Genomic DNA, 132,500 nt, shown 5'->3' with positions numbered 1-132,500 from the left:
CCGGACACCAGGCAGCCTGTCCCTGTGTGAGTGGGGTTAACCCTCTCCCTGCCGCTGTTCCCCTTCACAGTCGGACTCTAAGCAGTCCAAGAACCGGTGTGCAATTACACTCTGCTCGATTTTCACATTTCCAAAGCCTGAGTTGCCTCAGACACAGGACAGAGGGGGTTTACTGAGTTACTCCCTGGCAGCGAGGGATCGTTTTACTGGGAAGAGTTGGCAGATTGGGCTCGTAATCTCTGGGGGTTTAGGGGAAGAATAGGTGTTCTCATTAACAAGGTGTGAGATTCCGGGGTGCAGGGGAGTGGGTGTAAACATGCTGAGACAGGGTGTTGGAAGGTTGGTAATCTGGCAATCTGAATGCGCAGGAAGGTGGGAAGCTTCAGAGAGTCCTGGTCCCAGCCCGATACATGCAGGCACGGTCCTCCGCACCATCAGCAAAGATCCCCACCGGCCGGGCCGCGCCATCGCCAGGCGGCAGGGACAGCTGCTTCCCCGCAACCGGGTGAGCGCCTTGCACTGCAGTGCGGTTCCTGATCTTCCGACAGAGCTTCTTTGCAAAATCGTGCATAAATTAATATGGGGGGGGGGGAAGAGTTCAAAAACAGGGGAGGGCATGGTTATGGGATTGTCCCACACAGAGTCCCTTCAGCCCACAGTCCACGCTGGTCCCCTTTCCCCTCACTCAGACCATGTTCCCCCCCCCCCAATTGAAGTCCCTGTCTGAATGCCTTAGTTATATCGGGTGCTGTCACCTCCTCTGACAGTACGTCCCAGATATTAAACAGCACTCAGATCCCCCCTTCAAACTCCTTCCACGCCCCTTAAACCTACCCCTCTTGTTTTTGATTACCCCTCCCTCGGGGAAGGAGACTGTCCAGCTAGGCTCTCTCTCTCTCTGCCTCTTAGAAACTTCGGCCAGGTCCTCCGGGGAAGAACAGTCCCGCCCTCCCCGTAAATAAAGGTCTCCAATCCAAGGAAATCCCTGAGGAATCTCCTCTGCCCTCTCTCTTGTTCAGCCAAGTCCAGGTTCAAGTTTAATTATCATTAATAACATGAATAAGAACGAAACAGCACTCCTCCGTGGCCAAGATGCAAAACACATTGACAACAGAGAAGATTAATGAGGATGATTCCCGGAATGCAGGGACTAACATGAGGAGCGTTTGTCGGCTCTTGGATTGTATTCATTAGAGTATAAAAGAATGAGAGGGGATCTCATAGAAACATTTCGAATGTTGAAAGGGTTGGACAGAGTAGATGTGGAAAGGCTGTTTCCCTTGGGGGGTGAGTCCAGGACAAGAGGTCACAGTCTTAGAATTAGAGGGTACCCATTTAAAACAGACATGAGGAGAAATTTTTTTAGCCAGAGGGTCATGGATTTATGGAATTTGTTGCCACATACAGCTGTGTAGGCCTGATCATTGAGGGTGTTTAAGGAGGAGATTGATAGGTGTCTAATTAGTCAGGGTATCAAGGGATATGGGGAAAAAGCCGGAAATTGGAACCAGACGGGAGAATAGTTTAGCTCATGGTGGAGTGGTGGAGCGGACTCGATGGGCCGAATGGCCTACTTCTGCTCCTTTGTCTTGTGATCTTGCGAACAGTACACACTACATAGCACGAATAACACACATGGTCATGATTTCAGAAAAAAATACAATCACAAAGAAAAATAAAGATAATACCTGTGTAGCCCAAGTCCCTGATTGGCGTGACTGTAGATCGTCCTGGTTAAGCTTGTTCTTACACCATGCGAACACGGGGGAGGGGGACAGATCCGAGCGAACACGGGGGAGGGGGACAACTCCGAGCGAACACGGGGGAGGGGGACAGATCCGAGCGAACACGGGGGAGGGGGACAACTCCGAGCGAGGGCAGCTCATGATAACCAGACACTGGGACTGTGATCCGCGTCACCGGACAGGCACTGAAACTAGCAAAAATAGACTTTATTCATGACTAAAATACAAAATGAAGAAAGCACAAAAATCTTTACATAGGATCTGTTAACGCAAAAGGAATGTAAAGCTGTTGACTCTCTGCACCTCTGCTCCCCTCATGAGGACTGGCTCACGGACTCCATCTTTTTCTTCCTGTTTGCACTCTGCTGCTTGATTGTTGACAAAATCTTAGATCACGTTGAGAAGGTGCACCGGAATCAGGTCGATCGGGGGTTGAGTGGTGCCCCCACAGCAAGCTCGCACTCGACACCAGCAAGACCGAGGAACTGACCGTGGATTCTGGAAGTCAGGAGAACAGACGGCAAACCTCCTCGTGGTGGTCAGCTTCAGGTTTACGGGGGTCAACATCGCAGTAGATCTGTCCTGGGCCCAGCTCATGATGGAAACACGAAGGCTACTTGGAGACTTGGTATGTTGTTTCAGGCTACTTCATTAGGAGTTTGGTATGTTACCAAAGACTTGTAGATTTCAAAAGGTATACCGTGGTGGGCATCCTGACTGGCTGCATCATCGTCTGGTACGGAGGCTCCAAGGCACAGGACCGAAAGAGGCTGCAGACTCAGCCCGCTCCGCCATGGCAAAAGCCGCCCCACTCTAAAGGGCACCTCCGAGAGGCAGTGACTCAAGAACTTGGCATCTATCAGCCATCGCTGCTGCCATCTGCAAGAGAGTACAGGAGCCTCAGGACTCACACCACCAGGTTCAGAAATAGTCACTACCCCTCAACCATCAGGCTCTTGAACCAGAGGGGATAACTTCACTCAGCTTCCCTTGCCCCATCACTGAACTGTTTCCACAAGCTGTGGACTCATTTCCAAGGACTCTCCAGCTCATGGGCCCAGCATTTAAGTACCGATACAAAGAAAGCAGGCCAGCCCCTCTGCTTCTTTACTATTATTACTGTTGTTGTATTCTCTTCTCAGCTCAGGTGGCGGAACACTCATTTCTCAATTGCTAGGAACTTTCAGACTATGCTCGTGGTGTTGTGGGTTCCTGGAGATTTATATAGATATTGCTAAGTAGGCCCAATTGTTGAATGCTGTTGTGTAGTGACTTTTGGATGTTACTTGTTGCAGATATTACTGCTGGGACTGTGGCCGCACCATCAACCGGGCATATTGAAGTGTCCTGTAGCCGACCATCCTCCTGACCATCTGGCAAACAGCTCAATTTCCTCCTCTCCTTCTATTTCCGGCAGTTTAGACGCATCTCGGCATGTAACTGCCCTCTGCAGGACGTACCATTAATTACAGAATTTCAAGAAACTCAAATTCTCAAATATAAACTAGTCGCACTTAGAAACAGAATGATAAACCTTTCAATCAGATGGTGGTTCTCTCGGTGGCCAAACAAAGATTTAATACAAAAACAAAATACATTTAAGTCAGACAGCCTCTTGAACAATATTCTTCTTTCAATTTTATATCGGTTACAACTCAGCAAAACATGCTGAACTGTCTCTGGACTACCACAGTCACATAATCCAGTTGGATGCCTTCCTATTAACTTTAAGTAATAGTTTAGCCCACAATGCCCCAACCCCAGTCTTGTTAATTTCACCATATCTCTATGATTTAAAGAGTAACAATCTGAGACCATTTTAACTAGAGAGTGACTAGAAAAGAAATGCCTTCCCTTTAATTCATTTTTCCAATCCTCCTGCCATTGCTTCTCTATACCTTTTTCAATCTTACTTCTCAATTCTGCTCTGCCGAGGGGTATTCTAATTCCTACTTGCCCGCTCTGTAAGGAAGACTTCGCAATGCCATCCACAATTTCATTTCCCTCCACCCCAGCGTGCCCTGGTATCCGTGTAAATCTGACCTCACAACCCATCCTCCCTACTCTAAACAAAACTAAGAGAATCTCAATAACTATGTCAGGACGAGCCTTTGACTTATTCCCTTTTATAGCCTCCAAGACAGCAGCAGAATCTGAACAGATGATAACCCTGCATGGTTGAGAGTCTTCTATCCATGACTGAGCAATCACTGAAAGTAAGCATGCAGGTACAGCAGGCAGTGAAGAAAGCTAATGGCATGTTGGCCTTCATAACAAGGGAAGTTGAGTATAGGAGCAAAGAGATCCTTCTGCAGTTGTACAGGGCCCTGGTGAGACCCCGCCTGGAGTATTGTGTTCAGTTTTGGGCTCCAAATTTGAGGAAGGACATTCTTGCTATTGAGGGAGTGCAGCGTAGGTTCACGAGGTTGTTTCCCGGGATGGCGGGACTGTCATATGTTGAAAGATTGGAGCGACTGGGCTTGTCTACACTGGAATTTAGAAGGATGAGAGGGGATCTGATTGAAACATATAAGATTATTAAGGGAGTGGACACGCTGGAGGCAGGAAGCATGTTCCCGATGTTGGGGGAGTCCAGAACCAGAGGCCACAGTTTAAGAATAAGGGGTAGGCCATTTAGAACGGAGTGGAGGAAAAACTTTTTCATCCAGAGAGTTGTGGATCTATGGAATGCTCTGCCTCAGAAGGCAGTGGAGGCCAATTCTCTGGATGCTTTCAAAAAAGAGTTAGATAGAGCTCTTATAGATAGCAGAGTCAAGGGATATGGGGAGAAGGCAGGAACGAGGTACTGATTGTGGATGATCAGCCATGATCACATTTGATGGCGGTACTGGCTCGAAGGGCCGAATGGCCTACTCCTGCACCTATTGTCTATCAGCGGTAGGAGGTGCAGGAAAGGTGTTTTCAATTCCTTTTTCCAACATGAACAAGGCAGTAAGAGGAGGGAAAACACCGGCCGATCGAGAGCAGCAGCTGGAGTTGGGGGAGCAGTCTGAAGCTGGAGTGGAAGGTGGGGCCAGGTCCTCAGAAATAGAGGAACCCCGGGAGCCCACCATTATCGACCTGGCCAATATTCTTTCCATGCATATGGGGCAGTAGCAGGTACGAGATGCCCAACTGGCTGAAGACACAACACGCCAAGGGCAGCGATTTCAAGCCCTGCAGCACCAGTTCAATCTGCTTCTGTCAGAGGTGCAGGTCCCCACCCCTCCAACATTTGAGCAACCTTCTGGTAAGACAGATACTATGGGGGCAGATGTTGTGGGTTCAGACGCAGGCCCCCCTCCTGCCCAGGTAAAATTTGGGGTCTCCCGTGAGGATGGCTCTACAGCAGTACCCTTGAGATCTACTCAGGAGCCAAAGCTTCAGCAGCTGACTGATCCTGATGATATTGAACATTTTCCTGTCACTTTTGAGAGAATAGCAACAGCATGCAGATGGCCAATTGGAGATTGGGCCTTTAGGCTCATTCCATTATTGACAGGCGAAGCTAGGAGTGCCTGTGTTCATATGGACATTAATGATGCTCCAGACTATGAGGAAGTTAGAAGTGCTATTCTAAAAAAACAAGATATAAATCCAGAAACCTACAGACAGAGATTTTGCAGCCTTGAGGCTGAACCAGATGAAGGCCCAAAAGAACTATATGTCAGGTTAGAGGATCTTTAGGGGAAGTGGGTTCAGTTGAAAGGGAAGACGGTGAATGAAATTGGAGAAATTCTTGTCCTGGAACAATATCAGAGAATCCTTTCCCCTGAGCTACAGGTCTGGGTTAAGGAGCACAACCCTGCCACGAACCGAGAAGCAGCTGGCCTAGCTGACGTGTTTGTTCCTGACAGACGGAAGAAACAGCCGTGGAGCTTCACTGCCTGGAAGTTAACTAAGGATCACAAAGTGCCAGGTGTCTCCCGATGGATTCAGCCGGGGGGTAAGGCTTCTGTAAAGGAGAGATCTACAGAGGTTAACTCATTTTCTAGATCTTCCCAGAGTCTTATCTGTTACATGTGTGGTGAAGAGGGGCACGCTAAATTTGTCTGCCCAAAGAATTCTGTGGAACTAACCCGGATGTGCTATGTGCCCAGAGGTGACCTGAAGTCAAAGAGGGAGCCACAGCAATCACAGAGAGAGATCATGGTGGAGGTGAATGGCTGTGAATTAAAGGCACTTATTGACCAGTGGCAGTGACCAGACCCTTGTTCATAGACAGTTCATTCCTCCTCATAGTGTGTGTACGACTGAGACTGTGCTCATCTGTTGTGTACATGCAGATGAAAACCTTATCCCACAGCAGATGTTCATATCAAAGTGCAAGGCCAGAATTATCCCCTGAACGTAGGGGTTGCTGATCATCTCCCCCTTCCGGTGGTGCCAGGTCAGGATTTACCTGTTCTTCTTGATCTTTCGCATCCAAGTAAGGTCTGTAACGTTGCACTTACCCGGGCAAAAGCCAAGGACGTCAAACACTCTCGCCAACCTCTCAGTGAACTTCCTTCTAATAACGCTGAAATTGAAACTAAGCCTGGAAGGGATGGTAAAACTCGTAGCCAGAAAAGACGGGGAAAGTTTCAAAACGCTGAAGTGAATTCATCCATTGAAACTCGCCCACCCCAGCTTTTGGGGTTTCAAACACCAACTGTCATCCAGACAATGCAACAAAATGATGTTAGTCTAACTCTGTATTTTAAGCAGGTTCGACACTTTAAGGAAGGGGAAAAAGTTGAACTGACGAATGGAAATGGGTATGTTATAGAAAACGGGATACTGTACCGCCAGCAGGGGTCAGCGAAGCAGCTAATGGTACCGAAATCTGCTAGAGAAATTGTGCTTGAGTTGGGTCACTCTATTCCTTGGGCAGGCCACCTGGGGAAACACAAAAATTTTGACTGTGTAAAGAAACATTTTCACTGGCCGGGTCTACATGCTGATGTGGCCCAGTACTGCAGAAGTTGTCCTCAATGTCAACAAACCTCAGCCAGATTTCCTTCTAAAGTTCCCCTTCAGTCTTTGCCAGGCATTGCCACTCCATTTGAAAGGTTGGGGACAGATGCTGTGGGCCCAGTAGGAAGAAGAAAGTCAGGAAATCGCTTTATGTTGGCAATTACTGACTACGCTACTAGACATCCAGAAGGTTTTCCACTTCAAGGCTCAGTCAATTGCTTTTTGTTTGGTGCAATTCTTTGCAAAGGGTGGGGTTTTCTAAGGAAATTCTTACCGATCGGGGACTAACTTCATGTCCAGGTTATTGAGGGATGTGTACAACCCGCTGGGGATTAGAGGCTTCACGACTGCCCCATTTAAAAACGTTACAGGAGCATCAAAACTAAAACCACAAGGCTTCTAAACAGCTTCCTCCCACAGGCAGTCAGACTGCTAAATAGCTGCTCTACCTGACTCTGCTTTGGACACTTTTAACTTGCACTGGACACTTATAACTTGTTTTTAACTGACATGTGGCTGTTGTGTTTTACTATTTATTGTTATGTTTATTATTTAGTGTTGCGTTTGTTATGTTATGATTGCACTGCTCCTGGGAAACGCTGTCTCATTCTGCCCTGCAGAGCGGATGTACAGTTAGAATGACAAAAAAGTTTTTGAATCCTGAAACTTGAATATCATCCCAAGACTGATGGGTTGACAGAAAGGTTCAACCAAACCCTTAAACAAATACTCAGAAAGTTCATAAATGATACAGGATCTGACTGGGACCAGTAGTTACCCTGTTTGCTTTTAGCTTATAGGGAATTACCTCAGGCCTCAACTGCTTTTTCACCTTTTGTATGGACATGAAGTAAGAGGTCCACTTACTTAAAACCCACTGGGAAAAGAGTCACAAAATAGCTGAGCCACAGTGTGTCATGGCCTATGTTGTCCACATGAGGGAGAAATTGGAGGAAATGGCTGCATTGGCTTTGCAGAATGCGATGGAGGCCCAACGGAACCAAAACACCTGGTACGACCAAACTGCCCGGGAGCGGAGTTTTTCCCCGGACAGAAAGTTTTGGTAATGCTCCCTACAACAAGAGAGCAAGCTTTTAGCTCAGTGGCAAGGGCCTTAAGACATAACACGGAAAGTGGGTCCAACTACAAATGAGATAGCAGCTCCTGGCCAGGCACACCCGCAGAGAATTTTGCATGTTAACTTACTGAAAGAATGGTTTCCCAGGTCTGACCAGAAAGAGGTGTTGTTGATTAGACGTGTGGAGGAAGAGGACGATGGTGTGGAGCAGTACCTTCCGGTACCTGCCCCTGCCTTGTCCGATGTCGTCCACATCACAGCTGATCAGCAGACCCAGGTCAGTGCTCTCTGTGTCTCGGAAGTTTTAAAAGAAATTCCTGGTCATGCAAAAGTAATTGAACATAACGTTGTGCTTAAAAAGAGTGCTGCTGCTGTGAGAAGAGAGAGCTGCAGAATCCCGGAGCGCCTCCTGGTGCCCCTAAAAGAGGAGGTAGAACTGGGGGTGTCCCTGGGCATCGCTGAGGTATCAAGAAGTGAGTGGTGTAACCCCATTGTCTTGGTTCCAAAGAAAGATGGCACGATGAGATTCTGTATAGATTTTCATTATCTGAATGCAGTCTCTGACTTTGATTCCTATCCAGTTCCTCGCATTGATGAACTTATTGACCAGATGGCAAATCAAAATTTCTAACACCACTGATCTCTGCAGGGGTTACTGGCAGGTGCCGTTGCCTCTACAGTCCCGTGGGCTGACAGCCGTCCGTACCCCATGGGGTCTGTATCAGTTCACTGTAATGCCTTTTGGACTACGTGGTGCCCCGGCTACGTTCCAAAGATTAATGGATCAGGTATTGTTGGGATTTTCTGATTTTGCTACAGTCTATTTGGATGATATTGTTGTTCACAGTGCTACGAGGGAGGAGCATAAAGATCACCTGGAGTTGGTCATCGGACGTCTCCAGGAAGCTGGATTAACTGTCAACCCCTGAAAGTGTCAGTTTGCCAAGACTGAGACTGAATATCTTGGTTATATTATTGGCAACGGGGTTATCAAACCTCAGACTCACAAACTTCAAGCCATTCAGTCCTGTCCGTGTCCACAGACAAAGACCCGGCTGAAGTCATTCCGTGCAATGTCAGGTTGGTGCAGACGATTTGTGCCAAACTATTTACTGACCCTCTGTCCCTCTGTCCCTCTCCCTCTCGGAGAAATCTGTACAGTAACCGATGTCCCTCAGCCCCTCTCCCTCAGGGGGATATCTGTACACTGACCGGTGTCCCTCAGGGGGTATCTGTACACTGACCGGTGTCCCTCAGTCCCTCTCCCGCAGGGGGATATCTGTACACTGACCGGTGTCCCTCAGTCCCTCTCCCTCAGGGGGATATCTGTACACTGACGGTGTCCCTCAGTCCCTCTCCCTCAGGGGGGTATCTGTACACTGACTGGTGTCCCTCTGTCCCTCTCCCTCAGGGGGATATCTGTACACTGACTGGTGTCCCTCAGTCCCTCTCCCTCAGGGGGATATCTGTACACTGATCAGTGTCCCTCAGTCCCTCTCCCTCGGGGGGATATCTGTACACTGTATCTGAAAACCTCTGTTCTTCCTGGGACGCTTGGACTGTGAAGGAATTCTTGATGAATCCGTGTATCTGATGCGCTGTGGTCTCTGCCTGTGTCCCTGCCACTGTGAGCTGTCACCACAGTGGCCGCCTTCTCTGAACTGTAACTTTCTCAAATCAAAGTAATTGTACTATTCTCCGTATTCTACCCTGAGATTTGCTTTCTTGCAGCATTTACAGGATAGTTAATAAATTCACTGGAATTTATGAAAAACTATACGTAAACAAAGAGCCAACGTGTAAAAAAAGACAAACTGTGCTGTGAAAAATAAATACCTTTGAGAACATGTGTTGTAGAGTCCTTGAAAGCGAGTGGACAGGTTGTGGAATCGGTTCAGAGTTGAGGTGAGTGAGGTTATCCACACTGGTTCAGGAGCCTGATGGCTGAGGGGTAATAACTGTTGCTGAACCTGGTGGTGTAGGTGTGGAATTGGGTCAGTGTTGGGGTGAGTGAAGTTATCCACACTGGTTCAGGAGCCTGATGGCTGAGGGGTAATAACTGTTGCTGAACCTGGTGGTGTAGGTGTGGAATTGGGTCAGTGTTGAGGTGAGTGAAGTTATCCACACTGGTTCAGGAGCCTGATGGCTGAGGGGTAATAACTGTTGCTGAACCTGGTGGTATGGGACTATGGCTCAAATACTTCCTGCCTGATGGAAGTCGTGGGAAGAGATCACGACCTGGAAGATGGTTACTTGCTGACGGTGAGGAGGGAGCCCCACCCTGTCTCTGACCCTGTCCCTGGGAGTGTGTGACGGGACGGTGTGGAGGGAGACTCACCCCGTGTCTGACCCTGTCACTGGGAGTGTGTGACGGGACGGTGTGGAGGGAGCCTCACCCTGTGTCTGACCCTGTACCCGGGAGTTTGTGACGGGACGGTGTGGAGGGAGCCTCACCCTGTCTCTGACCCTGTCCCCGGGAGTTTGTGACGTGACGGTGTGGAGGGAGCCTCACCCCGTGTCTGACCCTGTCCCTGGGAGTGTGTGACGGGACGGTGTGGAGGGAGACTCACCCTGTGTCTGACCCTGTCCCTGGGAGTGTGTGACGGGACGGTGTGGAGGGAGACTCACCCCGTGTCTGACCCTGTCCCTGGGAGTGTGTGACGGGACGGTGTGGAGGGAGCCTCACCCTGTGTCTGACCCTGACCCTGGGAGTGTGTGACGGGACGGTGTGGAGGGAGCCTCACCCTGTGTCTGACCCTGTCCCTGGGAGTGTGTGATGGGACGGTGTGGAGGGAGCCTCACCCTGTGTGTGACCCTGTCTCTGGGAGTGTGTGACGGGACGGTGTGGAGGGAGCCTCACCCTGTGTCCGACCCTGTCCCTGGGAGTGTGTGACGGGACGGTGTGGAGGGAGCCTCACCCTGTGTCTGACCCTGTCTCTGGGAGTGTGTGACGGGACGGTGTGGAGGGAGCCTCACCCTGTCTCTGAGAGTGTGTGATGGGACGGTGTGGAGGAAGCCTCAGCCCGTGTCTGACCCTGTCCCTGGGAGTGTGTGACGGGACGGTGTGGAGGGAGCCTCACCCTGTATCTGACCCTGTCCCTGGGAGTGTGTGACGGGACGGTGTGGAGGGAGACTCACCCCGTGTCTGACCCTCTCCCTGGGAGTGTGTGACGGGATGGTGTGGAGGGAGCCTCACCCTGTGTCTGACCCTGTCCCTGGGAGTGTGTGACGGGACGGTGTGGAAGGAGACTCACCCCGTGTCTGACCCTGTCCCTGGGAGTGTGTGACGGGACGGTGTGGAGGGAGCCTCACCCTGTGTCTGACCCTGTCCCTGGGAGTGTGTGATGGGACGGTGTGGAGGGAGCCTCACCCTGTGTCTGACCCTGTCCCTGGGAGTGTGTGACGGGACGGTGTGGAGGGAGCCTCACCCTGTGTCTGACCCTGTCCCTGGGAGTGTGTGATGGGGCGGTGTGGAGGGAGCCTCACCCTGTCCCTGAGAGTGTGTGATGGGACGGTGTGGAGGGAGCCTCACCCCGTGTCTGACCCTGTCCCTGGGAGTGTGTGACGGGACGGTGTGGAGGGAGCCTCACACTGTGTGTGACCCTGTCCCTGGGAGTGTGTGACGGGACGGTGTGGAGGGAGCCTCACCCTGTCCCTGGGAGTGTGTGACGGGACGGTGTGGAGGGAGCCTCACCCTGTGTCTGACCCTGTCCCTGGGAGTGAGTGACGGGACGGTGTGGAGGGAGCCTCACCCTGTGTCTGACCCTGTCCCTGGGAGTGTGTGACGGGACGGTGTGGAGGGAGACTCACCCTGTCTCTGAGAGTGTGTGATGGGACGGTGTGGAGGAAGCCTCAGCCCGTGTCTGACCCTGTCCCTGGGAGTGTGTGACGGGACGGTGTGGAGGGAGCCTCACCCTGTATCTGACCCTGTCCCTGGGAGTGTGTGACGGGACGGTGTGGAGGGAGACTCACCCCGTGTCTGACCCTCTCCCTGGGAGTGTGTGACGGGATGGTGTGGAGGGAGCCTCACCCTGTGTCTGACCCTGTCCCTGGGAGTGTGTGACGGGACGGTGTGGAAGGAGACTCACCCCGTGTCTGACCCTGTCCCTGGGAGTGTGTGACGGGACGGTGTGGAGGGAGCCTCACCCTGTGTCTGACCCTGTCCCTGGGAGTGTGTGATGGGACGGTGTGGAGGGAGCCTCACCCTGTGTCTGACCCTGTCCCTGGGAGTGTGTGACGGGACGGTGTGGAGGGAGCCTCACCCTGTGTCTGACCGTGTCCCTGGGAGTGTGTGACGGGACGGTGTGGAGGGAGCCTCACCCTGTCCCTGGGAGTGTGTGACGGGACGGTGTGGAGGGAGCCTCACCCTGTGTCTGACCCTGTCCCTGGGAGTGTGTGACGGGACGGTGTGGAGGGAGCCTCACCCTGTCCCTGGGAGTGTGTGACGGGACGGTGTGGAGGGAGCCTCACCCTGTGTCTGACCCTGTCCCTGGGAGTGAGTGACGGGACGGTGTGGAGGGAGCCTCACCCTGTGTCTGACCCTGACCCTTTTTTTTTTAATAACAAAAGTTTCTTTATTACAAATTCGGTGCTATACAGTACATACAAAACAGTGAGTAACACAATTACTCCATTACAAATAGACAATACATATTAAACCAAAATATTCCCATCTCTGTCAATGATGGCAATTACACCCCACGGAGCCCAACCGTCTCGGAAGGCCTCTGAGTTCGCCGTGGACTGCGCGTGTTCCTTTTCAATATTTACCCGAGCACGAACATACCCTCTAAACATTGACAGGAGGTCTGCCCGGGGAGATCCTCCCGCCACCCGCTTCCAAGACCCACGGTGGTACATGTGGTACACGGTCTGGTCCAGCCCGCAGAAATGACGTGCGGGTGGGAGATCCGTGTACAAACTAGAGGATTTACTGCAGGGCACCGCTCTGTGCAGCAACCCCCACCCCAGAGCCCCCAGATGCATGGGAAGAATTCCCTGGTAAAGGGAGCTCCCCCACCTGCAGGTGAAAGTACCGACCGCCATGGCGTGTCAGGACGGTGGACAAGGGCTAGGAAGTGGAGGGTGTGGAGCAGCAGCCCATACAGATACCTCCTACTTGCACCCCTGAATGGGATTGTGGGTATCGAGGAGAGACAGCTCAAGTTGTGTGGACTCGGCTCTCGGATAAGATTGCGGGGCCTGGGCCCGACAAACAGCTCAGCCTGAGTCAGTCCACACACCTGAGCCGCACCGACATCCACTGAGGTAGGGCAAGGGTGGGCCAGGACTCCGCCCTCTGCCAGTAGAGGGGATTCCCGGCCTGAGGCAGCCATGTTCCAGACTCTCAGTAGGTCCTGATAGAAGCCGGGTAGACTCCACAAAGCAGTATGGCTGACGCCCGCCGGTGATAGCCGCATATCTTCGTGGAGACAGCAGCCCCTCCGGATGAAGAATGTCGCCAACACGTGCCACCTGGGAGGGTGCTCGGCGTACAGGAATCTCTGCAGAGTCCTGAGGCGGAGAGCCGCCAGTCGCGTTCGAACGCAAACCAGCGACTGTCCGCCCTCTCCCACTGGGAGACTCAAGACCGCTGCAGAGACCCAGTGTTTTCTGTTGCCCCAGAAGAAGTCCACTAACTTCCTCTGCATTCTCACACCAAACGGGGCAGGAGGGGCCAAGGTGACCATCCGATACCACAACATGGAGGCCACCAGCTGGTTTATGACCACCACCCTGCCTCGATAGGAAAGCACCCTGAGAAGGCCTGACCAGCGCCCCAGCCGGGCCATGACTTTCGTCTCCAGGTCCTGCCAGTTCGCCAGCCAGGTCTCCCCAGAAGGACTCAGGTAGACTCCCAGATAGAGGAGACTTCTGGTGCTCCACTCAAAAGCTCTCATCTCCTCCGGCAGGGAGTCCACCTGCCACTGACCCACTAGGAGTCCGGAACATTTCGTCCAGTTGATCCTAGCGGAGGATGCCGCCGAGAAAACTTCTTGGCACTCGCACATCCTCCGCAGGTCATTGGGATCTGTCATCATGAGGAGTACATCATCGGCGTAGGCCGACAGGACGACCTCCATGTCCGGTTCACGCAGAACCAGACCCGTCAGCTTCGCCGAAGAAGGCTCAGGAATGGCTCGACACAGATCGCATACAATTGATCGGATATGGGGCACCCATGACGTACTCCTCTCCTGAAGGGAATGGGCGCTGCCAGTGATCCATTGACCTTAACAAGGCACTCTGCGGCAGAGTATAGGAGCCGAACTCGGGCCACAAAATGTGGTCCGAGTCCAAAAGCCTGCAGAGTGCCCACCAGGAAACTGTGGTCTACCCGGTCAAACGCCTTCTCCTGGTCAAGAGAGAGAAATGCTGCCCGGGACCCAGTCTCCTGGAGCAGGTGGATCAGGTCCCGTACTGGGTGGACATTGTCCTGGATGGAGCGGCCCGGGACCCAGTCTCCTGTTGTAGGTGGATCAGGTCCCGTACTGGGTGGACATTGTCCTGGATGGAGCGGCCCGGGACTGTGTAAGATTGGTCAGGATGGATCACCTGTCTCATTACTGAACTAAGACGGTTGGCCATTGCCCGGGCGAAGATCTTGTAGTCCGCGCACAAGAGGGAGACCGGGCGCCAGTTCTTTAGCAGGCGGAGGTCTCCCTTCTTGGGCAGTAGGACCACACCAGCTCTCCGCCATGAGAGGGGCATTTCCCCGGTGGCAAGGCTGTAGTCGACCCTCAGGACATCCCAGAAAACCTGATAAAACTCCACACTCAGACCATCTAAGCCAGGGGATTTACCCCTCCGGAGTTGCCGAAGGGCAGTAGACAGCTCCTCCCGAGTCAGGGGAGCGTCCAGACGCGCTGCGTCTTCTGGGCTGACATTAGGCAAATCTTCCCAGACCTCACTGCACGCCCCCGCATTTGACGGATCTGGTGAGAATAAGGACCGATAGAAAGTGTGGACTTCTTTGTTGATTTCGTCGGGGTCCGTGATGGAGGAGCCATCAGCAGCCAGTAGCTCCACCAGCTGCTTTTGAACTCCCCGCCACTTCTCCAACGAGTAGAAGAAGGGTGAGCCGCGGTCCAAATCTTGCAGCATTTGGATCCGCGACCTCACGTACGCACCTCGGGACTGCTGAAGCTGCAGATTCCTTAGTGCGTCCTTCTTCTCCTGGTATTCCTGACATAGCTGTTGGTCCCCACCGGTCGGACCAAGACGGGACTCTAGGTCAAGCAACGCTCTCTCAAGCCGCTCAATCTCAGAGCCCCGCCTCTTTGTGGACCCCCTAGTGTTCTCCCGACATAAAAACCGGATGTGGGCCTTGCCCACATCCTACCACAGCCGGAGGGAGCAGAACTCTCTCCGTCTCTCTCCAGGTGGCCCAGAACGCTCGGAACGAATCCCGGAATCGGCTGTCCTCCAGCAGCCGGTTGTTAAAGTGCCAATACCTGGATCCCACCCGAGGGTGCAGAGGAGTAAATTCCATCCACACAAGGTGATGATCCGAGCACGACACCGGCCGCATGGAGGACGCCAACACGCGGGAGATGTAAGCCCAAGAGATATACAGGCGGTCTATCCGGGAACCCCCCTCTCTAGATCTTCTCGAGAAGGCGCTAGAGTCGGGGTGAAGATACCGCCAGCTGTCCACCAAGTCAAAGGAGCCGACTACCTCCTTTAACATTTTTTGCCGATGCTGGGTCGCGCTGGAGGCCCGAGCGGTCCTACACCGCGAGGGTAGAGTTGAAGTCTCCCCCGAGGATGACGCAGTCCCCAGGATCGATGGAACTCAGCAGAGTGGACAGCTGACAGAATAGGTGCGTCTGCATCACCCCGCGCCTCGGAGAATACCCGTTGATAAAATGAAGAGGTACACCTTCCAGGCGCACGGCCAGGTGGAGCAGACGGCCGGTATCAACATCTTGGACTCTTACGATTTCTGGCTGCAAAGTTGGGGCCAACAGGATCGCCATCCCGCTAGAGTTGGAGCTGAGATGGCTCATGTAGACCCCGCCCTGCCAGTCCAGGAGCCAAGCGGACTCATCCCCCCGGGATGGTATGGGTTTCCTGCAGGAAATTTACCCCATATCTCCCATCCCTGAGGACTGAGAGATTGTTGTATCTGCGGAGAGAACCCCTGCTACCGTTTACATTTAGATTAGCTAAGGTAAGTTTCATGTCGGGAGCACACTAGACCTCAGCACCAGTGCCCTTCCCGGTGGGAGCGGAGGCGCCCTGACCACACTACCCCGAAAAAAAGTAAGAATAGATTTTGCTTTCTGGGCCAGATCAGTGCCAAAGACACCCTGTGCCCTACCGTCTCCCAGAGGAGCGAGGCTGCTTCCCACTCCGATGTCCCTCACCAGGTCATCCAGGAAGGATTTCAGCTGTCGCCTGTCATTCCCCGACACAGCATTCCTCTTCCCCTTCCCCTTCCGTCTGAGGATGACTCGTGGGAACTTCACCAGCCTCGGCATGCTAGACCAGCGAAGCGAGGCGAGTTTCGGCCGATGCTTTGCACCCTCAGAGGTGAGAACGAACTCTCTGATCTCCTCCACAGGTATCAAAGGGGATTTCTCAGGAGGGGTGAGGATGCCCATTGTCTCGCTATCAAAGGCGTCTCCCTCCAACCCCTCACTAAAATAGATACCCCATCTTCCGCCCCGTGTGTTCTAATAGGTGACTGCGCAGCGGGTACCTCACTCCAACCTGCCCGCTCCACCGTTGCATCAGTCTTATCCGCAGTTACAACAATGGAGGGATAATCCACAGGAACTCACTGCGAGCCGTTATTTGATGGGGTCAGCATGCAGAGGATATCACCCTCCCCAGGAGACAGGTATGAAGGGACCCCAGCATCTCTGGTCCAGGGATTCACCGGCAGCCTGATGCTGACAGTGAGTGAGCTTGGTCTCCTCTCCGCTCATACCGTTTAATACACTTGCCTCCAGGGAGGCGCTTACTACTGAGTCCTGGGTGGAGGGCTCCAGAGCTGCCCCATTTATGCAAACAGGCCTAGCACTGGCTTCCTGCACAATCACACCACCTACCACAGGACTGGTGGCTACACCTGGGGATTCAGGGTTAGAACCAACCTCCACCCGGATTCCCACCTCTTCCTGGGACTCCCCAGCATCTACATTCCCCGCCCTCTTGGGGGAACATCCCCTTCTCCTCTTCAAGCCGGAGGAGCACACAGGTGCGGGATTCACCGATGGGGCGGCACTCTCTGCTTCCATCACCGCGTCCGTTTGCGCACTTCCCCGACCCACTTCAGGGCAAATGGGCGTGAGCTCTGCGGTCTCGGGGGCCGACTTCTTAGGGTGTTTGGACTTCTTCGCTTTCTTACTCCGCACAGGCTCCACCCCGTCTCTCGCCTGAACCTTCCTGCACGTAGCCTCAGGATGTCCCGCCTGAACCGCAGGGGCAGGAGCAGGGACAAGGGAAACGGCAGAGTCAGCGGCAGGAGCAGGGGTAGGCGCGGGAATAGGATCAGGGGCAGAGGTAGCTGGGGCACTGATTCCCGAAGTGGACTCCTAGGGTTTTCGGGTGTTCGGACAGTCCCTCCGAAAGTGCCCCGCCTCCCCGCACGCATGGCACCGTGGGCGCTCAGAGCTCCAGTACACCTGATAATCTACCCCCTCGTGCCGGACAGTAACCCGGCCCTCAACGATGTCCTGCCTTTCCAGCTGCTTGAATACCTGTCGCCGGAAAGAGATTATGCTGCGGAGGGTGCGTCTCTTAAGTTTGTGCCTGATGGCAGTTATTTCTGACCGTACTTGCCCCAAGCGTGTTAGTGCGGGAAGCAGGTCCTCGTTGGGGATGAAAGGCTTAACGTGACCGAGGACGATGTGTTGTATGGGAGCTGTCACCAGCTTCATCTGTAAAAAGATGTTTTCCACCCTGATCGCCCTACTGAGAGCCCGATGCACCAACTCATCATTCTCCAGATAAAACACTACCTTCCCGAACTCTTTCTCGGTGGATAAAATACCACCTTTCCCAACCAGGTCCTCCATGGACTCCGCACACTTTTCCAGAGTAATTTCGGGACGCAAAATACATTGCACCTTTTCCAAAAGCGGGCCGGAGAAATGAGTGGCGTTTGTGCAGGGCCCAAGAGCCATTAATAAGATAGTCGCCCCTATCGCTCCGCTGGTGCCGGACAACAACATTGTACTTACTTCCATACTTGCGGGAGCTGGTACCTTTACTGTAGTCGATCACTGTTCAGCATTTCTCTCCATACCTCTGCACGAGGATAGACACTATTTATTTGCCTTTACGTATAAGAATCAGCAATATACGTGGACACGTCGGCCCCAGGGTTATTCCGAAAGCCCCGCAGTTTACGCTGCAGCGGTTAAAAATGATTTGTCCTAATGCCAGCTGTCTGAATACCCGACGCTGATTCAGTATGCGGACGACATTCTGATGGTTTCTGCCACAGGGCCACAATGTCTGACGGATTCTTTAGCGCTCCTTGAACATTTGGCCAGAAGAGGATACGGGTTGTCTTTGGAGAGAATGCAGTTTTGCCAAGAGACTGTCCAGTACCTGGATTCCAGCTCAGTAAAAGGTTGGCGAAGTTTGGGAAGGGATCGAATAAAAGCAATAAAGCAGGTCCCGGTCCGCAAAACGAAAAATGATATTCTTTCTTTCCTGGGCGCGGTGAGACCCGAAGCAGATTGGGGGTCCACTCTGACCGCCACAACAGACAGGATCTCCCGGTTGCCACCCACTTCAACTCTGCTTCACATTCCCATTCGGATATGCCCATACCTGTCCTCTACTGCCATGATGAGGCCAAACTCAGGTTGGAGGAGCAACACCTCATATACCGTCTGGGTAGTCTCCAGCCCGTGGCCAAGTGGTTAAGGCGACGGTCCAGTGATCTGAAGGTGCCGAGGTCCAGCCTTGGCTGCTGCTGCGTGTTGTGCCCTTGAGCGAGGCACTTAACCACACGTTGCTCTGCATTTGCACCGGTGCCAAGCTGCATGGGTCCTAATGCCCTTCCCCTGGACAACATCGGTGGCGTGGAGAGGGGAGACTTGCAGCTTGGGCAACTGCCGGTCTCCCATACAACCCTGCCCAGGCCTGCACCCTGGAAACCATTCCAAGGCGCAAATCCATGGTCTCACGAGACTAAGGGATGCCTATGATCTTCATCCCCTTGGCGTGAACGTTGAATTCTCCAACTTCCGGTTACATTCCTGCCTATCCCCTCCCCCACGCCTTGATCTTTCCCCTTACTGGTTTTTCACCCGGCACCTACCTGCCTTCTCCTTCTCTCCCTCCCCCAGATTATTTATAGGGCCCCTGCCCCCTCCCTCGCCAGTCCAAACGAAGGGTCTCGGCCCGAAACGTTGACTGTTCGTTTCCACGGATGCTGCCCGACCTGCTGAGTTCCTCCAGCGGGTTGTACGTGTTGCTTTGACCACAGCATCTGCAGTGTATTTTGTGTTTATTGTCGACAGCGGATTCCCGAATACCGGGAGAAGGATGCTGCGTTCCTGCCAAAGGCTAATATGGAATGACGAGAGGACACCGAAATACACACAAGCATTGTATCAGGAGGCAGGAAAATTGTATGAGGGGTCCGGTGAGCCCAGGCACCTTTAACTGAGGGTAACATGCATCCGTTTGAGCCGAGACACAAAATATCTGTGAGATCGATGAACAAAGATTCTTTCTCTCCCGGGTGGAAAGACCCCTACCCAGTGCTGACGACCCGTACAGCCATTCAGGTGAAGGAGAAACCTGACTGGATACATGCCACCGGGTACAAGTTGCACCAAGACCAGGATGAAATAAATGCTGAACAAGTGGCCGAGAGAGAGGAACGGCGCTGAGAACCAAGAACAGAATGTTGTCAAGAGACAGAAAAGCATCTAACCTGTAGCTCGTATTGTATGTATTTCGTGACGGTGATTATTAACAAAATATATACTTAATAAAGGACTGACATGAGGGAAGTAGTAGTAATAATCATATTAGGGGTAGGATTAATTAAATAGATAGATAGATAGATAGATAGATAGATACTTTATTCATCCCCATGGGGAAATTCAACTTTTTTTCCAATGTCCCATACACTTGTTGTAGCAAAACTAATAACATACAATACTTAACTCAGTAAAAAATATGATATGCATCTAGATCACTATCTCAAAAAACATTAATAATAGCTTTTTAAAAGTTCTTAAGTCCTGGCGGTTGAATTGTAAAGCCTAATGGCATTGGGGAGTATTGACCTCTTCATCCTGTCTGAGGAGCATTGCATCGATAGTAACCTGTCGCTGAAACTGCTTCTCTGTCTCTGGATGGTGCTATGTAGAGGATGTTCAGAGTTATCCATAATTGACCGTAGCCTACTCAGCGCCCTTCGCTCAGCTACCGATGTTAAACTCTCCAGTACTTTGCCCACGACAGAGCCCGCCTTCCTTACCAGCTTATTAAGACGTGAGGCGTCCCTCTTCTTAATGCTTCCTCCCCAACACGCCACCACAAAGAAGAGGGCGCTCTCCACAACTGAACTATAGAACATCTTCAGCATCTCACTACAGACATTGAATGACACCAACCTTCTAAGGAAGTACAGTCGACTCTGTGCCTTCCTGCACAAGGCATCTGTGTTGGCAGTCCAGTCTAGCTTCTCGTCTAACTGTACTCCCAGATACTTGTAGGTCTTAACCTGCTCCACGCATTCTCCATTAATGATCACTGGCTCCATATGAGGCCTAGATCTCCTAAAGTCCACCACCATCTCCTTGGTCTTGGTGATATTGAGACGCAGGTAGTTTAATACCCAACAGCGCCGGAGGGCAAATGCAAAGAAATGGGGAACAGGAGAAGTTTTGAGCTTGAGGGAAGGACAGGGTCGCCCACAATTACAAAATACACGTGGCAGTTTGCAAATTATACGGATTACTGCACAAATCTAACCATTTGTTATGTTTGTGTGTCAGTTCTCCATTCTGTGCAGAGTCCGGTATATCCTAAACCCCTGTCGGTGGAAAGTGAACCCTCGTATGTACATTGGCAGGATTACCTGCCTGTAAAATTTCAGGCAGCGAGTCTGCTCCCCCTTCTCCTGACGCATGTTCTGAAACCCCAGCATGAGCTCCACTGGGATTCCAGTCGGGCCAAAAGCGTTGTCCAGTGTTTGCATGTAACTGACAGGTGTCGCGACGTCAGTGGCCCGCCCATTCAAACTATCAACCAATCCCTGTTGCTTTACGTCATCAGAGCACTGTCACTCATCTAACAACGGAGAGGTCCGCTCCGCCCAAGTCTCAAACTCCTCCTCTCCTTTAGGAGTGGGCGTTATTCCAGAGAATAGGCGGAGCCTGCCCACTGGTTCATTGTTCAGGATAATCTCACAGCCGGGATCAATCCCGAACGAGGCCCCCACAGCTGTAACTCGTTAAGAGTGATTGTTAATACCCCGTGGTATTACAGGAATGTTACTAGCACGGTTAGAGCATTGGCTGATTGGTAGGAGGCAGTGAGTGGGAATAAAAGGATCCTTTTCTGGTTTGGCTGCTATTGACGAGTGGTGTTCTGCAGGGGTTGCTGTCCATTTAAAACGGATGTGGAGAATTTTCTTTAGCCAGAGGGTGGTGTGGCGGCCAGGCCACTGGGTGTATTTAAGGCAGAGATTGATAGGTCCTCCATTGGCCACGGCGTCGAAGGTTACGGGGAGAAGGCCAGGGAGTGGGGCTGAGGAGGGGTAACAAAAGGATCAGCCACGTCTGGGAGCAGACTCGATGGACTGAATGACCTAATTCTGCTCCTATGTCTTATTGCCTTGTGCTCTTAAGCGTGGTGATACGTGATTCTTGTCAGAATTGAATATTCTGGCATGGAGTGCTGAATCCAGTTTTTGTTGGTGAAAATATACCCTTGGAAGATTTACCTGGCTATTGTGTAAATTTTTAACCTCTGTAATTCCTCTTCCTCCTTCTGTCCTCGGTGGCGTTAATCTACGTGTGTTCGCGTGTACATAGTGTGTTCTAAAATTTGTCATTTCAGTTCTTACTTTTCTCCGTAATATTTCCCAATCGGTTTCAGATCAAAGTACAATGCCAAAAGAATACGTTAATATGGGCTATAATGAAAGTGTTTGTTGCCTTTGTTTGGAAGATTTTGTTAAACCTTGAAGTAAATTCTGTCGGAAGTTTCCCTGTTATCACCTTATGATCCATTTCCTTTACTTGATGATATCCCGGATACTTGCCCGTTTAATATCCACCCGGCGGTTGTGTTGCATCCCGCTGCTCTGCTCTGTATGCTTCCAGCTCTATTGCGCCTCTCTTTATGCTGAATGTCATTATTGTCATTCCCCTTTTCTGTCTTTCCGTATTTGCAGTTTGTCTTTTGCACACTGGTCATCTCAAACACGAGACAATCTGCAGATGATGGAAATTCAGAGCAACACACGCGGAACGCTGGAGGGACTCAGCAGGTCAGGGAAAAGAGGAACAGTTGGTGCTTTGGGCCGAGACCCTTCCTCAGGACGCTGGTTGTCCGCCCTGTTGGTGGGGTGCTTCATTGACTCTATTCTGGTTATTGGATTTATTGAGTATGGCCGTAAGAAAATGAATCTCAGGGTTAAAGTCCAGGAAAATACAGCACAGAAACAGGCCCTTCGGCCCGTCTAGTTCATGCTGAAACCAGTTAAGCTGCCTACTCCCATTGACCTGTTTTATACCCTTCCCATCCATGTATCTATCCAAACTTTGCTGAAATGTTAAAATCGAGCTCTCGTGCACCACTTGTGCTGGCAGCTCGTTCCACACTCTCACAACCCTCTGAGTGAAGAAGATCCTGCTCATGTTCATCTTAAACTTTTCACCTTTCACCCTTAACCCACGACCTCTGGCTGTAGTCTCACCCAACCTCAGTGGAAAAAGCCTGCTTGCATTTACCCTGTCTATACCCTTCATAATATTGTTTACCTCTATCAAATCTGCCCTCAATCTTCTACTTTCAAAGGAATAAGGTCCTAACCTATTCAATCTTTCCTCATAACTCCGGTCCTCCAGACCCGGCAGCAACCTTGTAAATGTTCTCTGTACTCTTTCAACCTTGTTTACATCTTTTCTGTAGGTCGGTGACCAAAACTGTACACAATGCTCCAAATTAGGCCTCACCAATGACTTGTACAACTTCCACATAACATCCCATCTCCTGAACCCAGTACTTTGATTTACAAAGGCCAATGTGTCAAAAGCTTCCTTTACAACCCGCTCTACCAGACACCACTTTCAACAAATCATGGACCTGTATTCCCAGTTCCTTTCTTCTACCAGAGTCCCGAGTGTCCATCTGGTTCACTGTGTGAGGCCTACCCTAGCTGGTCCTATCGAAGTGCAACACCTTGCAGTTTTCTGCATTAAATTCCATCTGCCATTTGTCAGCCCATTTTTCCAGCTGATGCAGATCCCTCCGCAAGCCATGATAGCCTTCCTCACTGTCCACTACACCCCCAATTTAGGTGTCATCCACAAATTTGCTGATCCAGTTAACAGCATTATCATCCAGCTCATTGATATCGATGACAAACCACAATGGACCCAGCACCGATCCCTGCGGCACACCACTAGTCTCAGCCTCCGGTCAGAGAGGCGACCATCTATAGACACTCTCTGGCTTCTCCCACAAAGCCAATGTCTAATCCAGTTTACTACCTGATCCTGAATGCCAAGCGAGTGAACCTTCTTGACCAACCTCCCACGCGGGACCTTTCCTTCAATACTTCTTGAATTGAAATCTCCGCAGCTCAGGACACTGGTCGCCCCGTGCTCAACCTTTTGATTCCCGACTTTGTCTGAGGTCTTACCAACATCTGTCTCCACTAATAGTTCTGGCGCTCTGGTTCCTGTGCCCCTGCCTTTCGGCAAACCAGAGTGAAGTACGTTTCTCGGGCCTCTCATCTCTCCAGCCGGCCGCTGCTCCAAGCTCCAAAGCCGGCGCGAGTCCCCGGCCTTTCTGCTCAATCGGCAAACCCGAGTGAATTGGTTGTACACGGTGACATTATATGTACGTTGGTAACAAATTTACTTTGAAATTTAGTTTTGTGACTTTTGTGAGTTTACAGTAGTTTTATATCTTTGCCCTGTACTGCCGCACAAAATGACAAATTTCAGATGATTAAAGTTTGTGATAATAAACCGGATTCAGAATGTTGGGCCGAAGGGCCTCACTCGCTGCTCTGACGCGCCCGACTCAGCCTCCTGAACAGCTGACCTGGACGCGCCCGACTCAGCCTCCTGAACAGCCGACCTGGACGCGCCCGACTCAGCCTCCTGAACAGCTGACCTGGACGCGCCCGACTCAGCCTCCTGGACAGCTGACCTGGACGCGCCCGACTCAGCCTCCTGGACAGCTGACCTGGACGCGCCAGCGGGTGGAATCAGGAAGTGTCGATGATTTTCTGTGCCCGAGTTCAGAGGCGCCCCGGAATTGAGAGACGCTCTCTGCCGTGACAGCGGGTGTGTGACTCGACCCAGCGGGGAGGGGCGGATATTTCTACCGTGAACTTTGCGGACAAACTGCGGAGCGGAGAGCAGGAATCGCGCAGCAAAGCGGAGGTAAACAACTGTTAACACACCGAACTCTCTCGTCGTCTGGGACTTGCCAAATCAGTCTGAGATTCCCGGAACAGCGTCATTGCCAGGGTAAGGGGAGATTCCCAGGATTACGGGAAAAGGGAGACAGAGAGGGGCGGCGGGAGGGGGGGGAAGGAGCGGTGGGAGGGGAGAGGGAGCGGGGGTGGGAGGGGGAGCCGGAGTGGGGGAGGGGAGCGGGAGGGGCCGAGGAGGGAGGTGGAATGGGAAGAAGAGTGGGATTGGGATGGAGAGAGGACAGACGGGGAGAGTGAAGAAGGGGGCTGGAGTGAGGGGGAGACAGGGAAAGGGGGGGAGCGGGGGAGGGGGAGGGAGGAAGAGGGGATTGGGATGGAGAGTGAAGAAGGGGGATGGAGTGGGGGGGAGACAGGGAAAGTAGTGGGGGGGGGGAGAGAGGAAATAAGTGCAGTTCTTTTACCTGGCTCTCCCCCAGTGCACAGCGTATTCATCTGATCTGCACCGAAAGTTTGCAGGACAAACTCTTCACAGAATCTTGGTGCATGTGACAATAAATAAACTGGGCATCGCCACTTTCAGGGAGCTGAGGACTCAGATCCTGAGGTCCCTCTGTCCATCAGTACACCTGTGGTGAAGCCACGGAGCATGGAAACAGGCCACTCGGCCCAAATGGTGCATGCTGACCGTGGAATCCTCCCTGCTACTCCCTGTTGCCTGTGTTTGGCCCATTACCCTCCTAGTCCTTCCCCTGTCGAAATCTCTCTTAACTTTTGCCGCCTCAAATGCTGCCTGTAGTAAAAATCCCCGGCAATCTGGCTTTCTCCTGAATGTGATCACCTCTCTGCATCCTACCTGAATCGGACTTCCTCCGTCTGCCCCACCGATACCTGCCTGGGAGCCTGTACTGCTGTGGAGAGGTGAATCTAGAACACTAGAATACAACAGCACAGTGCAGGCCCTTCAGGTCTCGCTGCTGTGTCGATCCATATATTCCTTAAAAATAAAGTACTAAACCCACACTACCCCATAATCCTCTATTTTTCTTTCATCCATGTGCCTGTCCACGAGGCTCTTAAATACCCCTAATGTTTTAGCCTCCACCACCATCCCTGGCAAGCCATTCCAGGCACTCACAACCCTCTGTGTAAAAAATAAAAATAAAAATAAAAAATTTACCCTCGATGTCTCCCCTAAACTTCCCTCCCTTAACTTTGTACATGTGCCCTCTGGTGTTTGCTATTCGTGCCCTGGGAAACGGGTACTGGCTATCCACCCTATCTACACCTCTCATAATCTTGTAGACCCCTAGCAAGTCCCCTCTCCTTCTACGCTCCAAAGAGAAAACTCCCAGCTCTGCTAACCTTGCCTCAGAAGACTTGTATTCCAATCCAGGCAACATCCTGGTAAATCTCCTCTGCACCCTCTCCATAACTTCCACATCCTTCCTATAATGAGGTGACCAGAACTGAACACAATACTCTAAGTGCGGTCTCACCAGAGATTTGTAGAGTTGCAACATGACCTCTCTACTCTTGAACTCAATCCCCCGTTAATGAAGCCTAGCATCCCATAGGCCTTCTTAACTACCCTATCAACCTGCGCAGCGACCTTGAGGGATGTATGGATTTAAACCCCAAGGTCCCTCTGTTCATCTACACTCTTAAGTAACTGACCATTAATCCTGTACTCAGTCTTCTGGTTTGTCCTTCCAAAATGCATCACCTCACACTTGCCCGGATAGAATTCCATCTGCCACTTTTCTGCCCAATTCTGCATCCTGTCTATATCCTCTTGTAACCTTCGACAACCTACAGCTCCATCCAGAAATCCTCCAACCTCTGTGTCATCCGCAAACTTACTCACCCATCCTACCGCCTCTTCATCCAGGTCATTTATAAAAATCACAAAGAGCAGGGGTCCCAGGACAGATCCCTGCGGCACTCCACTAGTCGCCGACCTCCAGGCAGAATACTTTCCTTCCACTACTACCCTCTGCTTTCTTCCTGTAAGCCAATTTTTAACCAAACAGCCAAGGTTCTACTGATCCCATGCCTCATGAGTTTCTGAATGAGTCTCTCGTGGGGGACCTTGTCAAATGCCTTGCTAAAATCCATGTAGACCACATCTACCAGCCTACCCTCATCAATTTCTTTTGTTACCTCTTCAAAAAACTCAATTAGGCTCGTGAGGCACGACCTTCCCTTCACAAAGCCATGTTGACTATCCTTGAGTAGACTGTACTTCTCCAAATGCTTGTAGATCCTATCCTTAAGAATCCTTTCCAATAGTTTGCAGACCACCAACGTAAGACTCACCGGTCCATAGTTCCCAGGATTCTCCCTATTACCTTTTTTAAACAAGGGAACTACATTTGCCATTCTCCAATCCTCCGGCACCTCCCCTGCAGCCAAAAAGAATTCAAAGATCATAGCTACTGCTCCAGCGATCTCTCCTCTCACTTCACACGGCAACCTGGAGTATTTCACATCCGGCCCTGGGGACTTATCAATCTTGATGTTTTTGAGAAGATCCAACACTTCTTCTTCCTTAATCTCCACATTGCCCAGCACACAGGCCTGTTCTATTTTGACCTCACCCTGATCAAGTTCCATTTCACTAGTGAATACTGAAGCAAAGTATTCCTTTGGGACCTCCCTGACCTCCTCCGCCTCCAGGAACGTTGCCTTCTTTATCCTTTATCGTTCTTGTCATTCTTCTACTCTTCACATATGCATAGAACGCCTTGGGACGTTAATCCTACATGCCTAGGCCTTCTCATGCCCCCTTCGAGCTCTCCTAAGTCCCTCCTTAAGCTCCTTCCTGACTACCCTATATTTCTCATGAGCCCCTCCTGCTTCCTGCTTCTTGTATCTAACATATGCTTCCATCTTCCTCTTGATGAGTTGACTCATGTATTTTGTCAGCCCCGTTTCCCTTTTCCTACCATTCTTTCCTTCTCTCAGTGGGACAAACCTATCCTGAACCCGTCTCAAGTGGTCCCTAAACTTCCTCCACATTACTTCTGTGCTTTCCCCTTTGAACATCTGTTTCCAATTTACTCTCGCTAGTTCCTGCCTCATCCCTTCAAAGTTAGCCCTTCCCCAGTTAAGCACTTTACCATTTCGTCTTATTTTATCCCTTTCCATCGGTAAGCTGAAGCTAAGGGAGTTGTGGTCGCTCTCACCAAAATGCTCCCCCACCAAGAGGTCTGTCACCTGACCAGGTTCATTACCCAGAACTAGATCCAGTATGGCCTCTCCTCTCGTCGTCCGGTCCACATACTGTGTCAGGAATCCTTCTTGATCACACCTGACAAATTCAGCCCCATCAATCCCCCTTGCACTCAGGAGGTGCCAGTCAATATGAAGGAAGTTGAAATCACCCATAACTACAACCCTGTATTTCCTGCACCATTCTAAAATCTGCTTGTTTATCTGCCCCTCGGTGTCCTGAGGGCTATTTGGGGGCCTATAGACTACTCCCAGCACAGTGATTGATCCCTTCCTATTTCTGACTTCCACCCAGACCGACTCAGTGGACATTCCCTCTGCAATGTTCTCCCTTTCTATAGCTGTGATACTATTCCTGACCAGTAATGCTACTTCCCACCACCCCACCTTTTCTACCTCCCATCCTATTCCTTTTAAAACACCTAAACCCCGATACTTGCATCAGCCAATCCTGCCCTTCGTCCAGCCAAGTTTCAGTAACGGCCACAACATCGTAGTTCCACGTACTGATCCATGCTTTAAGTTCATCCCCTTTATTCCTAATACTCCTGGTGTTGAAATAGACACATTTCAACCCCTCTAACTGGCTACATTTATGTTTCATCCCCTGTCTGTCCTTCCTCACCAACTCAGAACACATTACATCATGCCCTTGTCCTTCTACCCTAATCTCTGCACTCACATTCTGATTCCCACCCCCTGCCAAAATAGTTTAAACCCTCCCCAACAGCTCCAGCAAACCTGCCCGCCAGGATATTGGTCCCTTTCCAATTCAGGTGCAGCCTGTCCTTTTTGTACAGGTCAGACCTTCCCCAGAAGAGATCCCAATGATCCAGAAATCTGATCCCCTGCCCCCTGCACCAACTCTTCAGCCACGCACTCATCTGCCATAACTTCCTGTTCCTACCCTCTCTGTCTCGTGGCACAGGCAGCAATCCCGAGATCACCACCCTTGAGGTCCTGCTTTTTAACTTTCCTAACTCCCTATATTCCTTCTTCAGGACCTCATCCCTACTCCTATCTATGTCATTGGTCCCCACGTGAACCACGACATCTGGCTGTTCACACTCTCTCCTGAGAATGCTGAGAACTCGATCCGAGATATCGCGGACCCTGGCACCAGGGAGGCAACAGACCATCCGGGATTCTCGATCTCTCTCACAGAACCTCTTATTTGTCCCCCAACTATCGAATCCTCTATCACTACTGCTCTGCTCTTTTCCCTCCTTCCTTTCTGAGCTGAGGGTCCAGTCTCAGCGCCAGAGATGCGACCACTGCAACTTGTCCCTGGTAGGTCGTCCCCACCAACAGTATCCAAAACAGTATACTTATTGTTGATGGGAACGGCCACGGGGGTGCTCTGCTCTTCCTGTCTATTCCCCTTCCCTCTCCTGTCTCCTGACTTTTATTGGTGACTGTCTCCCTGAAACTCTGCTCTATTACTGCCTCTGCCTCCCGAATGATCTGAAGTTCATCCGTCTCCAGCTCCAGTTCCCTAATTCGATTTGACAGGAGCTGCAGCTGGATGCACCTTTTGCGGGTGTAGTCATCAGAGACAATTGTGTTGTCCCTGACTTCCCACATCCTACAATTGGAGCACTGAACTGCCCTATCTACTGCCTCCATTACCAATTCCTGTTAATTAAATAAACTTACCCGGCCTTACCTCACTGGGAGCAAGCTCATCTTCGGCCGCTGCTCGCCGAAGCCTCTCGAGCCGAAGCCTCAAAGCTCCACTCCTTCACTAGCCCACTCACTGGCCGCTCTGCTTGAACTACCCCTTTTTTATTTGTTTGAGCTATTCAATTTTCAATTGTCCAATCATTTGCTTTCTGCTGAGTCTGAGCTATTCAAATCTCATTTGCCCAATCATCTGCTTTCTGCTGGGAATCTGTGGAACGTGTTGCCACAGAGGGCAGTGGAGGCTGTCACTGCGTGTATTAAAGGCAGCTAGTGTTGGCTCTTGATTAGTTAAGGTCATTAAAGGTCATGGGGAGAGTGGGTATGAGTCAAATCAAATCTCTCTTGTTCAAATGATGGGGTACACTAGACTCGACAGGCCAAATGGCCCAATTCTGCTCCTATGCAGAACAGTTGCAGAGAAGGTGCAAGATCATAATGAGGCAGCACATGAGGTCAAGAGTCCAAAGTCTATCTTGTACTAGTGGACCATTCAATAGTCTAATAACAGTGGGCTGGAAGCTGTGTTTGAACTTGGTGGTGCATACCCGGCTTTTGTATCTTCGGCTAGATGGAGAGTATGTCCGGGGTGAGTCCAGTTTGACACCTTGTATTCCATCTGGTTAGCCACCAACCTGAAAGCATGAGCTTCACCTTTTCATGCCTACGGTGATGAAATGCTTTGAGAGGTTAGTCATGGCTAGAATGAACCACTGCCTGGACCCACTGCAATTTGCCTATCACCATAGAGGGCCGACGGCAGACACAATCTCAATGGCTGTTCGTAGGGCCTTGGATCACCTGGACAATGCAAACACCTATGTTGGGATGCTGTTCATTGACAATAGACCTGTGTTTTACACCATCATTCCCACAGTCCTGATTGATAAGCTACAGAAACTGGGCATCTGTGCCTTCCTCTGCAATTAGATCCTTGACTTCCAAACTGGAAGACCACAATATCTCCTCCTCACTGACAATCGACACTGGTGCCCCTCAGGGGTGTGTGCTTGGCCCACTGCTCTACTCCCGCTGTACCCGTGACTGTGTGGCTCAGTACAGCTCAAACGCCACCCATAAGTTTGCTGATGATACGACCATTGTTGGTAGAATCTCAGGTGGTGACGAGAGGGCGTACAGGAGTGAGATAGACCAGCTGGTTGAGTGGTGCTGCAGCAACAACCTTGCAGTCAACGTCAGTAAGACGAAAGAACTGATTATGGACTTCAGGAAGGGTAACACGAGGGATCACCTACCAATCCTCACAGAGGGGTCAGAAGTGGAGAGAGTGAACAGTTCCTGGTGTCAAGATCTGAGGATCTAACCTGGTCCCAACATATTGACACAGCTATAAAGAAGGCAAGACAGTGGATATATTTCATTAGAAGAGATTTGGTTTGTTGCCTAAAACACCTGAAGGCTTCTGTAGATGTACCATGGAGAGCATTCTGACAGGCTGCATCGGGGTCTGGTGTGGGGGGAGGGGGGTGGGTGGCTACCATACAGAACCGAGAGAAGCCTCAGGAAGGTGTAAAATTAGTCAGCTCCATGTAGGGTTCAAGCTTCAACATCAAAGTCATCTGCAAGGAGAGGTGTCTCAGAAAGGCGGCATCTACTATTAAGGACCCCAATCACGCAGGACATGCCCTCTTCTCGTTAACATCAGGTAGGAGGTAGAGGAGCCCAAAGGCACACACTCAGAGATTCAGGAATAGCTTCTTCCCCTCTGCCATCAGGGAGGAGGTACAGGAGCCTGAAGACACACACTCAGCGATTCAGGAACAGCTTCTTCCCCTCTGCCATCAGGGAGGAGGTACAGGAGCCTGAAGACACACACTCAGCGATTCAGGAACAGCTTCTTCCCCTCTGCCATCAGGGAGGAGGTACAGGAGCCTGAAGGCACACACTCAGAGATTCAGCAACAGCTTCTTCCCCTCTGCCATCAGGGAGGAGGTACAGGAGCCTGAAGACACACACTCAGAGATTCAGGAACAGCTTCTTCCCCTCTGCCATCCGATTCATTGAACTCTTGACCACTACCCCACCCTGCCCCCCCACACACACACACACACAATTTCTGCTTTGCACTATTTTTAGTCTATTTAATAATCCAATATACATATATACTTAGTGTAACTGATTTACTTATTTAGTTTTTCTATATTATTACATATTGCATTGAACTGTTGCTGCTGTTAACAAATTTCGCGACACATTGCCGGTGATAATAAACCTGAGTCTGATTCATGACAACTTGTGCGGACGGCCGAGTGCCGACACGAACTTGCTGTACGCACCCGAATCAAAAGCTGGGGATGAACCAGAAGGTTCACCTGCTGAGGGCTGGATCTGTGGCAGGCGAGTCTGGTGACCCGGCTTTGTACAAGGAAACCAGGAATGACTTGTGGGGGTCTATTTGACTTGCATAAGCTATAAATCACAATAGTGTATATAGAAAAGGTTTCCACCCCATATATTGTGGTCCCTGTTGCCCTGATGCTCCCCATAAATGTGGATTCCTCACAGACGCCCAGCATCAGCAGCTCTGGTGCACGGCTTGAGATTTGTGCTGGGGCAGGCTCAGAGTGAAATGGCATTGTCTGCTGGGGGGTGGAGTGTGGTGGCCGGTGGGTTGGGATTGATGTGGGGGAAGGGGGCGGTGAAATCCTGGACCACACACAACACTTGTACCTTCGTTTGCATTTCAGCCACACAATGGTCAGACACTGCGGACTCGTGACAGCCCAGAACACCCCAGGTGAGCAGTCAGCCATGTTTAACACAGTTCCCTTTGACTAGGAGGACATTTGGCCACTGAGTCCATGTTGGTTCACACAATCCCATTCCCTGACTGGATTCAGGAATGGAAATGGGAGAGGGCCATTTGGATTGTGGACACGGGAGTGAATGGGAAGGGGTGGGGTACATTGGGATTGCGTACGGTGGGAGTGAATGGGAAGGGGTGGGGTCCATTGGGATTGTGTACGGTGGGAGTGAATGGGAAGGGTGTGTCCATTGGGATTGTGGACGGTGGGAGTGAATGGGAAGGGATGGGGTCCATTGGGATGGTGTATGGTGGGAGTGAATGGGAAGGGATGGGGTCCATTGGGATTGTGTATGGTGAGAGTGAGTGGGAAGGAGTGGGGTCCATTGGGATTGTGTATGGTGGGAGTGAATGGGAAGGGATGGGGTCCGTTGGGATTGTGTACGGTGGGAGTGAATGGGAAGGGTGTGTCCATTGGGATTGTGGACGGTGGGAGTGAATGGGAAGGGATGTTGTCCATTGGGATTGTGTGTGGTGGGAGTGAATGGGAAGGGGTGGGGTCCATTGGGATTGTGTACGGTGGGAGTGAATGGGAAGGGGTGGGGTCCATTGGGATTGTGTACGGTGGGAGTGAATGGGAAGGGGTGGGGTCCATTGGGATTGTGTACGGTGGGAGTGAATGGGAAGGGGTGGGGTCCATTGGGATTGTGTACGGTGGGAGTGAATGGGAAGGGGTGGGGTCCATTGGGATTGTGTACGGTGGGAGTGAATGGGAAGGGGTGGGTTCCATTGGGATCTTGTACAGTGGGAGTGAATGGGAAGAAGCGGGGTCCATTGGGATTGTGTATGGTGGGAGTGAATGGGAAGGGGTGGGGTCCATTGAGATTGTGTACGGTGGGAGTGAATGGGATGGTGTGGGTCCTATTGGGATTGTGTACGGTGTCAGTGAATGGGAAGGAGTGGGTCCCATTGGGATTGTGTATGGCGGGAGTGAATGGGAAGGGGTGGGGTCCATTGGGATTGTGTATGGTGAGAGTGAGTGGGAAGGAGTGGGGTCCATTGGGATTGTGTATGGTGGGAGTGAATGGGAAGGGATGGGGTCCATTGGGATTGTGTACGTGGGAGTGAATGGGAAGGGTGTGTCCATTGGGATTGTGGATGGTGGGAGTGAATGGGAAGGGATGTTGTCCATTGGGATTGTGTGTGGTGGGAGTGAATGGGAAGGGGTGGGGTCCATTGGGATTGTGTACGGTGGGAGTGAATGGGAAGGGGTGGGGTCCATTGGGATTGTGTACAGTGGGAGTGAATGGGAAGGGGTGGGGTCCATTGGGATTGTGTACGGTGGGAGTGAATGGGAAGGGGTGGGGTCCATTGGGATTGTGTACGGTGGGAGTGAATGGGAAGGGGTGGGGTCCATTGGGATTGTGTACGGTGGGAGTGAATGGGAAGGGGTGGGTTCCATTGGGATCTTGTACAGTGGGAGTGAATGGGAAGAAGTGGGGTCCATTGGGATTGTGTATGGTGGGAGTGAATGGGAAGGGGTGGGGTCCATTGGGATTGTGTACGGTGGGAGTGAATGGGATGGTGTGGGTCCTATTGGGATTGTGTACGGTGTCAGTGAATGGGAAGGAGTGGGTCCCATTGGGATTGTGTATGGCGGGAGTGAATGGGAAGGGTGTGTCCATTGGGATTGTGTACGGTGGGAGTGAATGGGAAGGGGTGGGGTCCATTGGGATTGTGTACGGTGGGAGTGAATGGGAAGGGTGTGTCCAATGGGATTGTGGACGGTGGGAGTGAATGGGAAGGGTGTGTCCATTGGGATTGTGGACGGTGGGAGTGAATGGGAAGGGTGTGTCCATTGGGATTGTGTATGGTGGGAGTGAATGGGAAGGGTGTGTCCATTGGGATTGTGTACGGTGGGAGTGAATGGGAAGGGGTGGGGTCTGTTGGGATTGTGTACGGTGGGAGTGAATGGGAAGGGGTGGGGTCCATTGGGATTGTGTACGGTGGGAGTGAATGGGAAGGGGTGGGGTCCATTGGGATTGTGTACGGTGGGAGTGAATGGGAAGGGGTGGGGTCCATTGGGATTGTGTACGGTGGGAGTGAGTGGGAAGGGGTGGGGTCTGTTGGGATTGTGTACGGTGGGAGTGAATGGGAAGGGGTGGGGTCCATTGGGATTGTGTACGGTGGGAGTGAATGGGAAGGGTTGGGGTCCATTGGGATTGTGTACGGTGGGAGTGAATGGGAAGGGGTGGGGTCCATTGGGATTGTGTATGGTGGGAGTGAATGGGAAGGGGTGGGGTCCATTGGGATTGTGTACGGTGGGAGTGAATGGGAAGGGGTGGGGTCCATTGGGATTGTGTACGGTGGGAGTGAATGGGAAGGGGTGGGGTCTATTGGGATTGTGTACGGTGGGAGTGAATGGGAAGGGGTGGGGTCTGTTGGGATTGTGTACAGTGGGAGTGAATGGGAAGGGGTAGGGTCTGTTGGGATTGTGTTCGGTGGGAGTGAATGGGAAGGGGTGGGGTCTGTTGGGATTGTGTACGGTGGGAGTGATTGGGAAGGGGTGTGTCCGTTGGGATTGTGTGCGGTGGGAGTGAATGGGATGGGGTGGGGTCTGTTGGGATTGTGTACGGTGGGAGTGAATGGGAAGGGGTGGGGTCCATTGGGATTGTGTACGGTGGGAGTGAATGGGAAGGGGTGGGGTTCATTGGGATTGTGTACGGTGGGAGTGAATGGGAAGGGTGGGGTCCATTGCGATTGTGTATGGTGGGAGTGAATGGGAAGGGTGTGTCCATTGGGATTGTGTATGGTGGGAGTGAATGGGAAGGGGTGGGGTCCATTGGGATTGTGGACAGTGGCAGTGAATGGAAAGGGGTGTGTTGTTAGGATTTCCAATGGTGGTTTCCACACCCTCCCCCTCACCTTGTTATTCCCCCGTTCCGACCCAGTTCCTCTGAAGAAGATCTCGGTGCGAGTGGAGGTGAAGGGCTTTGTGGCCGATGTGTCTGCAGACCTGGAGTACAGGAATGAGGAGGCTGCTCCCCTGGAGGCCGTGTTCACATTCCCTGTGGACAGCGATTCTGCCGTCTACAACTTCCAAGCGATGGTGGACGGGAAGACGTTGGTGGCCGAGATAAAGGAACGGGAACAGGTGGGTGGGCAAGGGTACTGAGAGCTGTGGGTGGGGATCACATGGGAGGTCAGAGGTTGAGGGTCATGGGGAGGTTGGCGGGGAGTGTGAGGTTGGTGGTGTATCCCTGTACACTGAAGCTGATCCTGTGGATCCAGATTTGGTGGCGGAGGTTTCCAGATATCCGTGAGCACCCTGAATGAAAGATCAGTATCCTGCATCCAGGAAAGGTCCTGGACTGGGAATCTGCTCCAGCATCTCAGGGCAGCAGAGGGGAGATTTTGGGTTCGAGGTGTGCAGTGTGCTGTCGGTTTGGTTTTCTTGAGATTCTTACACACTTGAAACAAATGCAATACGCCAACTTCTGTGGCGAGCCATGATTCGTTATTTAAGCAAGTACAAGCTTTTAGGAGGATCGCTCAACAAACTTGGCAGAGCTTGCGGGGTCCTGTGAAGCGATGCACCCCGAACAGGGGAACAGTCCTCCCTCTTTATAGGGGGTTACACCACAGTCGGTCACGTATGCAAGATACAGTTTTTAGCTACCCCCCCCGCAGTCACGTGCCTGGCAACAGTGACAGAATGAGACAAAGAATAATTCAGCACCTAAAGCAGAGGCAAAGGTCATCCACACAAAAACAACGTGTGCGATTAGTACCTGAATTCTTGCATGTCATCAGGACAAATACACCCTGATGTTAAAATCTCAATAATACTTGACAAAGACAACTTAATCATCTAAAAGCATCTAATTTCCTGCAAGTCAACGGGACAAATTATCTTTCAACATCTCAGTCGGAGTCAGACTCCCCTGGGGTGGGAATCAAGTTCTGTGAAGACTGATGTGGGATTGCGATTCCAGAGTGGTGATCCCCGGATTGTGCGGTGGGAGATGATCTTTCGTTGCGGCTCAGAGGGGTGGGGTTCTGAATTGGAGCTGTGTATTTTTATCTGCGGTGGTGACGAGCTGGCAGATCTGTCCCAAGTTAAGGTCTTTCAGCCAGAGCTAGGACCTTCTATCTTGAAGTATCGACTCGGGACCTCAGATGAGATCCTGGGATCTCAGATAAATGTTACCGGACACAGGGATCTTGGGATCTGGGACCAGACTCCATGCTGGGGTGGGGGGAAGGAGGCAGATCTGGTAACCAGCCTCCTCTGCTCTCTGCCCCAACCTGCCCACTCCCCTCTCCTCCAGGCTCAGGACGACTACGACGATGCCATCTCCTCCGGCCAGGAGGCCTTCCTGCTCGAGGAGGACAGCAGTAGCAGTGACGTCTTCACCTGCAGGGTGGGCAACCTGCCCCCAGGCTGTGCGGCCACCGTCTCCTTCAGCCTGGCCCAGGAACTTCCCCTTGAAGCTGATGGTGCCGTCCGCTTCACTCTGCCCGCTGTCCTAAACCCCCGGTACACCCCTGCAGGTAAGTTCCTGGTCCCAAAGAGAGGGTCACCCACCGATGCTACCCTGCAGTGGGAGAGAGTCAGACACAGGGTGAGGCTCCCTCCACACCGTCCCGTCACACACTCCCAGGGACAGGGCCAGACACAGGGTGAGGCTCCCTCCACACCGTCCCGTCACACACTCCCGGGGACAGGGTCAGACACACGGTGAGGCTCCCTCCACACCGTCCCGTCACACACTCCCAGGGACAGGGTCAGACACAGGGTGAGGGTCCCTCCACACCGTCCCGTCACACACTCCCAGGGACAAGGTCAGACACAGGGTGAGGCTCCCTCCACACCGTCCCGTCACACACTCCCAGGGACAGGGTGAGGCTCCCTCCACACCGTCCCGTCACACACTCCCGGGGACAGGGTCAGACACAGGGTGAGTCTCCCTCCCCACCGTCCCGTCACACACTCCCAGGGACAGGGTCAGACACAGGGTGAGGCTCCGTCCACACCGTCCCGTCACACAATCCCAGTGACAGGGTCAGACACAGGGTGAGGCTCCCTCCACACCATCCTGATACACTCCCAGGAACAGGGTCAGACACAGGGTGAGGCTCCCTCCACACCGTCCCGTCACACACTCCCAGGGACAGAGTCAGACACAGGGTGAGGCTCCCTCCCCACCGTCCCGTCACACACTCCCGGGGACAGGGTCAGACACAGGGTGAGGCTCCCTCCACACCGTCCCGTCACACACTCCCAGGGACAGGGTCAGACACAGGGTGAGGCTCCCTCCACACCGTCCCGTCACACACTCCCGGGGACAGGGTCAGACACAGGGCGAGGCTCCCTCCACACCGTCCCGTCACACACTCCCATGGACAGGGTCAGAGACAGGGTGAGGCTCCCTGCACACCGTCCCGTCACACATCCCGGGGACAGGGTCAGACACAGGGTGAGCCTCCCTCCACACCGTCCCATCACACACTCCCAGGGACAGGGTCAGACACGGGGTGAGGCTCCCTCCACACCGTCCGTCACACACTCCCAGGGACAGGGTCAGACACAGGGTGAGGCTCACTCCACACCGTCCCGTCACACACTCCCAGGGACAGGGTCAGACACAGGGTGAGGCTCACTCCACACCGTCCCGTCACACACTCCCAGGGACAGGGTGAGGCTCCCTCCACACCGTCCCGTCACACACTCCCGGGGACACGGTCAGACACAGGGGGAGGCTCCCTCCACACCGTCCCGTCACACACTCCCGGGGACACGGTCAGACACGGGGGAGGCTCCCTCCACACCGTCCCGTCACACACTCCCAGGGACAGGGTCGGACACAGGGTAAGGCTCCCTCCACACCGTCCCGTCACACACTCCCGGGGACAGGGTCAGAGACGGGGGGAGGCTCCCTCCACACCGTCCCGTCACACACTCCCGGGGACAGGGTCAGACACGGGGGGAGGCTCCCTCCACACCGTCCCGTCACACACTCCCGGGGACAGGGTCAGACACGGGGTGAGTCTCCCTCCACCCCGTCCCGTCACACACTCCCGGGGACAGGGTCAGACACGGGGGGAGGCTCCCTCCACCCCGTCCCGTCACACACTCCCGGGGACAGGGTCAGACACGGGGGGAGGCTCCCTCCACCCCGTCCCGTCACACACTCCCGGGGACAGGGTCAGACACGGGGGGAGGCTCCCTCCACCCCGTCCCGTCACACACTCCCGGGGACAGGGTCAGACACGGGGGGAGGCTCCCTCCACACCGTCCCGTCACACACTCCCGGGGACAGGGTCAGACACGGGGTGAGTCTCCCTCCACCCCGTCCCGTCACACACTCCCGGGGACAGGGTCAGACACGGGGGGAGGATCCCTCCACACCGTCCCGTCACACACTCCCGGGGACAGGGTCAGACACGGGGTGAGGCTCCCTCCACACCGTCCCGTCACACACTCCCGGGGACAGGGTCAGACACGGGGGGAGGCTCCCTCCACACCGTCCCGTCACACACTCCCGGGGACAGGGTCAGACACGGGGGGAGGCTCCCTCCACACCGTCCCGTCACACACTCCCGGGGACAGTGTCAGACAGGATGAGGCTCCCTCCACACCGTCCCGTCACACACTCCCAGGGACAGGGTCAGACACAGGGTGAGGCTCCCTCCGCACCGTCCCGTCACACACTCCCGGGGACAGGGTCAGACACAGGGTGAGGCTCCCTGCACACCGTCCCGTCACACACTCCCAGGGACAGGGTCAGACACAGGGTGAGGCTCCCTCCACACCGTCCCGTCACACACTCCCGGGGACAGGGTCAGACACGGGGGGAGGCTCCCTCCACACCGTCCCGTCACACACTCCCGGGGACAGGGTCAGACACGGGGGGAGGCTCCCTCCACACCGTCCCGTCACACACTCCCAGGGACAGGGTCAGACACAGGGTGAGGCTCCCTCCTCACCATCCCGTCACACACTCCCAGGGACAGGGTCAGACACGGGGGGAGGCTCCCTCCACACCGTCCCGTCACACACTCCCGGGGACAGGGTCAGACACGGGGTGAGGCTCCCTCCACACCGTCCCGTCACACACTCGCAGGGACAGGGTCAGACTCCCCCGTTCAGTGCTCTTGAATCTAACGAAACCACCTCCAACTCTCCCAGGCACCCAGGGTCCCCGTATAACCCAGGCCAGTGCCTCCACGGACAAGCCACTCTACACTTTGGAGCTGGAGGCTCATTTCCACAGCCCACATGGGATCTCCCGGATCCAATCCAATTGCCAAGTGACACCCGTGGAATTCCTCAATCCCGACAAGACGTCAGCCAAGGTAAGGAAGGCGGTTTCACACCAAAATCCATCAGTGGGACAGTGGTCTTGTGGAGGGGAAGTGGGAATAAAGTAACAATTCAACCGGACAGACGGACATCAGATACACTGACTGGTGTCCCTCAGTCCCTCTCCCTCAGGGGGATATCTGTACACTGACCGGTGTCCCTCAGTCTCTCTCCCTCAGGGGGATATCTGTACACTGACTGATGTCCCTCAGTCCCTCAGGGGGATATCTGTACACTGACTGGTGTCCCTCAGTCCCTCAGGGGGATATCTGTACACTGACTGGTGTGCCTCAGTCCCTCTCCCTCAGGGGGATATCTGTACACTGACCGGTGTCTCTCAGTCCCTCTCCCTCAGGGGTATATCTGTACACTGACCGGTGTCCCTCAGTCCCTCTCCCTCAGGGGGATATCTGTACACTGACCGGTGTCCCTCAGTCCCTCTCCCTCAGGGGGATATCTGTACACTGACCGGTGTCCCTCAGTCCCTCTCCCTCAGGGGGATATCTGTACACTGACCGGTGTCTCTCAGTCCCTCTCCCTCAGGGGGATATCTGTACACTGACCGGTGTCCCTCAGTCCCTCTCCCTCAGGGGGATATCTGTACACTGACCGGTGTCCCTCAGCCCCTCTCCCTCAGGGGGATATCTGTACACTGACTGGTGTCCCTCAGTCCCTCTCCCTCAGGGGGATATCTGTACACTGACCGGTGTGCCTCAGTCCCTCTCCCTCAGGGGGATATCTGTACACTGACTGGTGTCCCTCAGTCCCTCTCCCTCAGGGGGATATCTGTACACTGACTGGTGTCCCTCAATCCCTCTCCCTCAGGGGGATATCTGTACACTGACCGTTGTGCCTCAGTCCCTCTCCCTCAGGGGGATATCTGTACACTGACCGGTGTCCCTCAGTCCCTCTCCCTCAGGGGGATATCTGTACACTGACTGGTGTCCCTCAATCCCTCTCCCTCAGGGGGATATCTGTACACTGACCGTTGTGCCTCAGTCCCTCTCCCTCAGGGGGATATCTGTACACTGACTGGTGTCCCTCAGTCCCTCTCCCTCAGGGGGATATCTGTACACTGACTGGTGTCCCTCAGCCCCTCTCCCTCAGGGGGATATCTGTATACTGACCGGTGTCTCTCAGTCCCTCTCCCTCAGGGGGATATCTGTACACTGACCGGTGTCTCTCAGCCCCTCTCCCTCAGGGGGATATCTGTACACTGACCGGTGTCTCTCAGTCCCTCTCCCTCAGGGGGATATCTGTACACTGACCGGTGTCTCTCAGTCCCTCTCCCTCAGGGGGATATCTGTACACTGACCGGTGTCCCTCAGTCCCTCTCCCTCAGGGGGATATCTGTACACTGACTAGTGTTTCTCAGTCCCTCTCCCTCAGGGGGATATCTGTACACTGACCGGTGTCCCTCAGTCCCTCTCCCTCAGGGGGATATCTGTACATTGACCGGTGTCTCTCAGCCCCTCTCCCTCAGGGGGATATCTGTACACTGACCGGTGTCCCTCAGTCCCTCTCCCTCAGGGGGATATCTGTACACTGACCGGTGTCCCTCAGTCCCTCTCCCTCAGGGGGATATCTGTACACTGACCGGTGTCTCTCAGTCCCTCTCACACAGGGGGATATCTGTACACTGACTGGTGTCCCTCAGTCCCTCTCACACAGGGGGATATCTGTACACTGACTAGTGTTTCTCAGTCCCTCTCCCTGAAGGGGAGTTTCTGGTGACTCTCTGTCCCCTCCTGTTCTGCTCTGTGTTCTGACCCTGTGTTGTGATCCCCATTTCCAGCTCTCCCTGGTGAAGGGTCACGGTTTCGACAGGGACGTCGAGCTCTTGATGTTCTCCGAGAAGGTCCATGAACCGAGCGCCATCCTCGAGGCAGGGCAGGGATCTGCTTCTCCAGGTGGGGGCTTCTCTGGGAAGGCGAATGTGTCCCATTATTGTGGGGGTGGCTGTTGGAGTAGGGTTGTATGAGGTGAGAGGGGAGTGGGAACGTGTGGGATGGGGCTGGAAGGGCAGGTGGGAAGTGAGAGAGGGCAGGTGTATTGTGGGATGGAGTTTAGGATGGGGGAAGGGGTTTGGGAGGTTGGTCAGATGGGGTGTGGGGGTGATGGGAAAGGTTGGGGTGGACGGTGATTTTTTGTGAATTTGCCCATGTAGGGTGTGTGATGGAGCTCTGATGGGGTTAGGAGGGATTGGGATGGGGGTGTGAGATGCAGGGTGGGGATGGGAGGTGGCCGGATGAGTCCTGTGCTCCTAGATAACCAGTACTGATTGGGTCATTTGGGAAGAGTCTCCTCCTCCCCCCTGACACGCTCCTCTTGCCCCAACACAGGGACCCTGATGGCCGACCCCACTGTCATGGTGAATCTCTTCCCCCGATTTCCCGAGGATCGCCAGGACGTGCCGGCAGGCGAGTTCATCTTCCTCATGGATAGGTCGGGCAGTATGGGAATGCTGATGTCCCACGGAAACTCCAGGTCCCGGATCCAGTGTGCCAAGGTAAATCCGGCCCGGGATGCAGAGGGAATCAGTCGTGCGGGCCTATGGGACGGAGGGTCTGTTTCGATTTTCCGGCCGGGATGTGGAGTTGTGGGAATGCCCAGGAAAGTTTCAGGACTCATAAGTTCTCTTCCCCCCCACAGGACACGCTGCTCCTGCTCCTCAAGAGCCTTCCCATGGGATGTTTCTTCAATATTTACGGATTTGGGAGCCACTTCACCTCGTTCTTCCCGTAAGTGGAAACTTGCATCTGGGGGCCGGGAACTTGAGGGCCAGAAATCCCGGGTAGAACCTGACCCAACCGTTTCCCATTTTGATTCATTAGAGCCGTATTGGTGACCCCCACCCCCACCCCAGCCACCTTCGCCAACACCACCCTACACCACCAGCCACCCCCACCCCCGCCACCACTCTCTGTATAAAATGCGAGTAGGGGAAATTGGTAAAAATAAAACAACAAATAATATGTTAACTGCCATTTCTTAATTGCATTACGAACTGAGGAAACGGCTACCTGAAAACGCTTTGCTATCTTCTTTTAGCCTTCTCCTGATTTGTGGGCACCACTTATTTTAATTTTCAGAGTGCTAGGCAGCTGCTTAGAGGAGTCCATGGCTGCTGATTGTTGGGACAAGGTTTGAGGAGTCAGGGTATTTATAAAGCTCTGAAATTTGCATCACCTGGCCTTTCCTAACGATGACTGTGAACAAGCCATAGCCCTAACAAGCTAATTAAGGTCTGAGACCTTGGTAAAAGTTATCTGAGAGCTCAGATCTCTTGGGGTGCCCAAACTTTTGAATCCTGCTGCTTTCCTTTTTTTCACTCTAAAATTGTACAAAACAAAAATAATACACGAATCTTGCTTAAAATGTTGAAAAGAATGTTTCATCTTTAATTTTATGACCTTTGGAGATCAGTTCATCTTCTACTCACTTAACTATTCACAGTAACAGAAATTTTGACCTCGGCTGCCCAAACTTTTGCATGCCACAGTATTCATGAAACAGCCCCTGAGATTTGTCTTTCCAAAGTCATGAAAGAAAGAAAACTATGGAACCTGTTCACAGTAAAACATCAAACCTCACCCCCCCCCCCCACGCCCATCCGTAATTAGACTAAATCACGTAAGCTGCGAAAAAGATGAGCCAAAAACAATGAATATAAAACACAAACTCAATAGAGTCCAGGCATCATAACGTGATCTATAGAGTCCAGGCATCATAACGTGATCTATAGAGTCCAGGCATCATAACGTGATCTATAGAGTCCAGGCATCATAACGTGATCTATAGAGTCCAGGCGTCATAACGTGATCTATAGAGTCCAGGCATCATAACGTGATCTATAGAGTCCAGGCGTCATAACGTGATCTATAGAGTCCAGGCGTCATAACGTGATCTAGAGAGTCCAATGCAGAAACCGCATCGATTAACTTTGCACGAGACCCAGGACTCCAGCACAATTCTCCAGCAGCATTGAGCAGACCATTCTAGCGTAGACACTTTCCTTCAGGAGCAGTCAGTGAGAGACTGTCACACAGAGACACCGAGAGACTGTCACACAGAGAGACTGTCACACAGAGAGACTGTCACACAGAGAGACTGTCACACCGAGAGACTGTCACACAGAGACACCGAGAGACTGTCACACAGAGACACCGAGAGACTGTCACACAGAGAGACTGTCACACAGAGACACCGAGAGACTGTCACACAGAGACACCGAGAGACTGTCACACAGAGACACCGAGAGACTGTCACACAGAGAGACTGTCACACAGAGAGACTGTCACACAGAGAGACTGTCACACAGAGACACAGAGAGACTGTCACACAGAGACACCGAGAGACTGTCACACAGAGACACCGAGAGACTGTCACACAGAGAGACTGTCACACCGAGACACCGAGAGACTGTCACACCGAGAGACTGTCACACCGAGAGACTGTCACACAGAGACACAGAGAGACTGTCACACAGAGACACAGAGAGACTGTCACACAGAGACACAGAGAGACCGTCACACAGAGACACCGAGAGACCGTCACACAGAGACACCGAGAGACTGTCACACAGAGAGACTGTCACACAGAGAGACTGTCACACAGAGACACCGAGAGACTGTCACACAGAGACACCGAGAGACTGTCACACAGAGAGACTGTCACACCGAGACACCGAGAGACTGTCACACCGAGAGACTGTCACACCGAGAGACTGTCACACCGAGAGACTGTCACACAGAGAGACTGTCACACAGAGAGACCGTCACACAGAGACACAGAGAGACCGTCACACAGAGACACAGAGAGACCGTCACACAGAGACACCGAGAGACCGTCACACCGAGAGACCGTCACACAGAGAGACTGTCACGCAGAGACACCGAGAGACTGTCACACAGAGACACCGAGAGACTGTCACACAGAGAGACTGTCACACAGAGACACAGAGAGACTGTCACACAGAGACACAGAGAGACTGTCACACAGAGACACCGAGAGACTGTCACACAGAGACACCGAGAGACTGTCACACAGAGAAACTGTCACACCGAGACACCGAGAGACTGTCACACCGAGAGACTGTCACACCGAGAGACTGTCACACCGAGAGACTGTCACACCGAGACACAGAGAGACTGTCACACAAAGACACCTACCTCTGACGGCAGCGAGCAAGAGGGCAGTAAACATCGTTGAGTACCCACTTGCCTTCTGTTGAGAAGCAGGCTGGACAGCTCGAGTTAATTTCACACAACAGTTAACAAAACTATTTGCCGTAATGTGTCTTATCAGCCTCCCTGAGATGTGGAGCTCCCGGCAGTGACATGCGACGCCCTGTCACTACTTCGAATGGATTTCGTTTCAATTTCTTGTTTGGTGTTGCCCTGAAGACCAGAGGAAGAGCTTAGGCCACGGTACGCCTTCCTTGTGATTCTCAGTCAGTCACCGTCTGGACACTCCATTCACTCGTCTGGCTTGTCCTGATGACTCTGGGTGACGTGGACAATGAAACAAACATTCAATGTTCATCTGTCGACATAGTTCCTGTCAAACTCTCCCAGTGAAATGTGATCCTTAGTCATGGTCGATGTGACACAGCAATTCCCACCTTGAGATATAGTCCTGGATGAGAGGTTTTTCCTGTGTGTGTGTGTGTGTGTGTGTGTGTGTGTGTGTGTGTGTGTGTGTGTGTGTGTGTGTGTGTGTGTGTGTGTGTGTGTGTGTGTGTGTGTCTTTCCTTGCTGTGGCTGTTGACTCGTAGCAATGACTGTTGACCCATGGTCAGAGACTGTTGATCTTAACTGTGATGATCTTATTCCCATTTCGATATCCTTGTTCCAATTGTTTGGTGCATTGTAAAACCTCACTATATCGAACACTCCAATTCATTTTGGCACCTTTCCCATTTTTGCAATATCTGGTCTTAAGTCGTCCATGAAAAGTTGACTTCAATTGTAGGAACCTCTATGTAATCTTCATTTATTCCTGAAGCGCCTGAAAACCTTCAGCACGTTCTCCTGTAGCATTCCTCGTATTCAGAAACATCCTCAGAAATCGTTTACTTACAATCCACCACTTTCCTCCGATCAGTCCACGTCCGTCATTCTTCCAATCATCTCTCAATTGCATTCCAACCATCTTGTATATTTTGTTAATTGTCTTTAATGTTGTTGTCAGCTCGATGAGTCACAACATAGTCGACAAACATTTGGATGCCATTATATGGGTGCAGTTTGTTCTTAATATGATAAAGCTCAATCCAAGTCTTTAGACTTCCATTTTTTTAGGAGGTGGAATTTCTTTGGACCATTGGACTCCCTTCTCGGTTTAGGTGGTTGATGAGAAACCATTAGTCTCCTTTCATAGGTTCTATCATCAGTCCCGTGTTTCTTCACGTCCTTGGTCTTTAATGGGGAAAATCGTACCACAACTGCCAATCCTATTGCTTCATCACTGTCATCCTCACCTGTGTCACTAGAGGTCGCCGTAGAGTCCGTGCTGTGATTGCTCAGGGTCCAGACGGTGGTGCTGTCTGGGAGGACCGTCCAACGAGGGGGTGTTTCCCAAGGAGAAGCATTTCTGGCCAGGCTACCAGCTCGAGGTCCCTGCTGGGCTTTCTGATACTGCTTAGTTTACTTGGAAGCTCCACGCAATGCACTTTGATTTGATTGCACGCACCATGTTGTGTTCTCACTTGCTCAGCTGAAGCAAAAATTTGCTATTTAGACTTTTTACCGTCTCTGTCACACTGGTTTTGTAATCGATCACAGTTTTCCTTACCTCTTGCAGCTGTTCAATGAACTTTTATGACTTGACTCATTCTGCCAAGTCATAAATTATGTTTTCCATCAGACCACGTGCCCACTGAGTCACAGATTTGAATTTCTCATGCAGCTTTCAGAACTGTGGTGATACTGCTGATGTCCAGCCAGTCTTATCCTTTCCCAAAGACAGTCTTCACATCTTATTCCATATCTTAATATCAGGCAAGGCTCACATTTCATTAGATTCAACCTTTGGCCTTTGTCTATATCCAATCTCCTGTAATACTTAATTCATCCGAACTTTTATCAGTTGGATCGAAATACCTCTGGCTTGTGTTAAAATATTATTGGATTACAATCAGAAGATCACAGGATTGCAAAGAACAGTTTTCTTTTCTCATTGGATTTCAGTCTAAATATTTTGTACACATCAGATTACAGAGTCTGTTAGGTACTCCACTGCTTAGTAAGAATTTGAGTGCATTGTAAATTCTAGTGCCCAGGATAGCAATGTAAAGAGTAAGAGAGCTTTCCTTCAGTCTTAAAGCTGCACTAGATCAGGGCTTTCCCCACCTGGGGTCCATGGCATAAATAAACTTGGGAACCTTTGTACTAGATGGTATATTGAAGCAATATCTAGATGATTTGAACTGCTGGGAGATGCTCCCCGACCTGTTCTGTCAGCCCCACTTCTCCGCGCTAACCCCATCCCCTCTGCTCCCTTCCGATGTCTGTCTTGGACGGAGTTGTCATGTTGTTGTTGGATTACCTCCCCCTCAACCTGCACAGGAAGAGTGTTGAGTACAATCAGACCTCCATGCAGGAAGCACTGTCTCAGCTGAAGGAGATCGATGCGGATATGGGTGGGACAGAGATCCTGCAGCCCCTATCGGCCATCTACACAACACCCTGCGTGCCAGGACACCCACGACAGGTAAAGTGCATCATCACCCCTCCCTGTGGTTCACCCGAGAGACGGAGAGACTGAAAGGGTGGAAGAGGAGGAGAGAGCGAGAGGGAGGGAGGGACTGAGATGGAGGGAGTGACGGACTGAAGGTGTGAGACATGAGGGAATGTGAGAAGTGCAAGATGGGAGAGGAGTTCAGGGAAGGAAGGAGATGGGAGAGGAGTTGAGGGAGTGAGGGAAGGAAGGAGATGGGAGAGGAGTTGAACGAGTGAGGGGAGGAAGGAGATGGGAGAGGAGTTGAGGGAGTGAGGGAAGGAAGGAGATGGGAGAGGAGTTGAACGAGTGAGGGGAGGAAGGAGATGGGAGAGGAGTTGAGGGAGCGAGGGGAGGAAGGAGATTGGAGAGGAGTTGAGTGAGAGAAGGAAGGAGATGGCTGAGAGGAAGGGAGAGAAGAAGAGCGGGGATGAGAGAGAGGAACGGTGAAGAGAGAATGTGAGTGGAGAACGAGAGAGAGAGAATGGGAGGATGAGAAAGAGTATCGCAATTAAACAAACCAGACAGAAAATAGAGAATCTGAGGGATGAGAAAGAGTGAGTGTGAGAAGAAGTGAATGAGAGAGGGACAGATGAGAGAAATTAAACAAAGGGGGGTAATCAGAGACTTGGGTAGGAAAACATGTGAATGGGAAGGAGGGGGGGTTAAGAGTAAGAGAGGGACAGAAGGGAAGGAATGTGACGGGATGTGTGGGAGAAATAATAAGAGGTGGGAGAATGAGAGAAAGAGAGAGAGAGGCGGTGAGTGAGGATAACACTGTAGGAATGGTGTGCTGGCACTGGGGGGACTGCAGAGGAGATTCACCAGGACCGTACCAGGGACAGAGTGTCTTGGTGATGAGGAGAAAGGTTGGTCTGTCTCCCCAGGGTGGAGGATGGTACAAGGGAACATGACTGAGGTTTATAAAATTATGTGGTGTATAGACAGGAAACGTTCCCCCACATCAGAAGTAGGTAAAACTGGAGGCTGTTGATGTTGGACGGGGGTGTGGAAGAGATTTAGAGGGAATCTGAGAGGACATTCTTCAGAGAGGAGCAAGGCCCTGGGACAAAGGAGAGAGTGCAGTTACTGATGGCATTTACAAAGTGTCCAGACAAGCTCTTGTGTTGTCTCTGTACAGAAGGTGGCAGGGTAGTTACTGGAAGATGCAAACAATATGGATAGGTGCTCTATGGTCAGTATGGATATGATGGGCAGAATGGCCTGGGTCTTTCCAGGATAACTCTGACTCTCTACCTCTCTCCTAGCTCTTTGTGTTCACGGACGGTGAGGTGTCCAACACCAAGCAGGTGCTGGCTGAGGTTCAGAAGAACAGCCCCAGCCACAGGTGAGAGGTGTAGGGGTAAGGAGGGTTTGCTGTCCCTGACACAACCCAGACTCCCTCTCCACCTCCTCCGAACCTCCCCTCCAACTTGTCCCTGCCTGCCCCTCAAACTTCTCCCTGCCTACCGCTCCAGCTTGTCCCCTGCTACCCCCCAACTCGTCCCAACCTCACCCTCTCCCTCATCCCCACCTCACCCTCTCTCACCCCTCATCCCACCACTCCCTCTCCCTCCCTCTTGTCCCCTCCTCACCTTCCCACTCCCCTCACCCTCCTCGTCCCCACCTCACCCTCTCCCTACCCCTCGTCCCCACCTCACCCTCGCACCCTCGTCCCGACCTCATCCTCTCCCTCCCCGTCACCACCTCACACTCTCCCACCCCACGTCAGCCTCCCACTCTCCCTCGTCCCCACCTCCTCCACACACATTCAGCTCTCCCATTCCCCAATCGTCTCCTTGTCCACCATTCTTTGTCAGTCCTCCACCTCTCTTCTCCCACCCCTTTCTCCTCCACATCCGTCTCTTCCACCTTAACTTTTTCTACTGCTCTCACCAACTGCCTCCTCCCATCTTTCCCCAATTATCCCGCCCATAATATTGTCTTATTTATCTTCCACCCCCAATCTTCTGCAGTTCCCTCCCCCTTTTCTCTTCCATCCTGTCCTTCTCTCCTTTCATTCCCCTGCCCCTCAATCCCATTCCCATTTGGAGCGAACTATCACCAGAGATTTCTTCAGCCCCACTGTGTGGACAGCAACGTTGGACTGAAGCAGTGGTAGCAACATTTCCCATAATGCAAAGTGGCTGAGAAACCCATCTATTGCTGAAAGTAAACCATGGCGGTTCACCATCCCGTTCTCCAGGTGCTTTTCCTTCGGGATTGGTGAGGGGGCCTCCACAGCGCTGATCAAAGGCATCGCCAAGGCGGCCAGCGGGAGTTACGAATTCATCACCGGGAAAGACAGGATGGAGCCCAAGGTACTGAGACAGGGGCAGGGTGGGAAACCCTGTGGTGGTGGTGGTGGGGGGGGTGATGTCGGGATGCTCTTATTGGGGGTAGGACCTTGGGTGTGGGGGAGCCTGGAATGGTGCGGGGGGGGGGGGTCACCCCCCCGGAAATGTACAGGGAAGACCAGCAGGCACAGCGGCGAGGACCAGTGTCTCTCAGCGCCTGATCTCGGAATCCCGGGTTCGATCCCAACCTCCGCCACTGTGGGTGTGTGTGTGTGAGAGAATGTGTGTCTATGAGGGAGCGGGGCTGTGCCTTGGACAGGGAGTGAGACGGACCCTCCCAGGACTCAGAGATTTGCAGGCTGATGGGTTAACTCCCCAGTGTGAACTCCCCATTCCTGCCCCCCCCACAGGTGAAGGGGTGAATTCAGGGTGTTTCTGTGCTGAATCTCCATGTGGGGGACGAGGAGACCCTGGAACTCTCCGAGGCCTGGGGAGGAGAGGGACAGTGCAACAGATTGGGGGAGCCCAAAATGGGAGAGGGATGGATGGGGTAGTGGGTAGACCCGCCCAAAGTGAGGCCGAGAAACCTCAGTCTGATCCCAGTCTGAAAACACAGTGCCTGATTCTGGAGCTGAAGAGAGGCTGGGTGGGACACGCTGAGAGTAGGTGGGACATGGAGACGTCCTCGTGAGCTGGCCCCTAACCCTAACCAGGCACTGAAGGGGGTCTCTGAGTGTAGGAATCACGAGATGGGACGGAGCCTGCAGAAGTGTTGATCTCTTCCTGTCCCCCACAGGTTCTCCGGACCCTGAAGTACGCCCTGCAACCCAGCGGGACAGGGCTGAGCCTCAGCTGGGACCTGCCCCCAGGGGTAGAGGCCGTTCTGATGTCACCCCTCCCCAGCACGCTCTTCAACCAGCAGAAAACCATCGTCTACGCCCAGCTGAAGGGGCAGGTGAGGGTCAGGCGTGGGGAGACGGGGACTGCTGGTGTGCATTAAGGTAAAAGTAGGGTCACCTCCCCTCTGTGTTTTCCCAGGAGTCTCTCTTTCAGGGACCCTTGTTAAAGGGGAACTCTCCTCATCACAGATCCATGTTAAAGTGGGAGTCTTTTTCTATCCAGGACTTCTGTTAAAGAGGAGATATTTGACCAGGACCCCGGTTAAAGAGGGGATCTATCTTTGTCTGGGACCCCTATGAAAGGGGAGTTCCTCTCCATCGGACACCACTGTTAAAGGGTGTGTCTCCCTGTTGGAACCCCGGATAATTGGGGGTGTCTCTCTGTTGGGACCCCAGTTAATCAGCTGTGTGTCTCTGTTGGGACCCCAGTTAATGGGGAGTCTCCCCCCACCAGGTATCCCTGTTAAACAGGGAGTCCCGTTAAAGTGGTTCTTTCTCCATTGGGGTCTCCTGTTATGGGGGACTCACTCTTTGTCAGAGACCCATGTTAAAGGGGGAGGGGGTCTCTCTGTTGGGGATCCCATTTGAAGCGGGTCTCTCTCCATCAGGGAATCCTGTTACGGAGGTGGGGGGAGGGTTGGAGGTTCAGACAGGCAATGAACCTCACCTGGTGGCCACTGTCCCCGAGGTTCCCTGACTGTTTCTGTCTCGTAGATGGATCCCGACTTGGAGTCTGGGGTGACACTGAAATATTCACTGGGGGAGCAGCCGGTACAAGCTGAGACCAGGTTCAGCCTGAGACCCATCGAGTGCAGGAGGTAACTGTCCCCAAATCCCTCAACTCTGCCCCCACCCTCCGTCACAATATAAAGGCTTCAGGAATAGTCTGCACTCCCCCCACACTATCCCCGTCACGTCCCAATTCAGGATTATTACTACCCCCCCCCCCCCCGCTCAGGGTTCTTGCAAAGAAAACATGAAACACCCAACACATAAAAAAGGACAAATCCCGCAAACGACCAGTAAAATGAGCGAGAAACACAGAATATAAAACATGAAACCACAGAGTCATTGAAACAGTCTCGGACAGTTCAGATTAGCACTGTGTTGTACAGTGACTGCAGGCCGCAGAAGCAGTCCGCCCCCATCAAAATCGCACAAAATAGCAATAAAATAGGAGTAACCAGACGTCATTAACACATATACGGTGCACTGTAGCGGACTGGGACACGGAGCCCATACTCGGACCCGGACTGGGACACGGAGCCCCGACTGGGACCCGGACTGGGACACGGAGCCCCGACTGGGACCTGGGCTGGGACACGGAGCCCCGACTGGGACCCGGGCTGGGACACGGAGCCCGGACTGGGACTTTGGCTGGGACACGGAGCCCGGACTGGGACTTTGGCTGGGACACGGAGCCCCGACTGGGACTTTGGCTGGGACACGGAGCCCTGACTGGGACTCGGGCTGGGACACAGAGCCCTGACTGGGACTCGGGCTGGGACACGGAGCCCCGACTGGGACCAGGGCTGGGACACGGAGCCCCGACTGGGACCAGGGCTGGGACACGGAGCCCCGACTGGGACTCGGGCTGGGACACGGAGCCCCGACTGGGACCTGGGCTGGGACACGGAGCCCCGACTGGGACCCGGGCTGGGACACGGAGCCCGGACTGGGACTTTGGCTGGGACACGGAGCCCTGACTGGGACTCGGGCTGGGACACAGAGCCCTGACTGGGACTCGGGCTGGGACACGGAGCCCCGACTGGGACCAGGGCTGGGACACGGAGCCCCGACTGGGACTCGGGCTGGGACACGGAGCCCCGACTGGGACTCGGGCTGGGACACGGAGCCCCGACTGGGACTCGGGCTGGGACACGGAGCCCCGACTGGGACCCGGGCTGGGACACGGAGCCCGGACTCGGACCTGGGCTGGGACACGGAGCCCCGACTGGGACCCGGGCTGGGACACGGAGCCCCGACTGGGACCCGGGCTGGGACACGGAGCCCCGACTGGGACCCGGGCTGGGACACGGAGCCCCGACTGGGACCCGGGCTGGGACACGGAGCCCCGACTGGGACCCGGGCTGGGACACGGAGCCCCGACTGGGACCCGGGCTGGGACACGGAGCCCCGACTGGGACCCGGGCTGGGACACGGAGCCCCGACTGGGACTCGGACTGGGACACGGAGACATTGACTGGGACACGGAGCCCGGACTGGGACTTTGGCTGGGACACGGAGCCCGGACTGGGACTTTGGCTGGGACACGGAGCCCGGACTGGGACTTTGGCTGGGACACGGAGCCCCGACTGGGACTTTGGCTGGGACACGGAGCCCTGACTGGGACTCGGGCTGGGACACAGAGCCCTGACTGGGACTCGGACTGGGACACGGAGCCCGGACTCGGACTGGGAAACGGAGACCTTGACTGGGACACGGAGCCCGGACTCGGACCCGGACTGGGACACGGAGCCCGGACTCGGACCCGGGCTGGGACACGGAGACCCGACTCGGACCCGGACTGGGACACGGAGACCCGACTCGGACCCGGGCTGGGACACGGAGACCCGACTCGGACCCGGGCTGGGACACGGAGCCCGGACTCGGACCCGGTCTGGGACACGGACCCGGTCTGGGACACGGAGCCCGGACTCGGACCCGGGCTGGGACACGGAGCCCGGACTCGGACTCTGGCTGGGACACGGAGCCCGGACTCGGACCCGGGCTGGGACACGGAGCCCGGACTCGGACCCGGGCTGGGACACGGAGCCCGGACTCGGACCCGGGCTGGGACACGGAGCCCGGACTCGGACCCGGGCTGGGACACGGAGCCCGGGACTCGGACCCGGGCTGGGACACGGAGCCCGGGACTCGGACCCGGACTGGGACACGGAGCCCGGACTCGGACCCGGGCTGGGACAGGAAGCCCGGACTCGGACCCGGGCTGGGACAGGAAGCCCGGACTCGGACCCGGGCTGGGACAGGAAGCCCGGACTCGGACCCGGGCTGGGACAGGAAGCCCGGACTCGGACCCGGGCTGGGACAGGAAGCCCGGACTCGGACCCGGGCTGGGACAGGAAGCCCGGACTCGGACCCGGGCTGGGACAGGAAGCCCGGACTCGGACCCGGGCTGGGACAGGAAGCCCGGACTCGGACCCGGGCTGGGACAGGAAGCCCGGACTCGGACCCGGGCTGGGACAGGAAGCCCGGACTCGGACCCGGGCTGGGACAGGAAGCCCGGACTCGGACCCGGGCTGGGACAGGAAGCCCGGACTCGGACCCGGGCTGGGACAGGAAGCCCGGACTCGGACCCGGGCTGGGACAGGAAGCCCGGACTCGGACCCGGGCTGGGACAGGAAGCCCGGACTCGGACCCGGGCTGGGACAGGAAGCCCGGACTCGGACCCGGGCTGGGACAGGAAGCCCGGACTCGGACCCGGACTGGGACACAGAGTTGGGACTCGGACTCGGACTTGGACACGGAGCCCAGGACTCAGACCCAGACATGAGACGACAAAACCAAACAATGACAGACAATTCCTATCTTGATTCAGAGTAGTGGCAAACGGCTGGCTAAACTCGGCTGGACATGAAAATGACAGGATTCAGAAGGCAACCCCAGGCACCGAAGCAACCTAGAGTCCATTATTCTCGGCGACCCGGATCGTGCATTGCCGAACTGCTCAGGAGACGGACAGGTCCGAGTAGATGTAAACCGGAACTTTTATGCTGCCGGTTCAGTTGAGAATCAGCTGCCCTAATCAAGGAGCCCAGTAGGACACGGGGAAAAGGAAATTAACTGAAATGAGGAGTCAGCGGACCGGGACGTGACCGTATTAACTGGCTGCATCACGTCCTGGTATGGAGACACCAATGCCTTCGAATGGAAAATCTTTCCAAAAGTAGTGGAATCGGCCCAGTACATCACAGGGAAAACTCCCCCAACCATGAGCCCATCTACATGAAACACTGTCGTAGGAAAGCAGCAAACGGCCTCGGGGACCCCCACCAACTAGGCCATGCTCTCTTCTCACTGCTGCCATCAGGTAGAAGGTTCAAGATCCTCAGGACTCGCCCCACCAGGTTTAACAACAGTTACAACCCCTCAACCATCAGGCTCCTGAACAAAAGGGGATAACTACACCCGCTTGCCCCATCACTGAGATGTTCCCATGACCAATGACGCCACGTTAAGGACTGTCTTATTTATTGCTATTTATTGACATTTTCATGCACACAGTCTGTTGTTCTCTGCACTCCGGTTGATCTTCCATTGACCCTGTTACAGTTATTACTGTTACGTACCCCGTAACTGGGTCACTTACCAGCAAAGATAGAGAGGTCCGTTGAAGTCTGATGGTACTATTTTTAAAAGTCTTTATTTATAAAGGGGCACAAAAATAAGGTTAATACAAACATTCAGATAATATACGTCATCAATACTCAATCTAAAGCGCAGGTATAGTAATAATCATCAATAAGAAATGGCTCTATCGTTTGTCTAGGGTATAATATATTGTCCGATGGAAGTTCATGCAGGCTTTAGCCTTTGGGGACCGCTGGGTTTTCACTTGTTGGAGAGAGAGAGATTTGTGAGAAGAGAAACTTGCCCAGGTCTTCTGACGAGGCTGATCCGATGTGTCGGGGGAGTTGGTTCCCCGTTGTTAGTTCCAGAAAACCGTCTCTGTGGTATCAGCCACCGGCTCCCAGGCAAGGGAACCGAACACACGTGGCTTCCTTCAAATGGCTGCCCACTATTACGGGATCGCTAGCGTCTCTTCTGGTGTGTCTGAGGGGCCGTCTCTACAGCCTCTCTTTTATCTGGACTCATGGGGTCTCAGATGTCAATCAGGTTGGGATGATGCAATCTCTCCCCGTCACCCAGCCCACATTGCCCTGAGGGCTTGCACGTAGCCCCAGTCCCCAATCCACAAAGGTGTCTCCAAGAGACAATGGCCGTTTCCCATGGCTTTGTCTTGCTGAGGGGCCAGGACACATTCCAAAACCTTGAGGACTCTCTCTCATTTCCTGGGTCCAAGACCCAGGATTAATAGCGATCTTGCAATTCTCACAAAGGAGGGGGCTGCGGGCATAACACTACTCTTCAGATTTGCCCCACATACAAATGAATCTCAGGGTTGTACACGGTGACATTTCTGTACTTTGATAACAACATTCACTTTGAACTTTGACCACCCGCCCGCCTTCCGCTCTCGTCCCCGTTGATTTCAATCCTGCTTGACGCTTTAATCGGCGAGAAAGGGAGCCGATCAGGGGCTGGACAAGCCAGCTTGGCCACCAGGGCGTACGCTCTGCCCCAAACCTCAGCGACGGCAAAGCTCCAGGTCCTGCAGTCGGTCCAAAACCACGCCGTCAAAGTGTGAATCAGGGGTCCCAATCGCGCACGGCCTCGGAGCTGAATCATATTTGAAAGCAGTAGTTCTGTGAGCGGTCTGCAGGACGTCGCTGTCGGTCACGCTGTTTGCTGAGTCCATCTTCTGGCTCATCGCGCCGGTTCAAGACCATGATGGTTCAGGGGTAATTACTGGTCCTGAGCTCGATGGTGGGCATCCTGAGGCTCTGTACCTTGTCCCTGATGGCAAGGAAAGAGCTTGTCCTGTGTGGTGGGGGTCCCTGATGATGGATGCTGCTTTCCTGTGACAGCGTTCCCTGTAGATGTGCTCAGTGGTGGGGATCTGCGATGGACTGGGCCGATTCCACTACTTTGTGTAGGCTTTTCCGTTCAAAGACAGTGTTTCCACACTGGGCCGTGACACAACCCGTCAATATAATCTCCACAGCACATCGAAACACAACTCCATCTCCCACTCCCCCCTTTCGCCCTCTCTCCCTCCTCCCCGTTCCCCTCTCTCCATTTCCAACCCTTTCCCCCTCCCTCTCTCGCTCCAGCTCCTCTGTCCACCGTCTGGCAGCCAAGGCTCTGCTGGGATCTCTGGAACTCGGGCCGGACCGCGACACGGAGCAGGTGAAGAGGCGTCTGGTTGAGATCAGCACCCAGGCCAACGTGGTCTGTTCAGAGACGGCCTTCATCGCCATCAACAAGGAGCTCGGCCAGGCCGTGCAGGGACCCCTTATCCGCAGGGACGTCCCCCTCTGTGCAGGTGGGTGCTGCTAATTGCCGGGGGTGGTGGGTGGGTGAGGGGGTGATGGGTGCTGAGTGGCCGTAAACTCGACCTCGCTGGGGAACAGGGGACTCGCGCTCAGCTGGAGGTGGAGAGAATCGACTGGGTGAAGTCTCCTCATTTAAAGGGAGGGACAGAGAAGTGTGAACCCCAGCCCAGTCTGTACCTCCCTCCCCTCTCTCCACCTCCATCTCTGAATCCTTTCCCGTCCACTCCCCACCATCTTGCCCTCCCTCCCTCCTATCCCCTCCTCTCTCTAACCCCTGACCCTGGGGAGATGTGTTTCATTTTCTCCTCAACACACCCAAAATACTGGAGGACCTCAGCAGGCCAGGCCCCCCTCTGGTGCTCCTCTCCCCCCCCCCCCCACACCACCCGTCGTTTTCCTTTCTTCCACGGCCTTCTGTCTCTTTCAACAGTCAACTTCCTCGCTCTTTGCTTTCTTCCTCCCCCTCCAGGTTTTACCCATCGCCTGGCGTTTCCCTCTCCCCTGCCCCCACCTTTCAAATCTACCCCTCAGCTTTTCTCTCTCCCGTCCTGCCGAAGGGTTTCGGCCCGAAACGTCGACTCTGATTTTTTACATAGACGCTGCCTGGCCTGCTGAGATTGTGTGTGTTGCTCGGATATCCAGCATCTGCGGACGTACTCTCGTTTGTGATTTCATTTTCCCCTCTCTCATTACCTCAATGAGTTGCCCACCTCTACCTCTGTCACCTGCACAAATGGGTATTGTTTGCCACTTTCAGGGAATGGTCACACTTCCTCCAACTCCACTCTCTCAGCCTCAACACCACTCTCCCCCTCCGTTCCCCTCCCCCTGTCCGTTCCTGTTCCCCTCCCGCTCCCCCTCTCCATTCTCCGTTCCCCTCCCCATCTCCGTTCCCAAACCCCTCCACTCTCCGTTAACCTCCCCCTCCATCCTCCCCCCTCGGTTCCCCTCCCTCCTCCCCCTCTCCGTTCCCTCCCCCCATCTCCCCCATCTCCCACCTTCTGCCGTTGACACTGGGAAGATCTGATTCATTTTCTCTCTCTGCCCCTCAGCGAATTTCGGGGTTCCTCAAATGCTGAACTGCACAGGGACAACAATTCGACGACTCTGCGGTAAGTGATCCCACTTCCTTCGCCTCCCATTCACTGCCTCTCCCACCCTCTCCCTCACCCTGTCTCCCTCTCCCAGTCTCCCTCGTCCAGTCTCCGCCTCCCTCTCTCTCGTCCAGTCTCCGCCTCCCTCTCCCTCGTCCAGTCTCCACCTCCCTCTCCCTCGTCCAGTCTCCACCTCCCTCTCCTTCGTCCAGTCTCCGCCTCCCTCTCCCTCGTCCAGTCTCCGCCTCCCTCTCCCTCGTCCAGTCTCCATCTCCCAGTCTCCATCTCCCTCTCCCTCATCCAGTCTCCGCCTCCCTCTCCCTCGTCCAGTCTCCATCTCCCAGTCTCCATCTCCCTCTCCCTCATCCAGTCTCCATCTCCCTCTCCCTCGTCCAGTCTCCCTCTCCCTCCTCCAGTCTCCATCTCCCAGTCTCCGCCTCCCTCTCCCTCATCCAGTCTTCATTTCCCAGTCTCCGCCTCCCTCTCCCTCGTCCAGTCTCCCTCTCCCTCCTCCAGTCTCCATCTCCCAGTCTCCGCCACCCTCTCCCTCGTCCAGTCTTCATCTCCCTCGTCCAGTCTCCCTCTCCCTCGTCCAGTCTTCATCTCCCTCGTCCAGTCTCCCTCTCCCTCCTCCAGTCTTCATCTCCCAGTCTCCGCCTCCCTCTCCCTCGTCCAGTCTCCATCTCCCTCTCCCTCGTCCAGTCTCAACCTCCCTCTCGTCCAGTCTCCATCTCCCAGTCTCCATCTCCCACTCCCTCATCCAGTCTCCATCTCCCTCTCCCTCGTCCAGTCTCCGCCTCCCTCTCTCTCGTCCAGTCTCCGCCTCCCTCTCCCTCGTCCAGTCTCCACCTCCCTCTCCCTCGTCCAGTCTCCACCTCCCTCTCCCTCGTCCAGTCTCCGCCTCCCTCTCCCTCGTCCAGTCTCCGCCTCCCTCTCCCTCGTCCAGTCTCCATCTCCCTCTCCCTCATCCAGTCTCCGCCTCCCTCTCCCTCGTCCAGTCTCCATCTCCCAGTCTCCATCTCCCTCTCCCTCATCCAGTCTCCGCCTCCCTCTCCCTCGTCCAGTCTCCATCTCCCAGTCTCCGCCTCCCTCTCCCTCATCCAGTCTTCATTTCCCAGTCTCCGCCTCCCTCTCCCTCGTCCAGTCTCCCTCTCCCTCCTCCAGTCTCCATCTCCCAGTCTCCGCCACCCTCTCCCTCGTCCAGTCTTCATCTCCCTCGTCCAGTCTCCCTCTCCCTCGTCCAGTCTTCATCTCCCTCGTCCAGTCTCCCTCTCCCTCCTCCAGTCTTCATCTCCCAGTCTCCGCCTCCCTCTCCCTCGTCCAGTCTCCATCTCCCTCTCCCTCGTCCAGTCTCAACCTCCCTCTCGTCCAGTCTCCATCTCCCAGTCTCCATCTCCCACTCCCTCATCCAGTCTCCATCTCCCTCTCCCTCGTCCAGTCTCCATCTCCCAGTCTCCATCTCCCTCTCCCTCATCCAGTCTCCATCTCCCTCTCCCTCGTCCAGTCTCCCTCTCCCTCCTCCAGTCTCCATCTCCCAGTCTCCGCCTCCCTCTCCCTCATCCAGTCTTCATTTCCCAGTCTCCGCCTCCCTCTCCCTCGTCCAGTCTCCCTCTCCCTCCTCCAGTCTCCATCTCCCAGTCTCCGCCACCCTCTCCCTCGTCCAGTCTTCATCTCCCTCGTCCAGTCTCCCTCTCCCTCGTCCAGTCTTCATCTCCCTCGTCCAGTCTCCCTCTCCCTCCTCCAGTCTTCATCTCCCAGTCTCCGCCTCCCTCTCCCTCGTCCAGTCTCCATCTCCCTCTCCCTCGTCCAGTCTCAACCTCCCTCTCGTCCAGTCTCCATCTCCCAGTCTCCATCTCCCACTCCCTCATCCAGTCTCCATCTCCCTCTCCCTCGTCCAGTCTCCATCTCCCAGTCTCCATCTCCCTCTCCCTCATCCAGTCTCCATCTCCCTCTCCCTCGTCCAGTCTCCCTCTCCCTCCTCCAGTCTCCATCTCCCAGTCTCCGCCTCCCTCTCCCTCATCCAGTCTTCATTTCCCAGTCTCCGCCTCCCTCTCCCTCGTCCAGTCTCCCTCTCCCTCCTCCAGTCTCCATCTCCCAGTCTCCGCCACCCTCTCCCTCGTCCAGTCTTCATCTCCCTCGTCCAGTCTCCCTCTCCCTCGTCCAGTCTTCATCTCCCTCGTCCAGTCTCCCTCTCCCTCCTCCAGTCTTCATCTCCCAGTCTCCGCCTCCCTCTCCCTCGTCCAGTCTCCATCTCCCTCTCCCTCGTCCAGTCTCAACCTCCCTCTCGTCCAGTCTCCATCTCCCAGTCTCCATCTCCCTCTCCCTCATCCAGTCTCCATCTCCCTCTCCCTCGTCCAGTCTCCCTCTCCCTCTCCCTCGTCCAGTCTCCATCTCCCTATCCCTCGTCCAGTCTCCGCCTCCCTGTCCCTCGTCCAGTCTCCGCCTCCCTCTCCCTCGTCCAGTCTCCATCTCCCTATCCCTCGTCCAGTCTCCATCTCCCTCTCCCTCGTCCAGTCTCAACCTCCCTCTCGTCCAGTCTCCATCTCCCAGTCTCCACCTCCCTCTCCCTCGTCCAGTCTCCACCTCCCTCTCCCTCGTCCAGTCTCCGCCTCCCTCTCCCTCGTCCAGTCTCCGCCTCCCTCTCCCTCGTCCAGTCTCCATCTCCCAGTCTCCATCTCCCTCTCCCTCATCCAGTCTCCATCTCCCTCTCCCTCATCCAGTCTCCATCACCCTCTCCCTCGTCCAGTCTCCGCCTCCCTCTCCCTCGTCCAGTCTCCATCTCCCAGTCTCCATCTCCCTCTCCCTCATCCAGTCTCCATCTCCCTCTCCCTCGTCCAGTCTCCGCCTCCCTCTCCCTCGTCCAGTCTCCATCTCCCAGTCTCCATCTCCCTCTCCCTCGTCCAGTCTCCCTCTCCCTCCTCCAGTCTCCATCTCCCAGTCTCCGCCTCCCTCTCCCTCATCCAGTCTTCATTTCCCAGTCTCCGCCTCCCTCTCCCTCGTCCAGTCTCCCTCTCCCTCCTCCAGTCTCCATCTCCCAGTCTCCGCCACCCTCTCCCTCGTCCAGTCTTCATCTCCCTCGTCCAGTCTCCCTCTCCCTCGTCCAGTCTTCATCTCCCTCGTCCAGTCTTCATCTCCCTCGTCCAGTCTCCCTCTCCCTCGTCCAGTCTTCATCTCCCTCGTCCAGTCTCCCTCTCCCTCCTCCAGTCTTCATCTCCCAGTCTCCGCCTCCCTCTCCCTCGTCCAGTCTCCATCTCCCTCTCCCTCGTCCAGTCTCAACCTCCCTCTCGTCCAGTCTCCATCTCCCTCTCCCTCATCCAGTCTCCATCTCCCTCTCCCTCGTCCAGTCTCCATCTCCCAGTCTCCATCTCCCTCTCCCTCATCCAGTCTCCATCTCCCTCTCCCTCGTCCAGTCTCCCTCTCCCTCTCCCTCGTCCAGTCTCCATCTCCCTATCCCTCGTCCAGTCTCCGCCTCCCTCTCCCTCGTCCAGTCTCCGCCTCCCTCTCCCTCGTCCAGTCTCCATCTCCCTATCCCTCGTCCAGTCTCCATCTCCCTCTCCCTCGTCCAGTCTCAACCTCCCTCTCGTCCAGTCTCCATCTCCCAGTCTCCACCTCCCTCTCCCTCGTCCAGTCTCCGCCTCCCTCTCCCTCGTCCAGTCTCCGCCTCCCTCTCCCTCGTCCAGTCTCCGCCTCCCTCTCCCTCGTCCAGTCTCCATCTCCCAGTCTCCATCTCCCTCTCCCTCATCCAGTCTCCATCTCCCTCTCCCTCATCCAGTCTCCATCACCCTCTCCCTCGTCCAGTCTCCGCCTCCCTCTCCCTCGTCCAGTCTCCATCTCCCAGTCTCCATCTCCCTCTCCCTCGTCCAGTCTCCATCTCCCAGTCTCCACCTCCCTCTCCCTCGTCCAGTCTCCGCCTCCCTCTCCCTCGTCCAGTCTCCATCTCCCTCTCCCTCATCCAGTCTCCATCTCCCTCTCCCTCGTCCAGTCTCCCTCTCCCTCCTCCAGTCTCCATCTCCCAGTCTCCGCCTCCCTCTCCCTCATCCAGTCTTCATTTCCCAGTCTCCGCCTCCCTCTCCCTCGTCCAGTCTCCCTCTCCCTCCTCCAGTCTCCATCTCCCAGTCTCCGCCACCCTCTCCCTCGTCCAGTCTTCATCTCCCTCGTCCAGTCTTCATCTCCCTCGTCCAGTCTTCATCTCCCTCGTCCAGTCTCCCTCTCCCTCGTCCAGTCTCCATCTCCCTCGTCCAGTCTCCCTCTCCCTCCTCCAGTCTTCATCTCCCAGTCTCCGCCTCCCTCTCCCTCGTCCAGTCTCCATCTCCCTCTCCCTCGTCCAGTCTCAACCTCCCTCTCGTCCAGTCTCCATCTCCCAGTCTCCATCTCCCTCTCCCTCATCCAGTCTCCATCTCCCTCTCCCTCGTCCAGTCTCCATCTCCCAGTCTCCATCTCCCTCTCCCTCATCCAGTCTCCATCTCCCTCTCCCTCGTCCAGTCTCCCTCTCCCTCTCCCTCGTCCAGTCTCCATCTCCCTATCCCTCGTCCAGTCTCCGCCTCCCTCTCCCTCGTCCAGTCTCCGCCTCCCTCTCCCTCGTCCAGTCTCCATCTCCCTATCCCTCGTCCAGTCTCCATCTCCCTCTCCCTCGTCCAGTCTCAATCTCCCTCTCGTCCAGTCTCCATCTCCCAGTCTCCACCTCCCTCTCCCTCGTCCAGTCTCCACCTCCCTCTCCCTCGTCCAGTCTCCGCCTCCCTCTCCCTCGTCCAGTCTCCGCCTCCCTCTCCCTCGTCCAGTCTCCGCCTCCCTCTCCCTCGTCCAGTCTCCATCTCCCAGTCTCCATCTCCCTCTCCCTCATCCAGTCTCCATCTCCCTCTCCCTCATCCAGTCTCCATCACCCTCTCCCTCGTCCAGTCTCCATCTCCCTCTCCCTCGTCCAGTCTCCGCCTCCCTCTCCCTCGTCCAGTCTCCATCTCCCTCTCCCTCATCCAGTCTCCATCTCCCTCTCCCTCGTCCAGTCTCCATCTCCCTCTCCCTCATCCAGTCTCCATCACCCTCTCCCTCATCCAGTCTCCATCTCCCTCTCCCTCGTCCAGTCTCCGCCTCCCTCTCCCTCGTCCAGTCTCCATCTCCCTCTCCCTCATCCAGTCTCCATCTCCCTCTCCCTCGTCCAGTCTCCCTCTCCCTCCTCCAGTCTCCATCTCCCAGTCTCCGCCTCCCTCTCCCTCATCCAGTCTTCATTTCCCAGTCTCCGCCTCCCTCTCCCTCGTCCAGTCTCCCTCTCCCTCCTCCAGTCTCCATCTCCCAGTCTCCGCCACCCTCTCCCTCGTCCAGTCTTCATCTCCCTCGTCCAGTCTTCATCTCCCTCGTCCAGTCTCCCTCTCCCTCGTCCAGTCTTCATCTCCCTCGTCCAGTCTCCCTCTCCCTCCTCCAGTCTTCATCTCCCAGTCTCCGCCTCCCTCTCCCTCGTCCAGTCTCCATCTCCCTCTCCCTCGTCCAGTCTCAACCTCCCTCTCGTCCAGTCTCCATCTCCCAGTCTCCATCTCCCTCTCCCTCATCCAGTCTCCATCTCCCTCTCCCTCGTCCAGTCTCCATCTCCCAGTCTCCATCTCCCTCTCCCTCATCCAGTCTCCATCTCCCTCTCCCTCGTCCAGTCTCCCTCTCCCTCCTCCAGTCTCCATCTCCCAGTCTCCGCCTCCCTCTCCCTCATCCAGTCTTCATTTCCCAGTCTCCGCCTCCCTCTCCCTCGTCCAGTCTCCCTCTCCCCTCCTCCAGTCTCCATCTCCCAGTCTCCGCCACCCTCTCCCTCGTCCAGTCTCCCTCTCCCTCGTCCAGTCTCCCTCTCCCTCGTCCAGTCTCCCTCTCCCTCGTCCAGTCTCCCTCTCCCTCGTCCAGTCTTCATCTCCCTCGTCCAGTCTCCCTCTCCCTCCTCCAGTCTTCATCTCCCAGTCTCCGCCTCCCTCTCCCCTCGTCCAGTCTCCATCTCCCTCTCCCTCGTCCAGTCTCCATCTCCCTCTCCCTCGTCCAGTCTCAACCTCCCTCTCGTCCAGTCTCCATCTCCCAGTCTCCATCTCCCTCTCCCTCATCCAGTCTCCATCTCCCTCTCCCTCGTCCAGTCTCCATCTCCCTCGTCCAGTCTCCATCTCCCTATCCCTCGTCCAGTCTCCGCCTCCCTCTCCTCGTCCAGTCTCCGCCTCCCTCTCCCTCGTCCAGTTTCCATCTCCCTATCCCTCGTCCAGTCTCCATCTCCCTCTCCCTCGTCCAGTCTCCGCCTCCCTCTCCCTCGTCCAGTCTCCGCCTCCCTCTCCCTCGTCCAGTCTCCGCCTCCCTCTCCCTCGTCCAGTCTCCGCCTCCCTCTCCCTCGTCCAGTCTCCGCCTCCCTCTCCCTCGTCCAGTCTCCGCCTCCCTCTCCCTCGTCCAGTCTCCGTCTCCATCTCCCCTCTCCCTCGTCCAGTCTCCGTCTCCATCTCCCTCTCCCTCGTCAGTCTCCGCCTCCCTCTCCCTCGTCCAGTCTCCGCCTCCCTCTCCCTCGTCCAGTCTCCACCTCCCTCTCCCTCGTCAGTCTCCGCCTCCCTCTCCCTCGTCCAGTCTCCGTCTCCATCTCCCTCTCCCTCGTCCAGTCTCTGCCTCCCTCTCCCTCATCCAGTCTCCGCCTCCCTCTCCCTCATCAGTCTCCATCTCCCAGTCTCCCGCCCTCCTCTCCCTCGTCCAGTCTCCCTCGTCCAGTCTCCCTCGTCCAGTCTCCCTCGTCCAGTCCTCCATCTCCCAGTCTCCCTCTCCCAGTCTCTGCCTCCCTCTCCCTTGTCAGTCTCCAACTCCATCTCCCTCGTCCAGTCTCCGCCTCCCTCTCCCTCGTCCAGTCTCACGCCTCCCTCTCCCTCGTCCAGTCTCCATCTCCCAGTCTCCCTCGTCCAGTCTCCATCTCCAGTCTCCCTCGTCCAGTCTCCATCTCCCTCTTTCTCGTCCATCTCCATCTCCCAGTCTCTGCCTCCCTCTGCCTCGTCCAGTCTCCGCCTCCCTATCCTCGTCCAGACTCCATCTCTCTCTCCCTCGTCCAGTCTCCATCTCCCTCTCCCTCGTCCAGTCTCCATCTCCCTCTCCCTCGTCCAGTCTCCATCTCCCAGTCTCCGCCTCCCTCTCCCTCGTCCAGTCTCCGCCTCCCTCTCCCCTCGTCCAGTCTCCGCCCCCCTCTCCCTCGTCCAGTCTCCGCCCCCCTCTCCCTCGTCCAGTCTCCGCCTCCCTCTCCATCTCCCAGTCTCCACTCCCTCTCCCTCGTCCAGTCTCCATCTCCCAGTCTCCGCCTCCCTCTCCCTCGTCCAGTCTCCGCCTCCCTCTCCCTCGTCCAGTCTCCATCTCCCTCTCCCCTCATCCAGTCTCCATCTCCCTCTCCCTCGTCCAGTCTCCCTCTCCCTCCTCCAGTCTCCATCTCCCAGTCTCCGCCTCCCTCTCCCTCATCCAGTCTTCATTTCCCAGTCTCCGCCTCCCTCTCCCTCGTCCAGTCTCCCTCTCCCTCCTCCAGTCTCCATCTCCAGTCTCCCGCCACCCTCTCCCTCGTCCAGTCTTCATCTCCCTCGTCCAGTCTCCCTCTCCCTCGTCCAGTCTTCATCTCCCTCGTCCAGTCTCCCTCTCCCTCCTCCAGTCTTCATCTCCCAGTCTCCGCCTCCCTCTCCCTCGTCCAGTCTCCATCTCCCTCTCCCTCGTCCAGTCTCAACCTCCCTCTCGTCCAGTCTCCATCTCCCAGTCTCCATCTCCCTCTCCCTCATCCAGTCTCCATCTCCCTCTCCCTCGTCCAGTCTCCATCTCCCCAGTCTCCATCTCCCTCTCCCTCATCCAGTCTCCATCTCCCTCTCCCTCTCCCTCGTCCAGTCTCCATCTCCCTATCCCTCGTCCAGTCTCCATCTCCCTCTCCCTCGTCCAGTCTCAATCTCCCTCTCGTCCAGTCTCCCATCTCCAAGTCTCCACCTCCCTCTCCCTCGTCCAGTCTCCACCTCCCTCTCCCTCGTCCAGTCTCCACCTCCCTCTCCCCTCGTCCAGTCTCCGCCTCCCTCTCCCTCGTCCAGTCTCCGCCTCCCTCTCCCTCGTCCAGGTCTCCGCCTCCCTCTCCCTCGTCCAGTCTCCATCTCCCAGTCTCCATCTCCCTCTCCCTCATCCAGTCTCCATCTCCCTCTCCCTCATCCAGTCTCCATCACCCTCTCCCTCGTCCAGTCTCCATCTCCCTCTCCCTCGTCCAGTCTCCGCCTCCCTCTCCCTCGTCCAGTCTCCATCTCCCTCTCCCTCATCCAGTCTCCATCTCCCTCTCCCTCGTCCAGTCTCCATCTCCCTCTCCCTCATCCAGTCTCCATCACCCTCTCCCTCATCCAGTCTCCATCTCCCTCTCCCTCGTCCAGTCTCTGCCTCCCTCTCCCTCGTCCAGTCTCCATCTCCCTCTCCCTCATCCAGTCTCCATCTCCCTCTCCCTCGTCCAGTCTCCCTCTCCCTCCTCCAGTCTCCATCTCCCAGTCTCCGCCTCCCTCTCCCCTCATCCAGTCTTCATTTCCCAGTCTCCGCCTCCCCTCTCCCTCGTCCAGTCTCCCTCTCCCTCCTCCAGTCTCCATCTCCCAGTCTCCGCCACCCTCTCCCTCGTCCAGTCTTCATCTCCCTCGTCCAGTCTTCATCTCCCTCGTCCAGTCTCCCTCTCCCTCGTCCAGTCTTCATCTCCCTCGTCCAGTCCTCCCTCTCCCTCCTCCAGTCTTCATCTCCCAGTCTCCGCCTCCCTCTCCCTCGTCCAGTCTCCATCTCCCTCTCCCTCGTCCAGTCTCAACCTCCCTCTCGTCCAGTCTCCATCTCCCAGTCTCCATCTCCCTCTCCCTCATCCAGTCTCCATCTCCCTCTCCCTCGTCCAGTCTCCATCTCCCAGTCTCCATCTCCCTCTCCCTCATCCAGTCTCCCATCTCCCTCTCCCTCGTCCAGTCTCCCTCTCCCTCCTCCAGTCTCCATCTCCCAGTCTCCGCCTCCCTCTCCCTCATCCAGTCTTCATTTCCCAGTCTCCGCCTCCCTCTCCCTCGTCCAGTCTCCCTCTCCCTCCTCCCAGTCTCCATCTCCCAGTCTCCGCCACCCTCTCCCCTCCCCGTCCAGTCTCCCTCTCCCTCGTCCAGTCTCCCCTCTACCCTCGTCCAGTCTCCCTCTCCCCTCGTCCAGTCTCCCTCTCCCTCGTCCAGTCTCCCTCTCCCTCCCTCCAGTCTTCATCTCCCAGTCTCCGCCTCCCTCTCCCCTCGTCCAGTCTCCATCTCCCTCTCCCTCGTCCAGTCTCCATCTCCCTCTCCCTCGTCCAGTCTCAACCTCCCTCTCGTCCAGTCTCCATCTCCCAGTCTCCATCTCCCTCTCCCTCATCCAGTCTCCATCTCCCTCTCCCTCGTCCAGTCTCCCTCTCCCTCTCCCTCGTCCAGTCTCCATCTCCCTATCCCTCGTCCAGTCTCCGCCTCCCTCTCCCTCGTCCAGTCTCCGCCTCCCTCTCCCTCGTCCAGTCTCCATCTCCCTATCCCTCGTCCAGTCTCCATCTCCCTCTCCCTCGTCCAGTCTCCGCCTCCCTCTCCCTCGTCCAGTCTCCGCCTCCATCTCCCTCGTCCAGTCTCCGCCTCCCTCTCCCTCGTCCAGTCTCCGCCTCCCTCTCCCTCGTCCAGTCTCCGTCCATCCCTCTCCCTCGTCCAGTCTCCGTCTCCATCTCCCTCTCCCTCGTCCAGTCTCCGCCTCCCCTCTCCCTCGTCCAGTCTCTCCGCGTCCCTCTCCCTCGTCCAGTCTCCGTCTCCATCTCCCTCTCCCTCGTCCAGTCTCCGTCTCCATCTCCCTCTCCCTCGTCCAGTCTCTGCCTCCCTCTCCCTCATCCAGTCTCCGCCTCCCTCTCCCTCATCCAGTCTCCATCTCCCAGTCTCCGCCCTCCTCTCCCTCGTCCAGTCTCCCTCGTCAGTCTCCCTCGTCCAGTCTCCCTCGTCCAGTCTCCCTCGTCCAGTCTCCCTCGTCCAGTCTCCCTCGTCCAGTCTCCATCTCCCAGTCTCCCTCTCCCAGTCTCTGCCTCCCTCTCCCTTGTCCAGTCTCCAACTCCATCTCCCTCGTCCAGTCTCCCGCCTCCCTCTCCCTCGTCCAGTCTCCGCCTCCCTCTCCCTCGTCAGTCTCCGCCTCCCTCTCCTCGTCCAGTCTCCATCTCCCAGTCTCCCTCGTCCAGTCTCCATCTCCCAGTCTCCCTCGTCCAGTCTCCATCTCCCAGTCTCCCTCGTCCAGTCTCCATCTCCCTCTTTCTCGTCCAGTCTCCATCTCCAGTCTCTGCCTCCCTCTCCCTCGTCCAGTCTCCGCTCCCTATCCCTCGTCCAGACTCCATCTCCCTCTCCCTCGTCCAGTCTCCATCTCCCTCTCCCTCGTCCAGTCTCCATCTCCCTCTCCCCTCGTCCAGTCTCCATCTCCCAGTCTCCGCCTCCCTCTCCCCTCGTCCAGTCTCCGCCTCCCTCTCCCTCGTCCAGTCTCCGCCCCCCTCTCCCTCGTCCAGTCTCCGCCCCCCCTCTCCCTCGTCCAGTCTCCGCCTCCCTCTCCATCTCCCAGTCTCCACCTCCCTCTCCCTCGTCCAGTCTCCATCTCCCAGTCCTCCGCCTCCCTCTCCCTCGTCCAGTCTCCGCCTCCCTCTCCCTCGTCCAGTCTCCATCTCCCTCTCCCTCATCCAGTCTCCATCTCCCTCTCCCTCGTCCAGTCTCCCTCTCCCTCCTCCAGTCTTCATTTCCCAGTCTCCGCCTCCCTCTCCCTCGTCCAGTCTCCTCTCCCTCCTCCAGTCTCCATCTCCCAGTCTCCGCCACCCCTCTCCCCTCGTCCAGTCTTCATCTCCTCGTCCAGTCTCCCTCTCCCTCGTCCAGTCTTCATCTCCCTCGTCCAGTCTCCCTCTCCCTCCTCCAGTCTTCCATCTCCCAGTCTCCGCCTCCCCTCTCCCTCGTCCAGTCTCCATCTCCCTCTCCCTCGTCCAGTCTCAACCTCCCTCTCGTCCAGTCTCCATCTCCCAGTCTCCATCTCCCTCTCCCTCATCCAGTCTCCATCTCCCTCTCCCTCGTCCAGTCTCCATCTCCCAGTCTCCCATCTCCCTCTCCCTCATCCAGTCTCCATCTCCCTCTCCCTCGTACAGTCTCCCTCTCCCTCTCCCTCGTCCAGTCTCCATCTCCCTATCCCTCGTCCAGTCTCCGCCTCCCTCTCCCTCGTCCAGTCTCCGCCTCCCTCTCCCTCGTCCAGTCTCCGCCTCCCTCTCCCTCGTCCAGTCTCCATCTCCCTATCCCTCGTCCAGTCTCCATCTCCCTCTCCCTCGTCCAGTCTCAATCTCCCTCTCGTCCAGTCTCCATCTCCCAGTCTCCACCTCCCTCTCCCTCGTCCAGTCTCCACCTCCCTCTCCCTCGTCCAGTCTCCACCTCCCTCTCCCTCGTCCAGTCTCCGCCTCCCTCTCCCTCGTCCAGTCTCCGCCTCCCTCTCCCTCGTCCAGTCTCCATCTCCCAGTCTCCATCTCCCTCTCCCTCATCCAGTCTCCATCTCCCTCTCCCTCATCCAGTCTCCATCACCCTCTCCCTCGTCCAGTCTCCATCTCCCTCTCCCTCGTCCAGTCTCCGCCTCCCTCTCCCTCGTCCAGTCTCCATCTCCCTCTCCCTCATCCAGTCTCCATCTCCCTCTCCCTCGTCCAGTCTCCATCTCCCTCTCCCTCATCCAGTCTCCATCACCCTCTCCCTCATCCAGTCTCCATCTCCCTTTCCCTCGTCCAGTCTCCGCCTCCCTCTCCCTCGTCCAGTCTCCATCTCCCTCTCCCTCATCCAGTCTCCATCTCCCTCTCCCTCGTCCAGTCTCCCTCTCCCTCCTCCAGTCTCCATCTCCCAGTCTCCGCCTCCCTCTCCCTCATCCAGTCTTCATTTCCCAGTCTCCGCCTCCCTCTCCCTCGTCCAGTCTCCCTCTCCCTCCTCCAGTCTCCATCTCCCAGTCTCCGCCACCCTCTCCCTCGTCCAGTCTTCATCTCCCTCGTCCAGTCTTCATCTCCCTCGTCCAGTCTCCCTCTCCCTCGTCCAGTCTTCATCTCCCTCGTCCAGTCTCCCTCTCCCTCCTCCAGTCTTCATCTCCCAGTCTCCGCCTCCCTCTCCCTCGTCCAGTCTCCATCTCCCTCTCCCTCGTCCAGTCTCAACCTCCCTCTCGTCCAGTCTCCATCTCCCAGTCTCCATCTCCCTCTCCCTCATCCAGTCTCCATCTCCCTCTCCCTCGTCCAGTCTCCATCTCCCAGTCTCCATCTCCCTCTCCCTTATCCAGTCTCCATCTCCCTCTCCCTCGTCCAGTCTCCCTCTCCCTCCTCCAGTCTCCATCTCCCAGTCTCCGCCTCCCTCTCCCTCATCCAGTCTTCATTTCCCAGTCTCCGCCTCCCTCTCCCTCGTCCCGTCTCCCTCTCCCTCCTCCAGTCTCCATCTCCCAGTCTCCGCCTCCCTCTCCCTCATCCAGTCTTCATTTCCCAGTCTCCGCCTCCCTCTCCCTCGTCCAGTCTCCCTCTCCCTCGTCCAGTCTCCCTCTCCCTCGTCCAGTCTCCCTCTCCCTCGTCCAGTCTTCATCTCCCTCGTCCAGTCTCCCTCTCCCTCCTCCAGTCTTCATCTCCCAGTCTCCGCCTCCCTCTCCCTCGTCCAGTCTCCATCTCCCTCTCCCTCGTCCAGTCTCCCTCTCCCTCCTCCAGTCTCCATCTCCCAGTCTCCGCCACCCTCTCCCTCGTCCAGTCTTCATCTCCCTCGTCCAGTCTCCCTCTCCCTCGTCCAGTCTTCATCTCCCTCGTCCAGTCTCCCTCTCCCTCCTCCAGTCTTCATCTCCCAGTCTCCGCCTCCCTCTCCCTCGTCCAGTCTCCATCTCCCTCTCCCTCGTCCAGTCTCAACCTCCCTCTCGTCCAGTCTCCATCTCCCAGTCTCCATCTCCCTCTCCCTCATCCAGTCTCCATCTCCCTCTCCCTCGTCCAGTCTCCCTCTCCCTCTCCCTCGTCCAGTCTCCATCTCCCTATCCCTCGTCCAGTCTCCGCCTCCCTCTCCCTCGTCCAGTCTCCGCCTCCCTCTCCCTCGTCCAGTCTCCATCTCCCTATCCCTCGTCCAGTCTCCATCTCCCTCTCTCTCGTCCAGTCTCCGCCTCCCTCTCCCTCGTCCAGTCTCCGCCTCCCTCTCCCTCGTCCAGTCTCCGTCTCCATCTCCCTCTCCCTCGTCCAGTCTCCGCCTCCCTCTCCCTCGTCCAGTCTCCGCCTCCCTCTCCCTCGTCCAGTCTCCGCCTCCCTCTCCCTCGTCCAGTCTCCGCCTCCCTCTCCCTCGTCCAGTCTCCGTCTCCATCTCCCTCTCCCTCGTCCAGTCTCTGCCTCCCTCTCCCTCATCCAGTCTCTGCCTCCCTCTCCCTCATCCAGTCTCCGCCTCCCTCTCCCTCATCCAGTCTCCATCTCCCAGTCTCCGCCCTCCTCTCCCTCGTCCAGTCTCCCTCGTCCAGTCTCCCTCGTCCAGTCTCCCTCGTCCAGTCTCCCTCGTCCAGTCTCCATCTCCCAGTCTCCCTCTCCCAGTCTCCCTCTCCCAGTCTCTGCCTCCCTCTCCCTTGTCCAGTCTCCAACTCCATCTCCCTCGTCCAGTCTCCGCCTCCCTCTCCCTCGTCCAGTCTCCGCCTCCCTCTCCCTCGTCCAGTCTCCATCTCCCAGTCTCCCTCGTCCAGTCTCCATCTCCCAGTCTCCCTCGTCCAGTCTCCATCTCCCTCTTTCTCGTCCAGTCTCCATCTCCCAGTCTCTGCCTCCCTCTCCCTCGTCCAGTCTCCGCCTCCCTATCCCTCGTCCAGACTCCATCTCCCTCTCCCTCGTCCAGTCTCCATCTCCCTCTCCCTCGTCCAGTCTCCATCTCCCTCTCCCTCGTCCAGTCTCCATCTCCCTCTCCCTCGTCCAGTCTCCATCTCCCAGTCTCCGCCTCCCTCTCCCTCGTCCAGTCTCCGCCTCCCTCTCCCTCGTCCAGTCTCCGCCCCCCTCTCCCTCGTCCAGTCTCCGCCCCCCTCTCCCTCGTCCAGTCTCCGCCTCCCTCTCCATCTCCCAGTCTCCACCTCCCTCTCCCTCGTCCAGTCTCCATCTCCCAGTCTCCACCTCCCTCTCCCTCGTCCAGTCTCCGCCTCCCTCTCCCTCGTCCAGTCTCCATCTCCCAGTCTCCACCTACCTCTCCCTCGTCCAGTCTCCACCTCCCTCTCCCTCATCCAGTCTTCATCTCCCAGTCTCCGCCTCCCTCTCCCTCGTCCAGTCTCCACCTCCCTCTCCCTCCTCCCGTCTCCATCTCCCAGTCTCCGCCTACATCTCCCAGTCTCCACCTCCATCTCCCAGTCTCCGCCTCCCTCTCCTTCGTCCAGTCTCCGCCTCCCTCTCCCTCGTCCAGTCTCCATCTCCTCGTCTCCACCTCCCTGTCCCTCGTCCAGTCTCCGCCTCCCTCTCCCTCGCTCCGTCTCCTTCCCTTTCCCTGTCTCCCTCCCTCTCACTCACCCCGTCTCTCTCCCCCGTCTGCCCCAGTCTCATTCCTTCCCTTCGTCCTCAGTATCCTCCCAACACCCTCCCCGCCCCCTCTCTCCCGCTCTCCTCATCCTTCCTGCCGCTCTCTGCCCCTGTGCTCTCTCTTCTCCCGACCCTGTGTCCATACCATTGACCCTGTGACGATGTATTTCATTTCCCCTCTCTCTACCCCCCCAGGAGGTTTCCTGCCTCCTCCACCACCCCCTGCACAAATGGGAATACCTGTCAGCGGTTTCGGTGAGTGCTACCACTTCCTCGCCCTCCCTGTCACTCCCTCCCCCTCTGTCACTCCCTCACTCTCGGTCACCCTCCCTCTCCACCTCCCAGCCCCTCTCTGCCTTCCAAACCCCTTCTCTCCCACATTCCCCCCCTCGAAACCACCCTTCCCCATCTAATCCCCATTTTCCCCCTTCCCCCTCTTCTCCCTCTCACCACCTCTCACCCTCTCTCCCCTCCCTTCACCCCTCCCTCTCCTCCATCAACCACTCTCCTCCCCATCCTCTCTCCCTCTCCTATCTCCCCCTGCCCCCTCCCCTTCACTCTCTCCCTCCTCCCCTCACCATCCCCCTCCATTCCCATCCATCCCCCACCCACCCCTCTACCCTCAATCTCCCCATCCTGCCTTCCACCTCCCCCTCATAACTCTCTCAGCCTCAACACCTGTCTCCCCTTCCAAACCACCTCTTACCCCTCTCCTCACCCCCCACTGTTCTCCTCTCTCTGTTCCCCCCCACCCCCACCGACCCTCTGCTTCTGCCGTTGACGCTGGGAAGATCTGATTCATTTTCTCTCTCTGCCCCTCGGCGAATTGCCCAGCTCCTCAAATGATGGCATTCAAAAGGGCTCATTCTGGACTCGCTTTCGGTAAGTGATCCCACTTCCTTCGCCTCCCATTCACTGCCTCTCCCGCACTCAACCTCTCCGTCTCCCTCTCCCCCCCTCACCCTCACCGTCTCCCTCTCCGTCTCTGTCTCCCTCTCCCTGTCTCCCGCTCCCTCATCCAGTCTCCCTCGCTCCGTCTCCTTCCCTCTCCGTCTCCGTCTCCCTCTCCCTCGTCCAGTCTCTGTCTCCCGCTCCTTTGCTCCATCTCCTTCCCTCTCCGTCACCCTCTCCCTCTCCCTGTCTCCCTCTCCCTCTCCCTGTCTCCCTCTCCCTGGTCCAGTCTCCGTCTCCCTCTCCCTCCCTCTCCCTCCGTCTCCATCTCCCTCTCCGTCTCCATCTCCATCTCCCTCTCCCTGCCTCTCCCTCGTCCAGTCTCCGTCTCCCGCTCCCTCGCTCCATCTCCTTCCCTCTCCGTCTCCCTCCCTCTCCGTCACCCCCGTCTTCCTCCCCCGTCTGCCCCATTCTCACCCCTTCCCTTCATCCTCAGTATCTTCCCAACACCCTCCCCGCCCCCTCTCCCCCGCTCTCCTCACCCTTCCTGCCGCTCTCTGCCCCTGTGCTCTCTCTTCCCCCGACCCTCTGTCCATACCATTGACCCTGTGACGATGTATTTCATTTCCCCCCTCTCTGCCCCCCAGGGAGTTGCTCACCTCCTCCACCACCCCCTGCACAAATGGGAATACCTGTCGGCGGTTTCGGTGAGTGCTACCACTTCCTCGCCCTCCCTGTCACTCCCTCCCCCTCTGTCACTCCCTCACTCTCGGTCACCCTCCCTCTCCACCTCCCAGCCCCTCTCTGCCTTCCAAACCCCTTCTCTCCCACATTCCCCCCTGAAACCACCCTTCCCCCACCTAATCCCCATTTTCCCCCTTCCCCCTCTTCTCCCTCTCACCACCTCTCACCCTCTCTCGCCTTCTCCCTTCACCCCTCCCTCTCCTCCTTCAATCACTCTCCTCCCCATCTCCCCTTCCCCCTCTCCTATCTCCCCCTACCCCCTCCCCTTCCCTCTCTCCCTCCTCCCCTCACCATCCCCCTCCATTCCCATCCATCCCCCACCCACCCCTCTACCCTCAATCTCCCCATCCTGCCTTCCACCTCCCCCTCATAACTCTCTCAGCCTCAACACCTCTCTCCCCTTCCAAACCACCTCTTACCCCTCTCCTCACCCCCCCACCTCTGTTCTCCTCTCTCTGCTCCCCCCACACCCACCGACCCTCTGCTTCTGCTGTTGATGCTTGGAAGATCTGATTCATTTTCTCTCTCTGCCCCTCGGTGAATTGCCCGGCTCCTCAAATGATGAAATTCAAAGGGGCTCTACCTGGACTCGCTTTCGGTAAGTGATCCCACTTCCTTCGCCTCCCATTCACTGCCTCTCCGCACTCAACCTCTCCGTCTCCCTCTCCCCCCCCTCACCCTCACCGTCTCCCTCTCCGTCTCTGTCTCCCTCTCCCTGTCTCCCGCTCCCTCATTCCAGTCTCCGTCTCCCTCTCCCTCGCTCCGTCTCCTTCCCTCTCCGTCTCCGTCTCCCTCTCCCTCACCCTGTCTCCCTCTCCCTCGTCCAGTCTCTGTCTCCCGCTCCTTTGCTCCATCTCCTTCCCTCTCCGTCACCCTCTCCCTCTCCCTGTCTCCCTCTCCCTGTCTCCCTCTCCCTGTCTCCCTCTCCCTGTCTCCCTCTCCCTGGTCCAGTCTCCGTCTCCCTCTCTCTCCTCTCCCTCCCTCTCCCTCTCCCTCTCCCTCTCCCTCTCCCTCTCCCTCTCCCTCTCCTCTCCCTCTCTCCCTCTCCCTCTCCCTCTCCCTCTCCCTCCATCTCCCTCTCCCTCTCCCTCTCCATCTCCATCTCCCTCTCCCTGCCTCTCCCTCGTCCAGTCTCCGTCTCCCGCTCCCTCGCTCCATCTCCTTCCCTCTCCGTCTCCCTCCCTCTCCGTCACCCCGTCTTCCTCCCCCGTCTGCCCCATTCTCACCCCTTCCCTTCATCCTCAGTATCTTCCCAACACCCTCCCCGCCCCCCTCTCCCCCACTCTCCTCACCCCTTCCTGCCGCTCTCTGCCCCTGTGCTCTCTCTTCTCCCGACCCTCTGTCCATACCATTGACCCTGTGACGATGTATTTCATTTCCCCCCTCTCTGCCCCCCAGGAGCTGCCCGCCTCCTCCACCACCCCCTGCACAAATGGAATACCTGTCGGCGGTTTCGGTGAGTGCTACCACTTCCTCGCCCTCCCTGTCACTCCCTCACTCTCGGTCACCCTCCCTCTCCACCTCCCAGCCCCTCTCTGCCTTCCAAACCCCTTCTCTCCCACATTCCCCCCTGAAACCACCCTTCCCCCACCTAATCCCCATTTTCCCCCTTCCCCCTCTTCTCCCTCTCACCACCTCTCACCCTCTCTCCCCCTCCCTTCACCCCTCCCTCTCCTCCCTCAACCACTCTCCTCCCCATCTCCCCTTCCCCCTCTCCCTCTCCCCCTCACCATCCCCCTCCAAACCTCCCCCTTCCACCCCTCTACCCTCAATCTCCCTGTCCTGCTCTCCACCTCATCACCCTTTCATCTCCCCCATCACTCTCCCAGACTCAACACCGGGCCCACACGCCCGCCCCCTCTAGCCCACGCCTCGCCCCCCTGCACCCCCCCACTCTCACCCCTCCCTCTATGAAAGCTCCGTGTGCTTTCAGTGGGACAAGGTAATGGAGGAAGTCCCAGTTGTTTGGTTTGGGGAGGGGGTGGAGCAGACTCATTGGGGGGGTGGATGTGGTTGGGGTCTGTTAACAGAAGTGGGTCGGGGTCCAGTGGTGGACAGAGGTTGGGTTGAAGGATTGAAGTGTGAGATGGGGGGGAGGTGGTTTAGTCTGAGGAAATGTGCTCCCGTGTAGAGCCAGGGCAATCTGGAACACAGTTAGTGTCTGCAGGGTCATCTATCACTGCAGTTTCTGCAAGGGAGTGCAAACAGTGGTGGCAGTAGGTGGGGTGGGGTGTGATGGGAGGGGCTGTGGCAGACATGGATGAGATGGGGACAGTGGGCACGGATCCGAGTCAGAAACAGGCCTTTCAGCCTAACAACTCCATGCTAACCTCGTAGCCTACCTGAACTAGTCCCTGTTGCCTGCATTTGGCCTGCATCCTCTCCTATCCACGTACCTGTCCAAGTGGCTATTAAGGGTGATTGTTCCCACCTCCACCACCTCCTCAGGCAGCATGTTCCACATACCCACCTCCCTCTGGGTGAAACAGTTGTCCCTCAGGTCCCGTCATAACCTCTCCCCTCTCACCTTAAACCTGAGCCCTCTAGTTTTCTTCTCCCCTACCCCGGGGCAGAAAAGACTTGAGGGCACTCACCCTCTCTGTGTCCCTCATGATTTTCTCCACCACAATCTCCCACGCTGCAAGGAATCAAGTCAATATAACTCAATCCCTCGTGTCCCGAAAACATCCTCGTAAATCACTTCCGCACCCATTCCAGATACACGGATTCTCGCCTCTCAGCAGGGTGACCAAAACCAAAGAAACGAACACACACAGACTCACTCACTCACAGACACACACACACAGAGACAGACACGCACAGGCACACACACACACAGACATGCACACACACACACACACACACACACACACACACACACACACACACACACACACACTTTCACAGACACAGAGACACACACACAGACACAGACACACACACATAGACACACAGACACACACACAGACTCACACAGACTCACAGACACAGACACACACACATAGACACACAGACACACACACAGACTCACACAGACACAGACACACACACATACACACACACACACACGCACATGCACAGGCACACGCACACACACAGACATGCGCACACACATTCACAGACACAGAGACACACACACAGACACACACACAGACACACACAGACACACACAGACACAGACACACACAGACTCACACAGACACAGACTCACACAGACACAGACTCACACAGACACACACACAGACAGACACACACACAGACACACACACACAGACACACAGACAGACACAGACACACACACACACACACACACACAGACTCACACACACACACACACACACACACACACACACACAGACACACAGAGACAGACAGACACACAGACTCACACACACACACACACACACACACACACACACACACACACACACACACACACACACACACTGTGACGGTTTCTGTGAGTGAGGGGAAACAGAATTCAGGGTTATTACACATCAGCACCAGACTCTGCAACACAACGGGGTGATGGACAGAGGCAAATCCCTCTGATCCTTTTCCTTTGCCTTAGCAGATGAGGATGAGTCGCTCGGGGCCCCTGCCCCAGACGAGTCTCCGGTGCTGAAGCTGATCGCGCTGCAGAACGCAGACGGATCCTGGACTCCAGACCCCGGCCTGGAGTCAGTGCTGGGCCTGAGCCCTGGCCAGGTCAGAGGAGGCCTGCCCCTGAAGGTGAGCTTAGGGAGACTGATCCCAGTGTGTGGAGGTTGTGCCTCGGTTACTTGGGCGTGAAGGAGACCGCATGGGTCACATGGTGGACCACGTCAGTCTCCTGAACGAGGGGAGGTGGTGAACAGGTCAGGAGCAGTTCAGGGAAGGCCGATCAGACTGGTGTCTGGATCGGGTGGGTCGTCCCAGGGGAAGAGGTCAGACAACTGGGCTTGAGTCCATGTGGGAGAGGGAGCTGGATTGAAGTTACTTCCCATCCCGAGAAAGGGGTTTAAGTGGGTTGGTGTGGGAATTGTTTCCCGGGGCAGCTGGTTGGAACCCTCTCCCTTGTAGGGCAGTGGGAGCCAAGTCCGGGGATCTCTGCAAGTCCATGGTCTTGTGGAGGTGGGAGCATGTGGGAGAGGGGCTGAGCAGCCTCCTCCTCCTCCTCCCACTCCATCCATTTGTACAGAGCAGTGATGGCCTGCTCGCCCTACTGGCAGTGGAGGAAGGCTCTTCCAATGCGGAGAGGGTTGTCTCTCGTGTCCCACTCAGCTGATCCCGTGCATTAGTTGGAGGAGACCGGTTCCTGACCTGTGAGGGAATGTTGACCAAAGGTTGGTGCTCTGTCCACTTCTCAACAGATGGGGCTGGACTGGGGCAGAGGCAAGTTGTAGTGGGTAATGGCAGCTGCCCAACCCATCATGCACTGGGGTGAAGCAAGTCCCTTATCTCTGGACTTAGATTGACTTGCCTGCACAGAGGTTGAGGAGTCAATGTCGGACCTGGGGCTGGGAGAGGAGCTTTTGTTGAAGGTGACACAAGTAAACAGGGTGGCAAAGTCGGCGTTTAGCACATCTGTCGGGGTGGGGGGGGGGGGGGCATCAAGTTTCGGAGTAGGGACATGATGTTGTGCTTGTACGAGAGATTGTTGGGACCGCACTTGGAGCACAGTGCCGGGTGTGGGCCAGCCTGCTGTAGGAAAGGCAGTGTCGAGCTGCAGAGGGCGCAGGTAAAACTTATCAGGGTGCTGCCTGCACCGTTGCTTCTAATGCGCGTGGGTACACAGCCGCGCAGTAACTGAAACACCGCCACACACACAGCCTTCATTGCCACAAGCTGCAGCACACTTTGATATAATGTCAGTGTCATTTTTAGATTATGTTAATATAATTTTGTAATTGTGCTAAAGTAACTTGAAGTATGTTAATTAACTGAAATTTCACAAGTATATTACATGTTAATGAATAGAATTGATGAATTTTCTAAATAATAAACGTACCACAGCCTTCAATTGGAACCACTTTAGAGCTTCAATGTATTTACGTTGCCAGTGTTTCCGTGACAACGCTGTTACAAATTGCAAGAATACACACAGAATGGAAGTCTGTAGCTTACTGTTAATAACTTATTGTGTGCCTTCCACACAAAGAAAAGATGATTTAAAGTGCAGCTCAGTCTTTGGGCCATGTGAACATTCCCTGTGGTTGGTCCGCGCAGCCGTAAAGAAAGATTAGTGGGAACGTTGGGTGCCTGGACTAGAGACCTGAGCGACAGAGAAATGGATCTATTAGGAGCCATGATAGATCTTTGTTCCTTGCAGTGGAGGGGGAGGGGTGACCTCACAGAGGATAGGGTGGAGTCTCATAGACTTTTCCCCAGAGTTGGGAGAACATAGACAGGAGAAGAGTGGAGAGATTTAAGAGAGCTGAGAAGTACTTTAAACAAGGGGCAGTGAGCTGCCACAGGAAGTAGTCGAGGAGGGTAAAATCTCAACATTTATGTGACATTACATGGAGGGGAGGGGCATGCAGGAGTCTGGACTGGTCATAGCCAATTGGAACTGGCAGGGAGAATGTGGCGGGCAGCATAGACCAAATGGCCTGAAGGGCCTGTGTCTGTGCTTGTATTACTCTTTGACTCTGAGTAGGACATGGGACCTGTGTATGGGGTTTGTTGGCATAACCCTGACCCTGGGAGTGTGTGACGGGACGGTGTGGAGGGAGCCTCACCCTGTGTCTGACCCTGTCCCTGGGAGTGTGTGACGGGACGGTGTGGAGGGAGCCTCGCCCTGTGTCTGACCCTGTCCCTGGGAGTGTGTGACGGGACGGTGTGGAGGGAGCCTCGCCCTGTGACTGACCCTGTCCCTGGGAGTGTGTGACGGGACGGTGTGGAGGGAGCCTCACCCTGTGACTGACCCTGTCCCTGGGAGTGTGTGACGGGACGGTGTGGAGGGAGCCTCACCCTGTGTCTGACCCTGTCCCCGGGAGTGTGTGACAGGACGGTGTGGATGGAGCCTCACCCTGTGTCTGACCCTGTCCCCGGGAGTGTGTGACGGGACGGTGTGGAGGGAGCCTCACTCTGTGTCTGACCCCGTCCCCGGGAGTGTGTGACGGGACGGTGTGGAGGGAGCCTCACCCTGTGTCTGACCCCGTCTCTGGGAGTGTGTGTCGGGATGGTGTGGAGGGAGCCTCACCCTGTGACTGACCCTGTCACCGGGAGTGTGTGACGGGACGGTGTGGAGGGAGACTCACCCCGTGTCTGACCCTGTCCCTGGGAGTGTGTGTCGGGACGGTGTGGAGGGAGCCTCACCCTGTGACTGACCCTGTCCCCGGGAGTGTGTGACGGGACGGTGTGGAGGGAGCCTCACCCTGTGTCTGACCCTGTCCCTGGGAGTGTGTGACGGGACGGTGTGGAGGGAGTCTCACCCTGTCACTGGGAGTGTGTGACGGGACGGTGTGGAGGGAGCCTTACCCTGTGTCTGACCCTGTCACTGGGAGTGTGTGACGGGACGGTCTGGAGGGAGCCTCACCCTGTCTCTGACCCTGTCCCTGGGAGTGTGTGACGGGACGGTGTGGAGGGAGCCTCACCCTGTGTCTGACCCTGTCCCTGGGAGTGTGTGACGGGACGGTGTGGAGGGAGCCTCACCCTGTGTCTGACCCTGTCCCTGGGAGTGTGTGACGGGACGGTGTGGAGGGAGCCTCACCCTGTGACTGACCCTGTCCCTGGGAGTGTGTGACGGGACGGTCTGGAGGGAGCCTCACCCTGTGTCTGACCCTGTCCCTGGGAGTGTGTGACCGGACGGTGTGGAGGGAGCCTCACCCTGTGTCTGACCCTGTCCCTGGGAGTGTGTGACGGGACGGTGTGGAGGGAGCCTCACCCTGTCTCTGACCCTGTCCCTGGGAGTGTGTGACGGGACGGTGTGGAGGGAGCCTCACCCTATGTCTGACCCTGTCTCTGGGAGTGTGTGACGGGACGGTGTGGAGGGAGACTCACCCTGTGTCTGACCCTGTCCCTGGGAGTGTGTGACGGGACGGTGTGGAGGGAGCCTCACCCTGTGTCTGACCCTGTCCCTGGGAGTGTGTGACGGGACGGTGTGGAGGGAGCCTCACCCTGTGTCTGACCCTGTCCCTGGGAGTGTGTGACGGGACGGAGTGGAGGGAGGTTCACCCTGTGTCTGACCCTGTCCCCGGGAGTGTGTGACGGGACGGTGTGGAGGGAGCCTGACCCTGTCCCTGGGAGTGTTGAATTATTCACTGACTGCCACATTTGGCCGTTGAGCCCAAGTCTTTGAGTATATTTAACTCGGACGTTGCTAGGTTTTGATTAGTGAGGGTGTAAAGGTTACGTGGAGAAGGCAAGAGATCGGGTTTGAGGGGGAAATAAATGGGTCATGATTGAAAGCCTGAGCAGACTCACTGGCCTGATTCTGCTCCTGGGTCTTACGGTGAAACGGGTCTGTGACCGGCTCCTGTCCCCCCTTCTCCCACTTTCAGGATATGGACCTCACTCTGTGGACCACCATCTTGGCCGTGATCTGGCTGAACGCCTTTGCTGCCGACTCCAAGGACGAGTGGGATCTGCTGGTGAAGAAGGCCCTGTCCTGGGTCCGGGCCCGAGCAGGTTAGGCCAGAGGGTGACGGTCAGAGCCCCAAATTAAACAGCTCAGGGGTCGGGCGGCATCTGTGCAGGGAGAAGGGTGGCCGATATTCCGGGTGGAGACTCTGTGTCGGGAATGAGAGTGGGGAAGGGTGGGAGGCTGGTAGTGAAAGGAGAGGGGCAGGGGTGAGGCAGGGTAGGGTTGGTTGAGGGGTGGAACCAGGGTGGGAGGGGGTGATGGTGCTCACTATCGAAGGAGGGAGGGATGTCCTCTCCCTGGTTGGGTGGTGGGAGAGAGGAAAGGAACGAGACAAGTGATCTGCTTATGATTGAGCTGTTCGCTACTGAAGGGTAAAATCAGGTTTTCATGTTTCTGTTCAGTCACCAGGGTCCCTCAGTCCCTCTCCCTCAGGGGGATATCTGTACACTGACCGGTGTCCCTCAGTTCCTCTCCCTCGGGGCGATATCTGTACTCTGACCGGTGTCTCTCAGTCCCTCTCCCTCAGGGGGATATCTGTACACTGACCGGTGTCCCTCAGTCCCTCTCCCTCAGGGGGATATCTGTACACTGACAGGTGTCCCTCAGTCCCTCTCCCTCAGGGGGATATCTGTACACTGACAGGTGTCCCTCAGTCCCTCTCCCTTGGGGATATCTGTACACTGACCGGTGTCCCTCAGTCCCTCTCCCTCGGGGGGATATCTGTACACTGACCGGTGTCCCTCAGTCCCTCTCCCTCGGGGGGATATCTGTGCACTGACCGGTGTCCCTCAGTCCCTCTCCCTCGGGGTGATATCTGTACACTGACCGGTGTCTCTCAGTCCCTCTCCCTCGGAGGGATATCTGTACACTGAACGGTGTCCCTCAGTCCCTCTCCCTCGGGGGGATATCTGTACACTGACCGGTGTCCCTCACTCCCTCTCCCTCAGGGGGATATCTGTACACTGACCGGTGTCCCTCAGGGGGATATCTGTACACTGACCGGTGTCCCTCAGTCCCTCTCCCTCAGGTGGATATCTGTACACTGACCGGTGTCCCTCAGTCCCACTCCCTCAGGGGGATATCTGTACACTGACCGGTGTCCCTCAGTCCCTCTCCCTCGGGGGGATATCTGTACACTGACCGGTGTCCCTCAGTCCCTCTCCCTCGGGGCGATATCTGTACACTGACCGGTGTCCCTCAGTCCCTCTCCCTCGGGGCGATATCTGTACACTGACCGGTGTCCCTCAGTCCCTCTCCCTTGGGGCGATATCTGAACACTGACCGGTGTCCCTCAGTCCCACTCCCTCAGGGGGATATCTGTACACTGACCGGTGTCCCTCAGTCCCTCTCCCTCAGGGGGATATCTGTACACTGACCTGTGTCTCTCAGTCCCTCTCCCTCAGGGGGATATCTGTACACTGACTGGTGTCCCTCAGTCCCTCTCCCTCAGGGGGATATCTGTACACTGACCGGTGTCCCTCAGTCCCTCTCCCTCAGGGGGATATCTGTACACTGACCGGTGTCCCTCAGTCCCTCTCCCTCAGGGGGATATCTGTACACTGACCGGTGTCCCTCAGTCCCATCCTTTTCCCTGTTCTCTCCCAGCACACTGATCTCCCTGCCCTGGACTAACAATTATTTTAACTCTTGCCCCCTCTCCCACCACCCCCTCCCCCCAGGTGCAGACCTCGTGGAGTGTGTGAAAGCAGGAAACCAGCTTCTGAAAACCTCTGTTCTTCCTGGGACGCTCGGACTGTGAAGGAATTCTTGCTGAATCCGTGTATCTGACGCGCTGTGGTCTCTGCCTGTGTCCCTGCCACTGTGAGCTGTCACCACAGTGGCCGCCTTCTCTGAACTGTAACTTTCTCAAATCAAAGTAATTGTACTATTCTCCGTATTCTACCCTGAGATTTGCTTTCTTGCAGCATTTACAGGATAGTTAATAAATTCACTAGAATTTATGAAAAACTATACATAAACAAAGAGCCAACGTGTAAAAAAAGGCAAACTGTGCTGTGAAAAATAAATACCTTTGAGAACATGTGTTGTAGAGTCCTTGAAAGCGAGTGGACAGGTTGTGGAATTGGGTCAGTGTTGGGGTGAGTGAAGTTATCCACACTGGTTCAAGAGCCTGATGGCTGAGGTGTAATAACTGTTGCTGAACCTGGTGGTGTAGGTGTGGAATTGGGTCAGTGTTGAGGTGAGAGAAGTTATCCACACTGGTTCAGGAGCCTGATGGCTGAGGTGTAATAACTGTTGCTGAACCTGGTGGTGTAGGTGTGGAATTGGGTCAGTGTTGGGGTGAGAGAAGTTATCCACACTGGTTCAGGAGCCTGAGGGCTGAGGGGTAATAACTGTTGCTGAACCTGGTGGTGTAGGTGTGGAATGGGGTCAGTGTTGGGGTGAGTGAAGTTATCCACACTGGTTCAGGAGCCTGATGGCTGAGGGGTAATAACTGTTGCTGAACCTGGTGGTGTAGGTGTGGAATTGGGTCAGTGTTGGGGTGAGTGAAGTTATCCACACTGGTTCAGGAGCCTGATGTGTGGAATCAGTTCAGTGTTGGGGTGAGTGAAGTTATCCACACTGGTTCAGGAGCCTGAGGGCTGAGGGGTAATAACTGTTGCTGAACCTGGTGGTGTAGGTGTGGAATGGGGTCAGTGTTGGGGTGAGTGAAGTTATCCACACTGGTTCAGGAGCCTGATGGCTGAGGGGTAATAACTGTTGCTGAACCTGGTGGTGTAGGTGTGAAATTGGGTCAGTGTTGGGGTGAGAGAAGTTATCCACACTGGTTCAGGAGTCTGATGGTTGAGGGGTAATAACTGTTGCTGAACCTGGTGGTGTAGTTGTGGAATTGGGTCAGTGTTGGGGTGAGTGAAGTTATCCACACTGGTTCAGGAGCCTGATGGCTGAGGGGTAATAACTGTTGCTGAACCTGGTGGTATGGGACTATGGCTCACGTGCTTCCTGCCTGATGGAAGTCGTGGGAAGAGATCACGACCTGGACGATGGTTACTTGCTGACGGACGCTGCTTTCCTGTGCCAGCGCTCCTGGTCAATGCACTCAATGATGGGGAGGGCTTTGCCTGTGATGGGCTGGGGTGTCTCCACCACTTTATGTGGACTCTCCAGTCCTGGGCTTTGGTGCTTCCATGCCTCTATCAATGTCTGTGAAAGGATGTCCGGTGACGTCGATGGTGACCCTCGCTCTCCCTGCCCCTCAGACACGATGTGTTAACAATGGCGGCAGGCAATGCCACATGTGACCCTCTATCCCAAATAAATCCGTGTGCCCTTCACTGTGACCACGTACCAGACAGAAATGAGTGATTCGATCCATCCAGTATAACCATATAACAATTACAGCACGGATTCTGTGCCTCTGACCACAGGACCACAGTCAGTGGCTGGCTGAGTCGAGAAGGCGGTAGAGTGGTCACAGCTCAGACACCGGCCATCCACCCTCTTTTCCAGTTCAGTAACTCCTCGATCCCATGAGAGTGTGTGACGGGACGGTGTGGAGGGAGCCTCACCCTATGTTTGACCCTGTCCCTGGGAGTGTGTGACGGGACGGTGTGGAGGGAGCCTCACCCTGTGTCTGACCCTGTCCCTGGGAGTGTGTGAAGGGACGGTGTGGAGGGAGCCTCACCCTGTGTCTGACCCTGTCCCAGGGGGTGTGTGACGGGACGGTGTGGAGGGAGCCTCACCCTGTGTCTGACCCTGTCCCTAGGGGTGTGTGACGGGACGGTGTGGAGGGAGCCTCACCCTGTGTCTGACCCTGTCCCTGGGAGTGTGTGACGGGACGGTGTGGAGGGAGCCTCACCCTGTGTCTGACCCTGTCCCCGGGAGTGTGTGACGGGACGGTGTGGAGGGAGCCTCACCCTGTGTCTGACCCTGTCCCCGGGAGTGTGTGACGGGACGGTGTGGAGGGAGCCTCACCCTGTGTCTGACCCTGTCCCCGGGAGTGTGTGACGGGACGGTGTGGAGGGATCCTCACCCTGTGTCTGACCCTGTCCCAGGGGGTGTGTGACGGGACGGTGTGGAGGGAGCCTCACCCTGTGTCTGACCCTGTCTCTGGGAGTGTGTGACGGGACGGTGTGGAGGGAGCCTCACCCTGTGTCTGACCCTGTCCCTGGGAGTGTGTGACGGGACGGTGCAGGGGGAGTCTCACCCTGTGTCTGACCCTGTCCCAGGGGGTGTGTGACGGGACGGTGTGGAGGGAGCCTCACCCTGTGTCTGACCCTGTCTCTGGGAGTGTGTGACGGGACGGTGTGGAGGGAGCCTCACCCTGTGTCTGACCCTGTCCCTGGGAGTGTGTGACGGGACGGTGTGGAGGGAGCCTCACCCTGTGTCTGACCCTGTCCCTGGGAGTGTGTGACGGGACGGTGTGGAGGGAGCCTCACCCTGTGTCTGACCCTGTCCCTGGGTGTGTGTGACGGGACGGTGTGGAGGGAGCCTCACCCTGTGTCTGACCCTGTCCCTGGGAGTGTGTGATGGGACGGTGTGGAGGGAGCCTCACCCTGTGTCTGACCCTGTCCCTGGGTGTGTGTGACGGGACGGTGTGGAGGAAGCCTCACCCTGTCCCTGGGAGTGTGTGACGGGATGGTGTGGAGGGAGCCTCACCCTGTGTCTGACCCTGTCCCCGGGAGTGTGTGACGGGACGGTGTGGAGGGAGCCTCACCCTGTGTCTGACCCTGTCCCCGGGAGTGTGTGACGGGACGGTGTGGAGGGAGCCTCACCCTGTGTCTGACCCTGTCCCCGGGAGTGTGTGACGGGACGGTGTGGAGGGAGCCTCACCCTGTGTCTGACCCTGTCCCCGGGAGTGTGTGACGGGACGGTGTGGAGGGAGCCTCACCCTGTGTCTGACCCTGTCCCCGGGAGTGTGTGACGGGACGGTGTGGAGGGAGCCTCACCCTGTGTCTGACCCTGTCCACGGGAGTGTGTGACGGGACGGTGTGGAGGGAGCCTCACCCTGTGTCTGACCCTGTCCACGGGAGTGTGTGACGGGACGGTGTGGAGGGAGCCTCACCCTGTGTCTGACCCTGTCCCCGGGAGTGTGTGACGGGACGGTGTGGAGGGAGCCTCACCCTGTGTCTGACCCTGTCCCCGGGAGTGTGTGACGGGACGGTGTGGAGGGAGCCTCACCCTGTGTCTGACCCTGTCCCCGGGAGTGTGTGACGGGACGGTGTGGAGGGAGCCTCACCCTGTGTCTGACCCTGTCCCCGGGAGTGTGTGACGGGACGGTGTGGAGGGAGCCTCACCCTGTGTCTGACCCTGTCCCCGGGAGTGTGTGACGGGACGGTGCGCAGGGAGCCTCACCCTGTGTCTGACCCTGTCCCCGGGAGTGTGTGACGGGACGGTGTAGAGGGAGCCTCACCCTGTGTCTGACCCTGTCCCTGGGAGTGTGTGACGGGACGGTGTGGAGGGAGCCTCACCCTGTGTCTGACCCTGTCCCCGGGAGTGTGTGACGGGACGGTGTGGAGGGAGCCTCACCCTGTGTCTGACCCTGTCCCATTTTTTTATTACAAAATCCTTTATTACAAATATCGGTGCTATACAATATATACAAAACAGTGGCAAACACAATTACTTCACTACAACTAGACAATAGACATTACACCAAAATGTTGCCATCTCTATCCACGATGGCATTTACACCCCGCGGAGCCCAACGGTCTCGAAACTCCTCTAAGGTCGCCGTGGACTGCGCGTGTTCTTTTTCAATATTTACCCGGGCACGAACATACCCCCTAAACATTGCCAGGCAGTCTGCCCGGGGAGATCCTCCCGCCACTCGTTTCCAAGACCCACGGATGGCGGATTTCGTCAGCCCCAGGAGCAAGTTGACGAGGACATCCTCATCCCTCCATGCCCCCTTCCTTACTGGATGACCATATATAAATAGGGTGGGGCTAAAATGCAGCCAGAAGGCGAGAAGCTGCCCACGCAAATACGCAAAAAGAGGCTGCAGCCTCGCACACTCCATGTACATGTGGTACACGGTCTCCTCCAGCCCGCAGAAGTGGCATGCGGGTGGGAGATCCATGTACAAACTAAAAAACTTATTGCAGGGCACCGCTCTATGCAGCACCCTCCAGCCGAGATCCCCCAGGTGCATGGGAAGAACCCCCTCGTAAAGGGACGTCCAGTGGGGACCCACCTCACCTCCAGGTGGAAAGACCGATCGCCATGGCGTGTCGGGACGGTGGACAAGGGCAAGGAAGTGGAGGGTGTGGAGCAGCAGCCCATACAAATACCTCTTACTTCCATCCCTAAATGGGACTGTGGGTATCGATGAGAGACGGCTCAAGTTGTGTGGACTCGGCTCCCGGAGAAGATTGCGGGGTCTGGGCCCGACAAGCAGCTCGGCCTGAGTCGGTCCACACACCTGAGCCGCACCGACATCCACTGAGGTAGGGCAAGGGTCGGCCAGGACCCCGCCCTCCGCCTGAGGAGGGGATTCCCGGCCTGAGGCGACCATGTTCCAGACTCTCAGTAGGTCCTGATAGAAGCCGGGCAGACTCCGCAAAGCAGTACGGCTGACGCCCGCCGGTGGTAGCCGCATATCCTCGTGAAGACAGCAGCCCCTCCGGAGGAAGAATGTCGCCAATACGTGCCACCTGGGAGGGTGCTCGGCGTCCAGGAATCTCTGCAGAGTCCTGAGGTGGAGAGCCGCCAGTCGCGTACCGTACTCACACCAGCGACTGTCCGACCTCTCCCACTGGGAGACTCAAGACCGCTGCAGAGACCCAGTGTTTCCTGTTGCCCCAGAAGAAGTCCACTAACTTCCTCTGCATTCTCGCAACAAACGGGGTAGGAGGGGCCAAGGTGACCATCCGGTACCACAACATGGAGGCCACCAGCTGGTTTATGACCACCACCCTGCCTCGATAGGAAAGCACCCTGAGAAGGCCTGACCAGCGCCCCAGCCGGGCCATGACTTTCGTCTCCAGGTCCTGCCAGTTCGCCAGCCAGGTCTCCCCAGAAGGACTCAGGTAGACTCCTAGATAGAGGAGACGTCTAGTGCTCCGCTCAAAAGCTCTCATCTCCTCCGGCAGGGAGTCCACCTGCCACTGACCCGCTAAGAGTCCGGAACATTTCGCCCAGTTGATCCTAGCGGAGGATGCTGCCGAGAAAACTTCTTGGCACTCGCGCATCCTCCGCAGGTCATTGGGATCTGTCATCATGAGGAGTACATCATCGGCGTAGGCCGACAGGACGACCTCCGTGTCCGGTTCACACAGAACCAAACCTGTCAGCCTTCGCCGTAGGAGGCTCAGGAATGGCTCGACACAGATCGCGTACAATTGACCGGACATGGGGCACCCCTGACGTACTCCTCTCCTGAAGGGAATGGGCGCTGCCAGTGATCCATTGTCCTTAACAAGGCACTCTGCGGCAGAGTATAGGAGCCGAACTCGGGCCACAAAGTGTGTCCTGGCCTGCAGAGTGCCCACCAGGAAACTGTGGTCTACCCGGTCAAACGCCTTCTCCTGGTCAAGAGAGAGAAACGCTGCCCGGGACCCAGTCTCCTGCTGCAGGTGGATCAGGTCCCGTACTGGGTGGGCATTGTCCTGGATGGAGCGGCCCGGGACCCAGTCTCCTGCTGCAGGTGGATCAGGTCCCGTACTGGGTGGGCATTGTCCTGGATGGAGCGGCCTGGGACCCAGTCTCCTGCTGCAGGTGGATCAGATCCCGTACTGGGTGGGCATTGTCCTGGATGGAGCGGCCTGGGACCCAGTCTCCTGCTGCAGGTGGATCAGGTCCCGTACTGGGTGGGCATTGTCCTGGATGGAGCGGCCCGGGACCCAGTCTCCTGCTGCAGGTGGATCAGGTCCCGTACTGGGTGGGCATTGTCCTGGATGGAGCGGCCCGGGACCGTGTAAGATTGGTCAGGGTGAATCACCTGTCTCATTACTGAACTAAGACGGTTGGCCATTGCCCGGGCGAAGATCTTGTAGTCCGCGCACAAGAGGGAGACTGGGCGCCAGTTCTTTAGCAGGCGAAGGTCTCCCTTCTTGGGCAGCAGGACCACAACAGCTCTCCGCCATGAGAGGGGCATTTCCCCGGTGGCTAGGCTCTCCCCTAGAACAAGGCTGTAATCGACCCCCAGGACATCCCAAAAAGCCTGATAAAACTCTACACTCAGACCATCTAAGCCAGGGGACTTACCCCTCCGGAGTTGCCGAAGGGCAGTAGACAGCTCCTCCCGAGACAGGGGAGCGTCCAGACTCGCTGCGTCTTCTGGGCTGACCTTTGCTAAATCTTCCCAGACCTCACTGCACGCCCCCGCATTTGACGGATCTGGTGAGAATAAGGACCGATAGAAAGTGCGGACTTCTTTGATAATTTCCTCAGGATCCGTGATGGAGGAGCCATCAGCAGTCAGTAGCTCCACCAGCTGCTTTTGAACTCCCCGCCACTTCTCCAACGAGTAGAAGAAGGGTGAGCCGCGGTCCAAATCCTGCAGCATTTGGATCCGCGACCTCACATATGCTCCTCGGGACTGCTGAAGCTGCAGATGCCTGAGTGCGTCCTTCTTCTCCTGGTATTCCTGCCACATTTGATGGTCTCCACCGGTCGGACCAAGACGGGACTCTAGGTCAAGCAACGCTCTCTCAAGCCGCTCAATCTCAGAGACCCGCCTCTTTGTCGACCCCCTACTGTACTCCCGACATAAAAACCGGATGGGGGCCTTGCCCACATCCCACCACAGCCGTAGGGAGCTGAACTCTCTCCGTCTCTCTCTCCAGGTGGCCCAGAACGCTCGGAATGAATCCCGGAATCGGCTCTCCTCCAGCAGTCGATTGTTAAAGTGCCAATACCCGGATCCCACCCGAGGTGCAGAGGAGTAAATTCCATCCACACAAGGTGATGATCCGAGCACGACACCGGCCGCATGGAGGACGCCGACACGCGGGAGACATAAGCCCGAGAGATATACAGGCGGTCTATCCGGGAACCCCCCTCTCTAGATCTTCTGGAGAAGGCGCTAGAGTCGGGGTGAAGATTCCGCCAGCTGTCCACCAAGTCAAAGGAGCCGACTAGCTCCTTTAACCTTTTCGCCGATGCTGGGTCGCGTTGGAGGCCCGAGCGGTCCTCCACCTCGAGGGTACAGTTGAAGTCTCCCCCGAGGATGACGCAGTCCCCAGGATCGATGGAACTCAGCAAGGTGGACAGCTGACAGAATAGGCGCGTCTGCATCACCCCGCGCCTCGGAGCATACACGTTGATAAAATGCAGCGGTACTCCATCGAGGCGCACAGCCAGGTGGAGCAGACGGACGGGCACAACATCTTGGACTCCTACGATTTCTGGCCGGAAGGTTGGGGCCAACAGGATCGCCACCCCGCTAAGAGTTGGAGCTGAGGTGACTCATGTAGACCCCGCCCTGCCACTCCAGGAGCCAAGCGGACTCATCCCCCGGGGTGGTATGGGTTTCCTGCAGGAAACTCAACGCGTATCTCCCATCCCTGAGGACTGAGAGATTGTTATATCTGCGGAGAGAGCCCCTGCTACCATTTACATTAAGACTAGCTATGGTAAGTTTCATGTCGGGAGCACACTAGGCCTCAGCACCAGTCCCCTTCCCACTGAGAGCGGTGGCGCCCTCAGCCGCACTATCCCGAAGAAAACCAAGAGCATTCTTTGCTTTCCGGGCCCGACTGCTACCATCGCTACCCTGTGACCCACCATCTCCCGAAGGAGCGAGGCTGCTTTTCACTCTGATGTCCCTCACCAGGTCATCCAGGAAGGATTTCAGCTGCCGTCTGTCATTCCCCGACACAGCATTCCTCTTCCCCTTCCCCTTCCGTCCAAGGATGACTCGCAGGGACTTCACCAGCCTCGGCATGCTAGACCAGCGAAGCGAGGCGAGTTTAGGCCAATGCTTTGCACCCACGGAGGAGTGAATAAACTCTCTGATCTCCTCCACAGGTATCAATGGGGTTTTTTTCAGGAGGGGTGAGGATTTCCATTGTCTCACTATCAATAGAATCTCCCTCCAACCCCTCACTGCAGATAGATCCCCCATCTTCCTCCTCATGTGGTGTATAAGGTGGCTGCCCCTGTAACCCACACTGCACCGCGGGTACCTCCCTCATACCTTCCCGCTCCACCGTCACATCAGTCTTATCCACAGTTGCGACGATGGAGGAAAAGTCCCCAGGGACTCCCTGCAGGCCATTAGTTGATGGGGTCGGCATGCAGGTTATATCACCCTCCCCAGGAGACAGGCATGAAGGGGACCCCAGCAGCTCTGGTCCAATGGATTCACTGGCTGCCTGATGCTGACAGTGAGAGAGCCTGGTCTCCTCTCGCTTGTCCTATTTGATACATTTGCCACCAGGGGGGCGCTTACTGCTAAGTCCTGGGTGGAGGGCTCCAGGTCTGTTTTAGTTGTGCAAACAGGCCCAGCACTAGCTTCCTGCACAACCACACCACCCACCACGGGACTGGTGGCTACATCCGGGGATTCAGGGTTAGACACAACTTCCACCCGGATTCCCACCCCTTTCTGGGATTCCCCCTCATCTACACTCTCTGCCCTCTTGGGGGAACATTCCCTTCTCCTCTTCAAGCCGGAGGAGCACACAGGTGCGGGATTCACCGATGGAGCGTTACTCTCCGCTTCCATCACCCCGCCGGACTGTGCACTTCCCCGAGCCTCCCGCTCCACTTTAGGGCAAATGGGCGTGCGCTCTGCGGTCTCGGGGTCCGACTTCTTCATGTGTTTCGATTTCTTCCTCACTTTCTTTCCCCGCACAGGCTCCACCCCGTCCCTCGCCTGAACCTCCCTGCAAGTAGCCTCAGGAACAGTCGCCTGAACCACAGGGATAGGAGCAGAGACTGGAACAGACGTAGGAATAGGGACAGGGTTAGAGACAGGGTCAGGGGCAGGAGCAGAGACTGGAACAGACGTAGGAATAGGGACAGGGTTAGAGACAGGGTCAGGGGTAGGAGCAGAGACTGGAACAGACGTAGGAATAGGGACAGGGTTAGAGACAGGGTCAGGGGCCGGCACAGGTGTAGGAGCAGGAATGGGATCAGGGGCAGAGGTAGCTGGGGCACTGATTCCCGAAGTGGACTCCCTGGGTTTTCGGGTGTTCGGACAATCCCTCCGAAAGTGCCCCACCTCCCCGCACGCATGGCACCGTGAGCGCTCAGAGCTCCAGTACACCTGATAATCTACCCCTTCGTGCCGGACAGTAAACCGCCCTCAACTTCGTCCTCCTTTTCCAGCTGCATGAATACCTGTCTCCGGAAAGAGATTACGGTACGGAGGGTGCGTCTCCTGAATTTGTGCCTGATGGCAGTTATTTCTGACCGTACTTGCCCCAAGCGTGTTAGTGCGGGAAGCAGGTCCTCGTTGGGGATGAAAGGCTTTACGTGACCGAGGACGATGCGTTGTGTGGGAGCTGTCACCAGCTCCTTCTGTAAAAAGAGTTTCTCCACCGTGATCCCTCTACTGAGGGCCTGATGCACCAACTCATCATTCCTCAGATAAAACACTGCCTTCCCGAACTCTTTCTGGGTGGCCAAAACACCATCTTTCCCCAACAAGTCCTCCATAGCCTCCGCGCACTTTTCCAGGATAGTTCCAGTTCGCAAAATACATTGCACCCCGCGTTCCACTTTCACCGACCGAAACAGGGCGTTGTCCGAGGCTGGAGAGGCAGCCGCCTTGGCATAACTCCCCGCAGGCCTGCGACTCCCTGTAGACCGGTCCAGCATGTTGCCCCTACGTCCGAATCGAGAATTATACGGTGGTGCTGCGTATAAAGTCCTGGAGCGAGTTGAGTAACTGGCTGGAAGAGTTTGTACTCGACAGTACCTTGCTGGCTCAGTGCCCGAAATTCCAACGCCAGGAAAGGCTCCGTTAGTCCTGCAGAACTTCCAGGCCGTGAGAGGTCGAGACGTCTCAAACGATGTTTTGGCTCCTACACCGAACGAGAATCCCGACAATAGAGATGGAAGGAGGTTGTCCCGATGTCAGTGAGGGAACAACGGCGTTTGTCTCCGGTATTTGGAGCGACCCGGCTTACTGGCGAGTTGCCATCGGCCACAGCTGGGTGCCACGCAGTCCGCAGCCGTCAACGAACCCCGTCCAAACTGGCAGTAAAACTCCAAATGAAGTTTCCACACTAAACCAGCCGCTCACTTAGATGTTCAAGAGACGTTTCAAACCAATTTCCAAGAAAATCACGACCTTCATACAGCAGTTTTTCCTCGATTTTTCCCAGCGCAATCAGACCAGCTCCACTCTATGTCTGACCCCGGGAGTGTGTGACGGGACGGTGTGGAGGGAGCCTCACCCTGTGTCTGACCCTGTCCCTGGGAGTGTGTGACGGGACGGTGTGGAGGGAGCCTCACCCTGTGTCTGACCCTGTCCCTGGGTGTGTGTGACGGGACGGTGTGGAGGGAGCCTCACCCTGTCCCTGGGAGTGTGTGACGGGACGGTGTGGAGTGTGCCTCACCCTGTGACTGACCCTGGCCCTGGGAGTGTGTGACGGGACGGTGTGGAGGGAGCATCACCCTGTGTCTGACCGTGTCCCTGGGAGTGTGTGACGGGACGGTGTGGAGGGAGCCTCACCCTGTGTCTGACCCTGTCCCTGGGAGTGTGTGACGGACGGTGTGGAGGGAGCCTCACCCTGTGTCTGACCCTGTCCCCGGGAGTGTGTGACGGGACGGTGTGGAGGGAGCCTCACCCTGTGACTGACCCTGTCCCTGGGAGTGTGTGACGGACGGTGTGGAGGGAGCCTCACCCTGTGTCTGACCCTGTCCCCGGGAGTGTGTGACGGGACGGTGTGGAGGGAGCCTCACCCTGTGTCTGACCCTGTCCCTGGGAGTGTGTGACGGGACGGTGTGGAGTGTGCCTCACCCTGTGACTGACCCTGTCCCCGGGAGTGTGTGACGGGACGGTGTGGGGGGAGCCTCACCCTGTGTCTGACCCTGTCCCCGGGAGTGTGTGACGGGACGGTGTGGAGGGAGCCTCACCCTGTGTCTGACCCTGTCCCTGGGAGTGTGTGACGGGACGGTGTGGAGGGAGCCTCACCCTGTGTCTGACCCTGTCCCTGGGTGTGTGTGACGGGACGGTGTGGAGGGAGCCTCACCCTGTCCCTGGGAGTGTGTGACGGGACGGTGTGGAGTGTGCCTCACCCTGTGACTGACCCTGGCCCTGGGAGTGTGTGACGGGACGGTGTGGAGGGAGCATCACCCTGTGTCTGACCGTGTCCCTGGGAGTGTGTGACGGGACGGTGTGGAGGGAGCCTCACCCTGTGTCTGACCCTGTCCCTGGGAGTGTGTGACGGACGGTGTGGAGGGAGCCTCACCCTGTGTCTGACCCTGTCACCGGGAGTGTGTGACGGGACGGTGTGGAGGGAGCCTCACCCTGTGACTGACCCTGTCCCTGGGAGTGTGTGACGGACGGTGTGGAGGGAGCCTCACCCTGTGTCTGACCCTGTCCCCGGGAGTGTGTGACGGGACGGTGTGGAGGGAGCCTCACCCTGTGTCTGACCCTGTCCCCGGGAGTGTGTGACGGGACGGTGTGGAGTGTGCCTCAACCTGTGACTGACCATGTCCCCGGGAGTGTGTGACGGGACGGTGTGGGGGGAGCCTCACCCTGTGTCTGACCCTGTCCCCGGGAGTGTGTGACGGGACGGTGTGGAGGGAGCCTCACCCTGTGTCTGACCCTGTCCCTGGGAGTGTGTGACGGGACGGTGTGGAGGGAGCCTCACCCTGTGTCTGACCCTGTCCCTGGGAGTGTGTGACGGGACGGTGTGGAGGGAGCCTCACCCTGTGACTGACCCTGTCCCTGGGAGTGTGTGACGGGACGGTGTGGGGGGAGCCTCACCCTGTGTCTGACCCTGTCCCCGGGAGTGTGTGACGGGACGGTGTGGAGGGAGCCTCACCCTGTGTCTGACCCTGTCCCCGTGAGTGTGTGACGGGACGGTGTGGAGGGAGCCTCACCCTGTCCCTGGGAGTGTGTGACGGGACGGTGTGGAGGGAGCCTCACCCTGTGACTGACCCTGTCCCTGGGAGTGTGTGACGGGACGGTGTGGAGGGAGCCTCACCCTGTGACTGACCCTGTCCCTGGGAGTGTGTGACGGGACGGTGTGGAGGGAGCCTCACCCTGTGTCTGACCCTGTCCCCGGGAGTGTGTGACGGGACGGTGTGGAGGGAGCCTCACCCTGTGACTGACGCTGTCCCTGGGAGTGTGTGACGGGACGGTGTGGAGGGAGCCTCACAATGTGACTGACCCTGTCCCTGGGAGTGTGTGACGGGACGGTGTGGAGGGAGCCTCACCCTGTGACTGACCCTGTCCCTGGGAGTGTGTGACGGGACGGTGTGGAGGGAGCCTCACCCTGTGTCTGACCCTGTCCCTGGGAGTGTGTGACGGGACGGTGTGGAGGGAGCCTCACCCTGTGTCTGACCCTGTCCCTGAGAGTGTGTGACGGGACGGTGTGCAGGGAGCCTCACCCTGTGTCTGACCCTGTCCCCGGGAGTGTGTGACGGGACGGTGTGGAGTGTGCCTCACCCTGTGACTGACCCTGTCCATGGGAGTGTGTGACGGGACGGTGTGCAGGGAGCCTCACCCTGTGACTGACCCTGTCCCTGGGAGTGAGTGACGGGACGGTGTGGAGGGAGCCTCACCCTGTGTCTGACCCTGTCCCCGGGAGTGTGTGACGGGATGGTGTGCAGGGAGCCTCACCCTGTGTCTGACCCTGTCCCCGGGAGTGTGTGACGGGACGGTGTGCAGGGAGCCTCACCCTGTGACTGACCCTGTCCCTGGGAGTGTGTGACGGGACGGTGTGCAGGGAGCCTCACCTTGTGTCTGACCCTATCCCCGGGAGTGTGTGACGGGACGGTGTGCAGGGAGCCTCACCCTGTGACTGACCCTGTCCCTGGGAGTGTGTGACGGGACGGTGTGCAGGGAGCCTCACCCTGTGTCTGACCCTGTCCCCGGGAGTGTGTGACGGGACGGTGTGGAGGGAGCCTCACCCTGTGTCTGACCCTGTCCCCGGGAGTGTGTGACGGGACGGTGTGCAGGGAGCCTCACCCTGTGTCTGACCCTGTCCCCGGGAGTGTGTGACGGGACGGTGTGCAGGGAGCCTCACCCTGTGTCTGACCCTGTCCCCGGGAGTGTGTGACGGGACGGTGTGCAGGGAGCCTCACCCTGTGTCTGACCCTGTCCCCGGGAGTGTGTGACGGGACGGTGTGCAGGGAGCCTCACCCTGTGTCTGACCCTGTCCCCGGGAGTGTGTGACGGGACGGTGTGCAGGGAGCCTCACCCTGTGTCTGACCCTGTCCCCGGGAGTGTGTGACGGGACGGTGGGGAGGGAGCCTCACCCTGTGTCTGACCCTGTCCCCGGGAGTGTGTGACGGGACGGTGTGGAGGGAGCCTCACCCTGTGTCTGACCCTGTCCCCGGGAGTGTGTGACGGGACGGTGTGGAGGGAGCCTCACCCTGTGTCTGAACCTGTCCCCGGGAGTGTGTGACGGGACGGTGGGGAGGGAGCCTCACCCTGTGACTGACCCTGTCCCCGGGAGTGTGTGACGGGACGGTGTGGAGGGAGCCTCACCCTGTGTCTGACCCTGTCCCCGGGAGTGTGTGACGGGACGGTGTGGAGGGAGCCTCACCCTGTGTCTGACCCTGTCCCTGGGAGTGTGTGACGGGACGGTGTGGAGGGAGCCTCAACCTGTCCCTGGGAGTGTGTGACGGGACGGTGTGGCGGGAGCCTCACCCTGTGCCTGACCCTGTCACTGGGAGTGTGTGACGGGACGGTGTGCAGGGAGCCTCACCCTGTGTCTGACCCTGTCCCTGGGAGTGTGTGACGGGACGGTGTGGAGGGAGCCTCACCCTGTGTCTGACCCTGTCCCCGGGAGTGTGTGACGGGACGGTGTGGAGGGAGCCTCACCCTGTGTCTGACCCTGTCCCTGGGAGTGTGTGACGGGACGGTGTGGAGGGAGCCTCACCCTGTGTCTGACCCTGTCCCCGGGAGTGTGTGACGGGACGGTGTGGAGGGAGCCTCACCCTGTGTCTGACCCTGTCTCTGGTAGTGTGTGATGGGACAGTGTGGAGGGAGCCTCACCCTGTGTCTGACCCTGTCCCTGGGAGTGTGTGACGGGACGGTTTGGAGGGAGCCTCACCCTGTCCCTGGGAGTGTGTGACGGGACGGTGTGGAGGGAGCCTCACCCTGTGACTGACCCTGTCCCTGGGAGTGTGTGACGGGACGGTGTGGAGGGAGCCTCACCCTGTGTCTGACCCTGTCCCTGGGAGTGAGTGACGGGACGGTGTGGAGGGAGCCTCACCCCGTGTCTGACCCTGTCCCTGGGAGTGTGTGACGGGACGGTGTGGAGGGAGCCTCACCCTGTGACTGACCCTGTCCCTGGGAGTGTGTGACGGGACGGTGTGGAGGGAGCCTCACCCTGTGTCTGACCCTGTCCCTGGGAGTGTGTGACGGGACGGTGTGGAGGGAGCCTCACCCTGTCCATGGGAGTGTGTGACGGGACGGTGTGGAGGGAGCCTCACCCTGTCCCTGGGAGTGTGTGACGGGACGGTGTGGTGGGAGCCACACCCTGTCCCTGGGAGTGTGTGACGGACGGTGTGGAGGGAGCCTCACCCTGTGACTGACCCTGTCCCTGGGAGTGTGTGACGGGACGGTGTGGAGGGAGCCTCACCCTGTGACTGACCCTGTCCCTGGGAGTGTGTGACCGGACGGTGTGGAGTGTGCCTCACCCTGTGTCTGACCCTGTCCCTGGGAGTGTGTGACGGGACGGTGTGGAGTGTGCCTCACCCTGTGTCTGACCCTGTCCCTGGGAGTGTGTGACGGGACGGTGTGGAGGGAGCCTCACCCTGTGTCTGACCCTGTCCCCGGGAGTGTGTGACGGGACGGTGTGGAGGGAGCCTCACCCTGTGTCTGACCCTGTCCCTGGGTGTGTGTGACGGGTCGGTGTGGAGGAAGCCTCACCCTGTGTCTGACCCTGTCCCTGGGAGTGTGTGACCGGACGGTGTGGAGGGAGCCTCACCCTGTGTCTGACCCTGTCCCCGGGAGTGTGTGACGGGAAGGTGTGGAGGGAGCCTCACCCTGTGTCTGACCCTGTCCCTGGGAGTGTGTGACGGGGCGGTGTGGAGGGAGCCTCACCCTGTGTCTGACCCTGTCCCTGGGAGTGTGTGACGGGACGGTGTGGAGGGAGCCTCACCCTGTGTCTGACCCTGTCCCCGGGAGTGTGTGACGGGAAGGTGTGGAGGGAGCCTCACCCTGTGTCTGACCCTGTCCCCGGGAGTGTGTGACGGGAAGGTGTGGAGGGAGCCTCACCCTGTGTCTGACCCTGTCCCTGGGAGTGTGTGACGGGACGGTGTGGAGGGAGCCTCACCCTGTCCCTGGGAGTGTGTGACGGGACGGTGTGGAGGGAGCCTCACCCTGTGTCTGACCCTGTCTCTGGTAGTGTGTGATGGGACAGTGTGGAGGGAGCCTCACCCTGTGTCTGACCCTGTCCCTGGGAGTGTGTGACGGGACGGTTTGGAGGGAGCCTCACCCTGTCCCTGGGAGTGTGTGACGGGACGGTGTGGAGGGAGCCTCACCCTGTGACTGACCCTGTCCCTGGGAGTGTGTGACGGGACGGTGTGGAGGGAGCCTCACCCTGTGTCTGACCCTGTCCCTGGGAGTGAGTGACGGGACGGTGTGGAGGGAGCCTCACCCCGTGTCTGACCCTGTCCCTGGGAGTGTGTGACGGGACGGTGTGGAGGGAGCCTCACCCTGTGACTGACCCTGTCCCTGGGAGTGTGTGACGGGACGGTGTGGAGGGAGCCTCACCCTGTGTCTGACCCTGTCCCTGGGAGTGTGTGACGAGACGGTGTGGAGGGAGCCTCACCCTGTCCATGGGAGTGTGTGACGGGACGGTGTGGAGGGAGCCTCACCCTGTCCCTGGGAGTGTGTGACGGGACGGTGTGGTGGGAGCCACACCCTGTCCCTGGGAGTGTGTGACGGACGGTGTGGAGGGAGCCTCACCCTGTGACTGACCCTGTCCCTGGGAGTGTGTGACGGGACGGTGTGGAGGGAGCCTCACCCTGTGACTGACCCTGTCCCTGGGAGTGTGTGACCGGACGGTGTGGAGTGTGCCTCACCCTGTGTCTGACCCTGTCCCTGGGAGTGTGTGACGGGACGGTGTGGAGTGTGCCTCACCCCGTGTCTGACCCTGTCCCTGGGAGTGTGTGACGGGACGGTGTGGAGGGAGCCTCACCCCGTGTCTGACCCTGTCCCCGGGAGTGTGTGACGGGACGGTGTGGAGGGAGCCTCACCCTGTGTCTGACCCTGTCCCTGGGTGTGTGTGACGGGTCGGTGTGGAGGGAGCCTCACCTTGTGTCTGACCCTGTCCCTGGGAGTGTGTGACGGGACGGTGAGGAGGGAGCCTCACCCTGTGTCTGACCCTGTCCCCGGGAGTGCGTGACGGGACGGTGTGGAGGGAGCCTCACCCTGTGTCTGACCCTGTCCCCGGGAGTGCGTGACGGGACGGTGTGGAGGGAGCCTCACCCTGTGTCTGACCCTGTCCCTGGGAGTGTGTGACCGGACGGTGTGGAGGGAGCCTCACCCTGTGTCTGACCCTGTCCCCGGGAGTGTGTGACGGGACGGTGTGGAGGGAGCCTCACCCTGTGTCTGACCCTGTCCCTGGGAGTGTGTGACGGGACGGTGTGGAGGGAGCCTCACCCTGTGTCTGACCCTGTCCCCGGGAGTGTGTGACGGGACGGTGTGGAGGGAGCCTCACCCTGTGTCTGACCCTGTCCCTGGGAGTGTGTGACGGGGCGGTGTGGAGGGAGCCTCACCCTGTGTCTGACCCTGTCCCTGGGAGTGTGTGACGGGACGGTGTGGAGGGAGCCTCACCCTGTGTCTGACCCTGCCCCCAGGTGTGCCTGTAACCGACGGCAGATGCATTGAGCTGCTGTGTGTAATCCACCCCGCATTGCCGACACAACATCCCCGGGCACTTTGACCCGGCTGACACTGCGGACGGTGTGAGGCTCCGCTCAGAGAAAGGAAGGGTGTCTCGCAGCCGCTCTCAGTGCGTCAGATCCCAGGACACGTCAGACGTCCAGTGACTGAGGGACGTGGTTCCCGCGGAGGCAGCCTCCGGATTAGCAATGCTGCTATATTTATCGACTTCCACAGCTGTGCTGACGGAACGGGCGAGAAAACAAGGCCCATCCGCAATGGAAGTTGCTGGAACGCGGGTAAGGCTGCGGTTTAACCTTGTGAGAAGGTCTGGAGCACGTGGTTCACCTGCTCTGGGGTTTCTGGAGGTGGAGGTGGAGGTGGAGGAAGGGGTGACGGCGTCTCAGTGTGAGGGAGCGGGATCTTCCTCAGTGGGGATACAGTCAGTGACACAGGGTGCTGGGGGAGAGGGGTCACTGACGGACGGTGTGAGGGAGCTGGGTTATCGTCAGTGGGGATACAGTCAGTGACACAGGGTGCTGGGGGAGAGGGGTCACTGAGGGATGGTGTGAGGGAGCTGGGTTATCGTCAGTGGGGATACAGTCAGTGACACAGGGTGCTGGGGGAGAGGGGTCACTGAGGGATGGTGTGAGGGAGCTGGGTTATCGTCAGTGGGGATACAGTCAGTGACACAGGGTGCTGGGGGAGAGGGGTCACTGAGGGACGGTGTGAGGGAGCTGGGTTATTGTCAGTGGGGATACAGTCAGTGACACAGGGTGCTGGGGGAGAGGGGTCACTGAGGGACGGTGTGAGGGAGCTGGGTTATCGTCAGTGGGGATACAGTCAGTGACACAGGGCGCTGGGGGAGAGGGGTCACTGAGGGACGGTGTGAGGGAACGGGGTTATTGTCAGTGGGGATACAGTCAGTGACACAGGGCGCTGGGGGAGAGGGGTCACTGAGGAATGGTGTGAGGGAGCTGGGTTATTGTCAGTGGGGATACAGTCAGTGACACAGGGTGCTGGGGGAGAGTGGTCACTGAGGGACGGTGTGAGGGAGCTGGGTTACTGTCAGTGGGGATACAGTCAGTGACACAGGTTGCTAGGGGAGAGGGGTCACTGAGGGACGGTGTGAGGGAGCTGGGTTATTGTCAGTGGGGATACAGTCAGTGACACAGGGTGCTGGGGGAGAGGGGTCACTGAGGGACGGTGTGAGGGAGCTGGATTATCGTCAGTGACACAGGGTGCTGGGGAGAGGGGTCACTGAGGGACGGTGTGAGGGAGCTGGATTATCGTCAGTGACACAGGGTACTGGGGAGAGGGGTCACTGAGGGACGGTGTGAGGGAGCTGGATTATCGTCAGTGGGGATACAGTCAGTGACACAGGGCGCTGGGGGAGAGGGGTCACTGAGGGACGGTGTGAGGGAGCTGGGTTATTGCCAGAGGGGATACAGTCAGTGACACAGGGTGCTGGGGGAGAGGTGTCACTGAGGGACGGTGTGAGGGCGCTGGGTTAATGTCAGTGGGGATACAGTCAGTGACACAGGGTGCTGGGGTAGAGGGGTCACTGAGGGACAGTGTGAGGGAGCTGGGTTATCGTCAGTGGGGATACAGTCAGTGACACAGGGTGCTGGGGGAGAGGGGTCACTGAGGGACGGTGTGAGGGAGCTGGGTTACAGTCAGTGGGGATACAGTCAGTGACACAGGACGCTGGGGAGAGGGGTCACTGAGGGACGGTGTGAGGGAGCGGGGTTATTGTCAGTGGGGATACAGTCAGTGACACAGGTTGCTGGGGGAGAGGGGTCACTGAGGGATGGTGTGAGGGAGCTGGGTTATCGTCAGTGGGGATACAGTCAGTGACACAGGGTACTGGAGGGAGGGGTCACTGAGGGACGGTGTGAGGGAGCTGGGTTATTGTCAGTGGGGATACAGTCAGTGACACAGGTTGCTGGGGGAGAGGGGTCACTGAGGGACGGTGTGAGGGAGCTGGGTTATCGTCAGTGGGGATACAGTCAGTGACACAGGGTGCTGGGGGAGAGGGGTCAGTGAGGGACGGTGTGAGGGAGCTGGGTTATTGTCAGTGGGGATACAGTCAGTAACACAGGGTGCTGGGGGAGAGGGGTCACTGAGGGACGGTGTGAGGGAGCTGGGTTATTGTCAGTGGGGATACGGTCAGTAACACAGGGTGCTGGGGGAGAGGGGTCACTGAGGGACGGTGTGAGGGAGCTGGGTTATTGTCAGTGGGGATACAGTCAGTAACACAGGGTGCTGGGGGAGAGGGGTCACTGAGGGACGGTGTGAGGGAGCTGGGTTATTGTCAGTGGAGATACAGTCAGTGACACAGTTTGCTGGGGGAGGGGGGTCACTGAGGGACGGTGTGAGGGAGCGAGGTTATTGTCAGTGGGAATACAGTCAGTGACACAGGGCGGTGGGGGAGAGGGGTCACTGAGGGACGGTGTGAGGGAGCTGGATTATTGTCAGTGGGGATACAGTCAGTGACACAGGGTGCTGGGGGAGAGGGGTCACTGAGGGACGGTGTGAGGGAGCTGGGTTATTGTCAGTGGGGATACAGTCAGTGACACAGGGTGCTGGGGAGAGGGGTCACTGAGGGACGGTGTGAGGGAGCGGGGTTATTGTCAGTGGGATACAGTCAGTGACACAGGGTGCTGGGGGAGAGGGGTCACTGAGGGACGGTGTGAGGGAGCGGGGTTATCGTCAGTGGGGATACAGTCAGTGACACAGGGTGCTGGGGGAGAGGGGTCACGGAGGGACAGTGTGAGGGAGCTGGGTTACAGTCAGTGACACAGGGCGCTGGGGAGAGGGGTCACTGAGGGATGGTGTGAGGGAGCTGGGTTATCGTCAGTGGGGATACAGTCAGTGACACAGGATGCTGTGGGAGAGTGGTCACTGAGGGACGGTGTGGGGGAGCTGGGTTATCGTCAGTGGGGATACAGTCAGTGACACGGTACTGGGGGTGAGGGGTCACTGAGGGACGGTGTGAGGGAGCTGGGTTATCGTCAGTGGGGATACAGTCAGTGACACAGGGCGCTGGGGAGAGGGGTCACTGAGGGACGGTGTGAGGGAGCTGGGTTATTGTCAGTGGGGATACAGTCAGTGACACGGTACTGGGGGAGAGGGGTCACTGAGGGATGGTGTGAGGGAGCGGGGTTATCGTCAGTGGGGATACAGTCAGTGACACAGGGCGCTGGGGGAGAGGGGTTACTGAGATGGTGTGGGTGAGCTGGGTTATCATCAGTGGGGATACAGTCAGAGCTATCGTGCACTGGATGAAGTGGATTGCTGAGGGACAGTGAGGGGAACAGGGTTAATGTCAGTGGGGATACTGATGTGTCAGGCCACTGGGGAGACTGGAGTCTCTGAGGGACAGTGAGAGGGAATGGGGGTAATATCAGTGGGGATACTGCTGTGTCAGGGCACGAGGGGAGATTGGAGTCTCTGAGGGACAGTGAGGGGAACAGGGGTAATATGAGTGGGGATACTGCTGTGTCAGGGCACGAGGGGAGATTGGAGTCTCTGAGGGACAGTGAGAGGGAATGGGGGTAATATCAGTGGGGATACTGCTGTGACAGGCCACTAGGGGAGATTGGAGTCTCTGAGGGACAGTGAGACGGAATGGGGGTAATATCAGTGGGGATACTGCTGTGACAGGGCACGAGGGGAGATTGGAGTCTCGGAGGGACAGTGAGACGGAATGGGGGTAATATCAGTGGGGATACTGCTGTGTCAGGGCACGAGGGGAGACTGGAGTCTCGGAGGGACAGTGAGACGGAATGGGGGTAATATCAGTGGGGATACTGCTGTGTCAGGGCACGAGGGGAGATTGGAGTCTCGGAGGGACAGTGAGACGGAATGGGGGTAATATCAGTGGGGATACTGCTGTGTCAGGGCACTAGGGGAGACTGGAGTCTCTGAGGGACGGTGAGAGGGAATGGGGGTAATATCAGTGGGGATACAGTCAGTGACAGGGCGGTGGGGGAGAGGGGTTACTGAGATGGTGTGGGTGAGCTGGGTTATCATCAGTGGGGATACAGTCAGAGCTATCGTGCACTGGATGAAGTGGATTGCTGAGGGACAGTGAGGGGAACAGGGGTAATATCAGTGGGGATACTGATGTGTCAGGCCACTGGGGAGACTGGAGTCTCTGAGGGACAGTGAGAGGGAATGGGGGTAATATCAGTGGGGATACTGCTGTGTCAGGGCACGAGGGGAGATTGGAGTCTCTGAGGGACAGTGAGAGGGAATGGGGGTAATATCAGTGGGGATACTGCTGCGTCAGGGCACGAGGGGAGATTGGATGTCTCTGAGGGACAGTAAGAGGGAATGGGGGTGATATCAGTGGGGATACTGCTGTGACAGGGCACGCGGGGAGATTGGAGTCTCTGAGGGACAGTGAGAGGGAATGGGGGTAATATCAGTGGGGATACTGCTGTGTCAGGGCACGAGGGGAGATTGGAGTCTCTGAGGGACAGTAAGAGGAAATGGGGGTAATATCAGTGGGGATACTGCTGTGTCAGGGCACGAGGGGAGATTGGAGTCTCTGAGGGACAGTGAGAGGGAATGGGGGTAATATCAGTGGGGATACTGCTGTGACAGGCCACTAGGGGAGACTGGAGACTCTGAGGGACAGTGAGAGGTAATGGGGGTAATATCAGTGGGGATACTGCTGTGTCAGGGCACGAGGGGAGATTGGAGTCTCTGAGGGACAGTGAGAGGGAATGGGGGTAATATCAGTGGGGATACTGCTGTGACAGGCCACTAGGGGAGACTGGAGACTCTGAGGGACAGTGAGAGGGAATGGGGGTAATATCAGTGGGGATACTGCTGTGTCAGGGCACGAGGGGAGATTGGAGTCTCTGAGGGACAGTGAGAGGGAATGGGGGTAATATCAGTGGGGATACTGCTGTGACAGGCCACTAGGGGAGACTGGAGACTCTGAGGGACAGTGAGAGGGAATGGGGGTAATATCAGTGGGGATACTGCTGTGTCAGGGCACGAGGGGAGATTGGAGTCTCTGAGGGACAGTGAGAGGGAATGGGGGTAATATCAGTGGGGATACTGCTGTGTCAGGGCACTGGAGAAAGGGGATTGCCGAGAGGTGGCATGAGGGAGATGTGTTCTTTGAGTAGTATAACAGATAAAGGCCCTTCAGCCCACCAATCCCATGTTGTCCCAAATTCAGCCTGTATCCTCAAAGCCCTGCCCTCTAGGAATCTGTGCAAGTGTTGTTTAATTATACGTTTGTACCTGCCTCAGCCACTTCTTCTGGCAGACTGATCACTCCATCGGGTCCTTTGCAATTCATTCTCCTGTGCATAGAGACCATAAGACACAGGAGCAGAATTAGGATATTCAGCCCATCGATTCTGTCCACCATTTCTTCATGACTGATCCCGGATCGCATTCAACCCCATACACCTGCCTTCTTGCCATATCCATTGATGCCCTGACCTTTCAGGAAACGATCAAATTCCAGTTAAAATATACGCCTGGACTTGGCCTCCACCGCAGTCTATGACAGAGCATTCCACAGGTTCACTCCTCTGGCTAAAACAAGTCCCCCTTACCTCTGTTCTAAAAGATAGACCCTCGATTTTGAGGCTGTGCCCTGTAGCTCTGGATACCCCTACCATAGGAAACACCCTCTCCAAATCCACCCAGATCCAACCTATCTCGTCCTTTCAACATCCAGTAGGTTTCAATCATATCTCCCCCCACCCCCACCCCACCTCCACATTCTTCTAAATTCCACTGAGTACAGGCCCAAAGCTGCCAAACTCTCTTCATATGTTAATGCCCTCCTCGTATGTTAACTCCTTCATTCTCTCTGGACTCTCTCCACCTTGTCTCTGCCCCCTAGTTTTGGACTCCCCGCCTGTTACTGCCCACCTTATCTGTGCCCCCTTAGACTTTTCTGTAAGGTCGTCCCTCACTCTACGTTCCGAGGAATAAAGACCGATCCGTCAGACCCTCTGGTCCTGGCAACAATCTCCTCAATGTTTTCTGTTCTCTTTCGAGTTTAAGCGCATCTCTCCCAGACACGGTGACCCAAACTGTACAAAAGTCCTCCAAGTGCAGCCTGACCAGCAACTACTCCCGTCCTGGCTCCTACATTCAGTGCCCTGACCGATTTTTTATTTGTTTCTGCACTGCTTATTTAATTTAACTATTTACTGTAATTCACCGTTTTGTTTCTACACTCTCGTTGTACTGCTGCCACAAAGTTAACAGATTTCACGACACCTGCCGGTGGTTTGAAACCTGATTCCGATGAAGGCTGGCGTGCGAAACGCCTTCACCACCCTGGTTACCTGTGACAAGTCCAGTTTTTTCAAACGTGGATATAGGTACCGCCGAACGGAACGGCGTTCCTCTGGGCCAGAATGCACAATGCAGAGTATATCACTCACACACAACACAAAAGGTAACATTACCAGAAATAAATTAACCAATAACAAGGTGCATTCTCGACACAAGTGAAAAGTAAACGGTATAACACTGCGGGGGCTGTGTTTGTGATGAGACCTGGGTGGTGACAGAGAGTTCAGTCGTCTCATGATCTGGGGAGGAGGGCCTCAGTTAACTGTCCTCAAGGTCTCCTCATTCTCTTACACTCCCTACTGCCCTACCATTCACAGAAAAAATCCTACACCGGTTTACCTTTCCAAAATGCTTCCCCTCACATTCACATAATAATAATGAAAATGGTAATATCTACAACTACACAATGGCATTAAACACACTGTAACATCTGTGTAAATCTTCAGAAAGCCACAACACGAAACACCACTGGGATAGTCTGGAAGTTCCTAGCAATTGACAAATTTGGTTTTGCCCATACCTCAAGTTTTACCAACTCGAGCTGTGAAAACAAAATAAATTATAATAGTAATTCCACTCTGCACCTGGTGATGCATTGGGGGGGTGGGGGGGGAGGTGGAGACACCCTTGCCATTTCTTTAGCATTTTGTCTGTTTTTCATGAGGCCAACTTGCTAGCTGGATGCTCAATCCATCCATCCATCCCACAGCACGCGGGGAGCCAGCCGGATATGACCCCAGAAGCCACTGCGCCACCAGCCAGCTAATGCGTTAATCTGTGTCGAAATCGATCTGCCACTCTTTGGCCCACTTCCTTAACTGATGAAGATCCTGTTGTAATCTGTGATAGCCTTCTTCGCCACCAACAGCACCTAATTTTGTCTCACCTACAAAATCACTGACCTAGCCTTGTGCATTGGCATCCAAACCATTGATATAACGAACGAAGGTCCTTACACCAATCCCTGTGGCTCACCACTAGCCACTGGCCTCCACTGCTAGAAACAACCTTCAGTCACTTTCTTGTCCTCCCTCGAAGCTATTTTTGAATCCACCCAGAGTCACAAGTGATTCTGCAGATGCTGGAAATCTTGAGCAACGCTCACACAAAATGCTGGAGAAACTCAGCCAGTCAGGCAGCATTTATCTCAGGGTGGAGGGAAAACATTTCGGTCGGAGACCCTCTCCATGAGTTCCACGGGAACTAACCTTCCAGAACAGGCTTCGTGCAAAACCCCGCTGAAGACCTCGCTAAGCTGCGCATAGACTACGCCCACTGCCCGAGTTGTTGCCTCTTCAAGCCAAACTCTAAAAGGTTCGTCAAACTTCCCATGCACAAAAGCTTGGATTCATCCTAATCAGACTCTGTTTATCTAAATCAGGGGTCCCCAACACAGGGTCCACGGACCCTTGCTTAATGCAGTTGGTCCGTGACATAAGAAAGGCTGGCAGCCACTGAACACAACACTGTTAGGTCGGAATTCCCTCCAGTGGCTCCCCTGCTACAGACATCAGGCAGACCGGCCTCTGGATCCCTGACCTGACCTTGCTACGTCTTTTTTAAGCAACAGAACAACATTATCCACCTGACTGTGTTTGACAGCTTCATCATTGCGTAACAATGAAGCAAATATCTCCATAAAGGACTCTGTCATTCCCTTTCCCATCTCCTACAAAAACCCAAGGATACACTTGGTCAGGCCCTTGGGATTTATCCACTTGACTGTGCGCCAAGGCTGCAAATACCTCCTCCCTGCAAACACAAATGTCCTCCAAATCACCTCCGGTACTTTCCCTGAGCTCTTGAACAAACAGGATTTTCTTCTCAGTAAACACTGAAGAGAATATTCACTAAAACCCCCACACGTCCCCTGTGGCTCAGGACAGAGGCAGACTTGTTGATCTTGAAGGGCCCTGATTTATGACATTTTTACCCAATATAGCTATTGATTGAGGGGTGAGAGGGAGCTGGGTTACAGTCAGTGACACAATGGGAGAGGGGTCACTGAGGGACGGTGTGAGGGAGCTGGATTAATGTCAGTGGGGATACAGTCAGTGACATGGTGCTGGGGGAGAGGGGTCACTGAGGGACGGTGTGAGGGAGCTGGATTAATGTCAGTGGGGATACAGTCAGTGACACAGGGTGCTGGGGAGAGGGGTCACCGAGGGACGGTGTGAGGGAGCGGGGTGATCGTCAGTGACACAGGGTGCTGGGGGAGAGGGGTCACTGAGGGACGGTGTGAGGGAGCTGGATTAATGTCAGTGGGGATACAGTCAGTGACACAGGGTGCTGGGGGAGAGGGGTCACTGAGGGACGGTGTGAGGGAGCTGGATTAATGTCAGTGGGGATACAGTCAGTGACACAGGGTTCTGGGGGAGAGGGGTCACTGAGGGACAGTGTGAGGGAGCTGGGTTATTGTCAGTGTGGATACAGTCAGTGACACAGGGTGCTGGGGGAGGGGGGTCACTGAGGGACGGTGTGAGGGAGCTGGGTTATTGTCAGTGGGGATACAGTCAGTGACACAGGGTGCTGGGGGAGAGGGGTCACTGAGGGATGGTGTGAGGGAGCGGGGTTATCGTCAGTGGGGATACAGTCAGTGACACAGGGCGCTGGGGGAGAGGGGTCACTGAGGGACGGTGTGAGGGAGCTGGATTATCGTCAGTGTGGATACAGTCAGTGACACAGGGTGCTGGGGGAGAGGGGTCACTGAGGGACGGTGTGAGGGAGCTGGATTAATGTCAGTGGGGATACAGTCAGTGACACAGGGTGCTGGGGAGAGGGGTCACCGAGGGACGGTGTGAGGGAGCGGGGTGATCGTCAGTGACACAGGGTGCTGGGGGAGAGGGGTCACTGAGGGACGGTGTGAGGGAGCTGGATTAATGTCAGTGGGGATACAGTCAGTGACACAGGGTGCTGGGGGAGAGGGGTCACTGAGGGACGGTGTGAGGGAGCTGGATTAATGTCAGTGGGGATACAGTCAGTGACACAGGGTTCTGGGGGAGAGGGGTCACTGAGGGACAGTGTGAGGGAGCTGGGTTATTGTCAGTGTGGATACAGTCAGTGACACAGGGTGCTGGGGGAGGGGGGTCACTGAGGGACGGTGTGAGGGAGCTGGGTTATTGTCAGTGGGGATACAGTCAGTGACACAGGGTGCTGGGGGAGAGGGGTCACTGAGGGATGGTGTGAGGGAGCGGGGTTATCGTCAGTGGGGATACAGTCAGTGACACAGGGCGCTGGGGGAGAGGGGTCACTGAGGGACGGTGTGAGGGAGCTGGATTATCGTCAGTGTGGATACAGTCAGTGACACAGGGTGCTGGGGGAGAGGGGTCACTGAGGGACGGTGTGAGGGAGCTGGGTTATCGTCAGTGGGGATACAGTCAGTGACACAGGGTGCTGGGGGAGAGGGGTCACTGAGGGACGGTGTGAGGGAGCTGGATTATCGTCAGTGGGGATACAGTCAGTGACACAGGACGCTGGGGGAGTGGGGTCACTGAGGGACGGTGTGAGGGAGCTGGGTTTTTGTCAGTGGGGATACAGACAGTGACACAGGGTGCTGGGGGAGAGGGGTTACTGAAGGACGGTCTGAGGGAGCTGGATTATCGTCAGTGGGGATACAGTCAGTGACACAGGACGCTGGGGGAGTGGGGTCACTGAGGGACGGTGTGAGGGAGCTGGATTATCGTCAGTGGGGATACAGTCAGTGACACAGGGTGCTGGGGGAGAGGGGTCACTGAGGGACGGTGTGAGGGAGCTGGATTATCGTCAGTGGGGATACAGTCAGTGACACAGGGTGCTGGGGGAGAGGGGTCACTGAGGGATGGTGTGAGGGAGCTGGTGTCATCAGTGGGGATACAGTCAGTGACACAGGACGGTGGGGGAGAGGGGTCACTGAGGGACGGTGTGAGGGAGCTGGTGTCATCAGTGGGGATACAGTCAGTGACACAGGATGGTGGGGGAGAGGGGTTACTGAGAGACGGTGTGAGGGAGCTGGGTTATTGTCAGTGGGGATACAGTCAGTGACAGGACGCTGGGGGAGAGGGGTCACTAAGGGACGGTGTGAGGGAGCGGAGTTATCATCAGTGGGGATACAGTCAGTGACACAGGGTGCTGGGGGAGAGAGTTCACTGAGGGACAGTGTGAGGGAGCGGGGTTATTGTCAGTGGGGATACAGTCAGTGACACGGTACTGGGGGAGAGGGGTCACTGAGGGACAGTGTGAGGGAGCGGAGTTATCATCAGTGGGGATACAGTCAGTGACACAGGGTGCTGGGGGAGAGGGGTCACTGAGGGACAGTGTGAGGGAGCGGAGTTATCATCAGTGGGGATACAGTCAGTGACACAGGGTGCTGGGGGAGAGAGGTCGCTGAGGGACGGTGTGAGGGAGCTGGGTTATTGTCAGTGGGGATACAGTCAGTGACACAGGGTGCTGGGGGAGAGGGGTCGCTGAGGGACGGTGTGAGGGAGCTGGGTTATTGTCAGTGGGGATACAGTCAGTGACACAGGACGCTGGGGGAGGGGGGTCACTGAGGGACGGTGTGAGGGAGCGGGGTTATTGTCAGTGGGGATACAGTCAGTGACACAGGGTGCTGGGGGAGAGGGGTCACTGAGGGACGGTGTGAGGGAGCTGGTGTCATCAGTGGGGATACAGTCAGTGACACAGGGTGCTGGGGGAGAGGGGTCACTGAGGGACGGTGTGAGGGAGCTGGGTTATTGTCAGCGGGGATACAGTCAGTGACACAGGGTCCTGGGGGAGAGGGGTCACTGAGGGACGGTGTGAGGGAGCTGGGTTATTGTCAGTGGGGATACAGTCAGTGACACAGGGTGCTGGGGGAGAGGGGTCACTGAGGGACGGTGTGAGGGAGCTGGGTTATTGTCAGCGGGGATACAGTCAGTGACACAGGGTCCTGGGGGAGAGGGGTCACTGAGGGACGGTGTGAGGGAGCTGGGTTATTGTCAGCGGGGATACAGTCAGTGACACAGGGTGCTGGGGAGAGGGGTCACTGAGGGACAGTGTGAGGGAGCTGGGTTATTGTCAGTGGGGATACAGTCAGTGACACAGGGTGCTGGGGGAGAGGGGTCACTGAGGGACGGTGTGAGGGAGCTGGGTTATCGTCAGTGGGGATACAGTCAGTGACACAGGGTGCTGGGAGAGAGGGGTCACTGAGGGACGGTGTGAGGGAGCTGGGTTATTGTCAGTGGGGATACAGTCAGTGACACAGGACGCTGGGGGAGAGGGGTCACTGAGGGACGGTGTGAGGGAGCGAGGTTATCGTCAGTGGGGATACCATCAGTCACACTGGGTGCTGAGGGAGAGGGGTCACTCAGGGAGGAATGAGGGTGGTATGGCTCAGTTGGTAAAAATGAAAGAAGTAAAATCATTAGAAAGTGTTGGCATAGGATCGGAAGGTTTTGAATTGTTCTGGGTAGAGCTAGGGAACTGCACGGCTAAAATTACCTTGATGGGAGTTATATACAGGCCTCCAAACAGTAGCAAATTTGTGGTTTACAAATTACGATGGGAGATAGAAAATATATGTCAGAAGGGCAATGTTATGACAGTCATGGGAAATTTCGATATGCAGGGAGACTTTTGAAAATCACATTGGTGCTGGGTCCCACGAGGGGTTGTTTCTATAATGTTTGTGAGATGACTTTTTAAAGCCGATCATGTTTGAGCCCAATAGGGAATCAGCTGTTCTGGATTGGGTGTTGTGCAATGAATCATAATTGATTAGTGAGCTTAAGATAAAGGAACTGTTAGGAAAGAGTGATCATAATATGATAGAATTGACCCTACAATATGAGAGGGAGTATCTAAAGCCAGGTGTATCAGTATTATAGTGGAGTGAAGGGAATTACAGAGGCATGAGAGAGGACTTGGCTAAAATTAATTGAAATGGAACACTAGCAGGGATGATGGCAGAGCAGCAATGGCTGGATCTTCTGAGAGAAATTCAGAAGATGCAGGATATATACATTGTAAAGCTGAAGAAATATCCTGAAGGCAAGATCATACAACCAACACGAGGGAATCTGCAGATGCTGGAAATTCAAACAACACACACAAAATGCTGGTGGAACATAGCAGGCCAGGCAGCATCTATAAGGAGAAGCACTGTTGACGTTTTGGGCCGAGACCCTTCGTCAGGACTAACTGAAGGGAAAGATAGTAAGAGATTTGAAAGTAGTGGGGGGAGGGGGAAATGCGAAATGATAGGAGAAGACCGGAGGGGGTGGGATGAAGCTAAGAGCTGGAAAGGTGGTTGGCAAAAGTGATAACAGAGCTGGAGAAGGGAAAGGATCATGGGACGGGAGGCCTCAGGAGAAAGAAAGGGGTGGGGGGGGGGAAGCACCAGAGGGAGATGGAGAACAGGCAGAGTGATGGGCAGAGAGAGAGAAAAAAAACAACTAAATATGTCAGGGATGGGGTAAGAAGGGGAGGAGGGGCATTAACGGAAGTTAGAGAAATCAATGTTCATGCCATCAGGTTGGAAGCTACCCAGCCGGTATATAAGGTGTTGTTCCTCCAACCTGAGTTTGGATTCATTTTGACAGTAGAGGAGGCCATGGATAGACATATCAGAATGGAAATGGGATGTGGAATTAAAATGTGTGGCCGCTGGGAGATCATACAAGCAAGGCTGACAAGAGAAGTCAAAGCCAATGTAAAAGCCAAAGAGAGGGCAGATAATAGATCAACATTTAGTGGGAAGTTAGAGGATTGGGAAGCTTTTAAAAACCAACAGGAGGCATCTAAAAAATTAAGAAGGAAAAGATGGAATACAAAAGTAAGCTAACTAATAATATTGAAGAGTTTCCAAAAGTTTATTCAGACAGATAAAGTGTAAAGAGAGGTGAGAGTAGGTAAGACTGCTGGAGAGGTAATAACGGGGGACAAGCAGGCAAACTGAATAAGTATCTTGCATCATTCTTCACTGTGGAAGACATTAGAAGTGTGCTGAAAGATAGAGAGTGTCAGGGCAGAAGTGTGTGAAGTTGCCTTTATTACAGAGAAGGTGCTTGAGAAAGTGAAAGGTCTGAAGGTAGACAAGTCACCTGGACCAGATAGACTGCACCCCAGGGTTCTGGAAGAGGTAGCTGGAGAGATTGTAGAGGCATTTTTTTAGTGTTCTTTCAAGAATCACTACATTCTAGCATGGTTTCAGAGGACTGGAAAACTGTGGTTGACACTCCACTCTTCAAGAAGGGAGAGAAGCAGAGGAAATGTAATTGTAAGACGTTCACTCTGACCTCAGTGGTTGGCAAGTTGCTGGAGCAGATTGTTAAGGATGAGGTTTCAGCGTATTAGAGGCACATGATGAAATCGCCCAAAATCAGCGTAGTTTCCTTCAGGGAATATCAGGCCTGACAAATAACAAGCAGGATGGACAAAGGAGATTTTGTGCACTTGGATTTTCAGAATGCCACATGTGAGCTGCTTAACAAGTTAAGAGCCCGTTGTATTATAGGAAAGATATTAGGATGGATAAAGCAGTTCGTGATTGGCAGGAGGCAAAGAGCAGGAATAAAGGGAGCATTTTCTGGTCGGCTGCCGTAACTCGTTGTGTTCCACAGGGGTCTGTGTCAGAGCCACTTCTTTTTACATTATATCTCAATGAGTTGGGTGATGCAACTGATGGCTTTGTTGCCAAGTTGGCAGATAAGTGGAGAGGTGGTTGGTCTTGGGGAAGGAAGCAGAGAGGATACAGAAGGGCAGGTTAGGGGAACGGGCAAAGAGGTGGCAGGTGGAATGCAGCATCGGGAAATGTACGGTCATATGCACTTTGCATGAAGGGACAAAAGTGCAGACTGTTTTCTCAATGGGCAGAAAATCTGAGATCCAAAACGTGTCCAAGTGCAGGAATCCCTGAAAGTTAACTTGCAGGTTGAGTCAGTGGTGAGGAAGACAAATACAATGTTAGTATTAATTTCGAGCTGACTATAATATAAAACCAAGAATGTAATGCTATCAGGCACCGATGAGACCTCACCTGGAGCAGTGTGAGCAGCCTTGGACCCATTATCTAAGAAAAGCTGGGCTGACATTGGAGAGGGTCCAAAGGAGATACACAAATATGATTCCAGGATTGAAAGGCTTATCATATGAGGGGTGTTTGATGGCTCTAGGCCTGTACACTCTGGAATTCAAAAGAATGAGGCATGGTCTCATTGAAACTTATTGAACGTTGAAAGGCCTTGATGTGGAGAGGGTGTTTCCCATGGTGGGGGAATCAAAGATCAGAGGACACAGTCTCGTAATAAAAGGACAATTAAGTGAGAATGGAGATGAGGAGAAATTTCTTCAGCATGAGAGTGAAGTAACTGCGGAATCTGTCGCCACAGGTGGCTGTAGAAGCCAGGTCAATAGGCTGAGAATAACAGGTTCTCGATCATTCAGGGAATGAAGGGATAAGGAGAGAAGGCAGGAGATTGGGGCTAAGAGGGAAGAGTCAACCACGTTGAAATCATTGAGCAGTCTTGATGGGCCAAATGACCTGCTTCTGCACCTATATCTTATGATTTTATCACCTCAAGAGAGAAAAGGATAGTGGGAATAGAATGGGATTGATACAGTGATGTGGGGAAAAAGTGGGTCATTGGGATGATACAGGGTTGTGGGAAGAAAGTGGGATAGTGGGATTAGTGAGGGATTGATACAGGACTGTGGGTAGAGAGTGGGACAGTGGGATTAGTGTGGGGATTGATACAGGACTGTGGGGAGAGAGTGGGACAGTGGGATTAGTGAGGGATTAATACAGGACTGTGGGGAGAGAGTGGGACAGAGGGATTAGTGTGGGGATTGATACAGGACTGTGGGGAGAGAGTGGGACAGTGGGATTAGTGAGGGATTGATACAGGACTGTGGGGAGAGAGTGGGACAGTGGGATTAGTGTGGGGATTGATACAGGACTGTGGGGAGAGAGTGGGACAGTGGGATTAGTGAGGGATTGAAACAGGACTGCGGGGAGAGAGTGGGACAGTGGGATTAGTGAGGGATTGATACAGGACTGTGGGGAGAGAGTGGAACAGTGGGATTAGTGTGGGGATTGATACAGGGCTGTGGGGAGAGAGTGGGTCAGTGGATTAGTGTGGGGATTGATACAGGACTGGGGAGAGAGTGGGTCAGTGGGATTAGTGTGGGATTGATACAGGACTGTGCAGAGAGAGTGGGACAGTGGGATTAGTGAGGGATTGATACAGGACTGTGGAGAGAGAGTGGGACAGTGGGATTAGTGTGGGGATTGATACAGGACTGGGGAGAGAGTGGGTCATTGAGATTAGTGTGGGGATTGATACAGGACTGTGGGGAGAGAGTGGGACAGTGGGATTAGTGAGGGGATTGATACAGGACTGGGGAGAGAATGGGACTGAGGGAGTATTGTGGGATTGATACAGGACTGTGGGGAGAGAGTGGGACAGTGGGATTAGTGTGGGGATTGATACAGGATGGTGGGGAGAGAGTGGGACAGTGGGATTAGTGTGGGATTGATACACGACTGTGGGGAGAGAGTGGGACAGTGGGATTAGTGAGGGGATTGATACAGGACTGGGGAGAGAATGGGACTGAGGGAGTATTGTGGGATTGATACAGGGCTGTGGGGAGAGAGTTGGACAGTGGGATTAGTGTGGGATAGATACAGGACTGGCGAGAGAATGGGACTGAGGGAGTATTGTGGGATTGATACACGACTGTGGGGAGAGAGTGGGTCAGTGGGATTAGTGTGAGGGATTGATACAGGACTGTGGGGAGAGAGTGGGTCAGTGGGATTAGTGTGAGGGATTGATACAGGACTGTGGGGAGAGAGTGGGATTAGTGTGGGGATTGATACAGGACTGGGGAGAGAGTGGGTCAGTGGAATTAGTGTGGGATTGATACAGGACGGTGGGGAGCGAGTGGGACAGTGGGATTAGTGTGGGATTGATACAGGACTGTGGGGAGAGAGTGGGTCAGTGGGATTAGTGTGAGGGATTGATACAGGACGGTGGGGAGCGAGTGGGTAAGTGGGATTAGTGTGAGGGATTGATACAGGACTGTGGGGAGAGAGTGGGATTAGTGTGGGGATTGATACAGGACTGGGGAGAGAGTGGGTCAGTGGAATTAGTGTGGGATTGATACAGGACGGTGAGGAGAGAGTGGGACAGTGGGATTAGTGTGGGGATTGATACAGGACGGTGGGGAGCGAGTGGGACAGTGGGATTAGTGTGGGATTGATACAGGACGGTGGGGAGCGAGTGGGTCAGTGGGATTAATGTGGGATTGATACAGGACTGGGGAGAGAGTGGGTCAGTGGGATTAGTTGGGACTGATACAAGACTGGGGAGAGAGTGGGTTGGTGGGGATTAATATGTAGACTTATTCGAATTTGAATTAACTTTATTTCTTACATCCTTCACATACACGAGGAGTAAAAATCTTTACATTACTTCTCTGTGTAAATGTGCAATGTGCAATCCTAGTAATTTATAATAAATAGAACAGTGAATGCAACATGGAAGTGCACTCAGATCAGTGTGAGTTAATCAGTCTGATGGCCTGGTGGAAGAAGCTGTCCCAGAGCTGTGGTACCATTTCCCAGATGGTAGCAGCTGTGTACAGGATTGTGGAGAGAGAGTGGGACAGAGGGAGTATTGTGGGGTCTGATACAGGACTGGGGAGAGAGTGAGACAGTGTGATTGGTGTGGGATTGATACAGGATTGTGGAGAGAGAGTGGGACTGAGGCAGTATTGTGGGATTGATACAGGACTGTGGGGAGAGAGTGGGACAGTGGGATTAGTGTGGGGATTGATACAGGACTGTGGGGAGAGAGTGGGACAGTGGGATTAGTGAGGGATTGATACAGGATTGTGGAGAGAGAGTGGGACAGTGGGATTAGTGTGGGATTGATACAGGATTGTGGAGAGAGAGTGGGACAGTGGGATTAGTGTGGGATTGATACAGGATTGTGGAGAGAGAGTGGGACTGAGGGAGTATTGTGGGGATTGATACAGGACTGTGGGGAGAGAGTGGGACAGTGGGATTAGTGTGGGATTGATACAGGACTGGGGAAAGAATGGGACTGAGGGAGTATTGTGGGGTCTGATACAGGACTGGGGAGAGTGTGACAGTGGGATTAGTGTGGGCCAGTGGGATTAGTGTGGGATTGATACAGGACTGGGGAAAGAATGGGACTGAGGGAGTATTGTGGGGTCTGATACAGGACTGGGGAGAGTGTGACAGTGGGATTAGTGTGGGATTGATACAGGACTGTGCAGAGAGAGTGGGACAGTGGGATTAGTGAGGGATTGATACAGGACTGTGGAGAGAGAGTGGGACAGTGGGATTAGTGTGGGGATTGATACAGGACTGGGGAGAGAGTGGGTCATTGAGATTAGTGTGGGGATTGATACAGGACTGTGGGGAGAGAGTGGGACAGTGGGATTAGTGAGGGGATTGATACAGGACTGGGGAGAGAATGGGACTGAGGGAGTATTGTGGGATTGATACAGGACTGTGGGGAGAGAGTGGGACAGTGGGATTAGTGTGGGGATTGATACAGGATGGTGGGGAGAGAGTGGGACAGTGGGATTAGTGTGGGATTGATACACGACTGTGGGGAGAGAGTGGGACAGTGGGATTAGTGTGGGGATTGATACAGGACTGGGGAGAGAGTGGGTCATTGAGATTAGTGTGGGGATTGATACAGGACTGTGGGGAGAGAGTGGGACAGTGGGATTAGTGAGGGGATTGATACAGGACTGTGGGGAGAGAGTGGGATTAGTGTGGGGATTGATACAGGACTGGGGAGAGAGTGGGTCAGTGGAATTAGTGTGGGATTGATACAGGACGGTGGGGAGCGAGTGGGACAGTGGGATTAGTGTGGGATTGATACAGGACTGTGGGGAGAGAGTGGGTCAGTGGGATTAGTGTGAGGGATTGATACAGGACGGTGGGGAGCGAGTGGGTAAGTGGGATTAGTGTGAGGGATTGATACAGGACTGTGGGGAGAGAGTGGGATTAGTGTGGGGATTGATACAGGACTGGGGAGAGAGTGGGTCAGTGGAATTAGTGTGGGATTGATACAGGACTGTGAGGAGAGAGTGGGACAGTGGGATTAGTGTGGGGATTGATACAGGACGGTGGGGAGCGAGTGGGACAGTGGGATTAGTGTGGGATTGATACAGGACGGTGAGGAGAGAGTGGGACAGTGGGATTAGTGTGGGGATTGATACAGGACGGTGGGGAGCGAGTGGGACAGTGGGATTAGTGTGGGATTGATACAGGACGGTGGGGAGCGAGTGGGTCAGTGGGATTAATGTGGGATTGATACAGGACTGGGGAGAGAGTGGGTCAGTGGGATTAGTTGGGACTGATACAAGACTGGGGAGAGAGTGGGTTGGTGGGGATTAATATGTAGACTTATTCGAATTTGAATTAACTTTATTTCTTACATCCTTCACATACACGAGGAGTAAAAATCTTTACATTACTTCTCTGTGTAAATGTGCAATGTGCAATCCTAGTAATTTATAATAAATAGAACAGTGAATGCAACATGGAAGTGCACTCAGATCAGTGTGAGTTAATCAGTCTGATGGCCTGGTGGAAGAAGCTGTCCCAGAGCTGTGGTACCATTTCCCAGATGGTAGCAGCTGTGTACAGGATTGTGGAGAGAGAGTGGGACTGAGGGAGTATTGTGGGGTCTGATACAGGACTGGGGAGAGAGTGAGACAGTGGGATTAGTGTGGGATTGATACAGGATTGTGGAGAGAGAGTGGGACTGAGGCAGTATTGTGGGATTGATACAGGACTGTGGGGAGAGAGTGGGACAGTGGGATTAGTGTGGGGATTGATACAGGACTGTGGGGAGAGAGTGGGACAGTGGGATTAGTGAGGGATTGATACAGGATTGTGGAGAGAGAGTGGGACAGTGGGATTAGTGTGGGATTGGTACAGGATTGTGGAGAGAGAGTGGGACTGAGGGAGTATTGTGGGGTCTGATACAGGACTGGGGAGAGAGTGGGACAGTGGGATTAGTGTGGGATTGATACAGGATTGTGGAGAGAGAGTGGGACTGAGGGAGTATTGTGGGGATTGATACAGGACTGTGGGGAGAGAGTGGGACAGTGGGATTAGTGTGGGATTGATACAGGACTGGGGAAAGAATGGGACTGAGGGAGTATTGTGGGGTCTGATACAGGACTGGGGAGAGTGTGACAGTGGGATTAGTGTGGGCCAGTGGGATTAGTGTGGGATTGATACAGGACTGGGGAAAGAATGGGACTGAGGGAGTATTGTGGGGTCTGATACAGGACTGGGGAGAGTGTGACAGTGGGATTAGTGTGGGACAGTGGGATTAGTGTGGGATTGATACAGGATTGTGGAGAGAGAGTGGGACTGAGGGAGTATTGTGGGATTGATACAGGACTGTGGGGAGGGAGTGGGTCTGGAGGGTTAGTATGGAGACTGATAAAGGTCTGTGGATGAGAGAGTGGGACAGTGGGATTAGTGTGGGATTGGTACAGGATTGTGGATGAGAAAGTGGGACTGAGGGAGTATTGTGGGGTCTGATACAGGACTGTGGGGAGGGAGTGGGTCTGGAGGGTTAATATGGAGACTGATAAAGGTCTGTGGATGAGAGAGTGGGACTGGGATTAGTGAGGGATAGATACAGGTCTGTGGGGAGCGAGTGGGACAGTGGGATTAGTGTGGGGATTGATACAGGACTGTGGGGAGAGAGTGGGACAGTGGGATTAGTGTTGGATTGATACAGGACTGTGGGGAGAGAGTGGGACAGTGGGATTAGTGTGGGATTGATACATGATTGTGGATGAGAGAGTGGGACTGAGGGAGTATTGTTGGATTGATACAGGACTGTGGGGAGAGAGTGGGACTGAGGGAGTATTGTGGGGTCTGATACAGGACTGGGGAGAGAGTGGGACAGTGGGATTAGTGTGGGATTGATACAGGACTGGGGAGAGAGTGGGACAGTGGGATTAGTGTGGGACAGTGGGATTAGTGTGGGATTGATACAGGATTGTGGAGAGAGAGTGGGACTGAGGGAGTATTGTGGGGTCTGATACAGGGCTGTGGGGAGGGAGTGGGACAGTGGGATTAGTGTTGGATTGATACAGGACTGTGGGGAGAGAGTGGGACAGTGGGGTTAGTGTTGGATTGATACAGGACTGTGGGGACAGAGTGGGACTGAGGGAGTATTGTGGGGTCTGATACAGGACTGGGGAGAGAGTGGGACAGTGGGATTAGTGTGGGATTGATACAGGATTGTGGAGAGAGAGTGGGACTGAGGGAGTATTGTGGGGATTGATACAGGACTGTGGGGAGGGAGTGGGTCTGGAGGGTTAGTATGGAGACTGATAAAGGTCTGTGGATGAGAGAGTGGGGCAGTTCAATAACTTGCCTTAGGCCTGGATAAAAATTGCTGTTGGCATTGGTTCACTGGCCGAGGTTCAGTAAACAGCTTGTCTGACACACTGTTCATACAGATCGGATGATCACACACTGCTTTGAAGTAGAAAAGGCAAAATAATCGAATAAAGTGTAACAGCTACTGGAAAAAGGGAGTGAAGTGCCGGCAGACAATCCGGTGGAGGTTCAAAACCTGGGGAACCCTATAATTAGTCAGAAGGATCCATCTTATCATACAAGGGAGGCATTGAGCCGTCTGATAGCAGCGATGTAGAAGCTGTCTTTGAGCTTGCCGGTATGTATCAGAATTCAAATCAGGTTTATTATCACCGGCATCTGTCGTTAAATTTGTTAACTTAGCAGCAGCAGTTCAATGCAGAACATGATAATGTAGGAAGAAAAAATAAATAAGTAAATCTATAACAGTAAATATATATATATTAAATAGATTAAACATATTGCAAAACAGAAATAGTATATTTTAAAAAAAGTGAGGTTCAGTGTGCATTGAGGAATCGGATGGAAGAGGGGAAGAAGCTGTTCCTGAATCGCTGAGTGTGTGTCTTCAGGCTCCTGTACCTCCTCCCTGATGGCAGAGGGGAAGAAGCTGTTCCTGAATCGCTGAGTGTGTGTCTTCAGGCTCCTGTACCTCCTCCCTGATGGCAGAGGGGAAGAAGCTGTTCCTGAATCGCTGAGTGTGTGTCTTCAGGCTCCTGTACCTCCTCCCTGATGGCAGAGGGGAAGAAGCTGTTCCTGAATCACTGAGTGTGTGTCTTCAGGCTCCTGTACCTCCTCCCTGATGGCAGAGGGGAAGAAGCTGTTCCTGAATCGCTGAGTGTGTGTCTTCAGGCTCCTGTACCTCCTCCCTGATGGCAGAGGGGAAGAAGCTGTTCCTGAATCGCTGAGTGTGTGTCTTCAGGCTCCTGTACCTCCTCCCTGATGGCAGAGGGGAAGAAGCTGTTCCTGAATCACTGAGTGTGTGTCTTCAGGCTCCTGTACCTCCTCCCTGATGGCAGAGGGGAAGAAGCTGTTCCTGAATCACTGAGTGTGTGTCTTCAGGCTCCTGTACCTCCTCCCTGATGGCAGAGGGGAAGAAGCTGTTCCTGAATCGCTGAGGGTGTGTCTTCAGGCTCCTGTACCTCCTCCCTGATGGCAGAGGGGAAGAAGCTGTTCCTGAATCGCTGAGGGTGTGTCTTCAGGCTCCTGTACCTCCTCCCTGATGGCAGAGGGGAAGAAGCTGTTCCTGAATCGCTGAGTGTATAGCTCGTTCCTGATGGTAACAGTGAGAAAAGGGCATGCCCTGGGTGCTGGAGGTCCTTAATAATGGATGCTGCCTTTCTGACACACCACTCCTTGAAGATGTCTTGCATATTATGGAGACCAGTATCCAAGACGGAGCTGTTTATTTTAACAAATTCCTAATTTTAAAACTTGGCCTTCCCCCACCCCCCCACTTACCAGACTATGATGTAGCCTGTCAGAATATTCTCCAAGGTACAACTATAGAAGTTTTTGAGAGCTTAAATCTTTTCAAACTCCTAATGAAATACAGTCACATTCTTGCATCGATATGTTGAGACCAGGTTAGGTCTTCAGAGATCTTGATACGCAGGGACTTGTAACGCTCTCCACTTCTGATCCTTCTATGAGGATTGGTGTGTGTTCCTTCATCTTACCCTTCCTGAAATCCACAAACAGCTCTTTCGTCTTACTGACATTGAGTGCCAGGTTGTTGCTGCTACACCACTCCACTAGTTGGCGTATCGAGCTCCTGTACGCCCTCTCGTCTCCATCTGAGATTCTACCAATAGCGGTTGTATCATCAGCAAATTTATAGATGGCATTTGAGCTACGCCTAGCCACACAGTCATGGGTGTAGAGAGAGTAGAGCAGCGTGCTAAGCACACACCCCTGAGGTGCGCCAGTGCCGATTGTTAGCGAGGAGGAGATCTTATTATGAATCTCACAGACTCTGGTCTTCCGGTTAAGAAGTCGAGGATCCTTTTGAAGCAGGTGTGATCTTCTGACCATAGCCTTAGGTTCTGAAGCTTATTGATCAGGACTGTGGGAATGATGGTATTAATCTCTGAGCTATAGTCGATGAACAGCATCCTGACGTAGGTGTTTGTATTGCTCAGGTGATCTAAGGCCATGTGAAGAGCCATGGACATTGCATCTGCCGTTGCCCTATTGTGGCGATAGGCAAATTGCAGTGGGTCCAGATCCTTGCTGAGGCAGGAGTTCAGTCTAGTCATGACCAACCTCTCAAAGCATTTCATCACTGTCGATGTGAGTGCCACCAGGCGATGGTCATTAAGGCAGCTCACACTACTCCTGTTAGGCTCTGGTATAATTGTTGCCCTTTTGAAGCAGGTGTGATCTCTGACCATAGCAGTGAGAGGTTGAAAATGTCTGAATGTTACCAGCAGTCGGTCGGCACAAGTTTTCAGAGCCTTACCGGGTAGTCCGTTGGGCCTCTGCTGCCATGCAAGGGTTCACCCTGCTGGAAGACAGCCCGACCCTGGCCTCTGAGAGAGATCACGGGGTCACTGGCCGCACCAGGGATCTTCACAGCTGCAGTTAAATCCTCACTTTCAAAGCGGGCGTAGAAGGCGTTGAGCTCACCGGGCAGTGAAGCATCACGGCCGTTCACGCTATTGGGTTTCGCTTTGCGGAGGGTAACGTCCTGCCAGAGCTGACGTGCGTCTGAGGTCTCCTCCAGCCGCAGGAATTGAAATAGCCCTGCGGGAGTCGTAGCTGTTTTCCTGGTCACCGGACCTAAATGCCACAGATCTGGCCCTCAGCGGACAACTGCCCTGCTGTGCCTTCGGCTCTCGCGCCGTTGCCCCAGTGGGAGGGGGGAGGTGAGAGTTAATCCGGGGTGGGTGGGTTCTTTGATCGTGCTGGCTGAGAAGTGTACGGAGGGGAGCTGGGTGACAGGCAGTGCACCCAGACAGGATGCTTTCGATGGTGTGTCGATAAAATGCCGGTGCGGGTCGACGGGCATACGCTACATTTCTTTAGCCTGCTCAGGAGGTAGAGACGCAGGCGAGCTACCTTGGCTGTGACAGGTTATTGGTGACTTTGTCACCTCGGAACTCAAAGTTCTCAATCCTCCGCTGTTGACGTGGACGGAACCCCTCCCCGTCTGAAGTCGGCGACCAAGGCTTTTGTTCTGTTGACATTGAGGGAAAGGATGTTGCCACGGCAACACGTCAGCAAGCTCCCTACCTCTTTCCTGTCCTCTGACTCATCGTTATTTAAGATGCAGACGGCTACGCTGCTGTCATCTGCCGAGTTGTGGTCGGAGCGGGATTTGGCCACACGGTGATGAGTGGACAGGGATCAGAGGAGAGGGTTGAGGACTCACCAGAGCTGAGGATCATCGTGGCAGAGGAATTGCTGCCTGTCCTTACGGGTCGTCACCTGTCGGTCAGGAAGTCAAGGATGGTCGTCTCTAGATCGGTGACGATGAGCCCAGTTGCCTTTTCATCCACCATAGCTCCTCACCACCGCCACTCCACTCACACACACATAAAGTGTAAAAGAGCGAATATTGAACTGCTGGGAAATGACGCTGGGGACAAAGAAATGGTGGGAAAACTCAAAAATTATTTTGCGTTGTTCTTCACTGTGGAAGACACTAGCAGTCTGCCAGAAATTTTAGGGGCAGAAGTGAGTGGCTTTGCTGTTACTGAGGGGAAGGTGAATGGGAAGCTGGAGGTAGATAAGTCACCTGGACAAGGTAGACCTCACTCCAAGGATGGCCGAGGAGACTGTGGAGGCATTAGTAGTGATCCTTGGTTCTGGAATGGCTCCAGAGGACAGGAAAATTGCAAATGTCACTCCACTCTTTAAGAAGCGAGGGAGGCAGAAGACAGAAAATTCTCGGCCATTTAGCCTGTCCAATACTTGGCAAGATGTTAAAGTTTGTTATTAAGGTTTCGGAGTACTTCATATTTCAAGTTTAATGGTCATTCAGACATAGACATAGGCAGCCGTCGATCCCAGGGGACCATGAGCCTCTGGTGGACTGGGTTAAGCCGCGTCTGCTGTGACTGTGGAGTCCAATGTGGGAGAGCCCCGAGGCAGCTCTGATGTCCTGGGCACAGAGCTTTAGGCGGGCATTGTCATTCAACCATACCCGAATACCCGTGAACACAGCCAAACGGAAGGGCAAGGTGCAAGACAGAGTAGCAACAGTCACACACAGCGCAAGGCACATGGAGCAGATACACCAGAGCTGGCACACGAAAGGTATCAGTAAAATACAGTCGCGCAAAAAAGAGTCCAAGGCCCCAAATCGCGTGAACGTTGCAGCAGTCTGGTCGAACACCGTACAGCTTGTCTTTTACCAAGCGAACACTGCGGGGGGGCAGCACCGACTCCAGTTTGGACGCCGCACCACATCACCTCCAGTGGCGGGCACCGACTCCGACGTCTTTCTCCTGCGCTGCTGGAAACAGGCGACCCTGCGGCTCGAGGCCGAGTGCTCCCTACGATTGAGGCGATGCCGTTCCCACGCTGTCCACCTATAAATCAGTGAATCGGGCTCGCAGCGTTCCGTATTAACAATGTCCAGCGGGGTGTTGTGATCACAAGAAGAGCGACTACGACAATCACTCGCTGTTAGACTGCGCACCGACTCCTCTCTGACTGCAGCGAGTCCAGTTCCTCCCAACGAGCAGCTCACTGATGGAAAGGACCTGCAGTACGTTAAGTTCTTAATGTCCAGCAGGGTTTTCCAATCATACAAAATATGTCTAAAAAGGACAATAACGCCTTTGGCTGGCCCCATAGAAGCTGCTGCGATTGAATATGCCGCCATCTTACTTGGAGCACATGATAAAATAGGCCAACGGTTTCCTGAAGGGGAAATCTTGCCTAACACATCAGTTGGAACTTTTTGAGGAAGCAACAGGCAGGATTGACAAAGGAGAGTAGGTGAATGTTGTTTAGTTGGATTTTCAGAAGGGCTTTGACAAGGTACCACCCGTGAGGCTGCTAAACAAGGTAAGAGCCCATGGTGCTACAGGAAAGATACTAGCGTGGACAGAAGGTATGCTGACTGGGAAAGAGTGGGAATAAAGGTGGCCTTTTCTCGTTGGCTAGTGGTGTTTCACAAGGGTTGATGTTGGGTCTGCTGTTTTTCACTTTGCATGTTGATGATCGGGATGAGGAATTGATGGGTTTGTGGCCAGGTTTGTGGAAGACACAAAGATAGGTGGAGGGGAAGAAAGGAGCCTGCAGAGGGACCTGGACAGATCAGGAGAATGAGCAAAGAAGTGGTAGATGGAACCCAGTGCAGGGACTTTGGTTGAAGGAATAAAGGGTGCAGACTATTTCATAAATATGGGGAGCAAACTGGGAAACCAGAGGAGCAAAGGGACTTTGTGCCGGATTCCCCAAAGATTAACTTGCAAGTTGAGTCAGTGGTGAGGAAAGCAAATGGAATTCATTTTGAGAGGAGGACCAGAATATAAAGGCAGGGATGTGATCTGAAAGTCCACAAGGACAGTCTAAGCCCGGCTGTGAAAGGAGGAGGGTTGGGCATGGGGCGGGCAACCCCACCCTGTGCTCAGAAACGCCAGTAGAAGCTCCAAGGATCTCGTCCCTCGGGGTGGGAGCATCTTCACCGGGAAGACACAGGACCAGTCAATCTTCAGCCGAATACTGAGGACTCTGGCAGACAGCTGAAAAAGGCTTATGACCCAGTAGGGGTGACAAATATGAAGATGAAACCCTGAGACTTTATAAGGCATTTATCAGACCATAGTTGGGGCTCTGTGAGCAGCTTTGGGCTGTGCTGGCATTGGAGAGAGTCCAGATGTTCACAAGAATTATCCTAGGGAGAAAGGGTGAGCCACGTTTGATAGCCCTGGCCCTGTACTTGCTGGAGTTTAGAAGAACGAGGGGGGAGTCTCGTCAAAACTGATCAAATCTGGAAAGGCCTAGATAGAGAGGACGTGGAGATGTTCTCTATAGTGGGGAGTCCAGGACCTCAGGGGGCCCATTAGAACAGCAATGAGGAGGAATTTCTTTCGCCAAACGGTCGTGAATCTGTGGAATTCATTGCCATGGATGAGTGGAGGCCAAGCTCCTGTATCTTATTATGATCTTATTGCTCCAGTCCTCTCCAACGTTACCTTAGAGGAGCTGAGCAAGACGCCATGGTCAGTACAGACGTGTTGAGCAAAGAGCTGTGTGATTGTGATTGTGAAGTGGTCTTACTGAAAGGTGTGAGATTGTGTGAGGGGGAACTTCACAGGAGACATAACATATTGCCCCCATTTCCCCTTTTCCCTCTGTTCCCCTCCACTCCCCCCTCCCCTCTCCACCTCACTCCCCTCCCCTCACTCCTCCGCTCTACCTGCCTCTCCCCCATTGTCGGAAGGTGAATCACTGACTATGAATTGCCCCTTTAATGTGTGGTTTGGGGGTGGAATCTGGGGGTGAATCGGTGGCTATGTGGGTGAGAGGGGATCATGTCCGGGGGGTGTGTGTGGGGGGAGTAGTAAGATTACCTTGGTGCGATGGGAGGGGAGGGAGCAGGAACACGAGGGGGCGAGCGGTGGGGAGAATATTCCTGTGTTGACTCCTGCACTCCCTCCCACAGGCGCCATTGGATACGGCGGGGGAGAATGGGGGGAGTCCAGACCCCGCCACCCACGGTCTGAGCCTCAGAAACAGGCAACTGGCCTGTTGTGGGACAGAGGTGAGGCAAGGGTTACTGCCGGGGAAGGGTAGGGAGGAGTGGAGGAGGGGTAGGGGGAAGAGGGAGGGGAGGAGCAGGAAGAGGAGGGATGGATGAGGGGGAGGGGGAGGATGGCAGAGAGGGAGGAGGAAAGGAGGAGGGGATGAGGGGTTAGGGGATGAAAGGATGGGGATGTGGGTAGGGGAAGAAAGGAGAGAGAAGGTGAGGGGGAAGTAGGGGAGGGGAAGGTGGAGGTGGGAAGGATGAGAGGAGGGGTGGAGGGAGAGGGAAGGGGAAGGGTGGGAGTGAGAGGGAGGGAAGGAGGTGGGAGGACTGGTGAGGGTGTGGGTGCGATGGGACTTCTCAAGTCCACTGTGTTGTGTTCCTGGAAAGATTGCCATTACCTCCTTCCTCCCCTCCCTCGCTGTCCCCCCTTCCCTCTCGCCTCCCCTCCACCAAGCCCAAGGTGGCCAGGAGGACCAGCTGCCCTCTCCTCTCTCATTACCCTTCCCTGTCCCTCCGTGACCTCAGCTACCACTCCCATGCCCCATTCGCACTCTGCTACCCCGCCACTCCTCCAAGGATTCCCAAGATCCCCCTACCCGCCTTCCCCAGAGGAAACCTGCTCGGGTTCTCCCTTAATCGGACAGCCTCTCCCATCCACTGATCCACCGCCCCTCCAGGGGAGACACCTTCAGCTTCTCTCCTCTCGAGCACCAATTGCCCCAGGGGCCCACACCTGTTGATGAGATCCCCTCTCATTTTCCTAACCTCCCAAATAGTCACACGACATAGAAATAGGCCATTCGGCCCAACTAATCCATACTGTCCCTTCCTGAGGTGGTCTCACTTGCTCACGTTTGTCCCTCTAATCCAAGTGTTCCCAACCCTTTTACTCGATGGACCCCTATCACCGACCCCAGGACAGGAAGCCCGTCTCTCAACCTTTCCTATCCATGTAGCCGTCCAAATATGTAATTGTACCCCCCCCCCCAAACCACCTCCCCTGGCAGCACGTTGCACACACCCGCACTGGGTGATGAACTTGCTCCTCAGATACCCTTTACATCTTCCCCCTCTCACTTTAACTCTGTGCCCTCTAGTTCTAGTCTCCTCTATCCTGGGGAAAAGTACTGTGACCATCCAGCTCATCTCCCTCCCTCCTGATTTTGAAAACATCCGTAAGGTCACCCTGTCGACCTGTCCCAGAGACCTGCCCGCCATTTGCCGTGTACGGGCATCACCACACCCGTCCGAGTTAAATCTCATCTGCCCAGGTGATTGAGATCCTGCTGTACGCTTCCTCGCCTTCCAGCACCCCGCCCTTTTTGACGTCACCCACAGACACGCTAATCCTGCCACCTACTTTCTCATCCAAATGATAAAATTGTACATGCAACACCGGTGCCGGGTCTAACCCCTGTGGCACACCGCTGGTCACAAGCCTCCAACCTGGGTAGTGTCTGCCTGCACCACCACTGTCCGCCTTCCAGCTTCGTACACAGTTGGCTGGTTCACTGATTTCTCTAACGTTCCAGACCAGCCGACCGGCCGTGAACTCCTCAAAGCCCTTTGGCTGAAGTCTGTGTGGATGACATCTACTCCTCTTCCCTCGTCAGTCCTCTTGGTCACCCCTTCAAGCGGAACTCAGTCAAGTTTGTGAGACCCAATTCCCCATGTACAAATGATTGTCAACCCAGCCTGCTTAACTCCTCATTTACACCCGCCCTCCTCCTCCTCCTCCTCTCCCTCCTTTTACAATTCTCCCTCTTCCTTCTCTGCCTGTTCATCTACCCACTCCCTTTCCCCTGCTTCTCCCACTTCTTCCTCTGCCCTCACTCCTCCCTTTTACCCACCTCCATGCTTTTCTCTTTCTCTTCTCTCTACTAACCCCCTCCCTTCTCCCTCCTCTTCTCCCTCTTCCTCTCCCTCCTGTCCTTCTCTGCTCCCCTCTCCTCCCTTCCCCTCCCTCCCTCTCCCCCTCCTCCTTCCTCTCTTCTCTTCCTTCCCTCCACCCCAACGTCTCCAAGCCTAATGTGTTTTACCCCCCCCCCCCCGACTCCCCATCCTCTCCAACCTCTTTCGGCATGATGGGGCTGGTTTCTCAAGAATCCCCTCCCCCCCCCCACCCTGGATGACAATATGTCCTCTGTCTCTGGCCGTCAGGAACCGACCACGGACCCCGAGTGGGACCCCCGGGACCGGCTCAGCGGAAGTGACGGAGACGCAGACGTGGAAGATGCTGACGGCAGGTAAACAGGGCTGGACCCACTACCGCAGGACCACTTCCCACCCCCTTCTCCCCCTCCTCTCCCCTCCCCACTACCGCAGGACCACTTCCCACCCCCTTCTCCCCCTCCTCTCCGCTCCCCACTACTCAGGACCACTTCCCACCCCCTTCTCCCCCTCCTCTCCCCTCCCCACTACCGCAGGACCACTTCCCACCCCCCTTCTCCCCCTCCTCTCCCCTCCCCACTACCGCAGGACCACTTCCCACCCCCTTCTCCCCCTCCTCTCCCCACTACCCAGGACCACTTCCCACCCCCTTCTCCCCCTCCTCTCCCCACTACCCAGGACCACTTCCCACCCCCTTCTCCCCCTCCTCTCCACACTACCCAGGACCACTTCACACCCCCTTCTCCCCCTGCCTTCCCCTCCCCACTACCCAGGACCACTTCCCACCCCCTTCACCCCCTCCTCTCCCCACTACTCAGGACCACTTCCCACCCCCTTCTCCCCCTCCTCTCCACACTACCCAAGACCACTTCCCACCCCCTTCTCCCCCTCCCTTCCCCTCCCCACTACCCAGGACCACTTCCCACCCCCTTCTCCCCCTCCCTTCCCCTCCCCACTACCCATGACCACTTCCCACCCCCTTCTCCCCCTCCCTTTCCCTCCCCACTACCCAGGACCACTTCCCACCCCCTTCTCCCCCTCCCTTTCCCTCCCCACTACCCAGGACCACTTCCCACCCCCCTTCTCCCCCTCCCTTCCCCTCCCCACTACTCAGGACCACTTCCCACCCCCCTTCTCCCCCTCCTCTCCACACTACCCAGGACCACTTCCCACCCCCTTCTCCCCCTCCCTTCCCCTCCCCACTACCCATTGACCACTTCCCACCCCCTTCTCCCCCTCCCTTTCCCTCCCCACTACCCAGGACCACTTCCCACCCCCTTCTCCCCCTCCCTTTCCCTCCCCACTACCCAGGACCACTTCCCACCCCCTTCTCCCCCTCCCTTCCCCTCCCCACTACTCAGGACCACTTCCCACCCCCTTCTCCCCCTCCTCTCCACACTACCCAGGACCACTTCCCACCCCCTTCTCCCCCTCCCTTCCCCTCCCCACTACCCAGGACCACTTCCCACCCCCTTCTCCCCCTCCTCTCCCCACTACCCAGGACCACTTCCCACCACCTTCTCCCCCTCCGCTCCCCTCCGCTCCCCACTACCCAGGACCACTTCCCACCCCCTTCTCCCCCTCCTCTCCTCCCACTACCCAGGACCACTTCCCACCACCTTCTCCCCCTCCGCTCCCCTCCGCTCCCCACTACCCAGGACCACTTCCCACCCCCTTCTCCCCCTCCTCTCCCCACTACCCAGGACCACTTCCCACCACCTTCTCCCCCTCCGCTCCCCTCCGCTCCCCACTACCCAGGACCACTTCCCACCCCCTTCTCCCCCCTCCCTTCCCCTCCCCACTACCCAGGACCACTTCCCACCCCCTTCTCCCTCTCCGCTCCCCACTACCGCAGGACCACTTCCCACCCCCTTCTCGCCCTCCCCTCCGCTCCCCACTACCCAGGACCACTTCCCACCCCCTTCACCCCCTCCCTTCCCCTCCCCACTACCCAGGACCACTTCCCAACCCCTTCTCCCCCTCCTCTCCCCACTACCCAGGACCACTTCCCACCCCCTTCTCCCCCTCCTCTCCGCTCCCCACTACCCAGGACCACTTCCCACCCCCTTCTCCCCCTCCTCTCCACTCCCCACTACCCAGGACCACTTCCCACCCCTTCTCCCCCTCCCCTCCGCTCCCCACTACCACAGGACCACTTCCCACCCCCTTCTCCCCCTCCTCTCCCCACTACCCTGGACCACTTCCCACCCCCTTCTCCCCTTCCGCTCCCCTTCCCACTACCCAGGACCACTTCCCACCCTTTCTCCCCCTCCTCTCCACACTACCCAGGACCACTTCCCACCCCCTTCTCCCTCTCCGCTCCCCACTACCGCAGGACCACTTCCCACCCCCTTCTCGCCCTCCCCTCCGCTCCCCACTACCCAGGACCACTTCCCACCCCCTTCACCCCCTCCCTTCCCCTCCCCACTACCCAGGACCACTTCCCACCCCCTTCTCCCCCTCCTCTCCCCACTACCCAGGACCACTTCCCACCCCCTTCTCCCCCTCCTCTCCCCTCCCCACTACCCAGGACAACTGATTTCCTCTTCCTCTCCCCTCCCCCCGCACACTTTCTGTCTGCACCTCTGACGCATGCTGAGAGCCAGACGTATGGACACTAACGGGTACAGACACCCAGCTGACACCCTTGGGTGCAGCCACACCCTAGCACCATGTTTTTTATTGCAACTGTCTGCTCACCCTTCTCAGGGGACGGTCACGAAGGTGGGGTGGGTGGTTCCTGAGTGGTGGACGAGGCAGATCCCTCACTACCGAAGGCTGCCTACATCCACCTTTATTGAGTAACTCCGAACTCCCCCGCCCAGGATCTGGTCACGTGCTCGTTGGCCCACAACTCAGACTCCCGGTGCTGGCAAGACGTAGGAGCAGAATTAGGCCATTTGGCCCATCGAGTCTGGTCTGCCATTCAATCATGGCCATTCTCCCCCACCCCCCGCTCAGCCCCAGTCCCCAGCCTTCTCCCCATAAT

General features: G+C 55.8%; 1 protein-coding gene across 20 annotated transcripts; it reads left to right on the top strand.

The window, feature by feature from the left end:
* The first annotated feature begins 24,063 nt into the window (after window positions 1–24,063).
* LOC140716334 (von Willebrand factor A domain-containing protein 5A-like) lies at window positions 24,064–83,297 on the top strand. Of its 20 annotated transcripts, none has more exons than XR_012096276.1 (22): window positions 24,064–24,467; window positions 31,993–32,042; window positions 35,000–35,202; window positions 36,380–36,602; window positions 39,241–39,407; window positions 41,210–41,324; window positions 41,757–41,923; window positions 42,067–42,155; window positions 46,983–47,127; window positions 48,402–48,481; window positions 49,340–49,454; window positions 50,227–50,385; window positions 51,044–51,147; window positions 56,245–56,456; window positions 57,519–57,578; window positions 72,250–72,309; window positions 72,889–72,936; window positions 73,593–73,652; window positions 74,240–74,288; window positions 75,088–75,145; window positions 77,264–77,421; window positions 81,174–81,300. XR_012096276.1 is itself a non-coding variant. In XM_073028955.1 (22 exons), the coding sequence occupies exons 2-22, from the start codon at window positions 32,000–32,002 to the stop codon at window positions 83,013–83,015; spliced, it is 2,463 nt and encodes an 820-aa protein (XP_072885056.1). In that variant the 5' UTR covers window positions 24,072–24,380; window positions 31,993–31,999; the 3' UTR covers window positions 83,016–83,297. The 20 variants fall into 20 exon arrangements, 14 of the variants coding, with proteins under 14 accessions (XP_072885056.1, XP_072885059.1, XP_072885064.1 ...); XR_012096277.1 differs by having other exon boundaries at window positions 24,067–24,467; window positions 74,264–74,288; XM_073028955.1 differs by lacking the exon at window positions 75,088–75,145 and adding an exon at window positions 82,936–83,297 and having other exon boundaries at window positions 24,072–24,380; window positions 74,240–74,287.
* The last annotated feature ends 49,203 nt before the right edge of the window (window positions 83,298–132,500 follow it).

This window comes from Hemitrygon akajei, chromosome 25, assembly GCF_048418815.1.
Source record: "Hemitrygon akajei chromosome 25, sHemAka1.3, whole genome shotgun sequence".
NCBI classification, from domain to species: Eukaryota; Metazoa; Chordata; class Chondrichthyes; order Myliobatiformes; family Dasyatidae; genus Hemitrygon; species Hemitrygon akajei.
Note: the sequence above shows the minus strand (reverse complement) of the source record. Positions and strands in the feature narration are given on the sequence as shown.

Bases quoted from the DNA above. Each gene is read 5' to 3' on its own strand.
- LOC140716334 (XM_073028955.1), top strand. From the start codon at position 32,000: ATGGTCAGACACTGCGGACTCGTGACAGCCCAGAACACCCCAG. The intron at 51,148-56,244 runs GTAACTGTCCCC...CTCTCGCTCCAG, and splicing joins AGACCCATCGAGTGCAGGAG to CTCCTCTGTCCACCGTCTGG. The intron at 81,301-82,935 runs GTTAGGCCAGAG...CCCTCCCCCCAG, and splicing joins CTGGGTCCGGGCCCGAGCAG to GTGCAGACCTCGTGGAGTGT.